At 39.0% G+C, this 110,817-nt stretch overlaps 1 protein-coding gene across 2 annotated transcripts; it reads left to right on the top strand.

The window, feature by feature from the left end:
- Window positions 1-35,165: 35,165 nt before the first annotated feature.
- On the top strand, window positions 35,166-107,904 carry sema4f (sema domain, immunoglobulin domain (Ig), transmembrane domain (TM) and short cytoplasmic domain, (semaphorin) 4F). Of its 2 annotated transcripts, none has more exons than XM_066680787.1 (14): window positions 35,166-35,690; window positions 90,347-90,492; window positions 92,049-92,108; window positions 96,533-96,631; window positions 97,388-97,496; window positions 98,240-98,359; window positions 99,109-99,263; window positions 99,410-99,591; window positions 100,322-100,463; window positions 103,401-103,623; window positions 104,130-104,239; window positions 104,352-104,503; window positions 104,583-104,632; window positions 104,995-107,904. In XM_066680787.1, the coding sequence occupies exons 1-14, from the start codon at window positions 35,600-35,602 to the stop codon at window positions 105,783-105,785; spliced, it is 2,430 nt and encodes an 809-aa protein (XP_066536884.1). In that variant the 5' UTR covers window positions 35,166-35,599; the 3' UTR covers window positions 105,786-107,904. The 2 variants fall into 2 exon arrangements, with proteins under 2 accessions (XP_066536884.1, XP_066536883.1); XM_066680786.1 differs by having other exon boundaries at window positions 90,344-90,492.
- The last annotated feature ends 2,913 nt before the right edge of the window (window positions 107,905-110,817 follow it).

Below are 110,817 nucleotides of genomic sequence, written 5' to 3'. Positions count from 1 at the left end.
GTAATGTGCTCCAGTGTGGTGTGTAAACAACAAAGTATATTCTTTTTGTAAAGGCACAGTTTTTCTAATTGTGAACAGAAATCTTGTACAATAATTTGAATAAACACTTGAAAATTTATGCATAAAAACAGTGCTTTGGCACCACAGTAAAAGTGATTTAACTGTGACCTTAACTGTAACTCCTCACTTAAAAATGGATTGGTGTTGTTGGAGCTGTTAGGATGCAGCAGACCTAGACCAGAGTATTCTGAACTTGCTGAGATTTGTAAACAGATGTTCATATTGTGTCAGTGTAAATCTGTCATCTCTTCCTGACTCCTCTTTCATTCATCTTCCCTTGAGACAAACGGGTTATCTAGCCCAGCTGCATGGCCTGCTGAGGGATGGCATCATCACCTAGAGTGAGGCTTTAGTCTGAGTCTCTCTAACTGGAGATGTCACAGTCTTTCTCAAGACAGCACAACTGAGAAGCTTTTTGTCTTATGTTGGAATATGGATGTACGTACTAACAAGACTAATGTTCAGTTTTTGGATTAGCATTTTTCAGATTTGGACAGTCGGTATAGAATGACCTAGGATGTCTTACAGTAGCACATTGATGAGGGAGAGGCTTATATTCACATTGCTTATCAAAATTCTACTGTTAATTAAATTGGAAAGTGTAAAATAAATTATATGCTGTTCCATTAGAAAGGATTGATAATTAAGATATTGCAAATCCATCAATGTTTTACTTTTGCACATATTCATATTTATTTGTACACTTCATTTGTACATTTGTAGTTTTTTTTTATATTTTTTTGTATAAAATTACATAAAATGATAAAATGTCATTTAAATAAGTAAATCACTTATATTCTTATTGGTTAGGTAAATAGCTTTTCTCAGCTTTTCTCACACACACTATAATTATATATATATATATATATATATATATATATATATATATATATATATATATATATATAGAGAGAGAGAGAGAGAGAGAGAGAGAGAGAGAGAGAGAGAGAGAGAGAGATCTTAAATGTTTCAGATCATCAAAAAAATTAAATATTAGTCAAACACAAGTAAACACCAAATGTAGATTTTAAATAAAGATTTTTATTATTAAGGGAGAAAAAAAGCCAAATGGCCCTGTGTGAAAAACTGTTTAGCAGCAACAACTGCAATCAAGTGTTTGCAGTAACTTGCAATGAGTCTTTCACAACGCTGTGGAGGAATTTTGGCCCACTCATCTTTGCAGAATTGTTGTAATTCAGCCACATTGGAGGGTTTTTGAGCATGAATCACCTTTTTAAGTTACTGCCACAGCATCTCAATAGGATTCAGGTCAGGACTTGGACTAGGCCTCTCCAAAGTCTTCACTTTGTTTTTCTTCAGCCATTCAGTGGTGGACTTGCTGGTGTGTTTTGGATCATTGTCCTGCTGCAGAACCCAAGTCACGAACCGATGGCCGGACATTCTCCTTCAGGATTTTTTGGTAGACAGCGGAATTCATGGTTCCATTTGTCACAGCAACTCTTCCAGGTCCTGAAACAGCCCAAGACAATCACACTACCACCACCATAGTTTACTGTAGGTATGAAATTCTTTTTCTGAAATGTGGTGTTACTTTTAAGCCAGATGTAATGTAACACACACCTTCCGAAAAGTTCAACTTTTTTCAGTCCACAAAGTATTTTCTCAAAAGTCTTGAGGATCATCAAGATGTTTTCTGGCGAAATTTAGACGAGCCTTAATGTTCTTTTTTCTCAGGAGTGGTTTTCATCTTCACACTTGGCCATGCAGGCCATTTTTGCCCAGTCTCTTTCTTATGGTGGAGTCATGAACATGAGGCAAGTGAGGCCTGCAGTTCTTTGGATGTTGTTGTGGGGGCTTATGTGACCTCTTAGATGAGTTGTCGCTGCTCTCTTGGGGTAATTTTGGTCAGCCAAAGAAAGGAAACACTCCTGAGAAGGTTCACCACTCTTCCACGTTTTTGCCATTTGTGGATAATGTGTCTCGGGCTCTCACTGTGGTTCGCTGGAGTCCCAAAACTTTAGAAACGGCTTTATAACCTTCATTTAAAACTTGCATTCTGTGTTTACTTCTGTTGTCTTTGACTAATATTTACATTTGTTTGAACATCTGAAACATTTAAGAGTGACATGCAAAAAAAATAAGAAATCATGAAGGAGGCAAACACTTGTTCGCACCACTGTATATATTTATTCCGATATGATATGATATGATATGATCAAATATGATCGACTGTTCACGGTGCCCTAGAGTGTGGCTTGTATTCAGTGCCTTCGCCATTGTGGTTCTTGTTAGATTACCACTCAGGGAAATGTGCTGGGGGGCAGCTGTGGTCTGATTGTTAGTGAAATGGACTTGGGAAGGTTGCTGGTTTGCTTTCCTCGGCTGGCAGGACAAATTGGGGGCAGGGGAGTGAAGGAACAGCAATGTCTTCTTCTTCACCATCTATAGCTGAAGTGCCATTGAACAAGGCACCTAAAACCCAACTGTTCCCTGGTCACTGGAATAGCTGCCTGCTGCTCTAGCTGTGTGTGTGTGTGTATGTGTACGTGAAAAACATGTATCTCCAAAATAGCAACTTTAACAGAGAAGAAAAAAAACCTTGTTAATTTCCAATGGAAGATTTTAATCCAAATAATTTTAGACCATTTCTGTTTGTCTATTCATCATAAATAATGAATCACAGCTGCTGTTTTCAAATGATGAAGTAAACAAAAAATTGACAAAAATTGATATGATACTTACATGAGAATGAGTAACAGTAGAAAAGCTAGTTTGCATTTAATTCACTGTTGTAATTATATTTATCCATTTTTAAAATGTTCTTGAATAATTAATTGTTTGAACAGTTTGCTCATCCGTGTAAAACAGCACCTGGATCTTGGGGTCCTGGGTTTGGTCCTGAACCTGGGTCTGTGTGGAGTTTGGTATGTTCTCCCTGTGTCACTGTGAGTTTCCTGCAGTTCTCTGGTTCCCACAATCCAAAAACATATTGGGAGGTTAATTGGCAGTGTGAAAGTGCGAGTATTTGAGGGACCGAGTGAGTGCGTGGTGTCTGTACAAGATGTGCTGTGTTTTATCCTTCCACACATTAATTTTGGGAATAGACTTTGGAACCACCATCTCAGGATGAAGCAGAGTGTGTGTGTTTGTTTGTGAAAACAATAGACATTAAAAACATTTAAAATCTAAAAAATATTTACTAAAGAATTATAATGCATCATATATATATATATATATAGCAAGATAGCAGAAAGGGGAACCTAGAATTATTGAATTGAAAATAATATCAGCTGTTGAAAATATGTGGATTGTTGCTCTTTTATTACTGAGTGAAGTGCTGAAGTACAGCAGCTTTTGTTCACTGATCAGATAAACTCTGTCACTAGTGTGCCTGTAATTCCCCGGTCACATGAGGGGGGTATGTATGTGCGTGAATGTGCATGTTTGTGATTGACAGTGACATTTCTGCATCTGAACCCTGCACATTGGTTGAATGGAAGCACTAACAGGAAGGGTAGTTAACAAGGAGGCCACAGGAGTGTGAACTCATTAGCTTATTCATGAATCCCTGACGTGCTGCTCGAATTTACTATGAAAGAACTCAGGTGAAAAGCCAGAACAGGAAGCTGCTGAAATTTTCAAACCTTTCTTGCAATGGAAAAATATTGTATGCACCCACGAATAGTCTCTTTCAAATTAATCCGGTCAGAACCACACATAAGGTTTAAAATTGAATTGCACACGCCGGTCATATTTTTGATATTTGCCCATGAATTTCACATGCCCTGCTTTTTTTTTTCCCCTGTGTGTTCCTTTGTTCCCAGGGCCAGCCCATTTTCTCACTGAGCCACTCGCCCCCTGTGCTCTCTTCTCAGAAATCTTTAAGTGCTTTTTCCAATCAAGGACCTGCACAATCGCAGTTACCCCCTCACAACCTAATCTTGTCCTGTTGTCATGGAAATGGCCCTCTCAAATGTTGCTGTTGAATAGTCTTGCATGAAAGATGAATTTGAGGGGGCTAGATTTGCGTCGTAATCTGCTTGTGCAAAGAAGGAATAGAAAAGGAGGAAAAAGGGAGGGAAATCAGCAAAGCTGATGCCTTATTTTGAAATGCTGAATTAGCGTTTAGCTTGTGAAGAGCTAAATTGCCACAGGCCTTTTTCCAAAAGAGAGCACTTATCTATGAAAGAAGATTTTGGATTTTTTCCCCTTTCAGGTCGGACATTTCAGCTTGACCCATCAAGGACCTGTTGATTGACCTCTGCTATTCTGACAATAAGCACCATAATTTAGCAATTTCAGCATTTACGGTAATTGCGTAAAGGAGGGATTAACCTACTATTTGAAGAATAGTCGTTTCATACAAATTATTTTTAAAAATGATGTATCTTTAAGGATATGATACCTTCGAGTTATTAATTTATCAGTGATACTGCAATAAGGATACATTTAATTAATGATACTAACGTCAGTATTAAGTAATAAGACTTATAGCACTACTAAACAATTAAGTAATCTCACTATGAATCATTAAACAATCACAGAAACAAGAACAAAAATTCATTTTTTTAAATAATTTAACCAAATCCTATTGATTAATTGTGACATTACCTCATAGTTTGGTAAAGCTTATTACCATCTTAAGTATCATCAATTATGTGCCCTCATTTTAAACTGTTACAGATTAATCTAATAAATAAAAAGTGAGGGATAAATCCTTTACCAAGAACAAATTGTCATGAATAAGAATAATTTTAAATATTGTAAATCAAGGGGTGGCACAATGGTGCGACTTGTATGATAAATCACCATATCCTTTTTGCAGAATTTATGTAATTTACAAATTTGTATTTTTTGTGATAAAAGCCAAAATGCACATGCTAATTATATATAGTAGATATTCTATTTTCAAATATAGTTTCCTTGAGCACCATTCCTACCCACTTTCTTTTAGTTTTAAGTTTTTATTGAGCCCTGCATTAGCAATGTAAATATTCTCACAAATAAGGGAAAAATAATCATGATCACTGTTTGACCGTATGTTAAGGGTAATACTGTGAGAACTGTTATTCAGATTTGATAATTACTTCAAGTCACACATTAAAGAAATTGTGTTTATTCTTTATAAATGTAATTAAATATTTAATCTCTGTTTGGAGTTTATTTACTTAAGGCAAGAGGCATGTGAACTGACTCAACTCATAACTGCACCTGTTGAACTGCAGCTGGACCGAGCCTCATCTCAAACACATAAATTGTATTTATCTAGAGACCCAAGGTCTACGGAGAAAAGCAGATAGCTCATACACTGTGCATGTGTAAAAACACAATCCCAGCCAACCTGACAAGAGAACACCATGATACCATGTTTGTTTTGTCCTTCAAATACTTGAGCATCTCATGGTGAGGTGGGTGGATGTGTGGGAGGGCATATGTGATTTTTCTATGTTTATACTCCTTTAACTTTTAATGTGATGGAAAGAAAGTGTTTCCGTACAAATTCTACTATCACAGCCCCCCAGCCCCATCCCCAGATTAGAACAGGCATATGTCAGTATAAGACGAATCAAAGTTTGTCTGCTCTGCAGACAAGTGTGTGTGTGTGTGTGTGCAGAATTATCTATTGGAATACCCAAACCTTTCTCTTTTTAAAAACAGCATGGCAATAAACAGTATTACATCATTTAGCCTAGACAATTGCTTATATTATATTTTCTTATCTTCTTGGTGTTTTCTTCCATTTGGTTGCAAGCAGCTTTAAATTTCAAGTGCTATTACAGACTCAAACACACTTTGAAATTAGTTGCTTTAATGCCCTCTATAATTCAGCTGTCTTATCACTTTCATGTTTCTTGTACAGCATACTACAACCCTGTCTCTGAAAAGATAAGGAAGCATTAACTGGAGCTTCAAGCTCTAACATGCTCTTGTTTGGGCTGTGATTGAAGTTCACAAATGATATGAGCAACAGGTCGGCGCTAATAGCTAATTACCATATTGCCATACTAGCATGCAGTTTGTTGAATACACTGCAGTTGTATTTTACAAATAAGAATAAAATTAGTTTAAAATATAATACATTGCTCTTTTCAACACAAGTGGCGTGTGTGTGTGTGTGTGTTTTAAATGTACCCTCTCTGTGGCACACACTCTTGCACCAAAACACATCCCTGTTTGGTTGTGCGTTTCCACAGCAGTGAGTTCTATGAGAGAAGCAGTGGCCAAGTGACCTTTAGACAGGCTTTTTTCTGTTTTCCTCTCTAACTGGAAGCACAGGAAGCAGGTAGGGTGATGGTTCACTGGAGAGCGGGAAGAGGACCCCCCCACCTCCATAACCAGCTGACCTCTCCACTGAAAACAACTGTAACTCATGCTATACAATCTGAAACCCTGGCCTTGATGTACTGTGTAAGCACTCTCTGTGTGGTCTGTGTAAGTTGTATTCAGGCTGTTGGTCATCGGTTGTTTTCATGGCCTTGTGTTGTGTAGCACATGCAGTAAGACTATTGTCAGATGCTGCAGATGGAAGCATCTGTTGCACATTACAGATCTGTGATAAGTGATTAATGTGATTAATATCCAAAATCTGTAAGCACAGATCTCAACAGTGAACATGAGATAAGTAACTCTATTTGTGCACTATACTGTAACTGAAAGACAACAGGGGTCAGTGTTACATGAAAAACTTAATATTGTGTACATCTTTGTGACATCTGCTACTGATGCTTTAGTATCAACATCAACCCTCTCTATAGGTCATGTTCTATATGCCATAGTGGGTTCAATTTGTCAAACGGAAAAAAAAAAGTGCATTTGCATGCTATGCGTACAGTAGTGGTAGTCAGTTACCCCCAACATATCACACATGAGCAATGGATTCTGGGTGATTATTTGGCATGTCAGTCCTATCTTGCTAATGTTAATTGGTAATGGAGTTGTTATTGTCAGATAAATATGTTCCAGAGCAGAAAGCTTGCTGTCTGAGCAGCTTGGTGACAGGTTGATGTACTGCAAATCAGAGCTATTCTACACCAGCCCTTTTTTCCCCGAGAAATTAGAGGTTTGAGTAACTGAATGAGAGAGTGTGAAAACAAAGAGAGTTTGAGGAACTAAATTACAGACAGTGTGAAAACCTAGAGTGCTATGTGAGAAAATTAGTATACAGTCTGTGAAATAACAAGCAGCTAGGAAAAAACAAACCCAGACAAAATCACACTGATTAATTTATTTAAATATCATTATACACTTGTTGAATAGTATTGTAGAAAAAAGAGAGTTCGAAAGAGAGTGTTATCCTTAAGTGTTATTCTTAAGTGTTATACCTTAGATGAAGTACCATGGAACATTTAATATAATAGATGTAATAGATGTCATTTCAAAATCATGAACATTTTAAGAATGCACTCTCTTTTGTCTAGGATGCATTTAGCCATTCTTTGAATGATGTCTTTCAACTCGTCTGTGGTTTAATTGCAGTAACCCATTCGAGTGATGCCCTACAGCAACTTCGAATGATCTGATTTAAAATCAACTCTGTCATTCATCACTGAAAAGGGCAAAAATCCTCACTGACGAACACTAGTGTAGTGTTCTACACAAAAGGAGTTATCAGTCATGTAGACAGCTTTGTCTCAGTGCAGTACCTCCAGATGAAGATGACTTTCTTCTTGAGCCTTGTCTTCTCTCAGATATTCATCCCTATATCAGAGAGAGTGTCTTCTCACTATTTTACTGAATTTATTATTAGTCTAAACCCTCATTTTGGTCATACCAGTTTAAAAGTGTTTTAAAATAACATTGAATTATCTCAGGTTCTGATAAATATAACTCTGACAAGCTGTTCACCACTGAAAGGAGGACACTGGAAGCAGCAGTATTTTGGCCTTCTGGACGTTTATTCCCACCAAGCATTAGCTAATCATCAGCTCTTTATAGCTGTTGGCACGCATTTGCCAGGTGTCTCTTATTGAGTTTGCATAAAATGGTGCTCAGGGACGAAGCCGAGCCAGGGGAGTCATGTGGCTTCAGCACTACCTCAGTCTGTGGGGCTTGGGGTTTGGCTCCATGCTCTGCCTCCTGGGTTGAAGACTCTGCTTCTTTCCAGGCTACTTACCCACGGGACTTTAGTGAGCCTCTACTGTCCAGTCTCTGGAGCCGCAGGCCAAAATTCATTCATTCATTATCTGTAACCGCTTATCCAGTTCAGGGTCGCAGTGGGTCCAGAGCCTCCCTGGAATAATTGGGCGCAAGGCGGGAATACACCCTGGAGGGGGCGCCAGTCCTTCACAGGGCAACACACACACTCACACCTACGGACACTTTTAAGTCGCCAATCCACCTACCAATGTGTATTTTTGGACTGTGGGAGGAAACAGGAGCACCTGGAGGAAACCCACGCGGACACGGGGAGAACACACCAACTCCTCACAGACAGTCACCCGGAGCGGGAATCAAACCCACAACCTCCAGGCCCCTGGAGCTGTGTGACTGCAACACTACCTGCTGCACCACCGTGCTGCCCCTCAGGCCAAAATTACAAAACATTATTCATATTTAACTAAATTAAATGTTATTTAAAATATATAACATTTTTACCTAAATTTTATATGTTAACATATATGTTTAAAATTGTTTTTAGCCTATTGTTGTAGCATAGGTTGTTACATACTGTGATTAGAAAGCAACATCACTAAGTTTTGTTTTCCACTGGAACATGCCTGCTTTCCTTTGCATTTCAGCCCAAAGCAACTAATACAATGTTTCAGAAGTCAAATATTTCATTACAGTTACAGAACATTTTTACCTCTGTGAACATTGTAGAGTTTCTGAGCTTGACTTTGACAGAGAGAATACTTTGTCAAAGCCATTAATGTTCTTGTGGGTGGGAGCCCTGTACCTCCATCCTTTTAGCGCTGCATATCCTGTGGCCTCCCATGAGCAATAGGTAACAGTGCCTTTAAGTGACTTCCCAGAGACCCGTGCTTCCGTCAGGAATCTATTTTTTGCAAGAGGCAGATGGCCCTCTGCAGTGCTCTGGAGGACTCTAGACATTCTTGGAATGCTCGCTGTGTGGTCAGAGTGACCTTAAAGCAAAGAGGAATATCAAAACTTTTATAAAATATGCACTTCTGTCAGAGGCACAGTGAAATGTGACTGCAGGGAAAGGCTGCCGACTGGTGCTGAGCATTCTAATGCAGCGTGACATCACACCATTCCGTCTTCAAGCTGTGCGGCCTTATGGCCCTCTCTGAGAAAGACGCCGGCCGAGACCGAGGCTATGTGAGGCTCTACTGAACAGATGAGATGAAAGGGGAAGAAGTGGAAGCTGCTTTGCTGAAACATGTCGCACCCAGCAAGGCTAAACCCAAAACCACTTTAGACACCATCTAAATCTGAAAATTACACCATATTCACTGTAAATTGCCTTACAACTGTGTACATTTCAGTCAAAGTACCTGATAAGTACATATGCATATTCAGCATGAAAAAAAAAGAGCTTCCATAACAAAATCCAGAATTTATTTATTAAATGTTGGTTCTTAGCTGTCATTCATTGCATGTTTCAGGGTTTTTTTTTAAATTTACCGGAACATTTGCGTTTTCTGTTTCTCACAAACTAGATAATCTCAAACACATTCAGTGATGCTGAGGTCTGAACTCTAGGGTGGTTTTCTCAGACCCAATTTATTCATTTTTTGTTCTTTACTTTTTAGTATTTATTAATTAATTAATTTATCCATCCATCCATCCATTATCTGTAACCGCTTATCCAATTTAGGGTCGCGGGGGGTCCAGAGCCTACCTGGAATCATCGGGCGCAAGGCGGGAATACACCCTGGAGGGGGCACCAGTCCTTTAATTAATTAATTTATTTATTTATTTATTTTTAATCAATAAAAGCTAGTTGACAGCTACATGTCCTTTTAAATCCAGAGCATATGCTATTGTTCTTCTAAGATAATGAAGAATAGAAACATTTGATTTGTTCTGATGTAAAATAAGATTTGGGCTTATTTCTACTCTTTCTCAAAGATGAAAACATTATATTTTATCTGATAGGTTTTCTGTTCTGATTTTTGCACAGTACTGCACACACGGTTGGTATAATATGGAGGGTAATGTATCATAACTTATTCACACCAGGGTTAACATCCAACGACCAAATCCAATTGAGCATACTCCACATACAAGCAGATGTTTTTTCTTTTAACTGTTTCAAGTGTCCTAACCTCTGCTTAGGAAGGAAAGGGTGTTACATGTCTGGATTCTGCTTAAGTGCAGGTTATGTAATTGCCTTTCAGTCTGTGGACCTTCTCATGATTGTAAGTGCCATAAGTGTTCTCCTGGAAAGTCCACTTCAACACCCTCAGGATTGATCTGCTTTGGCTGAGAATATTACACCAGTCATTTATTTCATGTAGATTTTTTCCCATTGAATGCATTGTTAAAACTCTTAATCCTTATCATTAACAAGACCATGTTGTACATTACTTTTATCACATTAGCAATAATCCAGTTACCATGGTGCTTTTCAGACAAATGTTTACAGTGACGCAGGCTCTGTTTGGGGGAGAGTGGACTTGAATATTGTAATTTACATTGTAGACAACACTGAAGTTTTGCTATCTATTAAACTACTAATAAATTAAATTATTGTCTGCTAAAATTATAGTGAAAAACTACATTTTACCTCATATTAAAACCATAGAATATGTCTGATATAGGTTCATTCTTGGAGTACCATGTACTCTTGTATATGGTTTTATAGAGCAATATATTGGGTTCTTCTTTCATTATAGTGTCCAACTTATTACAACAGTAGATTGATTTTGGTGCTATATAGAACTATTTCCATGTGTATGGTAAACAGAACCATATTAAAATGCATTCCCTGTCAATTGGAAGAAATATTTCATTATGCAAATGATTCTATATTGAACTTATGGCTTATGACTTAAATTGTATTTACTAAAGAATCCTTGAAGAACAATTTTTGTAAGAGTATATCTGTTAAAAAAGTGAGAATTGCAGACGTTGACACTGAATGTAAATAAATGTAGGTCATTTTTACAAAAGGTTTAATTAAGTTAAAGGACTTTAATTAAAGGACTTTAAATAACAGCATACGCAATAGAACAGTGTGGGATCCGTTTCCATAAGTCCTCATATTAAATCATTTTCATTATCCTTTTTCTGTTCCTAAAGGAGGGTTGATGGTGTAGGGTTGATAGGGTTTAACTCTGAAGACTGGACTCTGATTCAGCCGTTCAAGCATTAAAAAACACAAGTGCTGTATGAGCACTATAGCCTGAGGGTCTTTCAGTGCAGAATCACCACTTATAACACACACACACACACACTTTCTTATTCAAATTTCTACCGTATCAATTTTGTCGTCTCATCCTGCAATGTTGAAACTCAAAGCGAATGAGAAATGGAGGCTTTTCCATGGAAGCAGGCGTACTTGAATAAGTAGGCCAAACGCAGATCTTCTCCTCTTCGGCATTAACTCCAAACTGCCACACACACACACACACAATGCAGAGGGTTCAGTGCTTGGCACGCTCCACTCCATATTCATATTCTAATCTTTGCCTTTACTACTTGTACTTTTCAAAGCTCTAGCATAAACTTTCAAAATGGAATGAAAAAGAAAAGAATGACTGGGATGTGATTGAATTAAACAGATACTTAGGCAAAAGGGACAAGGAAGAGGCTTGCCCTCCTTGAACCTCTTAGCGTGATGGCTTTGGCCCAAACCAGAGAGATGACATCATTGAGTAGATCCCAGCAGAGGTCTCTATTGTCTCCTGGGTGACTGGACATCTCTGTAGCGTCATTGTGTTCTGTGATTGCCTCAGGTCTCCCTCCGGGCTTTGCTTTATTAGCATCCACGTTCATACACAGGAACCTGCCGCTTTTCTCAATAAGCCTGCTCTCTCTTTTTATTCCTTTGTTCCTTCCCACTTTCCTCCTTTGTAACTTTCTACGCTCTGATGATAATATGCCTTTCATGTTCTCTCTCTTTAGTATTCTACATTGCAGTGGGAATGTTTTTTTTTTTTTTTTTTTTTTGTCTGTTGTTTTCTAATCCTCATGTTCTCATGTTTCTTAGGCCCTGTGCTCAGTGTGCTCTCCCAAGCAGAAGTCAGTTGGTCTAGGTGCACTTGTACAAGGCATGTACAAATTCTGGGACATGATCTCTGTATTAAACTGTACTGTAGGCTATGCCAGTGTGGCAACGTGGCACAACATGGAGTGCCCCTGGCCCCAGGCTCCTGGGGTAGTGGGTTTAAACCACACCTCGGACCACTGTTTATGAAGAGTGTGTTCTCTCAGTGTCTACGTGGGTTTCCTCCCGCAATCCAAAAATACTTCCCTGTGATGGAGTTGTGCCCTGTAAAGAGTGTGTTCCTGTCTTGACCTTGAGCAGGAAGAACGGCTACAGATGAATTTAGAATGAATGAATTTAGGCTACGTAATACGAGAAAATGCATCTGACTCTTCCATAGTTTGAAATATCCTTGGAGTGCGCGATACGAACAGAATTTAATATTTCCACTGTCTGTACAAACTACTGCTAATATAAATGTAGTGGCAAATGAGAGGCAAGGACAACATATGTAGCCTAGAGTCTTTTTTAGTAAACAACACACACTCTCTTTCCCACAGACACACACACACACACACTCACAGCTGCAGCACGAACACTGATCTAATTACAAAATGTTTCTCCCTAGGGGGAAAAGGGGGGCATGCTGGGAGCCACCTTGCATGGCCTACCCCCTTACTGTCTTTAGCACCATGGCACTCACTACAATAATAATAATAATAATAATAATAATAAGTATAATGAAACAACAACAACAGTAATAGTAATAAGAATATTTTCACATAAAGTGTGTTGAGATGTAAACAAAGTCTTCTTTACAGTGCATTTTTAAATTCCAAAATACATAACGCAAGAATATTTCAACAGATTTTATTCTAAAATAAAGTAATAAAATCCATGTCAGCTGCCAGCATTTTCTCTTATGCCAGTATATTTCACACTCCCTGAACACTGCTTCACATTTGAACCAACTTAAAGTATATGTAGACTGTTAACTAAAGACATTTTTGTCCTCATCACTCCATTACTGTTTCATTTATCCAATTGTTTTATTTTTAATACTTGATACAAAACTGAGATTACAGCCATTGGGCCATTAAGCGTATTAAACGAGGCCGGTACTGAAAGTAAAAAGCTTGCAGCAAATGCCATCATGTCTCAATCAGATAGAGGATGTCGGCTTTAGAGTTAGAGAGACAGACACTCTTCTCCATGTCTGAGCCGCAGTGCTGAACTTGTGGAATAAATAAAATCTTTATTACACTTCCATATTTAACCATTACTGATTCATACTGGGTAAATCATCCATCCATCCATCCATCCATCCATTATCCACCGCTTATCCGGATCCGGGTCGCGGGGGAAGCAGTCGGAGCAAAGAAACCCAGACCTCCCTCTCCCCAGCCACCGACGCCAGCTCCTCCGGGGGTATACCGAGGCGTTCCCAGGCCAGTCGAGACATATAGTCTCTCCAGCGTGTTCTTGGTCTGCCCCGGGGCCTCCTCCCCGTTGGACATGCCCGGAACACCTCTCCAGGAAGGCGTCCAGGAGGCATCCGAACCAGATGCCCGAACCATCTCAACTGGCTCCTCTCGACGTGGAGGAGCAGCGGCTCCACTCCGAGTCTCTCCCGGATGTCCGAGCTCCTAACCCTGTCTCTAAGGGAGAGTCCAGACATCCTGCGGAGAAAACTCATTTCAGCCGCTTGTACCCGCGATCTCGTTCTTTCGGTCACTACCCAAAGCTCGTGACCATAGGTGAGGGTTGGGACGTAGATTGACCGGTAAATCGAGAGCTTTGCTTTTCTGCTCAGCTCTTTCTTCACCACAACGGACCGGTACAGAGCCCGCATTACTGCTGACGCTGCACCGATCCGCCTGTCAATCTCACGCTCCATCTTTCCCTCACTCGTGAACAAGACCCCGAGGTATTTAAACTCCTCCACTTGAGGCAGGATCTCACTTCCAACCTGGAGAGAGCACTCCACCCTTTTCCGACTGAGTACCATGGACTCGGACTTGGAGGTACTGATCCTCATCCCTACCGCTTCACACTCGGCTGCAAACTGGTCCAGCAAGAGCTGGAGGTCCCGGCTCGATGAAGCCAACAAGACCACATCATCTGCAAAAAGCAGACATGGGATCCTGAGACCACCAAACCGGACACCCTCCGCCACTTGGCTACGCCGAGAAATTCTGTCCATAAAAATTGTGAACAGAACCGGTGACAACGGGCAGCCCTGACGGAGTCCAACTCCGACTGGAAACCAGTCGGACTTACTGCCAGCCATACGAACCAGACTCCTGCTCTGTTTGTACAGGGACTGGATAGCTCGTAACAAAGAGCCCAGTACCCCATACTCCCTGAGCACCCCCCACAGAATACCCCGAGGGACACGGTCGAATGCCTTCTCCAGATCCACAAAACACATGTAGACTGGTTGAGCAAACTCCCATGCACCCTCCAGGATCCTAGCGAGGGTAAAGAGCTGGTCCTGTGTTCCACGACCGGGGCGGAATCCGCATTGTTCCTCCTGGATCCGAGGTTCAACTATCGGTCGGACTCTCTTCTCCAGTACCCCCGCATAGACCTTACCGGGGAGGCTGAGGAGTGTGATCCCCCTATAGTTGGAACACACCCTCCGATCCCCCTTTTTAAAAAGGGGAACCACCACCCCAGTCTGCCAGTCCAGAGGCACTGCCCCCGATGTCCACGCGATGTTGCAAAGACGTGTCAACCAGGACAGCCCCACAACATCCAGAGCCTTGAGGAACCCGGGGTGAACCTCATCCACCCCCGGGGCCCTACCACCAAGGAGTTTCCCTACCACCTTGGCCACTTCAGCCCCAGTGATAGACGAGCCCCCCCCGGGGTCCCCAAGCTCTGCTTCCTCTGCGGAAGACGTGCCGGTGGGATTGAGAAGATCCTCGAAGTATTCCTTCCACCGTCTGGTGACGTCCCCAGTCGAGGTCAACAGTTCCCCACCCCCACCATATACAGTGTTGGTGGAAAACTGCTTTCCCCTCCTGAGTCGCCTGACGGTTTGCCAGAAACTTCTCGGAGCCGACCGAAAGTCGTTTTCCATGTTCTCACCGAACTCCTCCCACACCCGAGTTTTTGCCTCAGCGACTGCCGAGGCTGCGAGCCGCTTGGCTCCTCGGTATCTGTCGGCTGCCTCCGGAGTCCCCTGAGCCAACCAGGCTCGATAGGACTCTTTCTTCAGCTTGACAGCCCCCCTCACCCGGGGTGTCCACCACCGAGTGCGGGGATTGCCACCCCGACAGGCACCGACAACCTTGCAGCCACAGCTCCGTTCAGCCGCCTCAACAATGGAGGTCCGGAACATGGCCCACTCGGACTCAATGTTACCAGCCTCCCCCGGGATGCAGTCGAAGCTCTGCCGGATGTGGGAGTTGAAGATCTTTCTGACAGGTTCCTCTGCCAAACGTTCCCAGCAAACCCTCAACACACGTTTGGGCCTGCCAGGTCTGTCCGGCATCCTCCCCCGCCATCTGATCCAACACACCACAAGGTAGTGATCAGTTGACAGCTCAGCGCCTCTCTTCACCCGAGTGTCCAGAACATATGGCCGCAGGTCAGATGATACGACTATAAAATCGATCATCGAAATGCGGCCTAGGGTGTCCTGATGCCAGGTGTACTTGTGGACACCCTTATGTTCGAACATGGTGTTCGTAATGGACAAACTGTGACGAGCACAGAAATCCAATAACTGAACACCACTCGGGTTCAGATCAGCGGGGCCGTTCCTCCCAATCACGCCCCTCCAGGTCTCACTGTCATTACCTACGTGAGCATTGAAGTCCCCCAGCAGAACAATGGAGTCCCCAGAATGAGTGTTCTCTGGGTAAATCAAATGTACAAATCTTTTAATAGCTTTAAAGTAGCAGTAGTAAAATCCTTATGGTTCCAAAAGTCATTCCCATCTCCTGGCTTTACAAAATGTGTGGGCAGTTTATTAGTTTGTGTGCCAGTTTAGATTGAAGAATAGACAGAGACACACTGATGTCTGGCTGTTTCCCCAATCTCTTAATCCCTTAATAACCCAGGTGTATTGTATTAGCTTTGTTTCCTTCCTCAATGTCCTTCCTCTGTTATGTGCAATTAGATAATAAACATATCTTAATGAAGATCTCAAATTAACACTCTGCATTGCGAGTCCTAAAGGAGCGTTTTGTGATCATGTGTACAGTGTTCAAATTATTGTTCATGGCTTTCTAAGACTGCAGTTAGTAGTTCGAACCAGGCAAAAAATACTGAAGCTAACCTCTGTGGGCTTCCTTTTCATTTTTCATGTAAGATAAAAGTTAGGGTTTTTTTTTAAACCTTCCAGACTGTTTGGCTGCACGGTTCTGTTTTCTTTATATTTGAATAGGTCACTTAGTATTCTGCTTGGATTTTCATGCCCACAGCTGTGGAGTCCTGGCCTGTATCTCAGCGCACACATCCAAGGAAGACATTTGAGGACAGCAAATGCCAAGAGGCATTGATCATGTGATTGTGGACAACAGCCAGTAGCAGTTTTTGTGTCAGTATTTAAAGGGAATGATGGTGATTTTTAAAGGTCAGGCACTAGGGCTGAGTAGCTCCCTGTTGTTCACTCAATAAGCAAGTGGTAGAGCACCAGCAACAGCAGGCTGGTGTGGTATGGGATATGAAGTTGACATTTCCTTTTAGAGAGCAGTTATTCCATTGTTTTCACTACATGACAGCTGTTGAAACTCAGAAAATCTGTATCCAATTTTGTCTTCAAAATTCCATGTGGCTTGATTTGCAATGCTATTGAACTTCTGTGGCCTGTGAGGAGTTGGTGTGTTCTCCCCGTGTCCACGTGTGTTTCCTCCGGGTGCTCCGGTTTCCTCACACAGTCCAAAAACTCATGTTGGTAGGTGGATTGGCGACTCAAAACTGTCCATAGGTGTGAGTGAATATGTGAGTGTGTGTCACCCTGTGAAGGACTGGCGCCCCCTCCTGGGTGTGTTCCTGCCTTGTACCCAGTGATTCCGGGTAGGCTCTGGACCCACCGCGACCCTGAACTGGATAAGCGGTTACAGACAATGAACTTAAATAATTTGGTGTATTAACAGGGATGTCTTGATCAAGTAGTTTTCGCATCCAAATTATTGCATCTTTTAAGTTGTCATTATAAATATCTCATAATATACTGAACGTCAAAATATTTTGTCAGAACGCAACATTGTATCTTCATTTTTTATATTTTTAATTTTTTTTTACATAATTTCATACAGGCTTCACTTTTTAATTTCTGATGAACTTTGGAGAATATAAATATTTTTGTTTTGCGTTGACTCAAATGCCTTTAAATTTACTTCAATTAAATATTAAGAATACATTTCCTTTCTCATGTTAAGCTGTTGATTTGGAAATATATTGTTTTAATGTGACAACGACAGTATATTTTCCATCTATTAATAGATATCTCTACAAAATGTCATAAATATCAGTATAATCCAGAGGTCAACAAGCTCTTTAGAGTTACCTTTCCCCAGATGATGGGTATCTTGAGTAAACACAAAATCCACTTCAGCTTCGGTGATAGAGGCCTCCCCTCCCCGATGGGAAAGAGGTTTAAACCCTTTTCACTGCTGAGACTGTGTTAATGGATTACGGTAAAAGAAGATGCCTTTCCCTTTCATCTGGGAGGCCTACATGAGAACAAACAGCTTCAGCTCATTCGTGTCAGTGCTGTCATATTACTGGGTTTGTGATCCCTTTCGGCAGCAGCGCAAACAAAGACCCCATGGGGTGAGAGATATTTGTTCTCATTAAAGCGGTGGGTTACGGATTTATCTGCTTAGTGTCAGATGGCCTTATATGATGCTTTCCTAAAAGCATTCAAATCAACCCTATGAAGGCTTAAGTCATCAAACATGTCTGCCCACAGAACCATGTACTATTCTACTGTACATACTCTACTATAAACAGTATACTAATGAATGTGTTGCTAATGGAGACGTAGTTATAGAAGTGTAGAGGTGATTTATATACTCCTTGGTTTTGGATGCAGCCATGGATTATTAGGATGTAATGATTTCAATCTGAATCTCATATGAATGAGATTTTTAATTCATTCATAAATTAATTTATTATACATTAATTTACTTGTTTGTTCGTTCATTCATTCATTCATTCATTCATACATTCATTAACCTCCTGTTAAAGCTTCAACATGGTGAGGGTTGCGATGGGCATGGATCCTATCCAGAACCACTGGGCCAAAAACAGGAAACACACCCTGACAAGGCAAAGAAAGTGGGCATTATTTAGTATACATGGTCCAAAGTAATGTGAAATTCCTGGATTTTCTCCAGCTCCTCTCTAACATTTTTTTTCAGAATATCTGTAATATAATATATTACATATTATGTAATATATTATATTACATTTTATATATATATATATTTCCCAAATGTTGTCATCCACTACTGTATTAAAATGTTCTGATTTATTTGTATTGATTTTTCACTAACAAATATATTGCAGTCAGACTCTCCTCTTATGAACACAGCAGAGACTTAATGCATTCAAATAGCTTTATGCTGAGACTGTCAGAGTATGCAATACACAAATATACTTATACACAACTGAGCTTTTCCTCATGTAGCCTATAAAGTCTTGGAGACGTAATTTTGGGGTTTGACACAAACAAACCAAATAAACAACACAACAAAATGGAATCAAATTTAGTGTCTGAATTTTTAGGGTCATCCTCCTGGTCTTAATTACTTGGTAAACAATGCTTTAATCTGTTACTGTTGATTGTAGGGATCAAGAACCCCTAGTGGGTATTATCAGCATGGGTTGGATGATCAGCAGCTTGACACTTCCCGCAGATTCACTTCTAAAGAGATGTGTACACATAAGCTGTGGTGTCTACAAGACACAGCATTTGTCACTTTGTCACATTTTATCTCTGTATTATGATACAGTTTTATACATAATCCCTTGTTTGTGACCCTGAAGTCAGACACCTTCTGTTCAAATATAACAAACAAGAGACAGCTTTAACTTTACAGCATTAGCATTACTGTCAAAAGATTTTGGCTCTTTGGTTGTATGTGTCACAGAGACTCTAGGCTGTTTTTCATAGACTTTATAAAAACAAATGTACATAGTTTTAAGTATCAGTTTAATTTTCAGAAGTTAAATGTACTGTTCTAATCATTGCCACAGCATTTAAGAGCTACTCTATATTGTTTCTCATTTTCCACAGTTCTGCTTCAGTTAAAACATGCACAGATTAAAGTATATGTTATCAAATTAAACAGCATCTTTGTTATACTTTTTCTCAGACTTTGATCTGATTGAAATGAGGTCAAGCCGGTAGAAATGAGCCCTTCCTTTGCTGTGCTTGTGTGTAAATAAAGCCAATGGATGTGGTTTCATATCCTATAACAATAGGATTTGGTTTGGATCTGTTCATTCTTACAGGAAATCAAGTCCTGCTTGTTCTGAAATGAAATATTAAACAAGCTGTTAGTGTTTAAAGGACTGATCCATCAGAACATTATCATGTAGCCCCTGTCTTTGTTCCTCCTTATAATTCATAGAAGCTTAGAGCTATTTTAGTATTTTCTCTATACATTTGATTAATAATTCAACATGATTTATTTGTTGTTACACCCTGTTTGAGACATGTAAATAAATTATTAACATACCCATGGTGTGTATTTGGATTTACTTTGTTGATTTGTCATCTGCACATTTGACTTTCAATTCTGCTCCAGTTACAATTTTAACTAACAAAATCTTCTTGTGGGCGGCACAGTGGTGCAGCAGATAATGTCGCAGTCACACAGATCTTGCTCTAGCTCCGCTCCGGATGACTATCTGTGAGGAGTTGGTGTGTTCTCCCTGTGTCCGTGTGGGTTTCCTCCTGGTTCTCCGGTTTCCTCCCACAGTCCAAAAACACATTGCAGATGGATTGGTGACTCAAAACTTTCCATAGGTGCGAGTGAATATGTGAGTGTGTGTCACACTGTGAAGGACTGGCGCCCCCTCCAGGGTGTGTTCCTGCCTTGCGCCCAGTGATTCCGAGTAGGCTCTGGACCCACCGCGACCCTGAACTGGATAAGTGCTTACAGACAATGAATGAACGAATGATGAAAATCTGAATCCCCTGAAATCATCATCAAAGATTTATTTGTCAGATTAGCCACTAGCATAACTGGAAACAAGTTTGTGAGAATGTTTTTATTTACTGTAAGACTCTGTGCTGAAAACATCTTTTACAATCTCTGAGTTTTGTTAAGAAGGGCCAAAAATGTTAATAGTATTTAGTAGTAATCAGCAGTAATCACTGATGATTAGTAAAGGTCTTTGTTTTATATAAAGATGAGATGTTTTATGAAATGCATGTTGCACTATTCTGCCTTTAGACTGTTTCACCAACTGAGCCCTTAGTAGAAAAGGAATTTGATGGGAGTACATAGTGCAACTTGAGCTACACTCCTGCATCCATGGTATCAAGGACGTGTTTCTTTTTTAATGAGCACGAGATGTAGCTGGTTCCTAGACCTTGCATCTACATCTACATCTACATCAATGCTGTTTTTCCCCCAGGTTCTTCACTGTATTGTTTTTTTTTTTGGGTTCATAATAAAATATCTCACCCTGTAATAAAGAGTTAGGTGATTGCCTAGTCTCTATTTGGCATAATTTCCCCCTTGTTTTAATGACCATAGTGAAAATATTTAAACAAAGCATAGGGGTTTCAAGAAGCATGTTCTATGGAGGACCTGTGGTTACAAGTGGATTCCTAAGCTGAATCCTTTGAATTCCAGCATTGGGTGTTTGAAGCTGAGAGCTTACATTTTGGGGTCACATGCCACCCAAGGATCTACTGTTTGAGTCTTGTGGTATTTAGAATTTGTTGGTGTCTTCAAAGTGGTGTTCATGGCTTAGTGTATGCTCTGCATGCCTTTGGCTATGGCACTGCTTCTCCTCCTCCTCTTCCTCCACAGACACACACACACACACACACACACACTGAGCAGCAGCTTGTTTTCTCCTACCCAATCTCCCAGCTGATGATGCCACATACATGTAACACCTGGTGCCCTCGACTCATGTTTTACATTGGCATTGGTTCCACTCTCACCTCCTTGGCTCTGCATGGGGGTCTCTGCTGTGAGCTCAAAGCTTCCTGGTGGCAGATGGGTCATCTGCCCTGGCCTTGAGGTCCTTAAGCTGTTAAGGGTTTGGTTCACTCAAAAAAATGTGCTTTATTTTCTCTGTACCCAAAATGAAGTCAGTCAGCGAAGGCGTGATGTTTGAAATGTGCTTGTGTTGTGTTGCACTGGGGCTATAGGCTGTGTAGTTCTAGGTTGTGTAACTCTCGTTAATGGCTGCCTGCTAAGGTTGTGCAAACTGCCCCTTTTGACTGAGAATTGAGACCTTTTTATTTATGCGGTCTAAAAGCTTGTTATACCACTGTGCAAAACCCAAAACAGGTGTAAAACCTCCCCCCAGGTGTAATTTCAAAAGAATTTGCTAATGTTCTTTTTATAACTGTATTTAAAATATTATACAAATGGAAAAGAGTGCCATATGACAGCGTCCATTTTGAACGACTGTCCCCTCTTGTCTACTTTTATTTAAAAAAAAAAAAATTGTTGTAGAGTGTAAAATCAAGTCTATGTGAAATGATTTTGCTCAACATAGTATGCAAAATTGTAAACATGTATTTTACACAGTGATACCCTTGTGGCCTTAAGCTTCCATTTACTTGATAGCTGTAGTAGCCTCGGCTCCAGTGCTGCACGAAGCAAACTTCCAACTCCAAACATGTCTTGGCTGATGGACTATATTTGGGGTTAGGCACAAATCTGTGAAATTAGATTTTTTGCCAAATGCTCAGTGTAACACATTACCTGAACGCCAGCCTGCGCATGGCACCTCCTGGCTCTCTTCAGTGTGTATATGATATTGCCATGGCAACCAGGAGAGAGAGCAAGAGAGAGAGAGAGCTGAGTGAACATCTGAACAAAGCGGAGAGTGAGGACACTCCATGTGTGAAAAGCATGTGAGGGTCTTAGTAAAAGTGAGTGTTTTTGTAGGTAGGCGGGGGTGGACTATAGAAGCTTTACAGCTCAATTATACCAGTACCAATTAGAACGGCTCTCAGTCCGTTTTCCTCCCGCTGTGAATTAACTTGGAAGAGAAGCAGTGTTGCGACTGCAATCAATCTGGAATATCATTTTCCTTTGAGAGAGCTCCTATGAGTATTATCAATTAACTTACAGTTTGAGCAGAAGGGAAATGGGCTGGGTCTGGGCGCACTAACTGATGTAATTATTTCAGTTAATTCACAGGATCATGGAGCAGAGGGACAGACACCGATTCAGGATCTCTCTTTCTCCATCTTTCATTTCTCAAGGCATAGTTAGCTTTTGCCTGTAGCTGTCAACTGTGCGGCACATTTGATTTCCCTGAGTGATCTTTCCTGTCCTTGTGATCTTGTTTTGGCAGAGTTTCTTTGTGCGCTGTTGAATGGAGTGTGTCAGATGAGAGAGCACTGTGCATGATCTATCAGCAGCTACCACAGTGGTTTACAGTATGTGAGGAGGGTAGGAGTGCTGGCTTGGGGACTTTTTTCAAAACACACACACGCGCACACACACACACACAAAGAGAGAGAGAGAATACACATCCATACAGTAGAAGCTTTGTGTTCCCTGAGTCTTGAGCATTCATCTCTGTATATGTGCATTTTTAATGCATTTTCATAAAAAAGAAAAAACAAATCCTGCAAAAAAAAGTGAAAAAATCCTGGCCCAATTTTGGCCCCTTCTTCACTCAATTAAAAAACTCACAATAGAACATATACTAATATACACGCCCAACCGAATCTCTAAACTACTAGGTCTTTGATATAAATAAATAAAATAGATACAGTAGTCTTGAAAAGTGAGAAATTACTCTCCATTTGTTTAATTTCCAGTTAAATGAATATTTAGGGGGAAAATATGAGAACAGAAAACATGAATTTAACAGATAAATAAACAGAAATCGCAGCAGTGATAAAACTTCAAATGTTTTATTTATTAACATTCTTTAATTCATTATCTGCAACCGCTCATCCAATTCAGGGTCGCAGTGGGTCCAGAGCCTACCTGGAATCATTGGGCGCAAGGCAGGGGATACACCCTGGAGGGGGCAACAGTCCTTCACAGGGCAACACACTCACGGACACTTTTGAGTCACCAATCCACCTACCAACGTGTGTTTTTGGACTGTGGGAGGAAATCTGAGCACCCGGAGGAAACCCACGCGGACACAGGGAGAACACACCAACTCCTCACAGTCAGTCAGTCACCCAGAGCGGGAATCGAACCCACAACCTCCAGGTCCCTGGAGCTGTATGACTGCGACACTACCTGCTGCACCACCATGCCGCCATTTATTAACATGTCCATTACAATTATTAGAGTTACTCTTTTTCTGGAGACTATTTTTAAAGAAAACAAAGTTTAGTGTTATAAGTTGGTTGCATTTACTGCTTATTGTTATCATTATCTCTTTGCACATGAAAATGTGAAAACACACTGTCAAGTGCTCTCTCGTATGTTTCAAAACAGCAAAGATGGTGACCAATGAAAATTCTTCAAATGCCAATTTATTTTCAAAGTTGTCCCACCATTCAAAAGTAGTGACGTGGGGGTCCTGGATGTAGCAGTGACCTCCAAAGTGGGCTCTGTCTGTTTTTCCATAACACTGAAAACACTTTTCTTCACTATGGAAGGTATTTTCAGAAAGTCTTGTTTTCAGAGACCAGACGTTCAGTTGGTGTGTGCAGGAAAAGCTAAAATAGATAGGAAAAGCTAGATTGTATGTAGGTGTGGATGAAGCCTCAGTGTTGCTGTGGTGTGAGCTTTAGGGCAGTCACATAATTGTTCTGAGAACACAGCTTTTTGTGTAATTTGAGGATATTCCGTTTCCTAAATATTCTTTTTAATAAGTCTCTTCTCTCAATAATGATCTTTCCACAGCTACACATCTGCGTGACCCACGGTGTCGACTGTGTATTTGTTCTATTTCTGTGGAAACAGAGAAATGTTCCCTGATTTTTTTGTGTATTCTTTTATGTTGTATGGCCTTGTCCACTGTACAGATGCATCACATTCTATTATCATTCAGAATTCAGCGTTCTATTTGCAGTTTCCTCACTACAATTAGAAGCACATGCACAAAAGCAGAAGAATTTTCCGTGTGTTCTCCTCCTCTGAGCCTGTGTGACTAACATGGCTCCGTTTGACCTGTAATCATACTGAGATGTTCTCTAAGCAGCTTTTCAGGGAATGAAAGCCCCTTTTTTTCTGGAGAGCTCAGCGTGCTTGGACGTCGTGCAGAATTGGGAGTGTATTTGGGGATTGTATTCATGATCCCTGAAGCAGCCATCTGCCTAAATGTTTTCCTTATGGACAAGTTGGAGTCTTTATACATAACTATAGATAATCTGCTTTCTTAGCTTAATTACTCATTTTGTCTCTCTGTCTCTTCCTCACACACTTTCTTCTCTACCTGTTCTTGGTTTTCTGTTTCTCACCCTCTTTTCTCCTTTCTTTCCTTTCATCTTCCTTTCCTTTCTTTTTGGTCTCTCTTTGTTTTTTTTCTTACTTATCTTTCTGCCAGTCGTTCTCTGAATCTCTTTGTATCTGTGTGTGTGTGTGTGTGTGTGTGTGTGTGTGTGTTAATTGAGTTAATCTCAGTTATCCTCCTCCAGTTCACGCAGGTTGGGGTATATATATTTTTTTAGATCAGCTTTGTTACGCCTATCATTCACAGCTCTGATTCCTCCTATAGAGACACACGTGAGCAGCCTCCTATTACGTCCCTCATCATCTGTCCTCCCTCTTGTCTGTCTTCACTCTCCCTCTTCTCCTTCATGAATATTCATCATGCATTATGTTATTATGTTGATCCCCGAGGGATGTGTTCGCAATAGTGATGCCATTTGGGACTTTCATGGTAAGCCCCCAAAAATAAAATGATTGGTTCATCTTATATAAACTAATGACGCAGGCTTGTCTTCTTTGCCCCAGATCATTAATCTGTGCATCTTTCCTACTCCTGCATATTCATTTGCTGGGATTTAGGAGCTCACTATTCTGGTTGGTTCTTTCCAGAATGACAACATAAGTTTGTGACAGCTGTTATCATTTAGAGCTTGAACAGATTTTCTTGGGATTTATTTATTTTTTTTTTTTGGGCGGGTGTTGGCCCAACACTTTTATTTCATACTCTCCACAGTAATTTGTAGATGGACAACTGAAAAGTGTAGTCCATTTGTTGCTCTGCATACGTTTTAACCCCCATTTCACCCTTTTCCTCAATGTTCAAGACCCCCACAGGACCACCGCCACCATCAGCAGCAGGTATGGTCTGGGTGGTGTATCAGTTTCTGTGCTAAAGTGAGAATGACAGGGTGGTGTGTTTGTAAGTGTCATGGTGTTATAAGTGGATCAGACACAGCAGTGCTGCTGGAGTTTTAATGTATGTGTTTATTACACTACATAATTGTATTAATAAATATAAGCTCACCAGCATCACTGTGCCCTTCAAATTGTATCCTACTTATTTGAAATAAACTTCTTTTTTGGGAGCTTTTTTTAGTCAGGTTTTCATGTAGCATTCTTAACTTCTGAATCTGGTTTAATATCTCTTTTATTATACTTTGCATATGCATATTAAATATTCATAAGTTGAGTTCTAGTGGTCTGTTTACAGGCTCTCGGGAGACTTGTAAGAGTCTGTTGTTTGCTCAGTGGTAATCAGTGATTTGTCCGTGGGAGGTTTGGCTGCTGGTTGAAGCGTGAGATGAGGGTCCTTTCTGCCATCATTTCACCCCCCACTGTGGTTCCTAGCCCCCAGTTTTTGCCATTAGAGACATAATGCTAAAATCTCTGCATTGTGAATTTAACATATACTTGCAGTTTGCAATATGTAGAAAAGTGTAGTATGTTGTATTATCATCAGGGTATAGACCGTTTATTAATTTTATACAGCTGCTGTTGTCTCCCTTGCTTTTGTCTCATTTCAGATTCTGGCCTCTGAGTAGTGGGTTGTTATTGATGATCTAGAACATTACCTAAGGTAATAGGTAAAAGTTTCCTTGACTTTCTAGAGTGAAGACCTTCATTACTTTAAGATTTGAGATTTTATTTCATCAGTCTTACCGTGTTCCTCTCGTCTCACTCTTGCTCCCAGTCTGTTTTATCAGTAGAGATCACTGTCAGTTGCAGACAGATGGATGAGTGAGGGAAAGGATAAATTAGTCCTATATTTGATTTTAAATTCTATCCAGTGCAACCAACCAGTGTGTGTGTGTGTGTGTGTGTGTGTGTGTGTACTCATGTATACTTGTGCAAATCGTGTTGATGTAGGAATGTATTCGAGTGGAACATTATATACATCTTAACCCTAAAATGTACAAGAACTTGCATATATGTTCTAGATGACATATTTCTCCACATCCATATTAAATCTTATAAAAATGTATGTGTGTGTGTGTGTGTGTGTTTCGCATGTGATCTTGCCCCGTTTGTCACTTGCTGAGTAACACACCTGCCTGAAACAGTAGGCTAATCAGTGGGAGTGAATGGCTCATCTGTATAATTGCATGAATGAAGATTCCATATGGTCTTCATTAAACAGAGAGTTTACTGCATATATCACTGCAGAGCAGTGCCTTTATACCAAGGCGGTGTCATTATACTGGTTATGAATTCTTTAAAATATCTGTAAAAAAAAAAAAAAAAAAAGTGTGTGTTTTTCTGAATATCTGAGGGTTCTTGACCTTTTGATTGAGTATTTTGTTTACAGACCTTTTTATCACTGAATGATCAGCAGAGTTGTTTTGGTTGGAGTGTTTAATTGCCTGGCTGATGTACTGATTCATCAGTGCTAATATCATGCAATTATTTATTCCTTTAGATTTATGTGATAAGGTTGACACACAATAAAGGTGAAAAAAATCAATAAAACAGCTAAAGTTAAAATGACATAAAGAGGTGGAGTGTTGTTCCCTGTACATAACTGAATCTGTACATTATTTCCCATTGAATACATTATTACAGCTTAATTATCAACAAAACATTGCAATATAAACTGAAAGACAGAACTAGATTTGATAGATTAGATCAATGAAGCAGTATAAACATTTGAATATAGAAATGCAAATGCACTGCATTTTTCAGTGCATAAGTTTAACTAAGTGAACCATTTCATGCCCGTGGGTCTCAGAAGTTAAGCTCATGCACTATGTTGTGAAGATTTGATGGCAGTCTACCATGGGGCACTAGTGATGTCAGGGATCCGACCATGGAGGATAAATTCTGAATCACATACACCACTAATAGTCTTCACAGTTATTGGATGGCTCCTCAGCTTCACATCCTGTGCTGGTGGATTCATACACCTCATTTGACATTGAGCACGGTGAATTCTAGGTTCAGCCTACAACACATGCATGTACTCAGCTGGAAAACATAATTAAGTAGCAAGAGAAATGATTATGGATGACTACTCTTTGACAGATAATTCATCTCAGCATCAGATAGCTTAGTTCATACTGTATCTAACGGAGCAGCAGCGCTAAAGAGACACAGCATGCATTCAGTCGGCTGTTTGCTCAGCAAATTAGACAATAACAATGAGATGAGTTAATCACTAATGCACTGTCATCAGACTCACACACATTGTTCTATGTGAAAATTCGTTTTTTTACTGTTCACACAGGGCAGGGGCTCAAGTTTTTTGATGATAGCCAGCTGTTTCACTTGTAAAAGTGGGCTGAGCAGAAGGATGGCCAGGCTTCATGCTTAGGGTGGCACTGGCCACCTCTGGCCACCCTTGGTTCATGCCTCTGTGAACAAGATAATAGGACGTGCTGAGCTTGACCTGTGAGAGGAACATTTTCCCTCCAGTGTAATCCGTGATTTTTTTTTATCTCGTTTGAAAACACCAGCTGCTCTTTACATTGTGCGATCATTTCATGATCAATGGACTAGAAGCAGGTCTAAAATGACCAATAATTAGGGGATTAACTGTGAACCTGCCACGCACTGATTCAATTTTAGATTCTGATTTCTGCAGTCTTCTTCTGAAGTTTTATCTATGATCTGATATTCCCAAGCTATTTAGAGCAACATAGTAATGAAGCAAGAATTGGCAACAATGACAGAAGCCCTCAATACAAACACACAGAGAGAGAGAGAGAGAGAGAGAGAGAGAGAGAGAGAGAGACAGGTAAGTAGGGTTTGCACATGTACATGTAGCATGTCTTTCACCATTATAACTGTCATTTCTATAACTGTCAATTTTTAATTGCACTTTTATATATTTATACCTGTGTATAATCATATGCTGAACTGGTGCGTATGCTTTGTCCATATTTTTGTACACATATCCATAAGACATATTATACTGGTTAGTTTTTTAATGGTACAGTGTAAGGCTGAGCAAGTAAGGGAAGCTATTTTACTTACAGCATACACTTTTGAGAACTATGCCTTAGCAACCTTAAATGGGAGCATTTTGTTTTTATATAACCAATCATTGTTAAGCCAGTCTGAGGCACCCATACACTGTGCTGTGTACATAACAACCCCACCTATTTAATAGTGTGGTACCTTAAGTTCACTGTTCAAACTTAAAGCCAGATTATGTTAGTGTTTTTGTTATAAACGCAAGACTAGATTCATTTATTTATTTTTAAAATAATTGCAGTTTAAATCACTATCACAGTAATGATCTGAAAAATCACAATTATATATTTTCCCCAATTTGTTATTCTACATCACGGGTTTTGTACCAAAATGGATCATAGATCATTTTCAAGATTGTATTCATGGTAAGCATTGTTGGGAGTGGCCTAATTCCATGATATGTTAGCTGTCAAGCTTATTGAATAAGAGGCAACACACAAGACAAATACCTACACATGTTAATGCATGTAAAATATATATATATGACATTCAAAAATTCAGATTCTGATTCTGATTCTACACGAGTGCACCCAAGCCCACACACACTCAGATGAGGGTAAGAGCAGTCAACATTCACACATATTTATTTATTCACACATTCACCTCCTTTTTCTTTCATGCACATCCCACGCATGTACCACTGAATCTCAGCACCATTCTCCCCCCACTTAAAGATCAACCCTTGTTCCTTTCTTGCTGAAGGATGGGGGGAAGGAGAGAGAAGTGTATATTACAGTCCCACCATCCCCCCGTCACAGCATTGCGGCAGCAGCAAGGGTAAAAAAAAAAAACCAACCCTGACAAGTCCGTCAGCTCAGGGCTACTAACCAGAGAGCCAATTTGGAGAAATGGGTGAGAGACATAGGCCCAGAGGGACATAGAGATGGTATTACCCCACCTGTATAGAGCTGGCCCAACAGCCTGGAGTCACTTACAATGCGGGTGGAGACTGATTGACATTAATGACACAATGACACCAATACTGCTCCTGACCATCCAACAGGCTTTTCCAGGCCATGTAATGAGGGGTGGGTAATGTAATGTAGAGGTATGTGGGGATTGTGTAAGCTCTTTGATGGAGGAAGCTGTATCCGTTGTATCCACCAACCTCAAGGTGTTAAGACCTGTAAGATTCATTATTATAACAAAAGACAGGTTTAGAATCGTGTTTTTGTTCAATAAAAATTTTATATATATTATTATATATATATTTTTTTTACTTCTCAGAGTAAAAATGCTTATCCATTGTCTGTTCATTGTTAGAAAAGACAGTGTAAATAAAAGGGGAATCAGATCCTTGATCAGAGCTCCTACTCTAAGATATTTTATGAATAAAGACATTGAATGTAAATGTGTAAATATAAAGAGCGAAAGGCTTTGTTTTGGTTTGTGATATAGAAACATGTACAGATCTATTTATAGAGCCAAAGGGGTTCATGGTTTTGTATGAGATTTGTAAATTCATAGACTAAATGTAGACAAAGCACATACAGACAATTACATAAATAGTTTACATTCTGCCACTGGCGAGTACATGGTACAGATAAACATTTAATCCAATTCTAATTGCATTCCACCACAGATGGGGAATGACTATTGCAAGGTCACCTCGCCTAGACTGAGACTGATGAGGATTGGCATGACACACACACACTCACACACACACACACACACACACACACACTTTGTATACAGTGTATACACCCGTCTCTTGATGGCTTGCTTTGTCAGGGTTTTCTCTCAGCTTTCCTACTTTCTTTCGAACTCAAAACATAAAACATTTTGTGTCAGTAATATAATTAGGCCACACAATTCCACTGAATTAACTTGAGTAGTGTCAGTGTATCCAGACTTTACATAAACAGGAAATGCAGTATCAATTAATGTTGACATATTCATTTTTTTTTCAGTCGGGTGGTCTGTTTTTCACTCTCTCTCTCTCTCTCTCTCTCTCTCTCTCTCTCTCTCTCCCTCTCTCTCACTCACACACACAAATGCACATTATTCAACCTGCACTATACTTTTATTGGATTTATTAACAAATTTTGTCCTTTGCTTCCTTTTCATGCACTCACTTATTGCCACTCGCCATATCACTATTCATTCATTTAAACTCATGAACCTATAAAAACATTATTAACCAAGACCCTCAAATGTTTTCACTAAAGCAGTGAGGAGGCTTAATAAAGTCTGTGAAATAAATCAAATGCTACATTACTCTGTGGTATATTGTTTTATTTTTTCCTGTGCTGCCTACGCAGATACAGCTAAACGAACTCTCCCATTAGCGAGGCCTTCAAGAGCAGAGCTCAAGGCCCGAAGTCTCTGATTATCCAGCAAGATGAATGAAAGTGAAAGTACAGCCAGCTAGTCATGTTCTGAGTAACAATGGATGGGACCACTTTACCACTTTCCTCAGAGGAAACATCCCTATTGGCCTTCTAAAAGTCCTAGTTAGGTTTCTGCCTGCAAAAACGTGGTACACTAATCAGGTTTCAGTGAGCTGTTAGAAATGCAAATTAGAAATGTCACACACACATTTCTTCTCCCATTAAGATATCAGTTGTGCCCCAGTCCCTGTCTAGTGCAGAGCTCTCTGTTGAAACCTTCTCTGTTCTTTTGTTCACACACAGTGGATAGCAGGACCTCTCTTAAAGGGTTCAGGCCTCACGTTGTGCAGCTCGCTCACATCAGGGGGAGAATAATAATGCACTCCACCAGATAAATTGTGTGACAATCCTTTTAAGTCTCCTTTAGCCTGCTCCGGCTGATTGGTCTCGCTGTAAATGTATGCACAGCTCTTCGACGTGATGATGCATGTGAGAGAAGTTAAAAGAGACATGTGCAATAGCTGATCAGAGATGAGCTTGTCTTTTTTCATCTCGTGAGGTCAGAGGTCACAGGTTCTGCTGCCAGTCACTAATGCTAAACACGTATTTGTTAGGAAACCGCCCTCGAATGATAGCTGACATTTAATTGTGTGTTTCATCTTGTTTGGCTTGTAGGGGCTATTTACAAATGAGAAGCCCCAGTTATTGTCAACACTCTTAAAACAAGGGTTATATGCAGTGAACAACGGCAGAGCTAATTTGATGCTACATTAAATGTTCATGATTATTCGTATGTCCCTTGTCATTGTGAAAAAGGCTATTTTAAGAAGAAGACAAATGGTCAGTTGTGGGTATCAAGCCATGGACCTAAATTCTTTGAAGTGACAGTGCACACTCCAGTACATATAAGATGAGTTTCAGTGGAGTTTTTATCTGTAATAAATAGGGCTGTGCTATATCGTATCGTCCGCAATAATATCTTCATAATATTTAAACCAATTAAAAAAAGTCAATATCATGATATAGTGACATTCTAACATTATTTACCTACACTCTCAGAAAAAAGGTACGGTAGAGGTGCAATGTTGGTCACTAAAGGTACAAACCATTTAAATGTAACTTTACAGGTTCAACTGTGTTTATTCATTCATTATCTGTAAGCGCTTTTCCAGTTCAGGGTCGCGGTGGGTCCAGAGCCTACCTGGAGTCATTGGGCGCAAGGCAGGAATACACCCTGGAGGGGGCACCAGTCCTTCACAGGGCAACACACACTCACACCTATGGATACTTTTGAGTCGCCAATCCACCTACCAACGTGTGTTTTTGGACCGGAGCACCCGGAGGAAACCCACGCGGACACAGGGAGAACACACCAACTCCTCACAGACAGTCACCCGGAGCAGGACTCGAACCCACAACTTCCAGGTCCCTTACATTCTCTTATCTAGAAGGAAAGATAAATGTTTGTAATCGTTCATTATAGAACTGTGTCATATAAAAAAAACATAAAACAAGTCCTAGAGATGGAATTGGACATCAACACAATTTTAAAATCTACAATTATAATAAAATAAGATACAATTATGTTCACTAATTAAAGGTACAAATATGTACCCTTGAGGGTCCCACCACAGAGACAAATTTTCTGACAGCGTATCGACGTCATACGATTAGCCATAATATGGCATACGTTTTTTACATGAGTTGTTTAGTCAGAGTGAAGTGTGTTGGAAAGGGGCTCTGAATGATTCAAATTACATTTGTAGCAAAATAAATGTTAGTCCGCAGGTAGCGCATCAGGTAGTGTCACAGTCACACAGATCCAGGGACCTGGAGGTTGTGGGTTCGATTCCCGCTCCGGGTGACTGTCTGTGAGGAGTTGGTGTGTTCTCCCTGTGTCCGCGTGGGTTTCCTCTGGGTGCTTCGGTTTCCTCCTACAGTCCAAAAACACACGTTGGTAGGTGGATTGGCGACTCAAAAGTGTGTGTGTGTGTGTGTGTGTGTGTGTGCCTCGAGGGTGTATTCCCGCTTTGCGCCCAATGATTCCAGGTATGCTCTGAACCCACTGTGACCCTGAATTGGATAAGTGGTTACAGATAATGAATGAATGTAATTAATATGAATATAACATTTTTTATTGCAATAGTGTGTTCTTGAAATTAATAAAATTATTTTTCATTGTTTCCTCATATTGCCAAGGCTATCGATATGATGAAAATACCATGTAATATTTTGATACTATTTTAGGGCCATATCGCTGACCCCTAGTAATAAAACATCCAACACCAGGACTTGAGGTAACCATAATTTTTCTGGCTGACTTGCAATCAAATCCTTACAGCAGTGTTTCAACACTAGTCTTCCGGAGGATTTAAGGATGTTACTGCAAAAAAAGTTGGTGACATATAAGTGAAAACACGATGTTAGATATCTGATGTAGTTTGAAACTTGGTTCTTTAAAGATCTTGATAAAACAGGTTCTCCATCATATACAAGAACCATTTTATATGCAAAGCAACCACTGAAGCATTTGTATGATAATGTGAATAGTCAGTTATTTCTTTAATAAAGAGGCCTTGAAAAACTACCCTTGCTGTGCTAAAAACCTGTGTGGTGTTTTCTAAAGTCTGAGGAACATTAGAGTGTAATATGTAGCCTATAGATAGAGTACACACTGCTGCGGTATGTGACAGTATAGTCTGAGATTATACCTGTTTGTTGTATTATTTCGTCTACTGTTTTTTTCTACGTGAAGTGATAAATGTTGTCTCCTCAGAGTCCAGATTTAGAGAATGTGAGAATGTAAAATTGCTGTAGTATTCACCTGCCCAGTAGAGGGCGCTTTACTGCCAATCTAAACAAAGGAGCGGTAGCCTCTCTCTATGTTGCTTTTCTGATAATGAGCTGTTTTATTTTCCCACTCTAAATCCTGGGTTGGGTTTTTGACCCACTTTTATTTCCTAACTGCTCTGTGAGTAGTTTCTTTCTTTCTCTCTCTCCCCCCACCTTCTCTCTCTCTCTCTCTCTCTCTCTCTCTCTCTCTCTCTCTCTCTCTCTCTCTCTCTCTCTGCTGTAAGGACCCAGCCTTTGCCACCCCCCTTTCTCTCTTTCTGTGTGTGTGTGTGTGTGTGTGTGGTGTAATCCTGAAGATTCAGACTGCTCTCTGGCTGTTCATTTTCTCTCACATTACACACATCCAGATGGCCACGGGGTCACACAGCACACTGTGAGGAAAGCAGTGCTCTCTCCTGTTACATTCACCTCGTACGTCATTTACAATCCCCAGCAGCACTGTAAAGCATTATGAAGCCTCCATTCAAAACATCTCATTTACTGACTGCTGAGCTTTAATACTCGAAATATTAATTTGCCAAAGCATTTATTTTAAAATGCATGCTTGATAATTTATATAATGCGAAATTATAATGATACCAAGCCTACAACCATATTAAAAAAACGCAAAATAATGCATGTAGCTTCAACAGTGAATTCGAAAAATATTTATTTTAATGCAATAAAAACAGCGTAGTTACAAGCTGAGGTATTCTCTGTTGGTCAAGTTTTTACAGTCAGTGTATTTTATTATTATTTTTTGCTTTATTTCTTTGTTTCTCGGGCTATAATTTTGTAATTATGTCTGAAAATAGATGTAGATGGTGCAAACCAATAAAAGCGTATGGTCAAGACCCCAATGGTACATTCACTGAAGCCTGTAACATGACTGAAATTGTAAGATTCTCTGGATAAGAACATCTGAAAAATATGTAAGCACAATCCATTCCATTGTGTTCTGAAATAATTAATACGTTGGGTCATATTCTGTAACAGCTTGTTGTTCAGGTTCACGGAATCCTGCAGTCATTGTGCTCAAGACAAGGAAACACAGCCTGGATAAGGCACCAGTTCATCTCTCAGCACCACACTCACAAATTCACACAAAACATATGGACGCTTTTTTGTATGCCCGATCCACATATATATGGATTAGTATACTGTTGCTGTTTATGTTGTGATTGGGTGTAAAAAGGTGTGGTCAGTCTTACCTGTAGCATTCTGGCCAATGCGCGCATGTAGGCGGGGCTTGAGCTCATTGGCACCGCCCATTGCTTTCTGTGCCGGTTTTCTGGGAGAGCTCTACGCGCAGCTGCTCGCGCTTCTCGGGCTCTGGTCAGTATTTGAGTGTGTTTGCGGGAGCGCGCTTTTGGAGCAGCACTCTTTCTCTACAGGACCTGGAGGAGGATCACTAGCGGTTGTGCAGCGTATAAAAGGCTCAAACGGCGCTTCGAGACAAGTTGGACTTTCTTGAACAAGGGACGTAACGCATTTCCATCCGCTCCTGAGCTCGTTTACTTTCGTCAGGCGATTTGCGATATACCGCGCAACCGCCCAAAGTGAAAAGTGTCGCTAGAATGGTGTGCGCTCTGAAGTAGCGTAGTCGGGTGACAGGGGGCAGAGGCAGGATATACGTTGATTTGACCGGTACTATTGTTTTCTTCCCGAGACCTTGGTTCTTCCTAATATCCGAGGCTCTGAGCGGCAGGTAAACGCGGACTGACCACAGCAGCGATGAGCTGCAGCTGAAACCGGACCCTTCAACACTTTGTTCAATGTGCTGGAGCAGTATGAGGCTCTCGGAGCGGCTGCTTCTGCTGTTGTTCTTCTCGGTCTTCAGCGCTCAGACAGCGGCCATTCCCTTAGGTGAGTCCTGCTCCAACATTTTCATCCACTGGCTTCTTATTAGAGTCTGCGCAGACTCAGTGGAGGGGCTACTTTCCGATGTAAACACGGAGATCCTGAGCGGGGAGCAGGTGTTTACCTACAGCGCGCTTCAGAAAGTAAAGAGAGCTCAGAGAGTAGAAGTTTCACAGCGATTTCAAAACAATTCTGATCTGTATAATTACTAGTAAGAACTTACTATATTTCTGGTCATTTAAAACATATATAAAAACACCTCTCCGGTGGTACAGCACAAGTAATAGCCTAATTAGTGTTCAATAACACCTGACGTGTGCAGAGGTGACGTATACCTTGTTTATACCTTAATGAACAGATATGCACTTCAACAGAACTGTTTTTAACAGTGTACACTGCTTAAATTAGGCACTTTACGTAGTCTACGCTTTCTGAAAAGTTGCAGCTCCCAGTCAAATTACTTTTTTGTGGATTCCCAGTGGATGCAAAATAACACAAGAGGAAAACATGTCAGAGGATTCACATTTCTGCAATTTTTTGGTGCACAATTTTTATTAATTTGGTACTTATTTAACATATAAACAGTAAATGTGCATTAAAGCCTGCCATTTGTGTTCCCTGTAGATGTTTGTATTTGTATCACTTAGAAACTCCATAACATAATTTGACCAACAATGTCGTAGACATAAAGTAGACATGTATGGCACTTACAACTATAACAACAATGCAATGCTAAAATATATATTTGTTAAATATATTACTTGTAGGAAACCAATTCAGTGATTGTTCTTATCCTTTTTATTACCAGAGAGTGTACTGGAAGTGAAAGTTAAGAGCAGTGGTCAAAATGTTCATGCCACAGAACAGGTGCTTTTTGAAACACTCCCAAAGAACCTCTGCTCAGTTTAATATTTTCATAACTTGGAAAAACCGGCTGCATGTTATCATAAATTTGCTTAAGTAGTCAAATAACAAATGGAAAATTCTGAAAGTATTTTGTATATTTGAACTTTTTTCTCTAGCAACACATCCCTGTATTTATTCAGAGTATGAAGCTCTCTAAGTTAAACACACTGATTGTTTTGTACTATATGTGGATAACACACTGATTTGCTCAAGCAGAATCTTAGGTGGAAATGAACATATTGTACTTTGAATACATCCCGCTGGAATATTCCTTCTCTACTGTAGTGCCAAAGCAGCCTGTGAAAAGATTGAAAGATTGTTGTATTTTTAGACATAATATTTTGCAATTGCACCACATACTCATTTGAGGAATTAATTGTTACAGTAGTTCATAAGACCTCCCAACGTAATAAAGACGAGTAAAGCATGCATTTGAACAATTCCCTCTTTGTTTGACTTCCCCAGGGTCTTGCTCTCTCTGCCACCCTTAATTCTCTCATCTTTCTGGAAAAAGGATGTGTAAGGGGGTTGGGACTGTGTCCTTGTTTATCTGTCAGAACAGTTTTCCCAATCACATCAATCCACATTTGTATCATTATTCTTGCAGAAAAGCTTAGTGCTAAATGGAGAAATCCCTATCACTGACCATATGCTCATGGCTGAGGCCAAATCCACCATGTGACCGGGCGTACTTGGGCGGAAAAGCACTGTGGGCTTTGTGTTCTGATGTAGTACACTGTGTAAAAAATAAGCCAAAATCTCTGTCACTTGTAGAACAAAGGTTGTAATGACTGACAATCTCACCTGTCATTCTAGTTTATATTCTCTCTGTATAGAACAGTCTATCTAAAGATATAATGTTATAGTATATACCTACTATTAAGACATCTGTCTGTGCAATAATTTTTTCATGAACAGATCTGAGAATTGAGTTTGAATTATCTGGTATAATCTGCTGTATTATAATATTCTTCAAACCAGATATCTGTTGATACCCGTATGTTTCTTTCCTTTATGGAAAGCTTTACACTACATGCTGGAACATTGTTATAATGATTTGTTTGCATACAGCCACAAAATCATTAGCGCCATTATGTACTGATGCTGGCCAGTGATCAACAAATGCCACCGTCACTCATTACATTTTAGATGGAACCACATAACTCCACAGAACACTTTTTACATTGCTTCCAAATTGTGCTGCTGTTCTCTTAGGTTCATATCGCAGCTGCTCCAGAGCATTCCATGCTTTTGGCCACGTTTTATCTGTGGAGAGTACATGGCTGTATGCATGCATATAAAAACTAATCAGTAAAGGAAATGCCTTAAATGGTCATTAAAATGGAAATGTAGATGTGTAGGAGACCTGTAGCTTTGGGGACTGATGGAGTCAAGCCTTACACTAAACTAATAAAACATTAAAATCCTGTTTACTCTATTTTTTTTTTCCTGTGTGTAAGTGAAGCACTTCTCCACAGCACTGGGAAACCTCAAAGGGTAACTTGTTACATCTAAAACCAATAATAACATTCAACGGATACCTCTTGCATTTATAATGGATTTTACAGCAGCGGTCTTGCCCATAATTTCTTCAGTGTGTGGTCTCACATTTGGAACGTCTAGTTTTATCTAACCGCACTGAGCTCGTCACAAGCTGTGTGTGGGAACCAGGGCTGAGCTGACCTCCCCAGCTAGCTGTGTTTTTAATACCCTTCACATGACACTGATTAAGAGCTGCAACATAATGGCCATCAAATTGCACAATGGAGGAATCTTATGAGGTATGACCAGCATGAGGTTTTGTAGAGTGCTTTCCTAAAACAAGGAGGGAAATGTATTTTTCTTATGTTTCTGGCCCTGGCTTCAACGGTGATGTGCATTAGATCTTTTTTAGCCATGGCCTAATAGTTAGAGGACCAGGCTTGGTACTGGAAAGTTGCTGGTTCAGTCCCCAAGGCCGGCCTTGCCCTTGAGCAAGGCACTGAACCCACAAGTGCTCCCTGGGGGCTGGCGATAGCTGCTCTCACTCTGGGTGTGTGTTCACAGCCCCTAGTGCAATAGTGTATGTAGATAATACAGTGTATTATCTGTACCCTAAGCCAACAACGTTGATGTAGTGTTCTCGGTCAATTAAGTATTTTCATGCATTTCTTTATTCATGGCTTTAAATATTTGTTTCTTATAATAATTAAAATAGAGTTGGCAACTGAACTATTTTTTCCGGTGGGACACATAGGCCTGAATACGCTTTGCTGTTTTTTTACTGAACACTCTGTTTACGTTTATCAACTGTGCAGTACATCTGGTTCTTAAATGAAACACAGATGCAACACTGGGGAATTCAGTTGAAATATTTCTGGACCCTTTTTTCTAGAGGAAATTCTCTAAGAAAGTCAAACTAAACTCAGAAAAGGCAGTTTTATTATCATAGTACAACGAACTATAAAATTGTATTAACATGCCGAATAGTCATTGGCTTTGCTTCGTTTCCCTTGCTTAGTTTTAATGAACCAAAAGGTTAGCTCAGGTTTACAAAACTAAATAGATACTGGAAAACAAATTCTGTACTCCTATGAAATATGCTAACAATATAATTAAAATCAAAACTTCTAGTTGCTGTTTATAGGTTCACTTTGGTGGCAAAGGTGCCAAATCTACTGCTGTGAAGCATGAACTAACAATCAAATAATTCTGTCACAATGCGTGATTATAATACAGTCTTAACCACCTCAGGGAAAGCTCTAATTAAGACTAATTATATGTAGTATATTGTTCACACTGATGATGTTGTTATGTGGCTATTTGTTCTTCATCTTTGCCGTTTTGTATAAGCGCATGAGCTTATAAAATAAGAGTGGTGGTGTTTTTTTTTCCTTCTCACTGCTTTACTTTTTCTTCTTTTAAAATGTGACGAGACTTATATTTGATACGTACCAAGTGTCCCACTAGTACATGGCTCCTTCAACCCTTTCATCTGTATATAATAACACTTAGGTAGTGCATTTTCTGTAGGTTTGTGTAAACCCCAGCTGATAGTGAACAAATTGCATGTGTTCTCTTCTCTCTCCTATTAAATGTATGGGTTCAGAATATGTCTTTCACAGTCAATGAAAAGGGAGGAGTTCCATGTCAGCCCACACAGGGTCATAACCTCTGCCTTATCCACCAGCGTCACTCCTTCACTGTAGGTGGTGGAGACTCATTCACCAGCAGAAAAGCATATTTCAATCAGCATTTCTCACAAAGAGCACTTGGAATGAATTGTTTGGAATGAAATGTCAGAGCCAACGTAAGCAAACCTTTGTCTGAACGTAGAGGCGAACACTGCAATTCTCTGTTCGGAGTTTGTCATGAGGGTGAGGGTTTATTCATACAGTAGGTGCTCTGAGATTCTGCTGGCTTGCCTTCCTCCCAAGATGTGCTTCTTCCCACTGAATAAATGAATAGATTCCTTGCTAGGCACAAGGTTAGCGGTGCAGCTTAAACTTTAATGCACATCCTTCAAAACGTTTTTTTTTTGTGTGTTAATATTTCACAACTTTTCTCTAGGGAGCTTTCCCACCTTAATTTGATTTAGGAAAGCAGTGCTATTTTGATTTGATTACCTTTTCTCAAGGTTGTATTCTTATTAGCCAAAACGTGACCAGGAAAAAACACACCCTGTTAGCTAACAACAGGGTAGGGATGTGGGGGTTAACCTCCAGACTCAGAAGGTCAAGAGAAGGGTCGCAGACAGCTAGGGGTCAGATGTCAAGGGCCAGTGTGCCTCAGTGAGCAGGTTGTCGAGATTGATTTGGGAGTTTTATCCTGAGCTGTATTTTTTGAGCTTAATTTCTTGAGCTGTACAGGATTGGAGCTACCATTAGATTTAAGAGGCATACCTTCAGGCCTAAGTAAGCAGTTGCCTAAAGCCTCATTAGCCGAATGGCCACACTGATCCAGAGTCAGCAACTACATGTAACATTCCAGCATTTGACCACTTAATAGTGTAAAGTTATTATAGTCATTTTGCTGTAAATTTGATTAGCATAATAGCATAATTTAAATCTGCGATTCTGACTATTTCCATGTAGCTTGACAAAAAAAACTACTTTTTCTAACTTTTTCTTCCACAAAACAAGACTGTATATCAATCGTTTAACAAAATGTCTCACAAATACAAATATTGAACGTTTTCAACAAGAGGGCTCTATTTATTTTAATGGACTATGATTTGAGGAGCAATTTAAACAAAATTACAACAAGTTTTCACTGATTATTACTTTGACTTATAAGAATAAAAAGTCAGAACAGAGCTGTATCAGAGAGAGAGGAGTTGCAGGTACTTAGTGTTTACTGTCTGTCTAATAGTGCAGTGTTTGGGTGATGTATAATGACTGCGAATGAGTGTGTAGGCATGCTTGCTGTGTTTTGACAGAGTGGAGCTGAAAGGCAGAGCCCAGTAATGTCCACTGGGATATTTAACAAGTGTAAGAGGTCATGTCTGAATACCTCTGAAATAGTAATGAGGAGAAAAATGATTCAGTGTGTTTTAATAAATGGTACGTAAAGAGATTTCTGTCATTTTTGATCGTTTTAAGTGGTATCCATTTTTGCATTTTTCCTTTTGGTTTATTTAATTATGAATGCTCCAATTATGGATGCTCAAATAAGTTTGCACTTATTTTATACATGAACATATCTGATTTACCTGTTCATAAACGACTGCTTTGATTAGCATTATGTAGAAATAGAAGTACATTTAACCTGCTGGAGCTAAAGCAAGCAAGAGTAATTATCAGATTGTGGCGGTTATAGCCCTGCATTTACTAAAAAGTAACTATAAAATTTTTCTACAAAAGTGAAAATGGAAGGGCAGCACGGTGGCACAGCAGGTAGTGTCGCAGTCACACAGCTCCAGGAACCTGGAGGATGTGGGTTCGATTCCTGCTGTAGATGACTGTCTGTGAGGAGTTGGTGTGTTCTCCCACTGTCCGCATGGGTTTCCCCCGGGTGCTCCGGTTTCCTCCCACAGTCCAAAAAAACACATGTTGGTAGGTGGATTGGTGACTTAAAAGTGTCCGTAGGTGTGAGTGAATGTGTGTGTGTGTGTGTGTGTGTGTGTGTTGCCCTGTGAAGGACTGGCGCCCCCTCCAGGGTGTATTCCTGCCTTGTGCCCAATGATTCCAGGTAGGCTCTGGACCCACTGCGACCCTTAATTGGATAAGCGGTTACAGATAATGAATGAATGAAGATCTGTTCTGAGACACACACACACTCTCATACTCATGGTTTATTATGATCATGTTCAATCTACATGTTCATCTTTCACCTGTGTGTATGATGCACCCACAGCTACACACACAAGCTACATGCTTTTTATGTCACTGGTCAGTGCATTACAAATCATGCTTAGCCTTAAGATGCCATTTGATTTAAGCTTTAATGGTGGAAACATTTACGGAAGCCCAATAAAACAGAAGCCATGACATGTCTCTTAGCTGACCTATTTTCTGTATCGCATGACATCATTGCACATAGCATTCTTTGATCAAACTGGTGTCTAATGCAGCATAACTGTCACCAGCTTTGGCATGTTGGAAACTGAAGGCATTTGATGAAATATGAAGATTTTCAGATCACACACATGCACACAGCCATTCATTTACACATTCACTTTGTAGTAAGCTATGGGCTGTGTTTAATATTATGATTGGACAGTTGATGATGGTATTTATCGATTGGTTTATGTAGCACTAAAACTGTATTTTTCATAAAGAATGGACCTATAGAAATGGTCTAAAAAGCTTGGGATAAAATCTCTTTACATTTTACTTTTATTAACATACATATTTTGTAAATGATGATTATAATTAATGTGGTAAGAGTTTTGCAGGTATGGTGTACTATTCAACATATAAGTATTCATAGAAATGTAAAGAAACTTTATAGCTTTAAAACAGTGATGTCACTGAACATTGAATCTCCATTCTGTCTGTTGGTGTCAGTTGAATTTGGATGAAATAGCCAATCTGTGTCACTGTTCACTCTGTTCAGTTCCTCACTGACATTGAATTCATTATATCATGGAGAATGTGTGTGTGAGTGTGTTTATTAATGGGGTAGAGTCGGAAGAAGAAACACAAGCCACACATTGGCAACATCTGGATAGTGGCTACTGTATGTGGTTGGGGCTTTGCAGGGCCTACAGCACGGTGTAGTAAGCAGCTTGTGAGTGTATATGGCTGCCACACCTGGAGAGGAAATAACTGCCCCCACAGTTTATAAACACACACACACACACACACACACACACACACACACACACACACAAATTGAATGAGTTCCCTCTGGTGATATGTTTAACCATCCTTCACTGAAGCTACATCTGTCTGTGTGTGAGATGAGACATAAGTTTACTTTTGTTTTTCCCAAAACCCAAAGCTGATTTGTCTGATGTCTGAAACCTGTTGCTGTAGTCAGGGGTAATAACTAAAACAAGTCACACACTGATATTACATTAAAGTTGGTAGCATGGAAATGGAATGCAGCTCCATTTAATTATGTATTTACACAAAGATTCTGTCTTAATCTATGAAATATCAGCATGATTTGAATACAAGTGTCACTGGATATTGACTGTTTGCCATGTGACTGGGCTCTTGCCCCTTATCAATACCAGGTACTTTCTTTAGGCCTTTTCCCCCCAAAAAATATACTGCATTTGCAAAAGGATGCTGAGGACTCACAGTTACCACTAAATTCACACCAGTTCTGATTGGGTGAGCACTCTCAGCAGTGATGAAGGAGGTGACTTGCTTTGGGTCAATAGGCTGGGTTTAGAACTTAGAAGCTGTTGAACTCAGCAGTGTGCTGATTGGAAGATATTGATTTTAGACCTGTGATGGCATGAGACGATGAGGCCGGAGGAATGTATGTGTATTGATCTGGAAGTGGATCTTTCAGGAGTGCTTCAGGATGTGGCAGGGTGCTTTGGCCTTGTTAAATCAGTTTTTTTGTGTACTTTCCTGTCTGTCTACTTTTGGCTTTTGGCATAAGAACTCTCTTTTCTCACTCATTCTATTTTCTCTCTATTTCTCTTTCTTTCACTCCCTCTCTTGTTCTGCCAGTTCTTTCTCTAAGTATGTGAATGAACATAAAGCATACAGCAAACCAGGTTTGATGTCGAAGCCTACTCTCTCTCTCTCTCTCTCTCTCTCTCTCTCTCTCTCTCTCTCTTTCTCTCTCTCTCTAGTTTGGGGTCTGCTCCAAGCTCAGTGCCAGTGAGGAAGCCCGGCTTGTGTATTCAGCTCTTAATGGCAGGATGCAGCCTTGAGAGAACAAAGGAAAGCTGTGGAGCGCTTTCTCTCCACACACACACACACACACACACACACACACACACAAATACACACAAAGACAGACACACACACACTGCTAGCCTGTTTAAATCAGTAAAGCCCTGACTAATGGATTTGTGTGTTTGTGTGCTGGGTGTGTATGTGTGTTTGTGTGGCAGAAAGCAAAAGGTGTAAAATCCATCCCTCGTTAGGTCTCTCTTCTCTTTCTTTCATCCCCTTTTTATTGGGCTCTAATTGGAGACGGGGGGTGGTAATTAAAGTAGGGTGGCTCGGGAAATACTAAGGAGGGATTTGGGATTTTATTAGTTAAGCAGGGGAAATTCTCTTTCTTTTTCACCCTTATTTGGCCCGAGATGAAGTTCTGCACCTCATATACATCTGGCAGTAGTCGCCCCATTATATTAATGTGGGTCCAGGTCTAAAGAGTGTATAACGACTAATGTATGTGTAAGAGGGTGATGTTATGTGTGATAAAGCATCTAAACTCTATCCTAAATGTATTAGGCTGCAAAGGATGAATCGATCAGTATAAACAACAACAACCAGTGTATAGGTGCTGCACAGAAAAGTAGATGTTATTGTCGGTAGAATTGCAGATTGTAGTTGAATAATTCATCTTTTAGCCCTAGGTTTTTTTATAGAACATGTTTGCTAAGAGTTAGTAATGCCAGTTTGTCACACAGTGAAATTTGTCCATTTCAAATTGCCCAGTCTCACAACGACTAAAAACTGTATTGTTAAATATTTTTATCATATTGTTCAGTCTTCATCCAGGCACATGTCCATATGGGCACACAAAGCACTGCATACCGAATGAGCCAGAAACCGCTGTGGTTTCTGTGTGTGTGTGCGTGTGTGTGTGGGTCTATAAAAGCAGGATGCTGAGAGATTTTCAGCGAGCACTCGGGAGACTGTGCAACAGATGCTGCACTCGCTCTCATTCACTCTCTTACTGACTGTCACATGAAGCTAAAAGCTTTCCATGCCTCTTGAGAGCCTGTAAAAAAATACAAATCAAAAGTCAAATATATGATTTTCATGCGTGAGCCATTAAGCCATTGATGATTTTTTTTTTACAAATGAAAATGGTTTGGAATTCAGCCAAGTGGGCCACTGTAAGAATACAGTGTGGCAGGAAACTCCACAGCCTCCTTTTCTGTGATTTAGTATGTGTGTGTGTGTGTGTTGGTTAAGAGCAGCATGGTATGAAAGCATTATCATCTGAGCCATTATAGTAATTGAAATGTTCAGGTCTGGCGAAGTGGGTGCTGTGCCAGGCCTGATGTGTGTGTGAGAGAGAGAGAGAGAGTGTGTGTGTGTGTGTGTGAGAGAGAGAGAGAGAGAGAGAGAGAGAGAATGAAGAATAGTGAAAATAGTAGAAACACTGAGGAGAAAGATGAGAGAAAAGAGAAGAAAGATGATGTGCTGAAGAGAGAGGAGAGAAAAAAGAGGAGTGTAAGAGTAGAGAAGTGTAAAAGTAGAAAGGATGAGAGAAGATACAAAAAAAAGAACGAGAAATAGAAGCATACACAGTTTCATAGAGGAAACAAATAACTAACAGCTTTGTGGAGAAAGAGAAGGAAACAGAGCATTGGAGTGGATGGATGATGAGGATGAGCAGAGCTGAGAGAGAATGGCAGATCAGAGGGCTCGCAGAAGCGACTCTAATCATACCAGATTCAGTGCTATTAATGTTATCCATTAATAGGATTTAAGCTGTCCAGTCTGTTCCGGAGTCACACGCATTATCTTTGCCTAAAACTGCACTCGTTCCTTTTAGACAGAGAGAGCAGAGACAGAGGGTGAACTTGATATGAGCTACTTTATCTAATGACATTTGTGGAGTGGGAGGGTAGTGTGTATCAGCAGAAGATAATGGCGTGCACACCACATTAGTAATGTTTCACTGTTTGTCTTTTCACAGCATAGTCAGCTTTTACTTATCTGGAGAGGCTTAACACTAGACTTTGGATCATTTCTTTAAGGATTCAGCCACATGGACTTTAGTGAGATTATGGTTGAACACTGTTTGGATTTGATGGTCACTAGATTGTTAGTGAAGTGAGGTGCTGACGTTGGTTATTTAGTTCTGTATTTTAAACAACAGGAGATCCATACCTTCAGAGAATGTTGTTCCACTGCTCCCTGGCCCAGTACTGGGGGTGATTTATACCCCTCTGATTCATGCTGGGTTTTGAGCATAGTCACCTTACGCTCAAGTGTAGCGTCTTATGACTGTCTGTGCACCTTAAAGGGTCTACAGACCTTGGTTTCTAAGTGTGTTGTCCAAGGGAAATATTGTAAAGTTTAAGAGAAGTTGGTGAAAAAATTGACCAATCCTGTCATCATGTAATGTTCGCAAAATTTAAAAGACATCTGGAGTTTCCAAATGATGTAATCACATAAATGTGCAGCCAAAAGGTTCATTTGAATAGCCTTTGAATCACTAATGATTTGCCCTGAGGGTACAGGTGGAACAGCGCCACTGACTCATCCACTTTTATGGTGAGCCATATACCTGTAGTAGGCACTGGGATATTCACCAGTGGACTCACCTGTTACACACTTCCTCCATCTTGTTTCTACTCGCTGTGCACAGATGAATATCCATAAATGCTCTTCATTGGTCAGCAGTGATGCACACTTGAATTGGTTTGGCTGAGGAGTGTTCTTGTATAGTTTGTTTGATTATTGATGGAGGGCACATGACTCAGTCCAAGATCCTGCAGTAAACTGGGAAAGCATTGCCATTGCACAAGCTCTGTTTTATCATGGCTTAGTCTCGTTCTTCAAGCACACCTTGGTCATAGTACAAATGCACAAGCTTAAATGCTCTTTAACTTTTACTAATGACATAGTGTTCATTCATTGTTTGGTATCCTTGTTTTACTTTAAAAAATCCAACCAAATATTAAATCACTGATGGGATCCTGAAAGGTTTAGTTTTAGTGTCTTATGTATCATTAGGGTTAGGGTTTTAATTCCTTGTAAATTAATCACATAAAGCCAAATGTGCAAACTTGTGAATAAGAATTATGGTTAATTATTAAGTGTTATTGATTAGAGGTCAAAATTGCTATTTGAGTAATCACTTGGAAAAACAATCATGTTGATGACTTTAAAATGCTGTTGAGACCTGCCCTAAAATTTTTGTTTTTTTCAAACATTAATAGGTCCATCTTTGTGATCACTCCCCACCACACAGTCCTGCTCCCAAACGCTCACACACTCATCATCACACTCTCAAAGACAGGAAATGCATTCACTGCAGGAAGCTACAGGGTAAGAGTTCATGCCCTGTGTGAGTGAATGAATAGTGTTTTACATTACATTACGTTACTAAACAGGACCCGCATGCCAGTGTGTTGCAATATCGTACACTACTACTCTCCTGATGTAATAGCCAGTGTTGATCCAAACAGATGATTCATTGCTTATGTCAGCTGATGACACATTTCCACTGTTTTGCAAGGAAGGATGATTACTGATTGGGTTTTTGAAAGCTGCGACTACTCAAAAAATAGTGGAAAAATGAGGTGTTGTTAGGTCACTCCTTTCACAGGAAATAATACACCCACATATCTGTTTTGAAGACAGGAATTCAAAGTGACAGCCCTCGTGTTTGGTCAGGGCCTGTGTGAGTGGGTTTTCGTTTGAATCATTGTGATTGTAGAATTGAAACCAAACCCAACAGCTGTTCTGAATGGTGGACATTGATTTGGTCAGGAACAGGCCTTTAGAATTGTTATATGGTGTCAAGTCCTGAGACTGTGGATATGAGGTTTTGATTCATTATGTGAGTTGAGAAAAAAGATTAAGCAAGCATTCTCCAAAACTGAACTTAAGTCAGTATTCAAGCTGTAAATTGGAATGATGGTCTAAACTCAATGGCACCTGACATTACATAATGTACAGTTGGATTCTATCATGTCTTCTCAAGTATTTGTCAGGTATTGATCAGGTTCATATTTCATGTTTTATTTTCACAGGCCCATCTCTCAGTTTTAAGTAATTTATCCCAGCTTAATATCTCCCTAGCTTATTGTCATGACCTCAGTTTTATGTCTCTAACCCCTGTACTAAAAAAACACAGACACTGTGGGTTAAGAAGTAACTGTGAAACTGTGGGAGGGGGAGAGAACACCAAATGTGAGCTTGAAGCCTGAGTGGCATAGGCTTTGTTTTAAAAAGTCATGTTCCCTTCACTGAAGCTCTGAGAGAAGGCTGTAGGAAATGTAAGAAGTAGACAGGGAGCAGTCAGGATGTGAAAACCCCTGCAGAGATAAAACTAGAAATGAATCTTTCCCTCAGACTTGAGTCATATTGTGACTATTTAAACTGTTGTCTATTGCTACATTTCCCGACATGTATAGTAATAATACATTATTTCCAGTAAAATATATTTGAATATGCATATGTTCTACATGGTGAGTCAGTAGTATGGTGAGTATAAGGAGCATGGCCCAGTAAATTTACAGTGGCATCACTGGCAAAAGGCGATCAGTGGCAAAAAGCCATTCTCTTGAAATGTGACTGTTGAATAAATAACAAAGTGCTAAATACAGACAGTTATCACTGGTGGTGCTTGGTTTTAGAGCCTCATTGCCAGAGTTGATCTTCCTTAACAACAAGAATCCCAGCAAACGACTCTCCATCATTTGTTTTGCATACACAAAATCTCTCTCTGTATGTGTGTGTATCACACTCCTTCCTCTTAACCCCAGAGGCTGTGCTGTACGTCACAGCTTTGTGTCTAGAGGTACCAGGTGATGTTGCCTGACGACAGTCTGTTGAGATTTGTGTTTAGGATCAAGAATAGCCCGTAAAAAACACAGCACAAACATTTAATGGCTCGCTTGGTTGCAAATGATCTGCTGTGTGTGTGTACTTGAAATTCATTTCCGTCCACATGTTTAAATAAATATACTGCTTTACCCTGTCATATTTTGGAAAGGGTGCATTTTGTAAGAGGGTAAAAAAAACAACATTTTTTATGTTTTCTCTGATTATATATTGTCGCTGTCCAATCAAAAACATGTAAGTCAACGTAAAACTATTTAATTCCAAGCAATTTAGGAGGTTTTGACAAAAACGGAGATACATGTGACGATTTACAACTTGGATGTTCGGTTAAATACACAGTAAACAGATTGATAAGAGGTTTGTTGTAAGGGTAAAATCTACGTATTGTTCTTGGTTTTGTCCCCGTCTTAATCTTTTGTTTATATGTTTTTGAAATGGCTTGAATTGTTCAGTGTTTATTTGTTCTGTAACCACAGTCATATCATTAAGTGACCTCACTTCTCTTCTGAGGGTTTGTTTAACACTTCCACAGAAATTTTGCAATACTATGCTAATGATATTGCTGTTATGTTTTCAGAAAAGTAACATAACGGGAGAAAGTAAAGGCATTTTTACATTTAATGTAATTTAATATAAGAACATATCAAACTAAACCAGCTATAACCAATACATATTAATCTATGACTTACCATTTTCCATTTATTAACTGTTATTATTCTATCTTTGATCAAATATGTTCGATAGTGCAGTTGTGGGTTAAAAAAAAAATTCCCAAATATTGCAGAAAGCAGTAACATTCCACACAGCAGTTATTTAGCCTGAAATAGTGGGTGTTGTTCTTTGAGGTGTGTCATAAAGGTCTTGTTCTTATGAAAACTGTGTAAGTGGGTTTTAACCACAAAGTGAATGATTAAATGAAGGTGTGGAAACACACACACACACATTAACCGTTTTTATTTCCTCTTTCTTGTCCCAACACAAAATAAATACACAGTGGCAGTTGAAGGTGAAATGTTGGACGACGTCAGCCCCACTGGTGCTGGGAGTGTGAGGAAGGAGGTCATTTATCAACAGAAAACACTTTGTATCTCATTTTATTCTGGAACAGAGTTTTTATGCTGTGTTGTAAATTTGTTATCTGCAATATTTACCTGTGAAGTGTTTGTGAATTTCTTTTTTCCGTTGTGGACATCTGCAGTAATATATAGAATGTTTATTACACTAGGTGTTGGAACGTTTTTGTGAAGATTTGATTACATTCAGCCATGTACATGTAACGTTGAATGATTTATTTATCAATAATTGTGTCCCGATTGATCAAAACAGGCCAGATCACATATCATACCACTTCATATTTGCTTTATGTGGCAAACAATCCTGTGCTGAAAATTGTCAGTGTGTATTGTGTTTGGATTGTTTGGGTGTGCAAGTGGAAGAGAGGATCCTGCTTCTATTCCATCTTTTACTTCCACAGCTACACATTGATGCGATCTACCCTCAGGCACTCTGAGAGAGAGAGAGAGAGAGAGAGAGAGAGAGAGAGATGTAGAGAGAGGCACTGAACTATCAGTCTAGTCAATTATTCACTCAAATAACCTTTATAATGTGTTGCAGGATGTCAGTGCAAGCTTTGTTCATAGTGTTTGTTTATTTGAGTGTTCATTAGGATAAAGGTTTATATCTGAATCAATTTTATGTTAATCTTTCTTGGATTTGTATGCATAGAAAAGATCACATTGGCATATAACTGTGTGTGTTTGTCTGTTTGACACATAGCCAGGCCTGCCATTGTTTGATGGTGGAAATATAATTTTATCAGTATTATTTATCATCACGATCTACAAGACAAACACTAACAGAGTGCTAAATGAAAATGGCTTAACAAAACTTCACACTCACAGGAGTTTAGCAACTGAAGTCTGCCTTGTGACCTTACAAATGATGAAGACACATGACTGCACATTTTATGCTTAAAACAACCCAATTTTCATAGTTTGGCTTGCTGCTGTAGTCCTTAGAGCAGTGTTTGTCCATGTAAATTGAAGGAACAAACTAATATATATATATATATATATATATATATATATATATATATATATATATATATATATATACACACACACACACACATCTCACACACATCTCACACACATCGTTGGGACACATCTCATTCAATGTTTTTTTTTCTTTGTTTTATTATTTTCTGCATTGTTAATGAATATGGACGACATTAAAACTATGAAGGGACACATATGCAGTTATGTAGTCAACAAAAAGTGTTAAACAAACCAGAATATGTTTTATACTTTAGATTCTTCAAAGTAGGCAGCTTTTGCTTTGATGACAGCTTTGCACACTCTTGGCATTCTCTCATTCAGCTTCATGAGGTCATCACCTGGAATGGTTTCAGTGAACAGATGAGGCCTTGTCAAGATTTAATTTGTAGAACTGCTTTCATATATTTCTGAGAAGAGATATAAACATGAAAACGGGCCGTCCCAAGACCACAACATCACTGAATTTGTTTAGGACTGCTTGGATTTTGAGAAGCAGAAAAAGAAAACTCTACAGAGTTCTTTGAAATCATGTATCCTTAAAACCAAAGCAGTAATAAAGACAGGGAACATGATAAATGACCTCTACATTGTAACAATGGTTACATTGGTAAACACGGTGGTGCAGCAGGTAGTGTCGCAGTCACACAGCTCCAGGGGCCTGGAGGTTGTGGGTTCGATTCCCGCTCCGGGTGACTATCTGTGAGGAGTTGGTGTGTTCTCCCCATGTCCGCGTGGGTTTCCTCTGGGTGCTCCGGTTTCCTCCCACAGTCCAAAAAAACACACGTTGGTAGGTGGATTGGCGACTCAAAAGTGTCCGTAGGTGAATGTGTGTGTGTCTGTGTTGCCCTCCAGGGTGTATTCCCGCCCTGCGCCCAATGATTCCAGGTAGGCTCTGGACCCACCGCGACCCTGAACTGGATAAGCAGTTACAGATAATGAATGAATGAATGAAAAGATTCCCAGCTATAACAGTGATAATTAAGGGTAACTAAAAATGTTATTGTGGAACTTGTGGAAAAGAGACACTCAGTACTGCAAGTACTGAACACACACACACAGAGCCAGCTATGAGCTCAGTGTCATTAATCTTGTTGTGTATAGAGCATCTAGTTTGTATTAGGTGTAAAATGGTCCACACACAGGCACACACACAGAGAGTCCTTGAAGAGACACACATTCAGTCATACACTTCACCTTATTTCTTTCTTCTGTCTTTATTTTCTCTCTGTCTCTACCTATTTCTTTCTCGTCCTTCATGGTAACACACAGCTACAAATCACTTCTTAGCCTCTGTTCAGAAAAATGCATTTGCTGAGAGTAATTTTAAGTTATTAATAGTTATATTTCCTGATCACATGTTATGCTGCTGAGAGTTGGCCTCCCATCTCTGTTTCTTGTGTTGCTGTGCTCTTTAATCCTGGTATGTAAAGCCAGCTCTTACTGCAGTGTTTCCCCAACAGGAGTGTGACCTCCCCGTGGTTAAGCATGTTTGGGTGTGAGGGGGGCCGTCGGGCTTCAGAGTTTCAGACGATTCATATGGCCAATGGGGCCGAGGTGTGGGGTAGGGGTAAAGTGATTAGTTTTTGGGGGGTTAAGGGGGTTAGGACTACAAAGCTTTTGAGGTTAAGACGAGATTAGGAAATTGATTTGAGAATCCTTCTTTAAGAGAACAGCACAAGATTCTTTCTTGGAAACAATTTCTAAATATAAGGAGTGTAATCAATGAACAGAGCAGGACTTTAAATGCTTGTTTAACTTTGGAAAACCATCCGAAGGTTTATTGAGCTGCGAAAACATTTTGCAGACTTGATGTTTTAATAATGAGAAATATCTATAGAGATGGGCAGATGCTGTCTCAGGAGTGGAGACTTTGATGTTAAACCATAAAGATTGAAAGCAAATTGGTCTAACTAATGCTATAACTGTCATATTTCCAATGATCTCTGAATGCGCTCAGATTCATGGCTCAGTGCGGTTGTGTCTGATGAGCAGGAGCAATAGAGGTTTTGACAGAGAAACAAGAAGCAATTGACTATTTTGTGTCTCTCTCTCTCTCTCTCTCTCTCTCTCTCTCTCTCTCTCTCTCTCTCTCTCTCTCTCTCTCTCTCGTGTACGCGTGATAGCACTGAGACATTTGCAGAGGGCCATCAGTAACCCTGTTGCCCCGGGGAGCATGGAGCGGTCCATTGTGGGGACAGCGTGGGGGTGATTTCAAGATGAACTCAGCTCTCTGTCTGGTCTGTGTAATTGAATCTAATCACACATAAGAGCCCTCCCTCCCCCAGTGCTCAGCTAATGGATAAGTCTGAAATGGCAGTGCAGTGGTCATGGGGAAAGGCATTGTGTGAGTGGTACTGAGAAGAGGTGTGTATTACTGACATGAGTGTGTGGGGATGGGACAGTGTGAAATCTTCATTTTGCAGTATTTTATGTATCTTTGTTTATTTGTTATTAGTAAAATATGTTCAGAGCTAAAATAATAATAATAATATTAATAATAATAATAATCTCACCCCTAGTGCCATGTAGTCCCATCAGCATGTTCAGTTTCACTTCCCATCAATCCTTAAAATTATAGGCTCTTATATTGGCAAATACTCTAACTACGTTTCCTCATTAGAATATGTCTTACATCTTATTTCATTGTTGTTACTTTATAAGTCTTAAAGCTAATGACTGTTCCAACATGACTGTTCGGGCAGCACGGTGGTTTAGTGGTGAGCACGTTCACCTCCCAGCGCTGGGATCTTGGGTTCAAGTCCCATCTGGGTGGAGTTTCCATGTTCTCCCCGTGTCTGCGTGGGTTAGTCCAAAAACATGGAGGGTAGGTGAATTGGCTTGGTATGTGGTATTGGTATGTGTGAGTGAATGTGTGTGCGCCCAGATATGGATTGGAAATCCTAGTGCCCGATGCAGTTCTCCAGGTGGACAGTCGTTCCTGGTTGAGAGTATGCTGTGCGCGTTTGGCTGCCGCTTCTTGCCAGTGTGTGGATTGAGTGTTCTGAGCGTTCTAAGCAGTGTGGATTGTAAAGCGCCCTTGGGTATCTAGAAAGGCGCTATATAAGTGTAACGATAGATAGAACATGGTTAAAACTAGCGACACATCAATAAGGGAGTAGTGTCCCTATGCTGATAGCTGATATTTCATTAACATCATTGCCAATGCTGTTATATTAAACCTATACCAGCCTATATTTTCCTGGATTTGCAATTAAAATGTAGATATTTAGCTCATTAGCTCAGTGTTGCTTAAGTATTGTGGGCTTACAGAATGCATTAAATATCAGATATCACTCTTATAAAAACATTGGTCAGATGCTGATCATTTATTTTTGTGCAAGAATTTCCAGATACGGTTGTGATGAAGATATCCTTCTGCATCCCTGCTTAAAACCCTTATGTAGGTTGTTCCTGTGGGAATTTGCTGAGCTGGTGTGTTTATCTGTATTCTAATCTGATTGAGATCTCTTATTTCTAAGTAGAACATGCTGGTTTGGTTTGTAGGACACAAAACATCAAGTTTCTTATCTAAACGTGCAGGTGTAATATGAGAATAAGGATGAGTCTCTGCTTAAAACGTGTCAATTTAAACTTTGTTCCTGTATGCTGATACATAGACCTGCATTCTCTCATTCATTCTTTCTTTCTCATATGCTGTGCAATCCTTCCTTTCACTCCTGCTCTACTGAAGGCCTGAGTTTGGCTTGGATTTCTTTGGTTATGTAACACACACATGCATGGTGACATGCACACAAGCCCCCGGTCAGACTCACAGATGGATGAAGCTACTGGTGCTCGGCCCCCTCACCAAGAGAGTTATAGTCTGCAGAAATGGGTATACATACAGGACCCTCTGGCACACACAATTACACACAGTCTCTGAACACACACTCATTCATTATGCATGCGTGTGTTACAGAGGTAGAACTGGTCCCTCAGGTTTGTGCTGTGTAAAATAGGAGAGGAGCTTGCTGATGCTTTAGGCAATGCTTTACATTTGTAGGTTTTTTCCTCTCTGAGCAACTGACAAACAAGTTGGACCTGCTTGCCCTGTCTGATTAGTGTGTGTGTATGTGTCTGAGTGTGTGTGTACTTTTGGTTGTTGTGTGAATGAGTTGCCCACAAATCAGCAGGTGCACATGCTTTCATTTTCATGAGGCCAGTCTCTAGTCAAATTTATTGAAATCAATTTCAATGATTTGTGGTGCTGTTTTTTGTGGGTATTTAATTGGATCAATTTTTACGGGGAATAAAAAATCATAATTAACAAAAAAGCATTCATCTTAAGAAGAGGCAAAACAATATTTACACACACTCACACACACACACCTATCAACCATAATATTATGGCGACCTCCTTGTTTCTACACACTATCCATTTTCTCTGCTGTACTGTCCACAACAGCACTTTAATCATCTTAATACCTGCTCGGTGGCGGTCCTCTGGGGTTCATGACCAGTGAAGAACAGAGTGAAAGAGGGTAAATAAAGTATACAGAGCAACAGATGGACTATAGTCTGTAATTATAAAACTACATAATGCTCCTGTATGGTCAGTGGAGCATAGAAACATGGAGGAGGTCATAAGGTTATGGTTGATCGGTGTATATATAGTGTTTTGTTTTAACAGTGCTGTCAATACAACTACTGTATTTGATTTCATGTCTTGTTAAAGTATAAAAACAGATTTGATTTTATGTGTGTGTTTTTTAAGTGTGCGTTTTAGGCTTTACCCCTCTCAGTAAGTCTAATCTCAGCAATAGACGTCCTGTTCGCTGGTCCTGCAAGTGGTGTAGTACGCTGCTCGCTGCTTAGGAAGTTTGTCCATTGTGTTAAAGATCTGTCCAGGAAGGAAAAGACCCGCCTCTTCACTTCCCACCAAACTGCCTGGCGTGTTGATGAAGTCAATGGGCCAGGGCATCGTGGGAAGTGTGCTGTGACCCTGTGACTTGGTTGCCTACTCAAAGTGCCAGTTTAACTGATCAAGTGTGTTGCTGATCTTAACAAAAGCTTATTGTCATCTTCAGAACAGTGCATTATTAGGGATAGGAAAACATTCCAATCAATTATAGATAGAGTCTTAAGAAATGTGCACGTTTCTGTTGGCCTGGTTTTTTATGTTATGAGCACACTAGGCAAAGCACAGCAGAATATTTCACATGTTGTTCAAACAGTATACGAGGTGGATTGCCTTTATGGAAGTGTATTGACAGATATGATTTGTACCTGCTTCTTAGATCATATTGGATAGACTATATATGTTTGTGCATTGAGTTGCTTTTAGCTAAATGGGATCCATTGTTTTTGACACTGCAAATGCCCCATTAGGGTTATGAGATGCACTTCTCCATGGCTTTCAGCACCATACTCTGAGCTAATGACTTTTCTCCAGTAAAAGGACAAGTACTGGAAACAGTTGGATATAAGTCTGGGGCAGGCCAGAGAGGTGGTATATATGTGCACATATCTGGATTCCTACGGGAAGTGTTCCTAGTCTGGTCTGCCCTTTTGCTGAGAGCAGAGGTGTTTTTAGCTCAGTCAACACTTGTATGTGTTTGTTTGTGAGAGATGGAAAAGAAAGGCTTGTGTCATACTTGAAGAGAAAATGACAGTGTATGAATGAGTTCACTCCTATATTTAGTTTGCATGGTTGTCTCTATGTGAGTTCCATCAAACATACATTTTGGCAACATAAATTGAAATTTTTTACAGCCAAATTTGTCAGTTATAATTTGCCACTAACTCCTTGTTAGTTTTTGTTCATTCATTCTTCCGTCCATTTATTTTCTCTAACTGCTTATTCAGGGTTGTGTGTCTGGAGCCTACACACACATTCACTAACGCTCACATGTTCACATAAACGCTCAGCTTTGGACACACACGTATGGTCAATCCACCTACCAATATGTGTGTTTGGTCTGTGGGAGACACTCCAAAATCCTCACAGTCATCCAGGGTGGGGCTTGAACCTACAATCCAAGAACCCTGGTTCTACCTGTTGTGCCACCTTGCTGCCCTAATGACCATGATCATTTTTAATCAGAGAATGAGTATTCATTACAGCCATCATGTGTGCACATTGCACAACACAATCTGAGAGTAGCCTAACCAGTACGCTAGAAGGAACACCAGACCTCCTGTGTGCGTAGGAGTGTGAGGGTGTGTGGGTAGTGTAGTCCACTGAGAGAAGTGTATGGTCTCTTGGTACGCTTTGCTCCACATCTTTTGACCTCAAAAATGTTGACCTTACCATATTTGTTGTTTTATTATTTTTTGCATGAGTTGGAAACTTATTAAAGACTCCATTATGCTTACTTTCTGCTTATAGACTGCCTTACTAATCTTGTCTGAAGCATACAGCAATACATGTGAATGAACATAAAGCATACAGCAAACCAGGTTTGATGTCAATGCCCACTCTCTCTCTCTCTCTCTCTCTCTCTCTCTCTTGCTCGTTCCTTTCCCTCTCCCTCCCCCCACCCCACTCTTTGTCTCTTTTTTTTTTTTGCTCTCTCTGTCTTCACCACATCCACCCACATCATTCTTCTGTAGATGTTTGGCTCTGGAACTGAACTACACCATCAGGTCATGTGATTCAGAGGATTAGGTAGAAGGAAAGCTTTATTGATCGATGGGAAGGGTTCCAGAATATGCCCTGTTCTCTTTTTCTCTCAGTGTACATTCATGAAGGTTCTCAGTTTTCTGTTTACTACATTGTAATCCCTGCAGCCTATGCTTTACCTGTTATTATTACAGCTGCCCTTCTAGCACCAAGGCCAACACAATGTCATTTACAGCCTATTATTTTTGATACCACTAATCTTTCTCTTTCACTGATAGCACTGTATATAAATAAACTACTGCTGCTACTTTTGCCAGCATTAACCTTACCCTTGCTAGGACTGCTGCTTGTTTTGTTGTGTCTGTGCCACCCAGTCACTTATTTTCCTTCAAATGTCTCTAGGCGTTAGCTGGTAATTTCACACTATGTGACAGAGCAAGATGCCCTTTAGTCAGATAGCAAAACTGATGCTTCCCTGGTGCTGCATCCTTTTATACTGCAGTCCTGACCTCTACAGCAGGGAGTGTGTATAATGAAATATCAGTTTTGGGCAATTTAGTCTTTAGTATTTGTGTTGAATTTTTTAGGTATATTTTAAAGATAAATGCAGAACATTTTCTGGATTCTAATGCTTATATATTTTTCACTTCAATAAAATAAGTTATACCAGGAAATTAGAGATGATATTTTGATATTGTTAATTATACCAGGCCAGAGAAAAATGCTGGATGTCAGAGGAATAAAAGTTAGTATTTTGACAATTGTTTTGTTTTTGTAAAATTTAAATTCAGATTTTGAAGTCAAATTCAAATTTTATTGCCTACTGATGTTGTAAATAACTACTTTACAGAATTCAGTAAACAAGAGTGGCAAGAAAAATGTGTCCAAGTAAGAGAATGAAATGTTGAGAGGAAATGTTTTTATTTATTTAATATTTAATCCCCATATTTAAATATTCAAAACTTATACTCACCTGTGGTTCTCAAAATAACTTCCCTGTTTGAACTTTGAAGACGCTCAGCTGTGTCTCACTGAGACCATCATCATCACCTTCATCACCGTCTGCCCATGAACATGACTCAGCAGGAAGAGTACAGCCATCTGGAAATGGGCCATCACTTTGCTTCAATTATTCATCCCTCTCTCTTTTTCACTTCTTCTTTCTCTCTATTCCCTGTAGAATGGAATATGGCTTAGTGACTATGTCATTGCCTTTAACGGTGTCATAACACTGCAGTTACAGCCTTCAATAAGTTTCAAATGTTTAATTTATTCCTGTTCATTTTAATTTGTTTTGTGTATTTGTAACAGTTTTAGCTTCCACAGAGATTCCACATTGGGAACCAACACAGCATGAGTTCCTCACATTATGTCTTTGTTTTCTGTAGCCAGATGATAGTTATAGTGTGAGCATATTCTGAACGTACTTAGAGTAGATTCTAAAGGGAATTTTTTTTCAGAAAACATGCTTTGTATGTATACACTCTTATCCAAAAACTGTGCATTGAATGGCACAATTTTCTTTTTTTGAATTCATTTTTGCCCAATTATCTTCTTAGTATTGGTCTTTGTCAATTGTACCTGTCTGAATATTTCATGATAGTGCCTGCCACTTTGGGAATACAACTGCTATTTCTACTGCTATTCGTCATTGATGACATAATTCCCACTGGTCACACAGGACACTAAAATTTGACTGTTTGTTTCTTTATGTGTTGTGTTGATTGAGCCAGAGTATCCAAGGCAAAGTAAAACACCAAGTTAATTAAACTCTAATAAAACAACTCTTGCTTAATTTTAAGTAGCATATAATAAAATGTCATTTTATTATAGCAGTAAATCCATGTCGGCTGAAGTTGCTAAAACAAAAGGCCTGTTTACAGATGGAGACCTAATCAACTGAGACCATAAGGAGACCACAACAAGTGCCTCATCAAAAGTTGAGACTTAATTTTCTTTAGAGACTGGATGAAACTAGTTTTCACAATTAATTTTGAATAAGGCTTGCACAAGCTTTTAAACAGGCGCAGTATGGTCAACACGCCTCTCTTTCTGTCTCTCTGACAAGTTTCCTATAAGGCTACATGCATTTAAAAAAGTTATTTTGAATTTACTTGATCCAAACCTATATATTATTTCTACATTAATAAGAGTTGTTACATGAACACAGGTAAACACATGTGGTCCCACTTTGCATTACCTTAATTTCCAGTCAAAATGGCAATAATTAATACTCAGGTTCAGTATTTGTTTTGCCACACTAAGGAGCCTTGTGTCTATATACTGTCTCCATATCATTCCCTGACAACCAGATGTACCATATGTATAAGTACTGAGTATACTCAATTTTACTGAGTATATGATGCATGTAATTGATGTCATTAGAATGTTTGTTGTTTCTTATATGTGGTGTCATAGTGAAATTTTCAAATCAGCAACAATAGAGTTAATTAATATAGGGCTGGACGATAATTCAATATCAATATATTGCAATATGAAATGTTTCAATAATAATGATATGATTTTTAAACACGTTTCAATATTTCAGTATACCTTATTTACAACATTTGTCACTAACTGACATTCATTACAGGGCGCTGTTGTCAGTTAAGCACCCAATTTAAAAATGTATTTTATCGACCAAAATTAAGAAATATATCGTGATATAAATGTTGGCCATATTGTCCAGCCCTTGGAACCTGGAATTTTTCAAATATTTTAAACAATGCAGTTTGTTTGCGAGTGTCTGTGTTCTATTTATTCTATTTATGTGTTCTATCTAATTTATTCTTTCTTTTTGCCTTTTAAAAAGTCTGTTAGTCCTTTATTTGAAGGCTCAAGAGTGCATGTATGAAGAAACTGCTTTTCTGGACGCTTTGAAATGGTACAATTAAAAACAAAAATTGCAAGCATACGTAGGACCTGAACATTTAGCTAATACATACATGAACACACATGAATGCAAGTCATAAAACATAGATGCATCTCTTTTCCACATGATTTTCACTGTGTCTATATTCTGCAATGTAACACACCCATACCTGTTCACACAAAGACCAGAGGGGTGTTTGTAAATTCCTACATCAGTGGAGTAACAATGGCCATGAATAACATAAATACATTGCTAAATTTAGTAGTGCATGTACACCTACCTACATATAATGACCCTAAATTCCCCACCCATTCTGTGTGTTTCTTATCTGTAGTTTTAAATTTAGAGGCTCATTTTCCGTCTGGGTCTGAGCGTCATAGACGTTAATGTGTTAAAAAGGATTTGTTCAGAGAAAGGATGAACATAGCTATCCTTACACTTTTCATCTGAAAACAAGACAGGGAATGTCTGTGGCTGTCTGGAAGATCAGAATATGGAAATGACACATTTACAATGCACAATGACACACAATGTAATTATCACTGACTGACTTCTCTTCTTTAAAGCATATGGATACTGTAATCTGTGCTAATATCAGTCTGTAGCATAGCAGAGAGGAAAACAAAAATTCACTGCATAACGAAATCTCAAAATTTATATTACAAAAATGTATCTATTTGAACTATTTAGAGGGTTCTAGTATGTTTTTAAACATAATCAAAAGCATGACTGGATGAGACATTTATGTAGTTGTATTAATTTAGAAAATAAAATCATAAAGAGGTGGAAAAAATGACAGTGTTTGTGATTATCAGGATTAATTACATAGTTTTATCATTTTAAAAAAATGAAAATTTTGTTTGACCAAATATAAACAAATGTTTGTTTATATAACAAGTATACACGATGTGTAGTTTTTAGGACTGCTTATTGGCAGCAAATAAACAAATACACAGTAAACAATGATATAATTATCAGGACTGCAGGGCGGACTGACGGAGGCGGACGCACTTGCTAAAAGACTGTATTTATTGAAACAACAGATAACAAAACAGAGAAAGACAGACTTGAAGGGCTTGACAGAATACCTGGACAAAAGGAGACCTAGACAGAGACTTGAGCAGAGAGACCATATGGGGAGAGTTAAACAGAGACCTGGACAGGGAGAGTTAAACAGAGACCTGGACAGGGAGAGTTAAACAGAGACCTGGACAAGGAGAGTTAAACAGAGACCTGGACAGGGAGAGTTAAACAGAGACCTGGACAGGGAGAGTTAAACAGAGACCTGGACAGGGAGAGTTAAACAGAGACCTGGACAGGGAGAGTTAAACAGAGACCTGGACAGGGAGAGTTAAACAGAGACCTGGACAGGGAGAGTTAAACAGAGACCTGGACAGGGAGAGTTAAACAGAGACCTGGACAGGGAGAGTTAAACAGAGACCTGGACAGGGAGAGTTAAACAGAGACCTGGACAGGGAGAGTTAAACAGAGACCTGGACAAGGAGAGTTAAACAGAGACCTGGACAAGGAGAGTTAAACAGAGAACTAGACATGAGGAGAAGATACAAAGAGAGCTAGACTGAATAAAGATGCAAACAGACTTGAGATAAGGGAAGCGATAGAAACAAGGTAAGGCAACGAGCGACAGACAAGACAAAGTGAAGTGAGAACGAAACAAAACAGAACGAGGAAAGAGAACGAGCGACAGATAAGTCAGACAGACAGACAGACAGACTGGAGAGAGAGAGTGGTCACATAGAGACCACTAAGGCTTCTCTGACATCATTGTGTAATGATATGTTTGTAGAATGTAAGCTGATCTTTTTTTTTTTTTTTTGGCACGCAGGAAGCAGAGATTGACAATTAGACAGTCAGTTAGTTAATGTCTCTCTCTCTCTCTCTCTCTCTCTCTCTCTCTCTCTCTCTCTCTCTCCCCCCTTCTCATCTTCCCTCCCAGTACTCATGCCTGTCCTTATCATTTGTTTAATGTCTGGTATACTCTGTGTCTGGTTAGAGTGCATATTTGGGTGTCTGGAACTAGAAAGGTGGCAAATGCCGGTCAAACTCAGTCAAATAGAATGCAAGACAATTAGGACTGAGGAAGCTTGTTTGTGTGTGTGTGTATGTATTTGTCTGTGTATGTATTTGTTTACTTGTGTGCCTGTGCATACCAGATGGATTAAAACAGGCTGAAAGCGGTAGAAAAAAAGGCACTGAGAAAACTAGTAAGTATTAAGGCACCAGCTGATGACACAGATGTAGTTGAGGCTATGTGTGTGCTTGAGTTTGTTTTCATATATTCTGAAGACATGAGTGGCCTGAAAACCTGAGAAAAACAGTGGTGTTTTTACAAAAGCCATGTTTACTGATCTAAAACTGAAAGAGTTCATCTATGACAGTTTTTTGTGTTATACCTTTTATTCTTATATATTATATTCATATTCACATTTGTACATCTGTAATATACTGTATGACCTATATAAATGAACCAGAGGCCTGGAAAGGTATAAAAACCAGACTATGTGTGTATGTGTTTTTCTGTGTGTCCATTTGCAGCGCTCATACAAAGACTCCTGTGTCTTCATGCCTCTTGGGGATCATGTTTTCATTTTTGCAGGCCCTGTGATAGCACACCTGCATCTCATGTGATGTTTCATAAACAGCTCATAAGGCTCATTTTTATTGTTTTATTTTGCAGATTCTTAGAGCAGAGGTTAAACTAACACTAAAAATCATTTAATTCAAGTCTGAGTAGCTTAGGGAATTTATTTTTACAACATCATTCGTCTAAACCTGTTTACGTGTTCTGTAAGAAAATGTGTCCTGTCATCCAAGTTGCTATCAGTGTACGCTATTGCTTGGTTTCTTTTTAATTTCTCATTAGATATTTTCATAACTCTCTGCTATTCCAACTCTCTTTCAGTCTCTCACTCTCTTTCTGTCTCTACCTGATGACCCTGTTTGAGTGTGGAGAATATAAAGATTTGGGTTTTCCATTTGAAATGTTCACAGAGTGTGACTGATGGCTGACAGTTTACTTCAGATGCCGCCGTCGAGGTGTGACTGTCCACCTGTTACCCATCTCAGCAGTTACTTTAAAGCTCTTGCTTCCATCCTCCTGAGGCGTACTAGAAAATAAAAACTTGATGGGTTATTATTTTTTAAAGTGAACTGAGATGAGAGCTGAGAGAAGGGTTGGAAAAGGCAATATATTATTTAATCATATCATTATATGTTGCTGTTTTACTGAAAACATAGTTGTTAGTAGTATTTTAGAGAATACTCACCAGTTTGTTGTTGTACTGTTAAATGTGGCACCAATCACACACACACACACACACACACACACACACACACACACACACATATATATATATATATATATATATATATATATATATATATATATATATATATATATATAATCAGTGGCGGATGCTGGTCTTTCAAGGAGGGGAAGCTCAATTTCGGCATCATAAAATGTGTCGGTTTATTTATACATAAATTCTACCCTCCGTTCCTTTTCAAGAAAATGATCTTTGACCCTGTCGTACCAACAAGGCGTCTTTTCCAGGGACTTGACTAGTGTCCTCTCAGTGGCCAGCAGAGCTAGGCTGCTTAAACGGCCTTGGCCCATGTGAACTGTGTCCGCCTGTGCTCCCATGGATCTTTACACCAAAGGATCACTGATTCGCTCATTTCGCTGTCAATCAAAAAGGGATTCAGCCTCAGACAGATCATCCAATCATCATGCAGAAGCTGAGCGTCCGGGCCAGCCGGGGCCAGCCGAGGCCAGCCCACTGCCCCATAGACCCCCAGAGACGCTGAGCGTCGTTTCGCTGCTGCGCTATTAAACTCTGTGGACGCTCAGCGTCCTCACTGTTTAAAGTCTTTACCAGTGGTAAGAAGCTGATTCTGAACAAAAGTTGATCGCGTTGTAGTGCATATTTATTCAAAGAAATGTACACACAACAGTATATATTTGATCACTTGATTTGATCACATATATTTGAAGCTGACCTTCCCTTGCAGTCTTAGAGCAATCGCCACTGTATATATATATCCCTTGCTGAAAGAACCAAATTGTTTAGATTCACACACACCTCAGTTTAGGCATTTCATATCCTGTGTTTGTATTTGTGTTGGTTTTAATATCTGTCGTCTTCATAAGTAAGTCAGCTGTTATTTCACCCAGCTGCAGGGCAGGTCAGACCAAGAATGTTGTATTCCTTTCATCTAACTTTCCACTGTGCTGTTCTCAGATGTTAGAGTTATTGGAGTGTAGGCCTGAAAGCCCTGCACGTGCTGTCATATGTCACAGTGTCTGAAAGTGTGACGTTAAAAGGCTTCTCTTTTTCTCACTTCAGCGTACAGGCCATGAGGCAGAGGCATATATATCTGACCTCAACAGTGATTCAAGTTCATTCTGGAAACAGATCAGTGTATTATGAAATCTCAGTCTATTTCAATTATTTTGCTAGTGTTCAGATTTATTTTTAAAAACAACACACCAATTATATATTAGTCAGGGCTGTGGAAAAATATCATACTTTATTGAATATTATAATTTAACATTCTGAAACGTAAGTTAATTGAGTTGAATCTCAATGATCAATGAATAATCAATGCTTTGTTGCACCTCTATAATATTTTGGACTATTGGTGTATATGCTAGAAAGGTTTTTGTTTACAACAGTGACTCATATATCATCCAACTCACGCATATAGTATTTCACATTTTGTATATATAACAACTTAGACTCATATTTCATAGCAGAAAAAGAGGAATAACATGTACTAAGTCCAGGAACTTGGGCATCTCAGACTACTCTTTTTTTTATTTATGAAGCATATAATATTTACTCCTGTAACCCTAAACTGTAACCTATACTTCAGTAGCCTTTTGAATCAAAAGACCGCCATACCTTCTTTCTCTTCTTCCACTTGCCCTGTTCATTTCTGTTCTCTTCCTTGAGTGACACGCTGTGCTCTTCTCCACATGCTCCCTGACCATGCCACTTCTTTTCTCTGAGATGGCACTAAAGAATTGGTTGAATATGTCCTCAAACCTCCACTCACATGGCTAGGAAGACAAAAGTTTTCCTGAAAAAGCCTCAAGAACTTCACATTTTTACCAGCCGTAACTAACAGCCAGTTCACTGCTGATTCCAGCCAGTGCTCCAAAGCTGTTTTGTCTGAGATGCTGAATAACTTGATGAAGGACAAGAATGAAATTCCCAAAAAGCTGCTTCCTGCTGGGACAGAGAGAGGCTGAGGGATAATGGCGCCTGTCAGAACTGCAGGGAAAGTGTTGAGAGGGACATTGTAAAGAGATAGACAGTCTGGAGTGGACATGGCTGAAGCACAGGAGACGAACTGAAGAGGGTGTGAGACCAAACTGATGAAAAGAATGACAGCAGGGAGACATCTGGCAGAGATGCAGTTTGACAGATAAACTGACAAATACAACACTGAAATGGACTGACAGAAGTAGAGTTTCATACATATATTTATTTAAATAAAGATGCCACCATGGGCTTTTTTGGAGAAGGCCCACAGAACAGAGACAGAGAACTGATGGCTGGACTACAGCAGTTTTCCTGCAATGATGAGTTGAGTCATGCGTATGAACAGGAAATAAAGTTTGCAGAAATCAGGCCCTACGATTGTCTAGGATCAGATTTTCCACTAGCTTTGGTTCCCCAAAGTATCTTTCACTGTATAGTTCTGAAGCAAACCAGGAATATTAGGGTTGTCATTAATCCCTACTGTAACACTCCAGATCCAACTCAAGTAAGGCTAGATAAAGGGGAAATGTAAAGATGTTTTTAATCTGTATAATTAATCTTAATTAGTATGTAAAGGGGGTGGCATGATGGGCAGCAGGTCGTGTCACAGTCACACAGCTCCAGGGACCTTGAAGTTGTGGGTTTGAGTCCCGCTCCGGGTGACTGTCTGTAAGGAGTTGGTGTGTTCTCCCTGGGTCCGCGTGGGTTTCCTCCGGGTGCTTCGGTTTCCTCCCACAGTCCAAAAACACACATTGGTAGGTGGATTGGAGACTCAAAAGTGTCCATAGGTGTGAGTGTGTGAATGAATGTGAGTGTGTGTGTTGCCCTGTGAAAGACTGGCGCCCCCTCCAGGGTGTATTCCCACCTTGTGCGCAATGATTCCAGGTAGGAATCCTACCTGGAATAACCCTAACCCTAGTTGCCTGGCATAGTTACTAAATGTAATGTTTAAAAATACACAGCCTAATCTGTAACATGCTAGATATTTACATTTAGTAAATTAATGGCAAAGGAAACCTGAATGATTTACAATTTTACTGTTATTGACATTACATAGGTTTACTGGTCATTTTGGATAAATAAATGTACTTTAGTCATTGTGAGCCCTGGTCCTATCACCATCATTGAAGAAATTCAATTAAATTCTATACGTTTCTCTACAGTTTATTTCAGAAAATCCTGATTTGTTTCCATCTTAATGAGTGAATTTTCTTAAAAAAGAAAACACAAAAAATCTGAAAACATAATCTGTTTACTTGGCTGGATCTGGTGTGTAGGTATGAGGACTACTTGAATATGAAACACATTTATACAGGACTAAAAGTGGTTCCGCTATGTGGTTCCAAACAAACCTATTTTGCACTTTTATTTTTAAGAGCCTAGAGTCATTCAAGGAGAGGAACCAAAAGACTGAAAAGTAGATTTAAATAGAAAAAGAAACAAATCTAGATGAACATTGCAAGATATAGCTGCCTAAACCAACCTGCAGACACACCATCACCATTCACATTGTAGACAAATAGACCTTAGACTTCGTTAGCACTCGTGAATTTCAAGAGTAATTCTCTTATTGTGCTTCAGTGTGTAATTTTACAGGATAAAGAATGGCTTTTCTCGCCGCGCTAAAAAATAAGGCACCACAGCATGAGCTGTGAGAAATGGAGTTGCATTCTGTAGGGTGGTGGAACAACATCCACAACTGTTGGAATGGGCTGGAGTGGTGTTTGTGAATTAGAACTGATCATGCAACGTCAGTATCTGGCTATTGCTCTTCTTGCTGAATACAGTCAGTGCTGAATACAGTCAGTGTCCAGTAAAAAGCGTTTGAGAAGAGTAGAGGCTGACACTATAGCAACAAGGGCTTGATAATCTTGATTTCAAAAGAAATTTTCTATGAGCAAATGCCAAAAATAGCAGCAAGAACATAAAAAAACAGTGCAATCAGTGATCTTACTTAATGAGATCCCATTGAAATCGGCAGACTTAATGATGCATACTTGTGAAGTATGTAGTGCTGAGGTATATAAGTGATTGCGATACTTGTAAATGATTCACAAGACAGGTACTCTTGCTAATAGCATGTTTCACCATATGTATGCTAATTAGTGCAGCTGTAAAACATATACAGACAGTATTTTGGAGCTCATGCTGAGCCTGCGGGCTCCTGTGTTCAGCGCATGATGAACAGACTGTTGCTGTGTGGGCTGATGAGTTGGCCAGATTCTCATTGAGAAGAGATGGCATGGATTTATGGAGAAGGATGGAGGGAACAGAACATTTTGCACACCCGAGGTGGGATGTTTTCTTTCTGGGTTTAATGGTCTGGAACAACATGGACCATGTTGTAGTCTTTATATGTACATGGGCATAATGTATATGCATACATGCACGTACTCATCTGTCTGTTGTCAGTGGGTAATTCTGTTTCTATTGAACAAAGGATCTATGAAACCTCTGGGAAATTGCTTTTAATGGGCAGTGCTACTTTCTCCCTGGGGTCGTGTGTGACCACACGTGCACACAGAGAGAGAGAGAGAGAACTCTTTGAAACTCAACCATAGATTAAAACCATAGACTGAGAAAGTGCCTCAAACATACAGGGCTGTCTGTTATCTCATTATATATTAAAAATACCCTTTATATCTAACTATCTGTTACAAATAAATGTTATATTTAATCTATTCCAATGGATTATTATGCTAAAGTTTTGTAATCAGTTGTCTTTATTATATTTGAGGTATTTAACTTAAAGTAATATAATTAAATGAGGACAAGCCGAAACTTACATTCTGCAAATAGCTCACACATCCTGCTTTGAAAACAGGCACTATGCTTGATGAAACAGAGGACGTATCTTTTGGCATATGTTACAAGTTTAAAGATACATCTATGTTTAGTTGTAGCATCACCAACCATAAAGCTAACAGATAAGTGATGTGTGTTAACATTACTTGGCTCATTTGCAATCATCAGTATGCATAAAGAGTATTGCATTTTCTCCATTGTTAAAACGGCATTTGATGTGCGTGAGTGGTTTTACTGTAATCTGTCATCTAATTACTGTCTGTTTCTATTCTGATCATTTAATGCTGTTGCATGTATTCTCTTTCCAACCCAGTCTGTGTGACCATAAATATTGAAATTGCATTAACATACTACTTGATGTGCAACAGATCTACAGATTAGAATCAAAACAGTTCAGTGCTGTTTTGTTGTAGTAGAGGTCTCAATAAAATCTTGTTTTGAGCTCCGATGTGTCCAGATTATAACAGAAATACAAAGAGGAAATCAAAAGAAGACAAATGAGCTCAATTATTTCTCTTCCAACACTAAGCGCCTTCTCAGCTGTGAGTCTCTAAATAGCTTTTATTGTTTTTATCTGATCCAGAAGTGTCTCATGTGTGTTTCTATCTAATCTATTTAGGAACTTAGAATCACCATCATGTCTCCTCAACCAAAACAGAGAAAGACTTGAACAATGAAGTTTTCCTCTGGGTTCTCTTTAACTGCTTCTCCATCACACACACACACACACACACACACACATTGAAATAAATGAGCACAAATAGACAGTGGCATATGCTGAACTTGTGAATTCCTTCTTTCAGTCTGACTGAGTGCATTGTAGATGACAGGACCCAGACAGAGTGTGTGGAAAACAGCCCATATGGATCAAACATGTTTTCCACCACACACATGTGCACAGAAGCACTATGAAAATGTGTTACAGATGTGCCAGCTTTTTATTTGACCAAATTATTTCAAATACCTTACAGTCTGTGTTTGTGAAAGAGACCAGTTGTTTCAGTGATTTAGGAATGCCCCAAATATTGGCAATTTTTTTTAGATTTTAGAGTAATTTCAAAAATTTTGGATGATTACAACACAAGAACATAATATTTAGGTAATGATGGGCTAATGTAATTAAATATATGCATTTGATTCATTTAAAAAAAATTGTAACCCCAATCTCTGAAAAACACTGAATGTACTGGCATCTGACTTCAGTTCCTGTAACAGCAGATCCCTAGTGTAAATGTTTGATGGGTGTTTAAAAGAGTGCTTTGTCTCTGCACAGTAGAAGACATTGGGGCATGGAAATGTGTGTGTCTTTGTTATGTCTGCATTGACTATCCTTTATTTTGTCCCTGTCTTTGAGTGTAATGGTGCACAGTGTGCCTGTTTATGTGTCTAATGGAAAACATTGTGTGAGTGTGTGTGCACGTCTTTGTTATGTCTCGCTTACTCATCCTTCAGTTTATCTACGGCGTCCAACCTTACACCTCTGCACAAGGTCTAGAGGCACTAGTGTGTTTAAGAGTTCAAGTGAGTTCAGATTTAACCTGAAATGGATATAGGAAAACTGTCAGCCAAAACCTTTCTAGAGCTTATTATTCCATTCTTGTTTTCAAAGAGAATTAATGTCAGACTGGTTCATTTACTTTGCACCTTAGAATACACTATGACTATTACTGTTTGTCAGCATATAATTAAATTATATTTATAAATAATTGGGGAGGCATGGTGGCGCGGCAGGTAGTGTCACAGTCACACAGCTGTGGTTCAAGTCCCGCTCCGGGTGACTGCCTGTGAGGAGTTGGTGTGTTCTCCCTGTGTCTGTGTGGGTTTCCTCCAGTTTCCTCCCACGGTCCAAAAACACCCGTTGGTAGGTTGATTGGCGACTCAAAATTGTCCGCAGGTGTGAGTGTGTGAGTGTGTATTTCCTGTGAAGGACTGCCACCCCCTCCAGGGTGTGTTCATGCCTAGCCCAATGATTCCGGGTAGACTCCAGACCCACTGCGACCCTGAACCGGATAAGGGTTACAGATATGAAAGCATTAATGAAAGTGCTATTCAGTTATGAAACCATGGTTAGTTTTTATTATGTTTTTAATATTCTTTTTTTTCTTTCTCTTTCTTCCTCCTTGCATGTTTCTTACTGGACTGTGGACTACATAGGTAAGTATCCTGTTAAGATATATAAATATGTTTGTGCTTGATAATAGTAAGCATGTACATTTTCAATACACTGTCACTTCTTTAAAATTATAACCAGTCAATTGTGTATTTGTGGATATGAAAGGGAATTTAAAACCAATATAATACTATAATTATTGCAATATTTACACACAAATATGCACAAACACACAGACACATTCTCACACAAGAGGAAACAGAGATAGCTATAGATATATTAATAGAAAGCAGAAGAGGTCAGGCAGTCAGTAATTGGCCTTAAAAGCTCAGTCCGTCAATATACAATAAATCCATAAGGTGCATTCTGCCCACAGCTATAGGCATTAGTGAAAGAGAGGGAGGGAGTCTGAGAAAATTGCTCGGAGATACAGGTCAGTAATTCGGAGTGAATTGATCTGTGTTTGTCTCTGCATTAGGAGTTTAAAAGAGTGTACAGAAAAGTAACCCTGTTCAAACAGAGGGTATGTTTGTGCATAGTTTGAGTGAGAAGGTTATACGCACACAGCGTGAAGGATATGGAGTTATAATCTAGTGTATATAATCTGAGGGAGCTGCATGCCTCAGTGATTCTCTCTCCCCTATTCCATCTTACACTGTTTGTCTCCTTCTCTGCCTTCTTCCTCTTTCTCTTTTAAATCCTTCTCTTCCTTCCTGCACTGTCAGTAAAGATAAGCCTCTCTTTGCTTCTTGAGCTTTTGATGTCTTCTTTTGGAGAGTCTAATACCTTTACTGAAAACTTTGAGTCAGTGCACTTCTTCTCTTTTCAGCATCTGACCATTTCCAACCTTTGATACACAAGGATCAGAGGGCGTGGAGAACACCATTAATGGGATGACTTAAAGATAATGTACTGTGTTTGATCAGAAGAGGCTTTATAATCTTAAAATGTATGCCAACTAGACCACTTCGGTGCCAGTATTCGAACATGAGAGTTTTGGCAGAATTTCAAGGAGACAGAATATGAAAGAGAAGAGCTGAGACAGATGGGGGAGGGGAACAATGCGATTGAGCCTTGATCCTGAATCTGACTCATTGCCACACACGAAGGCCCATCTGCTCTATGTGTGTGTGTGTGTGTGTGTGTGTGTGTGTCTGTGTGTGTGTGTGTGCTCATTGCTCACATCATTGACTCATGTGGTGAACAGAAAAGAAGCAGGTAAATAATTTACGCTGATGGATTGAATGAGCAGCCACTCCTCAGACACTGTGCTTTTTGCAGTATCAGGTTAACATGGATTCCCCCTTTGACATCAAAAGGTTGAGATAGTATTTCAAACATCACCCCAAGTTACCCATCTGAGTATGTTGTATCTTTACATATTTAGTGTGTAAAGATGACCTCATCGTCAGTTGTTCAGTCATAGGTTGGGTTGCTGAGGGCATTTCTTGTCAGAAAAGCGACACCCAACAACAAAGTAGTTTCATTCAGTGTTCTCAAAGGAATAGAAACATGGTAGCACTGAGAAAGCTCAAATTCTACAAGCTGATGCTTTAATTTGGCACACGTGTATGTTTAGCAGTTGGTATTTTTAAATCAGGGCTTTTTAACCATTCTAAAAAGTCCTAATTATTTCTGGGAACTAAAATATATTTTATAGTAAAATCTGCAAGTAAAGTAAAGAATAGTCATAGTTTATTGGAATGTTTTCGTTTGAAACATTTAAATATCATAGAGAATATTTTTCTATGTGATTAGAATTTTTCTTTTTTGTGGGCTATCTGGTATCATATCATATTTATATAATTTACATTCATATTTATGATAATCTTTTGTATGGCCAATCCACATACCAGTGTGATTTTAGATTGGGGTAAGACACCAGAGCACCTGGAGGAAACCGGTGCAGACACAGGGAGAACTCAGCAAACACCTCACTGACTGTGACCAGTGTTTTTACACCAGGTGCTCCTTTTTTGAACACACAACCCCAGAGCCCTAGAGCTGTGTGACAGTGACACTGCATATTACTCCACCGTGCTGCACACAACATCTTTTCTTAAATCTATAAATGTTGAGAAGAAATCAAACCTTAATATATAGTGTTAAGAACTGTTTATCGGTTTCACATTAAGCTTTGTTACTGATGGCTTTTAGATTCTAGATAAGACTCCAGGAAGTGTTTTCTGCAAAATACGGACTCTATGACACTGACCGAAGGTCATTAAAAACCTCAGACTACACAGCTGTCACTTGATGTTTCCGGTATAAGCTGTGGTGACTGTCATTGCCCTAAGCTCATCTTTAGCCTACTTCACTCAGAAATGACATGCTTTGAAGGGACAGAAATTCAGAACTTCAAGGCTAACAGCTAAGAGCCCACTGCCTTAAGTCTAGAACTGAGCAACAGGGGTTGAAGGTCTTGTCGCTTTGGGTCTTTCTGAAAGATTCTGGCCCAAAAATAAATATCCAAATCATGAAGGCCAAAGAGATTTTGATCGTTTTTCTTCAGGAAATAAACATCATTTATTTCAGTTGCAGTCGATTTGACACTTGCTCCTTATGGGCCTTATAGCATCAGCTAAAGCATGTTGCTTGTTATTCTTTTGCCTGTTGCACAATTTATCCAAAGAACATCAAAACCAGGAAGTATTTAACAAAATACAAAGCTTTCTCTAAATTCCTAAAGCTTTTTCAGAGGAATGGAAAATGACTTTGAGGCTGTCAAGCCATATAAGCAAAGCATGACAGTGGTGCACCATTTTTAGGCACCACCATCAAACGCTGTAGGGCTTGTTCTGTCTGATGTGTGGAGAGAAGTGAGGATTGAAAAATTCTTCAGACAGATGATCACAAAAGCCACTCCAGTGAAGGCCTCTCCTTTTTTCATTGCTAAAAGCCTGGATAGACTGGTCCTTTGCAGCAATTCTTTGATGATTGTTTGCAAAATGTCTATTTTACAGAGTTTTGGCCTAAATACAAATGTATTTGTTTGGCTAATATTGTTTAATGTCCAGTGATTATTTAGACATTGGTTAGCGCCTTCTCATGTTCAGTGGTTACTTAGTGTAATGACAAATACTTCAAGATTATGGGTATTCTTGGACTTGCATTAAGCCTGTTTTGGAGTAAGCTGTGCTTAAGGTCAATCACATTTATAAATCTTATTTAGTTTATAAATAAGGTGCTCCAGTTTCCTCTCACAGTCCAAAAATACACATTGGTAGGTGGATTGTTGACTCAAAAGTGTCCGTAGGTGTGAGTGAATGTGTGTGTCTATGTCGCCCTGTGGACTGGCGCCCCCTTTAGGTGGTGTATTCCTACCTTGCGCTCAGTGATTCCAGGTAGGCTCCAGACCCACCGCGACCCTGAACAGAATAAGCAGTTACAGATAATGAATGAATGAAACTAAGCTTGCTTTAACAGCCAATCCATATACACAGACATTCATTCACACACACACTCATTCAGTCACATCAGGATCACCTCATAGATCTCCACTTGAGTAAAAGTACAAAAGGAATTACCTTCAAATGTACTTAAGTATTGAAAGTAACAGTATCGTGACGTATTATGAATCTAATGTCTTATTATACATTTTGTAACAACACTTTGTTTGACACTTTGACCTCAGTCTTTTAATAGAATGACATTAATTAGTCTGGCACTGAATACAGCAGAAATGGCCAAAGATTAAATACAATGAATGATGTTATATCAACTATTACATACACCCAAGGTGCTGCCCCTCCAAACCAACAGAGGTAGCTGTCTCCTGATAATAAGACCAATTTAAGCTTCTGTGTTGAACCTGTGCTGTAGGCAGTATGGCCTGACATGCACCTCTCCAGAAATTGTGTCTATGCAGACCACAACAACTGTGCTTTGTCTGCAGTCGATGAACATGATTCATGTTGCTCAAATCATGAAGTCCAGAAATATTAACTCCTCTGCACTACGCTCTCTAAGTTGTGCACTTTAAAGATTAATAAAGCTAATATAATTACATTGTGTACTACATAGTGCTGCAGAAGATGTTTGAAACCTAGTGGTTTGGGGGTGTAATTTCAGAGCAACGCTGACGCCAACGCATAAGTATAAACTTGCACAACGACATAAGCTCTGCATTGAGTCAACACAAAAGTATAAATTGGCTTTCAGTGTGTTCTCTGCACCCAAATATAGTTTATTGGAGAGATAAGGACTAGGTAAGATTTGGGTTTTTTTCTGCTCCTGGGCCTCCCCTAGTGAAATTAATTTTTAAAGCACTGTACTGAAAGTGATAGGGACAGGTAGGGAAGGGGTGGTTTCATACCTTCCTTCAAACGTAACATAGTGCACTTTCTGCAGTGCTGTGTTCACTCGTTTCTTAGCAACGGTGATGATGTGTGTCGCACATAGAGCTTTGCACAGCAGGGAGATTTGTTCAGAAATGTTACCATTTTATTCACAAATAAACCAAAAGGAATGGTAGATTTTCATAATGTAGTGGAGTAAAAAGTTAGATCTTTGACTTTGAAATGTAGTGGAGTTATAGTAAAAAGTCACCCAAAATGAAAATTACAGATATATGAAAAAAGTACTTAAGTACAGTAATGAATTACAGGAACTTTGTGACTGTCCACCACTGCTTTACATTAATGTATTTGTGGCTAAGTGCTAATGCTACAGAAATGTTTTCACTTGCCTTTTGGACATGTGCATATCTATATAACATCTCACAGCCTATTAAATCAGATACTTCAGGTATTAATTACGGTCTCGCAGATTTGTTGAAGATTAACAACAGTTAACCTCAAATAGACCAACTAATGTATGGTGTTTGCATGACTGAAAAACAGCAATATTGAATCAGAATTTTATCTTTGCTTTTGTCTTCAGGGACTAGTCCTGATTGTCATTAGCACCTTTTCTACAGGAAACACAAACCTGTTGCCTGTGTCTAATCTGCATGCATTCCTTTAGTGTCCAGAAAGCTAACAGGAACTTGTCCTATGCTTATAGCCTTGCCAAATTGCACAGATGACCTCAAGATTGACAGCTGTGGCAAAGTCATTAGTGTTGAGAAGGGCATTTAATCCTTCTGTGCTCGCCAATTGACCTCCACTCACGTGTCTTATTGGGCTTGCTGTCAATATCTATGTTTTAATCAGGTCTCACGTGGAGACCACCGAGTAAGTTGGTCATGACCTGTTTTTTTTAGTGATGGTTTGATCATGTAAAGGACTTTAAAGGACATTAAAGAACAGTAAGTGGGTCAGGTTAAATTTTGCCAGGAATATTCTGAAATTCAAAAACTCATTCTTGGTACTCTTTTTTGCCAATGACCTATTTAGCATCTATCCCTATGGGCTTTAACCCAAGGTATTATGGGTATTATTCAAAAAGATTTATTGATCATATCGTGTGTAATGTTCTGTTTGGTGGATTTGTAATCCTGATGTAGCCCTACATAATTAGGATTTCCTAATGAAGACAAGTAAGATTATATGGTTTTTGGTCAGATGTTTATAAATTTATCCTTGTGTTTTAAGGTAGATGGAGATATTGAGTGGGAATATTAGCGATGCATAATGGTGTGTGATATTTCTGACTATTTAAAACGTAACTATATGATGTCATTATATGCAAAAAACAAAAATGACAAATTAAACACAAAAAATATATAATCTGTGTGTGCTTTTCCTTTAAAAGGCTGCTGTTTATACACCTTTGCAAAGGATGTTTCTCTGTTGTTCCAGTTTAGCCCTGCCATTCTTCCTTGGAATACTGTTGTTTCAAAATTGTAACAGCAGTATATATAGCATGAAAAGTACATCAATGTCTGTTGTTCATGTTTCTTGCTGATTGCTGCAAATTGCAAGAGACTTGCAACCTGTGTGTAGCGTGTATAAAGGGAGCAGTTCTGGCCAAAATGTTGAATTTCTAAGAATAATTTAAGGTTAATTTTCTGCTGAGTCATTTCACTATCTACATACATACATATATATATATATATATATATGTATGTTATATTCTCCCTTAGAGAACATAAGTGCAGACCTATTATCAGAATAATTTACCTTGAAAAGTAAAATTTTAAGTAAAAATTAAAGAGTTGTGCTAGTCTTTAATAGCAAATATTCAAATGTCTTTTCTTTCTATTCTTTGGTATTTTCCTGATCATGAAGACTGCACAGCAATTACCGAAGGCCAGACAGCTTATGAACACTCACCAGAATCAGTTCACACTCACTCACGACTGCACATGCAGACTGCACACACACAGAGGTGGTGTGAGGTGTCTCAGAAGGCTAAGTTTTCCTGCTGAGTTGTGTGTGATGAAAGCTGTAGGCTGAGCTTCTTGCTGTAATCCTCTTGGGCGCGGGCGAATTTAGGGCAAGTGCGATTAGCGACGGCCCGCACGCTTATCACATCCACAAACACACACTTGCATGCACAACACACACACAAGCACACAAACATACACACACACACAGGTCCCCACAGCAGCACAATGCAACAAGATGAGGTAAAACAGGGCACGTAGGATGGGGACTTGAATCAGCCCCCACCTTTTTCCCAAAAGGCACTGCTTTATTTGCCTACTATATTCTCTCTCTCTCTCTCTCTCTCTCTCTCTCTCTCTCTCTCTCTCTCTCTCTCTCTCTCTTTCTCTCTCTCACCTCATGCCCTGTCTTTTGCTCCCACCGAGTCTAAAGCCAGTTAATCCTCACTCTCTGGAGGAGATGCTAACTGCCCTGACTAGCAGCAGATTCAAAGCGGGCTCACACAGTGTCAGAGTGCTGAGCTTTTGAAGTCTGTAGCGCTAAGCTAAAACCAGCATAGGGTCCAGCACAGAGCAGGCAGAAATTGGGTGTAGCTTCAGTGGCTGTGGGTGTAGTGATTGATGGAATGCTAACATGGTGTTGGTGAATGTGTTGAAGTGGCTTGCTCTCTCTGAATGTGCAAAACTGTGTGGGTTCACTGAGTGTCTGGAACAAGTCAGTGCCACTCTGTAATGATATAAAAAGACTATTGGACTATCAAAGAGGTGTTTAAGAACGATTATAATGTATACATTTGCTCTATATATCAAACCAGACAGCTAACACAGTTAGGTTTTGCCCAAATTTACCTGAAATAATCAAGCATGGAAATCTTAATTCAGTGAAGTTCAGTTCATTTGCTGTCAAAGATTTGTTGAATCTAAATAAATAAATAAATAAATAAATAAACCTCTGAAAAACATAAACAAGCTGAACGTTAGGAAAGTTATTGAAAGTTATTGTTTTTTTTTTTAAGTAAAAACCCACGCGGACACAGGGAGAAAACTAGTTAAACATTTCACTTTGGATTTATTTTATGTGGCGTTATAGATGGAACACCTTGTATTTACTTTAGTTTAACAGCATCATGTGACATTATTGCTCGCCTGCCAACCACTGCAGTAGCTCTGCCTTCACCGTGAGCTTTCAGTGAAGAGCACAGCATGGAGAAATGAGAGGAAACGTCTAGAGGGATTGTGTCAAGGCCGAGCTGCAGATATCCATTAACCCTGCAGAAGGGCTTGTAGCTAGGGACCACCCCCATCCTTGTTTACTGGACAATGTACTCCTTTTCGGGGTGTTATGTCCTTCTTTTGCGGGTCATGGAAATGACCACCCTAGTGTTTACACTTCTGCTGGCGAACTTAACAGTATTGAAAAGATGTGATTTGACTGCTTTTTTTCAGACCAATTTTGATTGTATGTTTTGTCTCTTAAGATCTCACTCACACACACACAGCATGCACAATGCATATATGCATATAAACACATAGATACACACACTGTAATGTTGTCTTCACAATCTTTAGTGTCTTGCAAACTCTTGCAGACCTGCCACTGCAGTCACATTTTAAACTTCACAGCAGGAGACAAGAGCTGTAGAGCATGCTGTGCAAATGTGTGTTTGTGCGTGTTTAGTTAACATCTCCCATTGTCACACTATACTGTATTGTGCTGTTGGTGATTGATGGCAGACCAACCACTGAGAAACATCCTGTTATAGTGTGAGTGAGTATGTTTGGTGGAGGAAGGGTTGAAATAACTTTTTTATTGTGTTAGTATTGCTGTTAAGTGTTGTTTATTTCATGCTTCTGTGATTTTGCAACAGTTGAGATAGGACTTTGCAACCCTAGAGAAAGAAACAAAGACATGGAGAGATAGAGAGTTTGTGGTGGTGGTGGTGGTGGAGGGGGGTCTCAGAGAGTGTCACTTGTGTGGTATATATATCTGCCAGCAGTGCTGTTGGATTTAGTTTTTATTAATACACACTGTTCTGCTTCCAGTTCTATTGTGTGTTGATCTCTCTATTGTGTGACCATACAAAACTTTTTAAACCCATTCAGAACTTGAGGAGCTTACATCCATTTCCACTCCAGCTGTGTCCTGTGTGTGTTTGTGTGTGTGTGTGTGTGTGTGTGTGTGTGTGTGTGTGTGTGTGTGTGTGTGTGTGTGTGTGTGTGTGTGTGTGTGTTTACATACGTGTAAAAAAAATTGCAGGTTGATTCAAGAAGTATAAAGACTCCAGGAAATGTCTTCATCTGCATACAAAAGATACAGAGCTTAGTAGAGAGCGAAAGAGAGAGAGATTATTGTGCAGTGGGTTATGTGCTGTAGCTGTCAAAGTCAGCTGTATTTTGTAAAGCTGAGCGGTGCTTGGAGATTGTGTACCATATGCTAGTGCTCATTACTTTGATTGAAGAGCCTAAGGCTTATACTGAACTTGTTGAGTCAATGGTTAAATGTGCTTTTAAACCTCAGGGTGTGTGTGTGTGTGTGTGTGTGTGTGTGTGTAGAAGGGCATTTATGTCATTTACCTTAATTATTAATTTCATATTCTCACTATTAGTTGAGAATCAAACATTTTTACTTGTTTATCTTATTCAAGTACTATTAATAAAATGTAACCAAGAATAAATGTGTTTCACCACTTACTTGGAAGTTCCTTGCTAATATTTTAAAATGTATTTTAGAAATACATTTTTGCTCTATGAGCTTTCTTTACTTATTTCTTTTTATGTTTAAAGTAAAATATTTGATCTATAAAGTATATGATATGATGCAACTGAACATTCATACAGATTACTTTAGGATTAGGAGAATAAAAAAATCACTTACCATCAAATATCATCATCAAATGGTCAATTAACTATGGCAAATTAACAGAGAAATCTGAATCAAAGATTTCTGATCTAATAATCCAATAATAAGTCAAATCAGTCTAGCCCTAACTGGACATAAGCATATAACGCTCTCTAGAACACTATTTATACAGGTCTCTCCTTGACCCATAGCGAATCAGTCCTGTTGTTTTGCTAAGTTAGCAACATGTGAGAGCTGTATTTCCTTTTGTCTTGGAGGGTTTACCCTTGACCTCTTCAGCACTAACACATTTACAAACAGAAACACACGCTCAAAGGTTGATATGGAGCAGCCACCACCCACTCATTGCTGAAAGACTGGCTGGCTCAGAGAGTGACCGCTTCCTGTTACGCACCAGGCTGCTGTTATTATAGCCTCTTCACCAGATTTGCTGTAGGGACAGGTTATCACCAGTAGAACAGGGTGTTCTAATTTTGAACTGAAGGTCTTGTTTTCACACTGCTGTGTGAGAAACAATGCAGTAAAATATGGAATAGAAGGCAAGGAATAGAAAGAGAAAACTTGGTGCTGTATGAAGTGTTGACATTATTCATTCTATTAGAACCTGAGATTCGCATTTTGGCTCATTAATTCAGTCATTTTTAATAAATAATGAAACTGCATTTTAATGACACTGAGACAATAGCAATGCCAGATACTTTGAAATATGCCAAAATATAATACTTGGAAAGAACAGGGTAAACTAGTAAGTCTTTTAAAATATTTAATTTAAAATATATATTTAAAACTCTGTATGTGGCAGAGAAAGTATATAAATGTGTGTATTCACCAGACTCAGATTCTTACTGTAAGGGCGGAGCAATACGTGTAATACTTATGAAAAGTGTCAAATTGTCACGTAGCAGGAGTGTAGGAGTGGTCAAGGATAGAGAAACAGGAGGTAAGTGCAGGTGACTTTAATGACAACTACAAGGGAACAAGACAGAGGGCCTAAACACACAAAGGCTACTAAACACATTGAACAAAATATTTTACAATAACATTGAAACAGAAACATTAAACAAAATGAGGAGCTAAACTAGTAACAGACAACATAAACAAACAGGACAGAACAAGGGACTAGAGACTTAACAGAGAACCTAGAGACTAAACAAAGCTAAACACTGAACAAAGCAGGAATCAGAACCAAGGGGGAAAAAAGCACAGACCACAAATATACATCAATCCACACACAATGACCCACAACCATCATTGCGCATTCAGTGAGTATATAACTACTAACTGCACTTCATGAAACTGTGTAATTGTGAAAGGCCTGGTATGAATCTGAGGATCCATCCACACCTTTACTTCATCAAGGCAACTTAGTGGGGGAGTCAGGGATGTGGCACTCTGGATATCATCAGCGTAGCAGTTTAATGAGATATCATGTTTTATTAAAATCCCTATGGTAACATATAAACAGTAAACACATTGGTCTCAAGATAGATCCAGGAGGAATCCCGCAGTTTGATAATTAACTGTAATGAAATGTGTGAAAAGCTGAGAAAATTGCAGTGACAGTGAAGTCCGGAACAGGAGTGATGCTGACTGTGGAGTGTAGAAGTGTGTGATAGTGGAAGACAGTGATGGAAAGAGGTGGTGCTGTAGCTAGGGCAAATGCACGCACACAAGCAAACACACACACATACACACACACACACACACTACCAACCCACAAACTTCTGCTATCACCTCTGCATGTGCTGGGTTTAATGTGTCAGACAGAGACACAAAATGGCTTTAGGTTGTCTCTATATGTTGAACAGGACCAGTGAAAGAACAGGTTACTGCAGTGAAACCAATGTGAAGTTTTTAAATTCCTATGACAACTGCATATCCACCCAGGCTTCTTCCTCATTTGTAGCGCCAGAACAGGGAGCTATACTCTACGCAAATAATTCAGACACTCCTGTTTATTGCACTTGCTTCTTTAAGGTACACCCATTGTTAAAACAGGCATTTAATTACATGCACACACTGCCTGTATCATTTCCAAAGAAAAGCATTACCAACAGAATGAGTTGTGTTGGAGCAGCCCCACAAGTCTTAGATCATTATACACCATGCCAAGCATGGGCTAAAGGGGCCTAAAGCTACTTAGCATTGGGCTTTGGTGAAGGAAAACTCTAGTACCATCCAAAATCGTGGTATGAGTTGGAGTGGCAAGATATTATTGTTATTTTACAGTCTAATGTTGTAAAAGTTAATACATTGATAACCTGTTAATGTGATGTAACTTCTTGATCCCATCTGGCTCTATAATGTTTTCATGTTGTTTACTCATTTTCCCAGTTTGACATTTTATACCATCCTCAGTTCAGCCCTGGAGCTCAGATGCTCACACATTATAGCTATGATTTAATAACTGTAACCTTCTCATTCGAATACAGCTTTGAAATGGCAAGAATTTCCACTGATGGATCTTCTGTTAAAACTAAAGTTGTTTACAGCTGTGGTAATGCTGTGAACGAGTCAAGGACATCAAGTTTAAAAAAAGAACAAAAAACACAGCAGTGATGTTTGTTGATAAATTATGAAGATGCCACAATGTGGTTTGAGCCCAAGAGGTTTAAGTCACATTAAATTGTGCAGCCACTGTTGCCTTTACTGAAAACATTATGAAAATTAGATTCACCCTGAGGGGATTTTTTTAAAGTCATGTGTTCCCAAATGCAGAACTGTATAAATTCTGATTATATATATATATATATATATATATATATATATATATATATATATATATATATATATATATATATATATATATATACTGAGATAAATAAAGACATTATGGGAAAAAAAGCTTTTTTTCACTCGTCTTGCAATGACAAACTTTACTGCTTTGTCTAATTTGAGGAAGTAAGACATTATTTAAAATGTTTGACAGACCAAATACACACACTGTTACTTTTATGTTCACATATTTTTAGTTTTTCAGCTTTTTTTTGGCCTTGCTTAACATATAGAATTCTTAGGTTTTTCAAGGATCATCAAAGATCTTTTCAGACTTCTAGTAAATATGGATGAGCCTTTTTAAAACCCTTTCAGTAACTATTAGGGGGAATAAAACATTACTCTTCTCCACTGAGACATCACCTTTGCTTCTCGATTCCTTCCAGTAGGATGGTGCTACTCTTTTAAATTTCAGACATCCCTCATTCCTCAAAAGCATCCTACTGGTCCTTTTACTTCTTTCATTCAGCCCTAGTCAGCAGCATCCCCGTTTCCATGGTAACCATGAACTGATCGTGTGGAATAAATCAGGGTTGCTGCATGCATGTCTAACTTCCTGATGCTCTGCAGGAGAAAAAAACACTCCTCCAATCAGATCAACCTTTGAAAAATCCTCAAAGGAAATACATTGCCTTTTTGCTGAGCTCTGACTAAATTGACAGCCAGAGACTGATCACCCTGCTATGAAACAATTATCTGTGTAGATAGTCTGTATCTCTCTGTGTGTGTGTGTGTGTGTGTGTGTGTGCTTGTGTGTGTTCTGATCTGGTGAAACCTCTAGGCTGAATTGCACTGTAAGCAATAGGCAGCAGCAGGTGCTACTAAATGAACAATGGTGTATTCACCTTCTTCAGGTTTAGGAATAATTGCATTAATAATAAAAGGCTGTTACTGTACTATAGCTTTATACAGTAGATAGTGGTGTTGATGAGAAGTGTTAACTAGTAGGGTTGAACAGTATATTGTTTGATAATCTTTATTATCAAACAATATACTAGTCAACCCAAGCCTTGGTTCCTCTTTAATAATACTAAATTATTAGGTAATATCACAATTAATCATTAAGTAATTATTATATAGGGGCAGCACAGTGGTGCAGCAGGTAGTGCCTGGAGGTTGTGGGTTCGAGTCCTGCTCCGAGTGACTCTCTGTGAAGATTTTAGTGTGTTCTTTCCATGTCCGTGTGGGTTTCCTCCCACAGTCCAAAAACACATGTTGGTAGGTGGATTAGCAACTCAAAAAGTGTCCCTAGGTGTGAGTGTGTGTTGCCCTACACAAGAACTAGCATTTTTTAGGATTGTGTAATCATTACTAAATGATTAAAGGTGACTTTACTGAATCGTTTACTAATGCTTAATACTGTATTACATAAAACTGTCTTAAAGGCATCATCTATGATTGTGGGGAAACGCAGTTCTCTCTGGTTTGTTTACGTTCAGAAGCTCTGCATCTTTTAAGGTGGAATGGTATGTTAGAGGGAATTAATTAATTAATGTGGATGAAGTTTAACTTGTCTGTAAGTTTTTATTCACTGTTTTAACTAACACAGAAATATCTGGAACATGAGTTGTTAATTTTTGTAGCACGTGCAGTAATGCAGTTAGCCTTCCCTGCCAAAAAACAGCAAAAAACAAGCCAATATTACCCACCTATGGTAAAGGAATAGAGCGATATCCTCATATTGGTTCATGATTTTCATTGTCTGGAGGTCTATTCATTGTCTGAAATCCTCCAGATGCCAATTCTTTCAGACAGAGAGAGAGATAGCCTAGCATACAGGATCAAGACGTTTAGATTTGTTTAATAATTGACTGACACTGGGGTTTCATAAACATATTAGACCGGTTTCCAGCACAAAACAGACTGGAGAGCTAGCAAATGGTGAGGAGACATCTTCTGAATTTTATAAAAAGTATATTTTTATTATAATCATGTGCCATTATTGTAACATTCCGCTAATTTTATGTATTCTTTAACCCTTTATCTTCAGGAAATGAAGTTTCCACAGGATTAGTTTCTTTATTTTATTATCCATTTATTTTTTTCATTGAGAAAAATACTTTGATTATATTTGTTTAAAACACATCAGTTAATTACTGATTAACTAATTATTGGGCCTGCAAAAAAACTGTGTACTGATGATATCCAAAATATGCTCAGGAAAATGTAGCATAATAATGATAAATGTATTTGTACTACGCACTTGTACTGCTAGTATTTTTTAATTAATCAAGTTGATCAGGTAAATCGTCAGAATTTAGTTACTTTGCTGAAAATAGTTCCAACAAAAACATTATTATTTACATATTATGTTGTGTTACTATCGTATAATGCTACAAAGAAAATCACAATACCGTTAGTGTTAATGGTGAACATGACTGGTGTAGTCCACATTTAAACTGTACCAGATCCTGACATCTTACCAAACCCAATATGACTGAGATCAAGTCTGATTTATTTTATCAAACATGATATGGCACTGCTGAAATACTGTCACACTGATGAACAAAGAGAAGTAGGATAATTGTGTAATTAAAACCAATAAGAAGCTAGGAAGCTGACTAGTCTCATACATTCGATGACTGACAGGTTCATCTTTGAGGTGCATTATTCAGAAGTAGTGGACCCCTCCTCCTGCTAATGCCAATATCATTCCCTCAAGCAGCTGGAGCCAATCAGACAGCATTTATAAAGCACAGCCAACTTGCTGTGTGTCTTTACAGAGCAGCAGGGGTTGGGGGTGGGATGCATTTTGCAAAGAGGGAGAGAAAGAAACAGATGAAATCTGCATGAGAGACAGACAAGACATGGAGAGAGAATAAGCAATTCATGAGTATAGGTTATATGAAGTGGGTGTGTGATAAGAGTGAGTGAAATAGATTAAAAATAGAAAAAGAAACTCAGTGCTGTTGACTGACATTACTCAGAGCGTGCTTCAGTTCCTCATATCTCTCTCTCTCTCTCTCTCTCTCTCTCTCTCTCTCACTCACTTGTTTTTCATTCATGATTAATGGAGTGAGACTGAATGAATGATTTATGAGGAGAGTGGGGCAGGCTTTGGCTGGCCATTCCTCCATGGCTGGCCAACTTTTGGGCTTAACAGACCAGGGCCATCTCTCTGTGCCACTGCCACCACAGCTCTGTGCACCAAACTGAATCTACTTAAACCATGTATGGGATTTGAGGCCTTTTTGTTGCAAAATAACACCTGCTGAACCTCTCTGTTTTGTTAATAGGGTCAACCTTCTGAAGTGGTTGTTTGACTAAACATTCAATTCACTCTCCATTATTATTTGTAGGGATGTAATCATCCATATTTAAGTACAGGTATATATTACATATCTGTACAATTCTAGACCGCGACCCTGAACTGGACAAGCGGTTACAGATAATGAATGAATGTACAATTCTACTTAGATTAACATTATGGATAAATGTACCATTTTGAATGCAATAAAATAAAATGCTATTATTTTTAAGCAATTATCTACCATAATGATATGATTAAGGACTTCATATACAAGAATTATTTGCGGTAGAACTATGGGATGTTAATAGTATTTGTTTGTTAGAGCAGTTTCTAGTTCATGTCTGGCAGTATTAAGGCATATGTAAAATGTACAATTCTGCTGACATCGAGCTGGTTTTCCAAAATTATATGAGTAAATAATAATAATATTTCTGCTACGTAGCCTAAAGCTTGCACATTTGTTTTATACTGTATGAATGAGCACTGACAGGCAGGTTGGAGGGGCAGTGGAGAAGGGAGGGTAGTGTTTGGTTGTGTGGAATATGGGCAGATGGTGTAGCTCTAAGAATTTAACACCACATCGGCACACACAGCAGGGGAACAGATTCCTGGAGGGACAGAAAGTAGTGTAACACAAGGATATTTTTCAAGACCTTCCCCAAGGCCAAGTGTTTCTGCCTGTCCATCTCTCTCTTTCCTTCTCTCTCTGTCACTCATCCACCATGACAGTCTAGGGACTAGATGCAGGAGTGTGGGGGTCTTTTTGGCAAGCCTATGGGGGACAGATGGAGGGAGAAATGACAGAATCTGGAATCGAAAGTAGAAATGAAAAGATCTTTCATCATCTCATTGCATTTGCATGGCTGGGATGGATATCTGAAACAGTTTTTGTTGCCCACTTGAAAGGAACTGTTGCTTTGATTCTGTCCCTGGAATATTTCTCTTTCTCTCTCTTTCGATACGGCTTAAGATTACCAGCTATCCTAATGGTGTCTGTGCCCAGATAGATTCTGCTGAAAACCGGTGACATTCAGACTCCTTGGTGAATTATTGCCATTTGTGTTGATGAATATTGCAAAGTTTTCATAATTGTGCAGTGAAATCGCTCTCTAAAGTGACAACTGCATGCCTTTGTTCATGCACCTGAACCACAGAATTTAGCTTGGTTTCAGTTTTGGCAGCTACTCATACTGTGAATCTTGGTGTGATTCTTAAAATCAATTTGAACTTCTGAATGTGAATTTGAACAGTGTTACAAATACTTTTTTTTTTTTGCTTTGTGTCTGTATATATATATATATATATATTTTTTTTTTTTTTTTCAAACATTGTTTGAAAATTTGTTTCTGATTTTGGCTGATTTGTGTGTTTTGAGTGTGTTTTATAAATACATTTGACTTGGCTTGAATTAAAGGGCCAGGTATTCACTTATCTAGTATAAGGCTTTGATTCAGTATATAAACATAGTTGACTTTGCATAATGTCCCCCAGTCCTCAGTCCATATGGTCTATGAAGTGGAGCTAAACTTCCTATTGTTTTGAGAGGTCAAAAAATGCATTTACATACTGTATATAGTTTATGTGTTGCCCTGTGAAGGACTGGCACTCAACCCAAATGTGTGTTCCCGCTTTGCGCCCAGTGATTCCGGGTGGGCTCCGGACCCGCCACGACCCTCAACTGTATGGGCAGTTACAGATAATAATAATAATAATATAATTTGTTTTGAGCTTAGAGAAAATTAACACTTCTGAGGGATTTATAAGTGACTAGGAATGTTTTGGCAGAGAATATTTTGAGCAAGGCACAAGTAGGGCAACCTATGAGAAGTGATGTTTTAGAGGGCTCCAAAACCTGGGCCTTAGACTGGGTTTAAAACGTTTAATACCAAAGCAATGCTTCAGTAAGCAACATGTCTAGAACTATTTATGATATTATTGTTATAGTATTGCTTTATTACTACGGTATATCTCATGTATGCACATCTCACATGATGTTGACTGTGTTCAGTTGAAAGGCATTGTAAGTTGAGAAATAAAAAATAATATTAAAAAATATAAACACTAACAAATATTTAAGAAGTGCTGCAAACTCAGAAAAAAGACAAGAGCAAAAATAATACCAAGATGCAAATGCATATTTCAGGCTAATATGTGATATCTGCATAAAGCAGCAATTCGTTAAAAGTGGGGATGCAAATGCACTGTGTAATATGCACGGAGAATCTAGTGAATAAGGCTATCAAACCTTCTCATTACTTTGCCATTTAGAGGCAAAATATTCCTTCACAACAGCAAAACACCAGCTTGCGCAACACTGCAGCATCCCCCACATACCAAGCCCCTTTCTGGTCTGTGAAAACTGTTCAGTCGGTGTAGTTAAAATGTTGGGAATGCCTGATTTACACATCAGTCTTAAAGGCATAGTAACCAAAATTGAAATATTCTAATTGTAAGGAAAGAGAATAAAATGAATAAGAGCTGGTTTTGTTATGTAAAATCACATAGAGCTCAGGGAAAATTAAAAGAAAGAAATAAGTAAGATATGAGCCCTTTATGAGCCCAGTACACATTTAACTGACTGCAAATATTGACAAGATTATTGAGTGTGTGCTTACGTGACAGTGGGGTATTAAGTGAGCATTATGACAGAACCAACTCGGCAGACTAGGGATGTCAACAGAAAGCTTTTATAATCATCTTTATTTACTTAATGACTGTTGTGTAATAATGTATGTGTGTTTGCTTGTACATAAATGTATCTATTTGTGTACTTGTTGTGTTGATGAAAGTTGTACTGTGGTACAATAGCAGACCTTGAGAGCTGATAGACTGTTGGGAAAATGCACGTGGGTCCAGTAGAAATGTGCTACACAGCTGGCCCTTCTTCAGGCTGCAGTCAGTGACACGCACACACACACACACACATACACACACAGACACACAATGCAGCCTTTTGCTCCAGGGAATGCAGGGGGTGTGGGACTGTGTTCGGAACAAGTGCACTTTGTTAAGTTGCTGTGTGCTGGGAAGTGTAGTGTGAATGCAGAAATGTAAAGGACAGATCGAATGAGGTGTGGAGAAGACACATTAAACAGACATAATAAGCTAGAACAATCTATTTGGACTAATTATTGTCTGCAAAATTACAGCAATAAACAGTATTATCTCATTCAAATTCAAGCCTTAAATTATAGCTTGAATGTTTCTTTACTTGATATACAAATCTGTATCCAACAGGCATAGCTATTATTATTAGTCAATAATCTATAGTGATAAATATTTTCTACGCATCGTGAGCTTCACTGCTCTTTGGAAAGAATACAGCCTACTGACTCTTTGCACTCCAATTGTAAAGCGATTGTACAAAGGATTTAAAGAATATGACAATATCAGAATTTTTAAAACAGTTATATTCCTGGTCGTAATCTGAGCTTTTAGTGGATGTTGCATTTACAGTAAAGTGCACTGATCTACTGTCTGTTTTGTCAGTGTATGAAACACTGCATTTAGCTTTTCAAACTTAGCAAACCTCAGAAAAATAATCATTTTTAATGCTAATTTATATCATCACAAATTATGTAAGTATTGTATTTTTAAGTATTTTTCTTTATTACATTTGACAAAAATATTGTACACTGTTGTTTTGCTGGAGGATTCCACTTTGCTCAGACTAATGAATATCAAAAGGCATATGTTGTGAAGATGTCCATGAACCGCACAATAAGGTTTTTGCCTTTTTAATCATTCCTTCACTTATAACAAATGCCAGCTGATTTTTTGCTTAAATGTTTTAATTAGATTTTATACCTGTTAAAGTACTACCATTACACCAGTAGTCAACATTTATTTTTGGTATAGTTAATCTTAAATAAAACCCAGCTCCTTTGTGTGGTTCTATTCTTTCATGTGTGAATCTTTAAAATGCTGTTTAACACTTTATGAAACTGAAACAGGCTTATAAACTGTGGTAGCTTCGGTTGCAGTGGGTTTAAATGGAATCCTTCTGTTCACTTATCGCCAAAGACACGCATACATAATAACACTTCATAGTCAAGTGTCCTTTTTGTCTTCTATGTGTCTCCCTCCAGCTCGCCCGTCTAATATATGAGTGTGATCTCATCTCCTGCTCTCTCTCTCTCTCTGTCTGATAAGTGTGCTGTGGAAGTGCTTTTTTTTAGAGGCAGAGGACTGAGGTTCTGGTCTAGAATGACATGAATAATTTCCTTGGAGACTAGCTCTCTGTATCTGTGTGTATGTGTTTACATACATCTGGAGATGTTCTCACTTCAAAGGAGAAGTGTTTTTTATTTGGGTCACTGTTTTCTTTATCTCCAAATTGATTGGAATGTTCTGTGCTTTAAAATGGAAGTGAACAGTTCAGTGGAGCTGTTCCTTTATGCTGTCCTTGGGCTTCTGCGCTACAGTGCTTCTTCCATTTAAACACCATTAATTATTCACAATATCAACACTTCTACTAATGTATTCACAATATCAACACTTCTATTGACACTCTGCTGATGAATTACAGATATTCACTTGTTAAATATCTACTGAGTTTCTGTTGCATTTGCTGTTTATGTCGGCATGTGCTTATCTTATCTATGTATTAAGTATTTTTATAATTTTATTAATAATGCAAATATTTATACATTTTTAATGATTATGTCATGCCATAGTTGAAAGCATCTGAATATTTTTTTTCCATTCATTCATTTTAAAATCATTTCTCTAACTCTCTCTCTCTCTCTCTCTCTCTCTCTCAGCAGTCAGCTCCATGCTGAGTGGAAAGGCCTTCCAGGGTGTGGCTAACTTCACCACTTTCCTGTTGGATCGGTCGTCTGGGATGCTCTACTTGGGAGCAAGAGATGCGATTGTTGCCGTGGATACCTCCAGCCTATCATTTAAGGACAAAGTAAGTTTCCTTTCTGCCTATTGGATGATATAAATGTGAGGGTGGGGCTCATACTGAAAGTGAAAAATGACTTATCAGGTGAAATGCAAATATGATATTAAACTGGGACAGCTCATTTTCCGTGTAGCAAAAACGTTTTTTTTTCAGTGTAAGGTAGTTCAACTTTTTCAATTTAAAATATTTGAAAAAAGAGAACCATGATAAGGAAAATGGATTCAACTCAGTAAGGCTTTTATCTGTGGCATTACCATTATAGGCTGAGCTCCAGCGTGATAGTCGCCAGCGTAAGAATACTGTGAGAGATTATTAATCTGAAGAGGGCAAATGGGTTTTCATTAGAAATCTGTGCTTGCTCAACTCAATGACCTCATCTCTTCTGCCTGCTCCATTTCTCTAACAAAATTACCCCTATCTCTATCCACTCTGATTTCCCCCATTAAGCTCAGCAATGCTAGCAACAGCCTACTGTGTATCTCATCTGTGTGCATACATATTGCCTTTAAATCCATTTCTTAATGTATTAGAAAAAGGTAAAAACACACTATATTACTCAGTTTGCAGTGAGCCACTTGCCTGGTAGCAGAGTGACTCTCTGAAATATCACATTTTATTAAGTATTATATCGCAGATTTAACAATGCCACTATAGTGAGGTCAGAGCAGCTTCATTGTATTTTCTAGCACATTAGCCTGCAGGTAAGATCTGTCTTTTCAAATATACACTCAAAGCTAAGAGGGTCTGTGGGTGGAGTAGCCTTAAAGTTTAGTCTAGGGCTAAAGTAATCTGCCAGATTATGTCTACAGCATAAACACTGCCGTCTTATGTACTGTCCAAAACCACCAATGAAGAAATGAAAAACATTTATTAAAGTTTAAAGTTCAAAATCAGGATTTGCGTCAAAATCATATTTCAAAACTATTGCAAAGCAATGGCTTAGTGTTCTCAGCGTTAGTGTGTTCTGTAACATTTCAGATAATGTATCTATATGAGTCAGCATTTGGAGATTTTAAACCCTTCAGATATTTAGTTCACTACCACTTCAAATTCAGACTCTGCAGGACTCTCTAGAAAGCATCATTTAACATTTAACCATACTGTATCACTAATGATATTTTTTTCACACACTGGCAATCATTATATGTAGTGTATACATAGGAGGGAACCTGGTGCTTGCAGCCAATGAAGGCATAGTCAGGTCAAGGGTTACTATAATACTGATGCATATTTTGCATTGATATTATGTATAAATGTGTTTGGGTCAAGTATTCTAAACTTCTTAAATTATGCATTTAGGGCCAACCCCTTAGGCATATCTACTTGGTGAATAAATGAATAAATAACATGTGATAAGGGTCGTTAGCACATGCTAGTGTGTAATTATCCCTGATGTATTTATTAGGTCAAATGAGCATTTGCATATTCATGTAGAGCACTGTCTCCTTTTTTAACTGAGGACTACTTTGCCAGACCTCTGAATCTCAGTTCAAGGTAACAACTCTCCATTCTGTCTCTCACACTCTGTCTCTCTCTCTATTTCACTTTCTCTCTCTGTCTAGATTGAATGGAGCGTTCCAGAAGATAAGAGGAAATCTTGCGTGGCTAAAGGAAAGACAGAGGTGAGTGCTGTGTTTGTTTGGCTGTATATTTACAGGCTCTTGTAGGTTCTCCCTCTTTTTTCTCCCCTAAGGAGCCAGAAGAGTAAGCAACCCAATGCTTTTTGAAGTGTTTACTCTAGTCCACATGAATAGTGAATGTGTGTACACATGTTTTTCTACCATGTGATACAACACCCAAAATGCAAATCAATTTATCAGTAGTGAATCATAAATACACAATTTAGCTGCTGTCTTTTAATTAAGAGTACATAATTAATATGCTTCTTCCTTCCTACTCTCACTCTGCATGTCTCTGTCTTTCCCTCCATGGGAAGCTGCACATGGGGCCAGAGTGTGTGAGAGAGTTAATTAGGCCACTTAGTGGCTGCCGTCTACCCACCGTTCTGTTCCATGCTGGTGGTTGGGGGAGGGGCTCTGGATGATTGACAGTTGGGGTGAGGCCCCAGTTGGTTATGATCAAAGGGTATGATTAAGCAAACAAAAGACAAGAGACAGGGCGAGAGAGGTGATGGTAGCACTAGACCTGCTGTTCATTTGAATCACAGGTGTCCATACACAATTCATTCAAATCACTTTAAAATCAGGATCTGCTCAACCCTGATTGGCCTTAGATTTAAGCACATAACAAACATTATCGTTTACCCGACCATTTGTTCACTTTCCTGTTTTGTATGCTACTGAGAAGAGCATTAAAATGAGTTCCATGAATAATGCACATCTGAATGGTTTAGATTCTTTTGTTGCTGATACAAAACCAGCATTTCTTCACACAGTGACACTTTTTTAAAGTTAATGGAATGTTTTTTGGGTGTGCAACCCATTTATTTATGTTAGAATTAGATGCTTTTCTCTGTAGTCTATGGCTTTTATTCAGCAAGTTTGTATATGGTGGAATCTAATCAGAAAATATTTGTACATTTTTAACACTGACAATTGTGTTATTATTTTATCTGCACAGTCACACTCATGGCTGATATTGCAGTAAAATTATCAAAATGATCAATAGCATAATTTATATCAATAATTGCAGTAAAAATAAAAATTTTGATAATACTAATACTAACACTGATACTTACAAATACTTCAGTTATTAACATTCTGATTGAAATCATTTGCTGTAGATTGACACAATAACAATAAAACATTACCTCCTCAAAATACAACACACAAAGCTTCCGTGCACAGTAGACATCATATCTTATATATTACACTATAATATTGCATTTAGTGTTATAAGGTAACAGCCGACAGGTTTTCTGTCAGAACTGAAAAGAATGAAGTAAGGAATATCTTTATGTAAGAATAATGTCTATTTTTTCTTTATTTAAAGAACAGTTCAAGACAAATATGAAAATAAGCAACATCACTCAGCTTCACAGCTTTGAGGGTTGGTGTGTTTGAGAACTCTCAGAGGTTTCGGCCTCTCTAGTTAGTTCTGGGCAGCACCTCTGACTTTAGGGTCACACCCATGCTGTTGCCACAGTGACAGTGGTTGGTGGTGTTTTTCTCATGGTGTAGTCTGACTTATGTAAATTGCTGTAGTGGTTTAGAAATCAGATTGTTTATTTTATTAAAATGTTTTATTTAATAAAATATTAAATAAATTATGCATATTAGGCTTCATAAACACATTTTCTTTAAAATGTACATGTTTATAAATTAGTGATAATTGAGTTATGGTGTAGAAGGTGAAATAAATATATTTTTTATGTATAAATGTATGACTTTTTTTAAGTTTTACAAAAAGGTAATTTCAAAATGTTTCAGGAGAGGTAAGAAATGAAGGGAAAAAGGGAACACCTACAAATGGGGATAAACACAGTTCTTTCTGGTTGTTTACATTCAGAAACTCCATGTCTTTTAAGGTGGAACGGTGTGGTTGAGAAAAAAAAAAACACAGTTGATAGATAGTGGTTGAAGTTTAACTTCTCTGCAAGTTTTTATTCACTGTTTGAATTACCACAGAAACTCATTTGTAACTCAAGTTTACTTTCGTAATGCAGTTCCCAAGGCATCTCCCAAGTTTGGAGACATTTCCACCTAAAGTGATTCTTAATTTTATAAAATGTTTCGCATTTAACGTCCAAGGAAACATAATATCTTATAGGAAATATAATATCAATATAATATCTTAACAAAATATTAAATATATATTTTAATTAAACATTTCTTTAGGTTCACTATAAATAAAATAGGTCACAAAATGTAAAAGAAAGCTGGTCTTGTCAAATGGTGTATAAAAAGAAGAACAACACAAATTATTATTTTTCTTTGATAATGACAATAATATATTATTTACATATATATACTTTATAGAAGTTTTTTACCCATTTTTTTTTCAGACCTACAGGTACTATACATTACTTTTTTTAACATGCAATAGTCTTTTTTCTATAAAAACACAAACATTTTTGACAAGATTTAAAGTAAAAGGGTTGAATGTTTAATGAAGTTTGTAAGACATCATTTTGATCAAAAGCATCCACAGACAGTATACTGAAATTTCTTTGGTATTTGGTGGAAAAGTAACCTTGGGGGCATTTAACCCAGGGAGTGTTTAACCCTGTGATTCCCTGCATTAAAAAACACGACTTCTCTGCAGAGTGATGCCTTATCTTTAAAGTTCTTAAATAATGTGGGCTCATTTATTTTCAAAGAGCTTATTGTGTAAATGCTCTTCACATTTTATTTCATGTTTTCAGAATCTAATTGCTTATTCGCAAAAAGAAAAATCTTTTATTAAAATTCATTTATTACATTAATAACTTGCCATTAAAAATAGAGCACATTTAAAATCAGGTTTAGTGTGTATTGTGGTATTAAATCTGTAATTTTCTCATAGACATAAAAACCAATATCCATAAAATTTTTAAACAACAATACAACAAGAGTATGTGATTTGTTAATTCCCTTGAAGCTATATTTAACTGACAAAAAACAAATTCAGTTTGTATTTTAAATATAAACAGTAGAATTGCCTTGCGCCCAATGATTCCAGGTAGGCTCTGGACCCACCGCGACCCTGAACTGGATAAGCGCTTACAGATAATGAATGAATGAATGAATGAATGAACAGTAGAATTTAATGTCTATATTACAGCCCAAGAAAGTCAAGACAAATTGCAAAATAACAGTATGTATAATAAAAACAATTATAAAAAATTATTTAAAAAAAATTGAACCATTCCTCTACAAGCTTGTGAACTGAATATGTTTTAAAGAAGCATAAAAAGAAATCAGATTTTCAAAAATGGGTCGTTGTGCACTACTTTTTTTTTTTTTTTTTGCCAAACTTGGCAAGAGAATTGTCAATGTTCAATGACAGATTGTAAAGGTTTTATGTCTTTCACTATCTACCCTATACAATATTATGAAAAGATTCAGAAGTCCAGAGAAATCTGTCTGTGTAGGGCATGGCCAGATACCACTGTCGATGCACGTCACCTTGAAGCCCTTAGACAGCATTGCAGGAGAAACTATTATGCTACTACGTTAAATACAGCCACATGGGCTTGGGAGTAATTCAGAAAAAAAACGTTGCCACTTAACACAGTTTGCTGCTGCTTCAACAAATACAGCCTGAAGCTCTGTTATTTACGGAGAAAGCCATACCTCAATTAGTGGCAGATAGGCTGCTGAGTTTCCTGGGCCTAACCTCCTATCACAAAAGTCAGGGGAAGTGTTTACTGTGGTCAGATGAGTCCACATTTTCAAACAAAAACAGACAGTGATGAAAGTGACCATTCCGGGTATTATCAGGCTTGCAAATATGAGGAGATGCCACTGATGTGGAGGCATATGTTGGGATTTCAAAGAGACGTCTGCGGAAATCAAGACTACATTGTTTCCTGGGAATTCCATGGTTACTTCAGCAAATGCTAAAAACAGCAGTTCTCCTGTTGAAAATGTATAGTGCATCATAGAGAATCTGAAAAGTGACCATGAGCTGTTATAAGCACATGAGGTCTTGTGAGAAGAATGGGTAAAAATATTAATTTTAAAACTGCAATAATTTGTATGCTCAGTTTCCAATTGATTAACAATTGTAAATAAAAAGAACAATGGAATAAACATCCCTCTGTCCTGACATTTTTGGATGTGTTGCAAGCATCATTTAATGTGTTAATATTAACAAAATTCAATCAAGTTGTTCAGTAGAAACATTAGAAATCTGTTCTATTTATTTTTGCCAATTAAATACATTTTCAAGGGAGAACGGATGAATAACAGATTTCTGTTTTTATTGCATTTAAATTCCTTTCTTTTTCTTTTTTTTTTTTTGGAAATGGTATGCTACTATCATGTTTATGTCTTATTTATTTTATATATAAATATATATTGCTAATGCACATACATATAGTGACCCTCAATATTCGTGTTGGCCTCTGTTAGTCACTTTGACTCTGTATTGCTGACCTCTTCAGGTTGACTGCTATAATTACATCCGTCTGCTGGAGTTTCTGGGAGATGGACGCATCTACGTCTGCGGGACCTATGCCTTCGACCCCCAATGTACCTTTGTGGTAAGTGTGTGTGTGTGTGTGTGTGTGTGTATATGTTCATCAGTCCATGACTAAACTGACTTGGCATGCTTTTACACCCTTTCACACATCACATGACACACATCACTCTGTCTGACAAGTGAAAGTACACATTCAAGGGCACACATGCTCACAGACACAATGATATGACAGCAGAGCTATGCATAACCTGACAAATACATGAGAAAATACGTGCTATAAGATGTAAAGAGGAGTGACAGTTGAACATGCTGCAGATGAACAATCATGTTTGCGTACAAGATGAACGATCGCTCCATGATTCTTTCTTTTTATATGGTTTTTTATTATCAGTTTGGAAACATATCTATCTTAAATCGTCATTGTCCAATGTATCACCCAAAATAGCAACTTTACAGGAGTCGGAATAAAGGTAAAAATGATTTTAATCTAAGTAATTTTGGAGCATATATATTGGTCCATTTATTGTGACATTTTTAAACAGTGAGAAGGACAGCTGCTGTGTTTTCAAATGCAGCAAACTAGAAATCCACAAAAATGGAGATGGATATATTTAATTGGACAGCTTTGAAATGGTCATTGTCTTGAAGTAGAACCATGTCCATCAGTTTATTCGTGACATTATACACACAGTGTAAAAAGGGTTTGATATGACATTAAAGTTCCTGCATATCTGTACATTTATTATAAAAATAAAATGTTGTTTTTTGTGGAAAGAAATGAAATTATTTAGACATTGTCTTTTTTTATTTTACTCAGAATATCTCCACATTTAAACTGGAAGAGGAGGATGGCGTTGTGAGGATGGAGACAGGAAAAGGGAAATGCCCCTTTGAACCAAGTCAACACTACACTGCAGTCATGGCAGGTATGACGCACACACACACACACACACACACACACACATACACACATACACACACAGAGATTGCAACAGGGGTCCTTGTCCTTTACGAACCCTCATATTCTGTCCAGTAAAATATTTCTCAGATGCATATCTCGTGTGCAGACACTCTACTTTCTTGCTTTCTTATGACTTAAACAAATAAGAGACACAGTAGACGTGAGTGCAATCACCATGGCAATATTTGCATGGCTGCAAGCTTCACAGATGGAGTTTGTTTGTGTCAACTCCAGCAATGCATTTTTATAACATTTGCCCTCAACCTTTACACCTAGTGCTTTAATAGACGGCTTTGTATATAATTAACTTCTACTGATTGTGGTGAATAATATTAGCAAGTTAAATGTGTCTAATTTCCAACACAGTTTTTTCCACCAGTTTATGATACTTTCTAATGATTTTGCTATAATGGTAAATATCAATGATACTTAGCTTGTTATCATCACGCTCAAAATATGTCCTTTCAGAAAATGCCATTTTACGCTGACCTTTTTTCCCACGCACATACACACACACACACCATCACACATTTGTTTGTTAGTTTAATTTTGAACCCTTTATGAGAGCTATGAGAGAGAAGCTCTAAGTATGAGCACATGGTTTATGTAGTTAATATGACTTGCTAATTTTGTCCTTATAACTCCAACTTCTTCCATTCTTGCTCCACACCCTCTCTCTCTCTCTCTCTCTCTCTCTCTGTCTGTCAGGAGGCATCCTATACACAGCTGCCACCAGTAACTTTCTGGGCACTCTCTTCGGCATCTCCAGGGCAACAGGCCCTGAGCAGGAGCGCATCCGGACAGAGCAATCCATCAACTGGCTTAGTGGTGGGACACACAATACAACACACAAACACACACACACAACATTGATACATACATATATTTAACAGCAATAAACGTTTACTAAGTTGGTGAGGACTTTACACCAGGAACCCTGTGAATGGGCACTAGGCATGTTAACTCCAAACTAAAGGGCTAGAGGTTGAAGGCTTCTTTGTCTGACCACTGCCATTGTGTTTAAGAGTGAGTTGCTCCAGCTACTTCAGTTCTCAGTCCCAGGAAAATGGAAGATTTCTCTGTGGTATATATATATATATACAATATATATATATATACCACAATAATGTACACATAGAATCTATTGACACTAGTGCCCAGGTTTCCAGGCAGAAGTATTGTCCAAGCATGTCCACCAAAAATAAATCATCACCACCATCCTGGGGATGTTGGGAGTATGCTTAAAGTAGAACATAGCCGTCTACTTCTCCTGGATTGAATAGGCATGGAGACATGTAGAGACAGAGTCTATTGCTAGAGGTGTCAGACTTGCTACAATTAGTCACACTGTCTCAGATCCAGGTTTTATTTGAAGATCGGTCTCAACAGGAATGGAAGCTTTTTAATGAAGTACTCAGAAATACACAGATTAAACAAAACATTTCAATCTCAAATCACACAATTTTGTGTGTTTTGATATATGAGCCATAAATTGGTACCTGGTTGCTTTTTTCTATGTGGTAACCCTGGTGAGATGTGTGCATCTAAAGACTTGTTGTTGTTGTGTTGAAACACAGATCCAGAATTTGTAAGCTCTGCCTTTATTGAAGAGGATGAAAAGAACAACCCAACAGGAGAGGATGATAAGATCTACTTTTTCTTTACTGAAGTTGCCAAAGAGTACGACCTCTACACCAAGGTCAAAGTGCCCAGGGTGGCTCGAGTGTGTAAGGTAGGATCCAGATCTATCTTGCTGCAGTATTTGACCCCAGATTGAAGTTCAGATTCTTCTGTTTCCCACTCATCTTTATCTGCTTGTATTGTTGTTAGTTGCGTTCATATTCAACATCCTTTTCTATCTATTTATTCTATCTTCAGTCTGATATTGGGGGCATGAAGACCTTGCAGAAGCGCTGGACAACTTTTCTGAAAGCTCAGCTAGTTTGTGAGGACAGAGCAAGTGGCCAGCGATTTAATGTTCTGACCGACGTCTTCACCAAACAGCACCGGCCAGGAGACCCCAGCAGCACACACTTCTATGGAATCTTTACCTCACAGTGGTGAGTGAGAATCAGCCAATCATATCTGTTCACCTTAAACTTTCTCTTCTCGTTTCTTCTTGTCCCATCTCTCCCATCTTTTCTATGCTTTCGTATTTTGTTTCTCATCTACTGTACTCTGTTCTCTTCACCTCTCCTCCTCTCTCCATTTCCCTGTTTTCTATTCCTTTTAGTGAGCAGTACTGGGAAAGTTAAAAATGACTCTAATTCTCTAAAATTGACTCAATGTAAGTAAATGTAATATAATTACTAATTATTCTTGGAAAAAAGAAATCATATTACTCATGAATCTTTATTACTTTTTACAAGACCATATTGGGGCGGCACGGTGGAGCAGAAGGTAGCGTCACAGTCACACAGCTCCAGGGACCTGGAGGTTGTGGGTTCAATTCCCGCTCCGGGTGACTGTCTGTGAGGAGTTGGTGTGTTCTCCCCGTGTCCGCGTGGGTTTCCTCCGGTTGCTCTGGTTTCCTCCCACAGTCCAAAAACACACGTTAGTAGGTGGATTGGTGACTCAAAATTGTCCGTAGGTGTGAACGTGTGAGTGTGTGTGTGTTGCCCTGTGAAGGACTGGCGTCCCCTCCAGGGTGTATTCCCGCCTTGTGCCCAATGATTCCAGGTAGGCTCTGGAAATGTTTCTCCGTACTGCATCACTCCTACACTGTTGTGAGTGTGAGCCCATCCTAAATATTCTTCATTTGAGGTATCAATTAAATGTGTTTCTGTGTAGGGAGAGGGAGGAGATGTCTGCAGTGTGTGTGTACAGTCTAGAGGAAATCTCTAAAGTGATGGATGGTCCCTTTAAAGAGCTGAAGAAGAGCTGTGAGAACTGGATGAATCCCGAACCAGTGCCCTCACCCAGACCAGGCCAGGTACACTCACACACTGTGTGCTCAGTTATTAGGCAATTTGTATTTTCGTGGATTGATTTTATTATTACACATCTACAGTGCTCTTTGTCATTTAAGAAAGTAAAAGGGAGGTTTTGTGTTCAATATGATAATATCGATGTGTGCATAATTATTGGGCAAATACTAGTGTGCAGATATGTTATGCAACTAAATTTAAAAAATGTAAATTTTCCTATTTCACTTATTTATTTTCACCTGTTACTGAGACTAATAAACAAACAAATCAAAAAACAAAAATTTACAAATAAACATTTCTGACATAAAAGTAACCAATATAGCCACCCTTCTTTTCAGTAACAGTCATAAGCCTAACATTCATGGAGTCAGTCAGTTTCTTAATCTGTTCATCATCAACTTTTTGTGCAGCAGCATCCACAGCCTCACAGACACTGTTCAGAGAGGTATACTGTTTTCCTTCACCGTAAATATCTCGTTTAAGAAGTCCCTACAGGTTCTCAATAGGGTTTAGGTCAGGTGAGGAAGGGGCCATATCATTATTCGTTCATCTTTAAGGCATTTACTGGATTGTCCTGCATAAAAATCATGGCCTTCTTGAAAAATAGGTTTGAGAGTTGATTCTGAGTGTTCAACCCGAAAAGGTCCAACTAGCATGTCTTTAATAATACCAGCCCGTAACAGCACTCCACTACCACCTTGCTGGCGTCTGAGTCGAAGTGGAGCTCTGTACCCGTTACTGATCCAGCCACGGGCCCATCCATCTGGTCCATCAAGAGTCACTCTCATCTCATCAGTATATAAAACATGTGAAAAATCTGTCTTCAGATATTTCTTGGCCCAATCTTTACATTTTAACTTGTATGTCTTGTTCAGTGGTGGGTTTCAGCCCTCCTCACCTTGGCCATGTCTCTGAGTACACTGTAAGCCCGGATAAACTGATTGTACTTAAAGAGTTTGAGGCAAGTGATTACCTTAAAATATTTAAGTAATGCGTACTGAAGTGAACATTTGAGTTGAATATACAAAAAATCTGAATAGTTTATGCTGAAAATCTGCTGTATAATCAACAAAACTGATTCAGATAAACATCTTAGGTTTTCTGTAATGAAAATATGTAAAGTTTAAAAAAATTATTAAAAAGTATATTTTATTTATTTATTTATTTAATATTGACCTGTATTTAATATTTTCCCATCAAAAATGAACTTGAAATGCATTTTAAAAAATATTTTAAATGACATCACAGCAACAAAACAGTATTTTGCATAAAATAAATTGTAACCAAATCTAAAATGTGGCCAATATGTAAAATTGGAAAGGAAGAGAGGAGAGGAAAAAACAAACAAACGAAAAAACTGGCATTCACAAAAAAGACACATGACCACTCCCCACCCCCATCACATTACAGTCTTTATGCATTCTGAGGCAAGAGTAATGTAAAATGCACAACAGTGGTTTTAATGTCCAGTTTTATTCCCTCAAATTACATTACGATCTCTTCTACAGAAAGAGAGGTGAACATTTGTGGGAATTACTGTGTAAAATAAAAGAACACAGTGTAAGTTCAGGAGATGAAATGAGGCGTGAAATCAACACAATTTTAAAATGTAGAATTATAATAGAATAACTTACAATTATGTTCCCTAACTAAAGAGTAGTGAACATACAACCTTGAGGGTACCATTACAGTGACAGGAAAAGTTAGCACCATGCTGAGTTTACTGACAATGTAGCAGCAGAACGGTCTAAAAGTGATACTTTACGTGCACGTTTGCCATGATCAGAAATGTTTCATACACAACAATTCTACAGCTTTTGAAACTTGGGTGTTTCTCATGCTCTACGTGTCCAACACAAAAAAGGGCAACTTGCCTGAGGCAGATTGGTAAGTTCATCCATTTCAAGACTGCCTTCTAGGATGATCCTGGCACTTGAAGGGTTTTGGGCCAAAGACCTGGAAATCTGCATCATCAAAATTCTAGAGAGTGAGAGATAAAAAAAAAGCGTTGAATGTCAATTACAATTTGTCTAAATATAGACAGAAAGACAGAGATCTATAGAGAAATAGTTAGCTGTAGAAGAACAGATAGATAGACAGGTGTAGCTAGACAGTTAGATGTAAAGGGACAGACGGATAAAGAAAAGATACTTATGAACAACTTAGGAGCCTTGAGGGGACTTCCAATGATGTATCTAAACACCTTGTACTTCTGCGCACTCCAGGTAGGTTGCAGTTCTGGAATATGACAGCACTGGAGGATAATGGATTCCTGGTCACTTCACGTTTGTTTTTTCTCAAATCTTTGTCAGTTATTTTGTATCTCTTTCTCAACATGTTCCTTGCGACCATGCTGAATATTTGCAACAAGGTGTTTGATGGTTCTGTGATCAGGCCCCAATATCTTAGCAAATTCAAGAGTGCTGCATCCCTCTGAGAGACATTTTACAGATTTAGACTTTTCAGAGTCATTTAAATCTCTTTTTTTTGGCCAGTTTTGCCTGAGGATCAGTGGCCTAATAATTATGCACACCTTGATATAGGTGTTGATCTCCTTATGCCACACCCTCCCTCATTACACAAACACACATGACCTTATATGCTTCAATCCTATAAGCATTCAAGTTTATGCAGCTTGGAGTTGGAAAATATACATAAAAAAATGCATATTAAAAAAAATGTACGTACTGGAACCAGTACTGGGCACTGGTGTGTATCCCTGTCTTGGCCAGGTACACAAGTAGAATAATGCTATATTAAGATGGTTCAGCTGTATAATATGAAGTTAGCTGATACAGCTCCAGTGATACGTTCAAATGACACAGTTGTACCTTGATTATGAAATCCTAAAACTGATACTAGAAATTTGAATTTGCCTTCTCTGATATGGGTTTGCTTTAATGCTTAATACCCACTTTTCTCTTATTTGTCTCTTTATGCAGTGTCTGAACAGTGCTCTGAGAGCAGAAGGGTTTGAGTCATCTCTGAAGCTGCCGGATAAAGTACTGACATTCATGCGAGACCACCCTCTAATGGAGAACAGTGTAGTATCGGCGCCCCTACTGATCAGGAGTGGGATTACATACACCAAACTTGCTGTAACTCTGACAACTGTCAACAAAGGCAATAACAGGCAGAATGCTACTGTGCTACATCTGGGAACAGGTGAGGGGTAAAGCAAAGAATGGGAAGAAAAAAGAATATATAATTTAATGATACATCAAAAAAGATAAATAGGACATACAAAAACAAAGAATTTAATTAATTAAAAAAAGCTCCCAGTACAAATACTTTACATAAAACATCTGATAAAAACGACTTATGTGTGGACTATAGTACATGTCGTGAAATCCAAAATCTTGAACAGCAGAGAATGGTTAGTCAAGGCAAAGAATGCATATCCATAGTCTTTGTCATCATTTCAAAATCTATGACAATAAAAAGCCCACATCTTAATTTTTCTTATCCAGCAATTTTCAGGAGACACAATGTCTATTCATCTTTATAGATATATTTGTGGGCCCATGGAAATAAACCCTCTGTGGACCTCCTTCTTAAAATTAAAATTGTACACCCAAGTACACTTAGGGGCTTCAGCCATTGATGGTCAGTTCTACTGTTTTACCATGCTTCATGTGCAATTGTAATGTTTTTTGGTTGTTTGTTTATAGATCGTGGAGAGCTTCATAGAGTTGCAGTAGTGGGTCAAAATGCAACTCTTCTCCAAGAACTTCCTCTCTTTTCAGGCACAGAATCTGTCAACAACATCCAGTTATACAAGGTATAGAAATACAGCTACACAGCCGGAGAGACTACATTTCAGCTGTAACTACCCTGATTTTAAACACTATTTAAAACACTCAGATGCTCATGGTGTTTATTCATTTTCTCAGGATAAGGCTCTGGTAGGTTCTCCTCAATCTCTGGCGAAGTTGCCTGCAGAAGGCTGTTCTCTGTACGTTACCTGTGAAGAGTGTGCTCGTGCACAGACTCTCGGTTGTGTGTGGAGACAAAAAGAGGGCGCCTGTGACCTTGCTATCATAGAGTGAGTTATTCCCACACTGCGTTACATTTCACTATGTCATATAACATAATGTGATATCGTCATTACCTTTGTGTTCCAGACCTGTTAATGGGATTGAGCCTGAAGACTCTGACAGCCAGTGCGGAAGTGGTGAGGGTTTACTTTCCTGTTTCTCTACATTACTGTGATTCTGTTTTATCTGGACTTGCATGGAAACCTGCATGGGTTTTTACTGAGCTGCAAGTGCAAGTGCTGAACTTAAGCAATCAATATATCTGTGAGCTTTAAAGCTCTGAATCTACTCGTGGGGATGTGACTAAAGTAAATCTAAAGTATTTATCATGTCTAGGTCTTGAAGTCACAGCAGCAAAAACTGTTTATTCAAGTAGAAATACAAAAACGCACCCACACAGGTTAAATGATGTTCAAGGTTAAAAATAAGATGTTAAATAAGCACGGTCATTGTAATGAAATATTATAACTTATTAGCTTTGCTCCTTTTTCACTTGCAGATCGTAGCTCACCAGCGATAACTGAGCTGCGTGTGGTGGAGGGGCTCCGTGTGCTGCTGTCCTGCGTGCAGGTGTCACCTCGGCCCTGTCACTGGCAGCATGTTCCCAATAGGCACACTCACCGCCATCATTCAGACCTGGAGGTTCGGGTCACTCCGGAGAGCCTGGGCACCTACGTGTGTTTATGTGAAGAAGCTGGGCGGGATCAGCCGCCCTGCCGCAGAGCTGCTTACCACTTGACCTTGGAGGACCCCACCACAGGGAGCAGCGCTGCTAAAACAACAAACCGTCAGTACATAGTTGGATATCTCCTGGTTTTCTTCCTGGGTGTTCTCATGACCTGTTGTACAATATTTGGAATTGGCTGGAAAAGTGGCAAACGAAGTGGCGCTCATTCTTCATCAACCTCGGAAAAGGGGCGGGATCTTTTGCCCTCCTCAGACACTCCCCAGTCCCCCAGCAGTGCAAGCCTGCTCTCTGAAGCGGTTCCTTTCACAGAAAAAAGGAACGGGACGTTGAATGGACACGGAGGCCATGGCGGGCACATGATTGGACACAACTGTAACCATATTTATTCTAATTCCAGTGGACTCAAGCTACAGGAGTCATCGGTCAATCTGGCGGAGGAGCTGGATGGCCGAGAGAGGGCGGGGCCAGAGGGAGAGGAGGAAGGACTTGGGGAGGGGCTTAGTGAAATGGGGGATGGCCTTGTAGGACTGGACGAAGAAATGGCAAAGCTGCAGGTGCTGAGAGGGGCACCACTGGCACAGTGTGAAGAGAGCTCAATCTGAACATATATTATGAATATATTCTTGCCACACATTAGAACTGCGCACACAAACACACATGCATCAGCACCTGTATGTTTGTGTACAAGCGTGTAGAGAGTCTGGAAGAGCAAGCATTCCTAATAAGCAGATATTGTACATACATCTCTAAATGATTCATGCTCAAGCCTTCACAGACTAAGGGCCCAGAAACACCAAGCTGACTGGGGGCAGTTGGAGGTTGAACTTTACCAGTGATTTGTACGACTTTTGGCTCTAGTTGTCTGAACAGTTGTGTTCAGCCATCGACCATCAGTGAGAGAGATGAATGTGCACATTTAGAGAGAAGGAAATTGGGAGAAACATTGTAAGAGGGAACAGACAAAGAATAGCCTTGTTGTACAACAGCAGTGCAAGATGAAATGTTACAAATAAGCAAATTTTTAATTGAATAGTATTTAAATGACATATTCCCTACAAGAACATATTTAATATTGTTATGAAAAAGCATGGACCGACAGATAATCCCTGTAGAGGCTCTGAAAAATCACTTATAATAAAGCATGAAATAATCAGTAATATTATGGACTTGACAAACATTGTGATATTAAGTGTGCAGACATTCATTACAAATAGGCCACTTTTAAACACACTGCTGAGCACGAACTACTTTAACACACCAGTGCAGTAAACTTTGCAGGCGACAAGGGGCGACATGTGAGCTTATGGAACATGTTCATCTGTTACCTTTAGATGGCGCTAGGTCTTTCTTATTGGCTTGATGTGTCTGGGCCTGAATACATCAAATACTCATATTGTGCATCTGTTCTTCAGGAGATTTTTTTTTGTCACTTAAGCTTGTGAGCCAGTTCATATGTATGTAGTACTGTGTGTTCATGAATGTGGTTTTTAATTATGTGTGTGTGTGTGTGTGTGTGTGTGTGTGTCTTTTGAGGATTTCCAACTCCACCCACTGTGTTCAACCATCAACACATGCAAACAATTATAAACAAAAACATGCACAATATACCACAAGAAGTACATGGTGTATGTGTGTTTCTCAGCTGAGCTCATCTTAGCTCTGAGTCGTCTGAATCCATATGGCTCTGGGCACACAGAAACTGAAACAGGACTGACCCATATCTGACAACTGAACATCTAAAAAAAACAATCAAGTCCCAACCAGGTTGTCTCAAATAATGTTGATCTAAACAAGGACTTATTAATGGATAAGTAAAGGGCTCAGATCATATTCTGGGCAGACATGGCATCCCACTGTAGCTACGGACGGCATTAGAGAGACACAGGTTGGCTTGTTTTGCTCCATGGACATGAAACTTTTAAGCAACATGAAGGATTACCAGAAGACCCTTTTAAAGGAAGTGCCTCTACTCACTGATCTCATGAAGAAAACGAGAGCGTGTTACTGATTTTAGAGAATCTAAAACATACTCCTTTCTCATCCTCTGCTGTTGGCATCATGAAGCAGCTTCCTCTAGTTTGGATGGCCATAAATGCAACATGAATCATTGGCCTTTGAGCAACAGGCAGAAACCAATTCTTCATTTGCTGCTGCTGTGCAGCAATTTGGTCAGCCTCCTTCTGAAGAACATACAGACTGGAGATGCAGGTTCAGCTGTGGTGATGTGCTGAATCAGTGACTTGTTTGTTGTTGTTGTTGTAATAATTTAATATATCTTAAGTTAAATGGAAAGGCATAATGAAAACTCAAATCAGGAGCAGAAACCCCTGATATATGTACAACGTCCTGAACTAACAGGCTGTTTTGACATGGATTTAAGGACATGACATAGACCACAAATTGCTGGTCTCAGCATCACATCTATCAGAAAAGACACTATCAGAAAATATATATATATATTAGTGATACTCAGCAAAAAAGGACCTGCCGTAAATTATTCTTCCAAGAGTTTATAATGGAAAGTGAATGTCTACTTCTGAGCTGACTGTAACTGTAACCACCAAAGTAAATAGAGGAGGATATACAGATAAGGAGTACTTCTGCCCAAATACAGTGACGCTGAAAGATTCTAAGTGAAGTGGTTCAGGCAACACTCGATGAGTGTGGCATGTTCAGTAGCCATAAAGATGTCTGTTTCAAATATTTGTGTGTGTGTGTGTGTGTGTGTGTGTATATATATATATATATATATATATATATATATATATATATATATATATATATATATATATATATATATAGTTGTAATGTCCAGTTTGTTATGATTTTAACAGTCAACCCTTTGCAAAACTAGAGGTTGTCACATTAACAATCTAAATACTTGGATGTTTTAAATGCATGTCACTGCCATTTTGTCTCTTGGAAAGATGTCTGTCATTCCTCAGTTTTTTTTCTTTTTTGTTTTTTTTTTCTTTTTTTTAATTACTGTGTTATGTAAAGGGAAGGTAACACTCAGGGTGATGTACACAGTCCACTGTCAGCACTTGGTAGCATGATAAGCACAGGTACATATTTATCTTAAAAAAGAACTGTAATTCCCGTTCTGCCTTTTGGGTTTTTTAAAAATACTGTTACATAAAGGCCTGTTACATCTGAGTGTTACATTCCCTTTTTTGGGGTTCTTTTTAAATGAATAAATATATTGTTAATTGATGTACAGATGTTATATTCTAAGCTTTTATTTTTATAATTTATATAATAAAGATAATTGTACAGTTGTTTTCCATCTTTATTGCAGTTGTTTGTGCGAGGATGACCGTATGAATGCATTTTGCTTTGTTTTGAATAAAATAATCCTACCTCCTGCTCCCAGTGTTTATTTTAACCCACTGAAGGACACAGTTCCTTGCTGCCCTCTTCTGTCCGACCGCTGTAGTTACATTAATCTGCTAGCGTTTATGTGAGAGAACCTGAAACTAAAAGCTAATAACGTTTACAGATAAGTAACGCAGGTAATATGTGAAACTAATTCACAAAATATTGTATAGCGTTTATAATTTATGTTTTAGCTATTGGCTGCTGCACAGTCAACAAAGAGAGGGCTTTTTCCCCTTGCGCAGAAAGGTAACCAAGATCCTTCTAACGTGTTATCTATCTGTACTTGCGAAAACGCCACACCACACCACACCAGTAGGATTTCCTATGCTCGTCTACATCGCGGTTTACGGTAGAACGTGTGCGAGCGAGAAGGAGAACTCGCGGGAAAGCGCAGACAATGAAAATCCGTAAGAAATGGAAGAATGTAAGAATGGTCTTGAAGAACATGTCCTCAGGTACCCAGGGTATATTTTTCATACATTTTTACTGTACGAAATTGGAGTAATGGTAGGGTGACCAGACATACTCTTTTACTCGAACATGTCCTCTTTTTTAGACTTAAAAAAATGTCCGGCCGGAATTTCACAAACGTCCGGGATTTTGTTTTTCTAGAGCTTACATAGAATTTCGAGAAGCGTTTCGTTCACAAACTAGTCCCGCCCTCCCCTACTCCGATTGGTTCGCTTGAGTGAGAAGGGGGCGTGGTAAAGTAGCCTAAAATCTTCTGATTGGACGGTCTGATTGTAGAGCTACCGTTATTGGTCGATATCCTTCTCTGTAAACATTTAATTGGTCAGTCTGCACGTCAGTAGTCCTTGTTTACGTCAGGCAAAGCTCATGTACCCTCCCTCAGCAGCTATGCCGAAACGTAAATGTTAGTTCTCGGATGAATTAAAAAAAGAAATGTCCATGTTTTCCCATGTGTAGCAAATAAAGGTGTAAAGGACCTAAAAGCACACATAGGTTCAGCTAAGCATACAACGGCAGCGAGAGGCAAAAGCTCATCACCCCCCACATCAAAATACATTTTGATTGCCACCTTTAAAAACATTTCATCTTAAGAAGCCCACAATTTTATTAAGACATCTACCTTAAAAACAATAACGTTATAGATGACTTTTAAGATTTTAGAGACTGCCTATAGATTTCTGTCCCTCACATCCCTCCCCCTCACTCTCACCCCTCCCCCTTCCTTTCTTTCTCACACACACACATTTGAAGTACAGAGGGATTCACAAATGCTTATAGCTCGGAAAAGATTTCCCAAATCGCTTAACCGAATATACCGTTATGCCAAGGACACTCTAGGCATACATCTGGTGTAAAAATGTTGCAGTTTTCCTGAAAATTCCTGAAAAAGCACTCAATCTACAGATGGGAGGCCTGCACCATATGCCCCAGAACAGATAACTGTCAAATAAATTGATCACACCTGGAAACTGGAATGAAGTTGAAGTTAAAATGAAATGAACAGTGGTGTTTAGAACAAATTAACTTCAGGAACAAAACAGAGTGGAAGAAAGAACTGATTAACAAGAGAGCAGACTGTTGAGATCACCGGAATCATACTCTCCTGAAATAGAGTACATCTGACAAGACATGCAGCTAACGTCCATACACAGAGTGAGCTGAGACAGAAAAGTCGTTTAAATGATTTAGAAGATATAGTAAATAGACAAACACCTCCAAGAGCAACCACCTCATGTTGGAGAGATTAATCAAGATCTGAAATGCAACCAAGCCAAGGATGCCATGACATGAGAGAAATAGAAGTCACACATGTTTTAAGGAAAATAGAAGGGGAAGTGATGATTGAACCAGAAGCACAAGCCAAAAGATACAACAACATACGAAGACACAAGAATTAGAACTTAGAGAGAAGAGCAGCAAAGACATGGTGAAGTGAGAAGGAGAGAGGAACGTCAAGAAAGTTTCACAAATGAGACGCAAATCAAAACAAGTACGTCAATCAACAGCTGAAACAGAACATGGTGCAGAAAGTTCAGATAATGATTCAACTAAAACTGATGTGGAAGATGGTACAGAAGGACAGAGTGATGGAAACATGTAGATGGAAAAGTATGTGCATCACACACAAACACCATTAAGACAAACTGCACACATGACTAGCAGAAGACAAAGAAATAAATAAGAAAAGCACTGCAACAGGATGTCCCTTACTAACTAAGGGGACACAAAGTGTATATGTGCCATGGTCATTCACTGATTTAAAAGGACTTGAACAGCTGCCAAACA

The sequence above is a fragment of the Hoplias malabaricus genome, chromosome 9 (genome assembly GCF_029633855.1).
Source record: "Hoplias malabaricus isolate fHopMal1 chromosome 9, fHopMal1.hap1, whole genome shotgun sequence".
Taxonomy (NCBI): domain Eukaryota; kingdom Metazoa; phylum Chordata; class Actinopteri; order Characiformes; family Erythrinidae; genus Hoplias; species Hoplias malabaricus.
The sequence above is the reverse complement of the archived record's forward strand: the minus strand, read 5'-3'. Positions and strand labels throughout refer to the sequence as shown.

Coding starts and splice junctions, on each gene's coding strand:
- sema4f (XM_066680786.1), top strand. CDS start 35,600: ATGTGCTGGAGCAGTATGAGGCTCTCGGAGCGGCTGCTTCTGCTGTTG. Junction 99,592..100,321: donor GGAATCTTTACCTCACAGTG/GTGAGTGAGAAT, acceptor GTTTCTGTGTAG/GGAGAGGGAGGAGATGTCTG. Junction 104,240..104,351: donor ACAACATCCAGTTATACAAG/GTATAGAAATAC, acceptor TCATTTTCTCAG/GATAAGGCTCTGGTAGGTTC.